The following is a 103903-nucleotide window of genomic DNA, read 5'->3' as shown; positions in this document are numbered from 1 at the left end:
ATATATATATAAAATAACTTGATGAAAGACAAAGCAAAGATAACGAAAGCTGCTTTATTCTAGAAAATGAAGTAGAATAAAACATACGTGCTTTGAGCTCACCTGTTAACGATGCTGATCAGCTCCTTGAGTTTGCCCTCTCCGGTCTCTCTGTCTTTATCACTAGCAGCTGCATCTCGACCCTTGAGGATGGGAAGCTCAAACCGCTTTTTAAACTCCTGGGCTGTACCTGCCATCCAGGGAAGAAAAAACAAATAAAAAAAACAAATGGAGGGGGATCAGGAAAAACGGCAGATATAATCCAAATATGGTTTAGCCATTTTGTGCGTGGAGCTACTTACCAAGGATCCCAGCATTAACAAAGTGGACCAGGCTGAAGTACTCCAGGAGGTCGTTCTGGATGGGAGTGCCTGATATCAGCACTCTCCTCTGGGCACTCATGGCATTTAGGGCCTGGTATGTCTGGTTGTCAGAGTTCTTCAGCCGATGACCCTAGAGCATGCACAACTATTACATCACCTTGTCAACGGTCCTCGACAATTCTGGGGTACAAAGGATGAGATGAAGTACCTCATCGCAGATGACCAGTCCGACCTTGCCCTTGTGCAGAACCCCGGCGTGCAGCCGAAACGTCTCGTATGAGATGATCAGGATCGGGGTTGGTATCCTCAAACCATGCTGAGACATGAAGTTCACTAAAAACCAAAGATATACAAACAAATAATAAGCAGACAATTAATAAACTCCAATATTTTCCAAAGGATGTATTTTACGTTGAAGGAACGTTTACCTGGAAACCAATCAACACTATTAAAACCAGAGATTGTCAAAGTACCCTCCATTTCCAGCCATAAGTTGAGGTTTGGTGGTATATTTTTGTAATTCTAGAGGACACTTGGCCAAAATGTAAATGACACGCTGCAATAGTACCATTAGTTACAATTACTTGAGATAGCGGAAAAATCTTAAGAAAGTAATATGGAGATGTAATTTTCGATTGATGCGAACAATCATACATTCATTCTATGACTTTGGAATCTATCCAGCTTTAAAGCTGCATTAATTCAGTTTTTGGCCACTTGGGGCCAGCAGGACGAGCTGAGAACACAACATCTGAAATACTGTGTAAACTCTGCATTAGGTTGTTCTGTGTAAGCAGACACAGAGCAACATCATCATACATTTGGAGTTGTGTTTGGACATGTGATGCTTATTAGAAAGACACAGCAGAGAAGTGACAGTAAAATAGTGGAGAGAGAGAGAGCCAGGGGTGGAGACATGCAACAGAGGTTGAGGTTCATGGTTGGTGCTCTAACCCCCGAAGCCTCCAGGGTGCCTAAATGTTAAATGTAAAAAGAAAGAAAAATGTTATGCTTGCATTGTGCAGCATTGCTAAATCCCTCTGATTTGTTCTTTTGGCTGGTTTTGCTTTGCATTGATTCAGCCACAAGATGGCGCTACAATGTGTAAAGCAAAGAAGGGAGACAATACAGGTGACATGGATGATGGCCTCAATAGGGGATGATGCAATTATCCTAAAGAATGGCAGTGTGATGTTTGAATTATTCCGGTTTGGCTCGTAAAAACTTGAAAAAAGCAGGAGTCTGTGGTCCACAAACTCTGCTGTGGATACTCGTAATGACACGGAGGGGAGAGGCAAACTGCACCTAGCTGTCTATCGATCTCATCCTTTGAACCTCCGTCGATGGCCACAGGTGAGACGCGTCCTCCCAGCCACTTTCCTACTTCATTGTACCAGTTGCGAACCAGACTGGAAGGGGAAACCACGATGGCCTTGTCTATCTCCGGCTTAGCATCTGGGCTTTGGCGCAGCAGGGTCCACATGAGGGCGATGCACTGCAAGGTCTTCCCTAGGCCCATCTCATCGGCCATGATGCAGCCGTACGAATCAGAGATGCGTCTTCCGGTCACACACTCCCACAGGAACTTCACCCCCTCAAGAGATAAAAAGACATCCATTTTGTATCTAATATATAAATATATTTATTTTTTAATTTGTGGTTAAAAAATAACTTTTTAACTTGCTTTTTCTGGAGCTTTCAACTGCATCTTGTGGTCCACCTCACAGATGAAGATAATGACAACTGATTGAAGGCTCCAGAAAAAGCTTTACTTTAGTTTGTTTCGTCAATATACTGCTTCCAAGATCAAGAACTATATTACTTCTCATTCCATTTTTAAGTTTATGAAGAGAAGCAATATGAGGCCGCTTCAATAATGTAGGATTCCACGTTTCTACTATTTAACACTATTATGATGAATGCAATATATCTTTTAATATCATTTTATTTTTCAGTTGGGTCAGTAAAAGTTTAGAAAGAAAGAATCTTTACCTCTCTCTGATGGGGTCTGAGCACTTTTCCTAAAACTGGATCCACAACAACATGGACTGGTAATTTCTCTCTGGACAGGACAAAGAAAGGTGACACGTTTCATTTTATTACAAGAACTGATATACAGCAATGCCAGTGAAGGCTATAAAGTGTAAAAGTTTATGTCTACAAATCCATATATCTGATCAGAATTGATCATTTAAGAGGACTTACTTCTCAGCTTTGATCAGATCGTGAGCGCTCAGAGTCGGGGGCTCATAAAGGACCAAAGCGTCTTCTGCGAAGGGATCGTGAAGTGCTTTCCTCACACCGGCACGCTTTAGACCGAGTGCCCTGATTCCCAGTGCGCCTGTGGGCAATTAATCAAGAGTACACTTTCAGTAATTCTTTACCCATTGTACTAAACATGAAAGAGAAGCATGTAACAAGAAAATTGTTACCTGTGTAATTAGAAATAGGAATTTTGAATGGCTTGGCGAGAATACTGCGAATAAACGCCTCCTGTAGAAAGGATTTTAAAACAAGTGAGCCACGTCGTGGCATCAAATTTGTAACTATTCACACACACAAGATGTAGTTTGATAGTGCTCAACAACGCTTACATGTTTGTCACCATCCACACACGGGGGCAGCTTGTTCAGCTGTGTTAGAGGCTTTCTGAAGGGAGAAATATGGCTTTCTCTGCTCTCATTACCACCTTTTCTTTTTTTCTCCTGTAAAGAAAGCATTACACACTTTTTAATTCCAACAGCACCGATGTAGCCCATCATTATTTATGGTTTTTCACTCATTGAATCGTGACCATTTTCCCTCATAGCTTGATATTGTGAAGAAAGAAAAACATCTACCATTCTCAGCAAAGCATCTATGCGTTTGTGCCTCGCTTATCCATAAATGACACACATGATAGGCCGTTATGTTAAAGCTTTCATTGAAGAAACTAATGGCAAATATGTTGATATATGAATATGTCTGTGCATATGCCAATATGTAAGAAAGCATTTAACGCTAAACGTCCAAATGTATTAACAGACTTTGGCTACTGGTCTCATCATATAAGGACGCAACAATGAGAGAGATTTGCAGTCAACTCTGAATGTAACAGCTTTGAATGAAGCTAATGTACAACGTTAACTTATTGGTCATGCTAATTTACTCACAGTTCTACATGTCCAGTCATCATCTTCACAGGAATCTCCTGGTTGCTTCCGTTTGGCAACCTGACTGGGTGCAAGACTCCTCCTCTGGGATTGTGATTTTAAACGATAAGCATTAAAATAAATAGTTTCAAGTTGGTAGTAAACACCCGAATGCAGTCTGAAGCATAATGGAAAAACATAACACTAATTCGGCTTCCTTACCATGTTCCTTGTTTCCTAGGCGTAGCTGTTATGTCGATACTCCTCACCTGCCCGTGTTGCTAGCATTTAAAGCTAACTTACCCCTAGTTACCCAGAAACAGCTAACGCTAGATGCTCTGCCTGCTTTCAAAGCAAAGTCGCTCATGTCAGTGTCAGTCTCCTTTTTTTGCTCTTACTTTATAAAAGCACTAACTGACCTAACAGATAAGTATTACCAGCGATATGACATAGGCAACTAGGGGGATGTTAGTCCCCTAGAAGATGTATAATAGCATTAGTTTGGCATGCAACCAACTGCAGTTTTCCCCTCGGTTTAGCTTTATTCCGGTTGGTATTAAACTTCGCGCTAAATGTTGTTGCACAACATTACGGCAAGCCTGAAAGGCCAAAAACACTACTACGTCATTACTGTAGGGTGCCGGTGTGCGAGAGTTCTGGTTTTGACCGAAATCGAATAACTATATAATGAATAAGATCAGCCGCTGCAATATGAATCTGTTCATTTTCACATTCATAACTGTACACAGCCACAATAGGCATGTAGGACAAGTTGGCAACATGACATGACATGACTCAAACATAGTCAAAGCTGATGGACTTTCCCTGATGTTGAATTTTTAATGTTAAGATTGTTTTGTTGCTCCTGTTTGCATTCCTTCTGATGCATTACAGGAATGCACTACTGTTTTAATTATTAATCGCGATTAATCGCATTGTTATGCGCAAAATTCAATAATGAATTCAAAAGTAGTGTATTGCGCATTTTTATTTTAAAAGTACTGCTATATGAACAAAAGTGCAATAACATTTGGTTTGCAAACACTTTAAACAAATAAGGTTCTTTTTAACAGCAGTATTCCCTTTACACAGCAGTTATAATACAGTTATAATGATTCTGATATTCAGCCGGTGTTTTTTTTTTTTGTTTGTTAAATTCTCAGTAGCGATAACTAAATTATATGCTTATTATACATATTCCAAACAAAAACACTTCAGGTTTTATGTCAGACACATATGCAACGCTGAGTACCGTAATATGTGTGGTATTTGTTATAAATGTACGTTGGTACATAGAGGGTGATAAGAAGATGTACTTTGAGGGACTTAGGACCCAGGGGAATGTAGGTGAAGGAAACAGGAAGAGACGGAAGAGACGCCACACAACAGATGTCCGCTTAATAATAAAAATATAAACTGCGTTAACCCGCGATAAAATAATTGTCTGCGTTAATTAATGAATGCGTTAACGAGATAATAACACGTTAACTTGCCCAGCACTAATTATATCATATTTTCACATCTAAACATATTTAATCTATCGCTGTTTGGGGCCCTTTTAGTTAGGGGCCACAGGCAGTTGCCTACAAGCCCAACAGTAATGGACCAAAATGTATTTTATTGGTGTTTCTGACTGTGATTAGCTGCGACTTGGGTGTGAGACTCAACTATGTCACGGCAGGTCTAACGCTGAGGACCCAAGGAAGTGCAGTGTTGAGTGTGAAGTTGTTTCTACGAACCGTTCTCCAGAAAGCTGCAAGCCGCAACACCACAGGCCGAGCATTCGGCCCATTCTGAATGTCTTCAATGGGCACTGAACTAATGAGTCTAATGAACTACTGTATGATGAATTCATTTTTCATTTCAACTTTTCCTGTTACAGTTAAGACATTTACTCTGGTAATGGGGGCTATTCCTAATGGTTCTGTGGCTTTTTTCATGTCAAATCGATGTTTCTTTGGTTAATACTGCCCTTATGGAAAATTCTTTCTCACCATCATGTAAGAATTATAACAGAGCTATTCGCTTGTTTTATGTGTGTTGTCACAAAGCCTTATGTCATTATATATTGCAGCAACTATGCTAAGAATATCCCTTGGAAAAAAAAGTTTGGTCATTGCCACACATTTATTATACTAGGAATAGATTAGAGAGGTCACCCTTGAAATGTTTTACCCTGCAAAGCATTTTCTCAAGAAATTTAACTTTTTCCACAGCTCAAACTGAAACTCTTGTAACTTCTCTGGCATTGTAAGCAATTATTATTGTAAGAAGTTTTAAAATATATTATTGACGTCTAGTCGACGTAGATGTGGTGAGGCCGTAAAATAATAACTTCTTTACTACCTTTTCAAATACTGAGTGCTGGACGTGAAATGGTACATTTGCATTATCTGCTGGCTGGAAACTGCACTACTTTATATAATTTAACAAGGCAAAGACTACTACAAATGGCATCACATCAAATTATACTGGAAAAAGGGGATTTTTTTTAGTTCACATTCATTCTGCCACATAGCTTCAACTCACATGTATGGTAGTTAAATATTTCTTAAATCTTTTTAATTAGCAAGGTGCGCCCATCTTTCCCAAGTGTCCACAAATGCAGTCCAGGATGAGTTCAGGCACCATGCACCAAGCTCACCAAAACAGGTAAGCTTGTGACTTAGCTTTTTCTCAGAAAACTTGGTGAATATGATTTATGATAGGGGGTGTAACGTTATCCGATTTCAGGAACGCAGCCCTCACGATTATTTCGCAAGGAGTCTGCAAACATAACTTGAATGAACCAAACAGAAGTCAAATAATATAAATATTAACTGTTTAATCAATATATTGATCTGTCCAAGAAACTGAAAGCCTGTAATACGGGGTGCATGATTGGGAATACTCTGGTTAACCATATTGTGTATGCAGATGATCTAGCGATTTTTAGTCCATGTAGTGCTGGTCTTCAGCAGCTCCTTACTATATGTACTGTGGAACAGTACATATGTGGAACATGACAAATATGCCAGTAAGAGTGCTATCTTGATCTGTCGAACCAAAGAGGACAAATGTCTAAACTTCCCTGATGTCTGATAACAATCTTGGTGTCTGATGAAGTAAAATATCTTGGTCATTTTATAACGGAACACATGACCGATGATAATGACATTTCTAGGCAATGTCTTATGCACAAGCAAACACTCTCGCTCAAGTTTGGTATGTGTACAGATGGAGTGAAGATGTTTCTGTTTGGATCATATTGCACACCACTCTACACTGCACACTTGTGGTCAAACTACTACAAAAAAAAAAAAAAAGCTTACAGAGACTTTAAGTAGCTTATAATGATGCCATGAGAATATTGCTAAAGAGACCGAGATAGAGTAGTGCCAGTGAATTTTGCCTGACAAAAAAAAAATGTGATTTTATTTTGAAGGGCATTTTTTATGCAGCGGAATTATTCCAGCATTTACGGCACTTGTTCAGCGGTGCAGGAAAAACACTGACCAATGCGTTGTGAATCACATCACGTGATATATATATATATATATATATATATATATATATATATATATATATATATATATATATATATATATATATATATATATATATATATATATATATATATATATATATATATATGTATATATATATATATATATATATATGTATATATATATATATATATATATATGTATATATATATATATATATATATATGTATATATATATATATATATATATATATATGTATATATATATATATATATATATATGTATATATATATATATATATGTATATGTATATATATATATATATATGTATATATATATATATATATATATATATATATGTATATATATATATATATATATATATGTATATATATATATATATATATATATATATATATGTATATATATATATATATATATATATGTATATATATATATATATATATATATGTATATATATATATATATATATATATGTATATATATATATATATATATATATATATATGTATATATATATATATATATATATATATATGTATATATATATATATATATATATATATATATATATGTATATATATATATATATATATATATATGTATATGTATATATATATATATACATATACATATATGTATATGTATATATATATATATATGTATATGTATATGTATATATATATATATATATATATATATATATATATATATATATATATATATATATATATATATATATATATATATATATATATATATATATATATATATATATATATATATATATATATATATATATATATATATATATATATATATATATATATATATATATATACACATATATATATATACACATATATACATATATATTGGCCTGCCAATTCCCCTGACCTGAACCCATAGAGAATTTGTGGGGTATTGTGAAGAGGAAGCTGAAAGACACCAGACCCAACAATGCAAATGAGCTAAAGGCCGCTATTGAAGCATCCTGGGCATCCATAACACCTCAGCAATGCCACAGGCTGATTGCCTCCATGCCACGCCGCATTGATGCTGTAATCCGTGCAAAAGGATTCCCAACCAAGTACTGAGTGCATTAATGGACATTTTCTAATGTTTGATTTTGTTTTGCTGTTATCAATCTTTTTTTTAACTTGGTCTGAGGAAATATTCTAATATTTAGAGATAGGATATTTGAGTTTTCTTAAGCTGTAAGCCATAATCAGCAATATTAATAGAATAAAAGGCTTGCAATATTTCAGTTGATTTGTAATGAATCCAGAATGCATGACATTTTTGTTTTTTTAATTGCATTACAGAAAATAAAGAACTTTATCACAATATTCTAATTTTCTGAGACAGTCCTGTATACAGTGGGTACGGAAAGTATTCAGACCCCTTTAAATTTTTCACTCTTTGTTTCATTGCAGCCATTTGCTAAAATCAAAAAAGTTCATTTTATTTCTCATTAATTTACACTCAGCACCCCATCTTGACAGAAAAAACAGAAATGTAGAAATCTTTGCAAATTTATTAAAAAAGAAAAACTGAAATATCACATGGTCATAAGTATTCAGACCCTTTGCTCAGTATTGAGTAGAAGCACCATTTTGAGCTAGTACAGCCATGAGTCTTCTTGGGAATGATGCAACAAGTTTTTCACACCTGGATTTGGGGATCCTCTGCCATTCTTCCTTGCAGATCCTCTCCAGTTCCGTCAGGTTGGATGGTGAACGTTGGTGGACAGCCATTTTCAGGTCTCTCCAGAGATGCTCAATTGGGTTTAGGTCAGGGCTCTGGCTGGGCCAGCCAAGAATGCTCACAGAGTTGTTCCGAAGCCACTCCTTTGTTATTTTAGCTGTGTGCTTAGGGTCATTGTCTTGTTGGAAGGTGAACCTTCGGCCCAGTCTGAGGCCCAGAGCACTCTGGAAGAGGTTTTCTTCCAGGATATCTCTGTACTTGGCCGCATTCATCTTTCCTTCAATTGCAACCAGTCGTCCTGTCCCTGCAGCTGAAAAACACCCCCATAGCATGATGCTGCCACCACCATGTTTCACTGTTGGGATTGTATTGGGCAGGTGATGAGCAGTGCCTGGTTTTCTCCACACATACCGCTTAGAATTAACGCCAAAAAGTTCAATCTTGGTCTCATCAGACCAGAGAATCTTATTTCTCATAGTCTGGGAGTCCTTCATGTGTTTTTTGGCAAACTCTATGCGGGCTTTCATATGTCTTGCACTGAGGAGAGCCTTCCGTCGGGCCACTCTGCCATAAAGCCCCGACTGGTGGAGGGCTGCAGTGATAGTTGACTTTGTGGAACTTTCTCCTATCTCCCTACTGCATCTCTGGAGCTCAGCCACAGTGATCTTTGGGTTCTTCTTTACCTCTCTCACCAAGGCTCTTCTTCCACGATTGCTCAGTTTGGCTGGACGGCCAGGTCTAGGAAGAGTTCTGGTCGTCCCAAACTTCTTCCATTTAAGGATTATGGAGGCCACTGTGCTCTTAGGAACCTTGAGTGCTGCAGAAATTCTTTTGTAACCTTGGCCAGATCTGTGCCTTGCCACAATTCTGTCTCTGAGCTCCTTGGGCAGTTCCTTCAACCTCATGATTCTCATTTGCTCTGACATGCACTGTGAGCTGTAAGGTCTTATATAGACAGGTGTGTGCCTTTCCTAATCAAGTCCAATCAGTTTAATTAAACACAGCTGGACTCCAATGAAGGAGTAGAACCATCTCAAGGAGGATCAGAAGAAATGGACAGCATGTGAGTTAAATATGAGTGTCACAGCAAAGGGTCTGAATACTTATGACCATGTGATATTTCAGTTTTTCTTTTTTAATAAATTTGCTAAAATTTCTACATTTCTGTTTTTTTCTGTCAAGATGGGGTGCTGAGTGTACATTAATGAGAAATAAAATTAACTTTTTTATTTTAGCAAATGGCTGCAATGAAACAGAGTGAAAAATGTAAAGGGATCTGAATACTTTCCATACCCACTGTATATATATAATCCTGTTGAGCAGGGATTTTAGGCGACGGGAGCAGCAAGAGGCGGGCGGGGCGGGAACAGCTGTTGACGCAAACAGGAAGTCCTCTGTAGCATAGGCCGTTTCATTTCGTAGACCGCACGGTCTAGCCTACGCGGTCCTCAAAGGACGCAGCCCATGTAGACCGCGAAGGCTGGGTCCTCCGAAGGATGCAGACCCTGAATTGAGACACAGCTACCGTGACACACGGGGGAGAGACGAGGATATAGACAGCAGAGAGCAGGACTGTTGAAGTGAGAGTTGTGAAAGTCAAATCATAGGACGATTTCCAAAAGAGAAAAAGGGCCAGAGAGACCAGAGTCATTAGACTCTGACTGGACAGACTCATATAGGTGAATTCTTCCAACACTAATTTCTCTTTTTGGAAGATGAGAAAAATATAATATCGTGGCTTTTTCACTTCACCCTGAATGAACTGAATTTAAAGCTGCAGGGCAATTCAGTGAAAATAATTTTTCTCAAATTAATTTTGTTACGTAATTTATTTTTTAATCCAGCCGTTATTTTACTTGAAATGAGAAGAACATTTATTTATGTATTTCTATGTATGATTTATAATCCATCCAGTTAAATTTGAAAAATGAGAATAATATTTGTTAAAATATAATTGATGTACTTTCTTTATTTGATTTGGCAGTTGTTTACTACACAGAGACGTTACTACTACTAGACTTCTTGAATATAGATATATATAGATATATATCGTGGGTCATTAAGGGGTGATAGTGGGTCCTGCAGCCAGACCAGTTGAGAATCACTGCTTTAGAGTGTAAGCTGTTAGATAGAAGTAATCGGCTATGTTTCTCCTTCACTGCTGTTACCCAAGTGTTTTGTGTACGCCTACATATTTTTCTAAATCAATAAGTAATATTACTCTTCACTGCTTTGGAGTGTTGAGTGTGCCAAGAGAATCATCAGTTTGATGATAATTTACTTAATAAATAATTAAATAATCTAATAATGAAATAATGATATTTATTCAAATAGCTATTATAAATTGGTTACGTGAATTGTCACTGTTAAGTAAATATATATATATATATATATATATCTCCAAATTTGATTGATTTTCAAGTCAGTGTTGTTTTTCTTAGCTCCTTAAAACTTTTGAGAATATGCTCAACACAGCGGCACTTGAAAGATGCATAAATAAAGTCAACTAATAATGATGTGATTAATAATTCCTTTTCCTTATTCTCTTTTTTAAATGGCAATATAAAAGCAAAGTAGCTTCCTAAAAGGTTTTGACATTCTACTTATTCGCTGTCCATCATACTTTGTCTCGCAGCTCTTTAACATTGACTGTTTGCGATTGCTTTAATTGAAATTTGGCTCTTTTTAATTTAAATATGTATAAACGTTGTGGCAACCCATACTAAACAACTCAGAGAGCAGCAACAAAATCTCCCATTAGCCAGTTGTATTGTGTTGGCCTGTAAAATCCTTGCATTTATCAAATAATAAATAATTTACCACTGTACAAGTCTAATTTTTATTTTAATTATTCTAGGGACACACTCCAGTATTCAAATGCTTCAGAATATAGAACATGCTTTGGGACCTGAAGATGAAATATTCCTGACTCAATATGGATTGTTCTATAAAAAAAAAAAAAAACGACAAATGAAAAAACATAAATATACATGGGTACTTTATTGATAATAAACATAGCCAGAACAACTTTAATGCAAATAAAGAATAAATACAATAATTTAAAGAATAAATACTCTTATGTACAGTAAGGCAACATGATGCATAGCATCTAACAGATAATTTAGGTACAGACATGTTTTGAAATTTGACAGTCAGAAGGCCTCAGAAATGATACACTGCATTCAGCTACTGTATGTACACAAGCTGAAAGTACAGTTAAGAATAACTGAGTATACTTTTCACTTGTCATTCATTTGAATCTGTGGCAACTCTAGGTCTGGTTAATAAAGGTAGCATAAACAGCATATATCATCATATCTTTTCTTTTCATTCTTTTCCCCATTTTAACTGGTACCATGAGGGAGGAGTCTGTTGTCTCTCGGCAGTAAAAACATTTGACGTTTGGTAAAGTGTATTTTAGTGTGAGACATGTTAAGATAATTTCCCTAAACACAAAATCCACTAAATGATTTCTTCAATTTACTCTAAATTCTCATCATACCATAACCTGGATATTTACATAATGAATTGACAAATATAATATCAATGAATGCGGACACAAATAAATAAATTTGAGCAGTGACTTTACAGACTGCCGGACCTGTTTAGCAATATAAATACAGAATACTGGCTTTTAATGAATGTACAGATGCTTGTCAAACTGTTTATGTAAGGTATACAGTAGTAGAAGCACAGTAGTAACTGTGCCTCATTATTATTTGGAAATTACATCACATTGTCTGTGGAAATAAAAACTCCAAGGCTTTCAGAGCTGTGAACACCTGCAGACTGAACCAGCTGTGCCGATGGTGGGTGGGAAGCCAGTCGTTTTGTTGTTTTTTTTGTATTCAAAATTAACTCCATCATTTTCTTGCCTTACTATTACAATATACAGTACTGTATGTTAAGGTGATACATAAAACAATGGTGATTAATTTTTTCTTAACCATTAACCATACTGTAAGTGTAGTTTAGTTTGTCATAACCAGGGACGTAAATAAAGACAGGGCAGGGGGTCCATGGAAATCGAGGAAATAAGCCAGTGTTTTTTGTTGTTGGGTTTTTTGTTGTGTGTGTGGGGAGGAGGGGAGGGGAGGGGGGGGGGGGGGCTGTAGTCAGCAGCAATAACAAAATATTTTGCTTATTCTACGGGAACTATAAAAACTAAATGAGGAATTAAAAGAACTATTCAATGAAAGTATAAATAACTTCTCATTTTCTGCAATGCTGTATGGACATACATACATATGACATCATCAGAAACTGTTGTGCTCCAGATAAATGTTCAAAAGACAGAGCGTCCCATTTCACTAAAACACCTTTTCTCGAATCCTCTCTCCTGGCATCTTTTCCTGGCATCACTTCCTCGTGTCTTAAGTGGAAGGGAAGATGTCTTGAATGTTGTATCAATTTGTGGAGTATTACCAAAAACCTGCAAGTAAAATTCAGATATGAATGTACTCTTTTTTTAAATTTTTTTTTTATTTGAGAGATTGACCACGCTTCATAGGTTTGGACCTTTGTTTGTGATAATTGTGTCTGAAAATGCTCTGGAGAACATTTTTGCTTCTTAACAGTACAACCTCTATTTGCTGCCATAAAAGCACAAGCTGGTGTAATTGGAAGCAAATGTGAGATTGTGTGCAAGGCTGTAAGCGTTCTGCAGATGATCCCCAATAACAAAAGAGCAACAAAATAATTGGAAGTCTGGAGATGCTTTGTTATTCCAGTGTTATCTGTGGAAACACTGTTCACAGAGATACTTACTGCTGAGACACAAAGTACAATCCAGGCCACTGCTTCACTTGAATAGTTTTAGACTGGTTTTAATGCAGCTGACCACCAAATAGCTTGTATGAATACTGTTTTAGAGAACTTGCATGTGCAAAATAAATATTCTACCTTATGACACGTGAAGCTTCATTTTAAACTTTTCCAATGTTTATAGGGTCCAATCTTATTTGTTGGTCAGATGTGGAAGGACTTTGTGTTGAGCTACATGTGGTCCACTCGGGTTTCTCAAAGTCTCATAAACATGTGCGGTGCAGACGGGGTGGAACAAGTTGACATGAAGCTTGCAACAAGTGTACGGACATATAGTGCTGCAAGTATCACTTTTACATGTATAACCGGTGTTCCTATAAAACTACAGCCAGCTATTTACATTCAGAGCCAACCATTTGTGTCAATGCAAGTAGTAGCATTGAAACTGATATGTCATACCTGCACAAAATGTAATTACTGTAGATACTGAAATAAAAAAAAGTCATAATCAGCATATAATGAAATAATAAAAATGCTAAGCGTGTAATACAATAACTTTTGTGTATAATGGATAAGTTTATATATATATTTGTGTATGTATATTTTATTGACTGTTATTACATTCGAATTTCAGTTTCTTTCGGTATATGAAAAACATAGCAACATATATTCTAATAACAAACCAAAGTTAAGTGCAATAAATTTGTTTCATGGATATATTTTTGACAAATATTTCAACTGTGTGTGCAACAGCAAGGACAAACACTAGCACAGACATGGATTTGCGCACCTCAAAGTGTGTAATATCTGTTTGGCCCACCACTGCAGACATCTAGTAAGCGTCACAGCTGACACTGTTGGTGGGTGGGAAGCCAGTGAGGGATGATGTCCTTTTTCGCTTGCACTCGAAATGCACTGAATTATTTATTTTGCCTTACTATAACAATATACTGTACAGTACTGTATGTTAAGTTGTTATATAAAAAAATGCTGATACATTTTTATTAACCATTAACCGTACCTTAAGTGTAGTTTACTTGTCATAACCAGGGATATAAATAAAGACTCCTTGTCAGTAAGCCTGTGTTCATAAAGAAACTCATAATAAATTTACAAGGGTGCCATTTGCTATATATCCTCTCAAAAAGGCTATAAACTATAAAAACTAAATAAACGATTAAAAAAACAATTCAATTAAAGGAGTAATTTCTCATTCTCTTGGGTATTGTTGTCATGTACAGATATGAAATTATGATTGCTGGGCAATATGTATGTTGATACTGTCCAATGTCAAATCTCCATTTGATCCTGTGACTTGACTGGGGCACATCGTAACTATGTTACGCCACTGGTCGTAAGCCTTAGCGACACCATGGTTACTACGCTGAAGGTATTCTATTGACAAATGTTTTTTAAATGGTGGCATTGGACATTACATTATGTTGTCATTTAAGGTAATCTGGTGTCTCGCTGAATCTAATTTCTAGCAATAAGTGGTATAGCAGACTTTAAAAAAAATTCCTATTTCAATATGAATGAATAGCACATTATCAATTTGTGTTTCATTTCACATTGTGTGAAGTTATGCGATGAATGTCACAGTCTAAATGGCTCCTTTGCAAACCTGCTTCTACGTCTAATCTGCAGTAGCTGGATCAGATGTGACCACATTACATGTAATCTGCTCTATAACAGGTGGCTGTGAGAGGTATCGTGTCACACCTGATCTGAAAATAGACCAGGCGGTGAAAAGTTGTCGCTCTGAGCGATGGCTGGCTCACGACTATGTTTGCGATGGCATCTTACAATAGACCGGTAACAGAGATGTAAACAAGCCGTGCTTCAACAAGCACTCCAGAGCTACTGTGGCATTTACAATTAGCATTCCGATAGGTTGGCTTGCTAGAGGACAGTATGTTATGATCCGAGCTGCTCTGCTGAATTTAGAAAGCCACTGGGGTCACATCAAGCGTTATGAATACCTCCACTAAAATAAACAATGTAAAATACTTTTGTATTACTAAAGTTAAAATGTAAGTGTGTGGGAGAGACAGGTTTAGGACATCGAAAGACTACAGTTGCTTTCATTGTGACTTTTCCTGGACCAGATAGTGTTATTGAGCTGCCCTGGAAGGACAGATAGAGTTGTATCACACGGTGAAAGCTAACGTTAGTCTTATGAAGACCATTGTATTTGCAAAAACAAAACAGGAAAAACTTCTAGAAACTTCCAAGTTCAACATGTTCTAACATGTCTTCACATCACAATATTTGGTCTTTAAAATGATACGTTTTCTGGTTGATTTGAGCTGTTAATGTCTTGACTTTGTTTTAATAGAGGCTTTGCAGTTGATATACAAATATCCAGAAATCACATTTGGATAACTGGCTTTTGGCAAATAATGGATAAGTAGTATAGGCTATAAAACAACCAACATAAGAAAAAGAGAAATGTTTCAATAATTCTGCGGTGTGGATATATAGGTCAGTAATGTTCAAAATAAAAGTGAATGGTCTGATAAGGTTGACTTGTTTTTTTAGGCACAGGTACTGTGACCTGAACAAATAGTGGAGTTTTTGGCAGAACATAATGCCAACATTAAGATGTCCTACCATGCTTACGTGCAAAAGCTGATGAATCACATTCCATATGTAAAACCATCAACTGTCTTCAATTTAAAATGGATTTTAATAAAAATGTAATCTAATTCAATATAATGGAAATCTTTTAAAGTTACCATTATATTTCAGGATGGGCTGTATTTGGATTGTTGCATTGCCACAATGTTACACAAAAAAAGAAAAACAAGTTAAATAAAAGGGACTTGCCCAAATATGCTGCGTGCCAAGAATGATTTTAATTCAAATGTTGATGATAGAACTCTGCACATATAAAGGCTAATGTTCTGAAAGCTAAAAGCTGTTTGGTCATAATCAATGTGAATGGGCAGTTTGGCTTTAATCTTGCCAGTTTGTGGTTTGGGATTTAATGCTTAAGATTTTGTTAACTTTGACATCATTTAAAGTTTGCAGGATAATGGTTAAAACGTTTCTAATCGATTAATTAATTGGCACAATTGTTGATTAACAAAAATCATTTGTGAATGCAAATTAAGAAAAAAGTTACCCTTCATACCTGCTGGAGTATGTTTCAGCCACAAATGTCTGCATGCAGTTAGCCTCTTACTAGCTTATTCTAGAGGACCAGCTAACAAATTAGCTAGATAGCTGATACGGTGCCATGACTTTCTGACAAACAGAAAAACAGATTTATGGTGAATTCGACAGCTGCCAGTCAAAAAGAAAACAGGAGTTATCAATTAACCAAAGGCCCATTGAACTCCAGTAAGACAGTCAAGCTGCTCGCTTAGAAATGTGATCAGCTACTCAGAGTCTCTTTTGCCAAAGAACTGAAGACCTCCAACATGGCTGCTGTAAGCCCTCAATAGGCTGAATGAAGGACCCAAAATAAAGTCCATTATGGACTGGAACAGTACTGATAGTCTCCTCCTCCTTGCTTATTGCTGGTAGCATTGAAACAAACCTTCCACTGCCCCAGGCTGCTAGCAAACATAGCCAGCGTGGTTCTGTCTGAAGGTATCGCAACTCCAACATCCAAGCTGTTAGTGGAGTGAAAGCCATGGCCACTGTGCTGAGGATCCTGGTCCAATCCTCTCGCCTCAGACCACATGAACTAGGGTTTAGTCACCCAGGCCTTGCGGCATCCTGCTCTTTTCACACAAGAAATTTTCTGTGTGCAGACGGACACTCTTCTTTGCACTCAGCCCACACAGCTGCAGTTGGCCGCCGAGAGCCACTTAATTGTCTGCCAGGTAGTCTGGGTGTCCATGAAGGACACAGTCTCGTAACGGGTGGGCCGACAGCAGGGGTGACCGCTGACCTTCTTGCCGGAGATGCTCCCGTTGTCCATAAGAGCCTTCAGGGCCAGGTCGTAGTTCTTGCGGGAGTCGTGGCATATCCCAACGCAGTACTTAAAGAGGACTATTTCGTCCGAGTCGTAGCCGAGACCGAGATCCCGCACCCGCATCTGCTTCCTCTCCTGGTGGCAGTCGCGACTGCTCTTGGTCTTCTTGCGATTCCTCCGTGACGTTCTGGGCAAGTTTGGGTCGCGATGGGAGCGCCGCCATCTGCTCTGCTGGATTTCCTCTTCCTGCATCAGTGACCACTCCTCTACAAGCAAAAGAAAACACAGACGGACACCTGGGTAGTCAATTATTTGGTTCCCAAAACTCCTATGGTAGCAAAAAAAAGAAAGAAATTGTGGCAAACATTGATACAATTTTGGCTCCAAAAATGAAGTTTTTATGTGAATTTAAGAGCAGTATCATTTCTTTATTCTGATACAATTCCTGTTGAAACAGATTGAGGGATCAATATTAAAGCCAGGGCTGGTAATCTTGACGAACGAGCAAGAGTACTCTACATTTCTATAATTAACCAACCGAAAAACTCAGCGCAGTGTTGTCAATTATTTTCCAATAAAAGTAGCTAGCAGGTAGTGATGGCGAGATGAAGCTTCATGAAGCATTGAAGCTTTCCATCCAATTGGTTCACTCATGGGTCGAAGCTTCATGGTGCTTCATTTGCTCTACTGTGCCATCAAGTGGACAATAAATGTAAAACAGGCAGAGTGATTATAATGACACCATGGCTTTGGTGTGTGAAGCATTGAATTGAATAAATGAATGAATGATGTTTGTGATGCGTGATGCATAACTTATGAACTTATTAATATGGTGTCTGTCTTTATGATACAATGGCGGGGTCAAAAGGGAAAGTGGAAACAAATTGGGGAGAGGGTTGCGATGTGAGAAGTTTGAAAAAAAGTTAGGATTTTATTGTCATATACGAAATTTGACTTCTGCATTTAACCCATCCTTAGTTTATTGGGAGCAGTGGGCTGCTGAGAAGAGCCCGAGGAGCAGTTAGGGGGGTTCTGTGGGTACTTCTCAAGTCTCTTAATTGTCGTTTCCTTGCTCCTCGATCCTCGCTTGAACCGGAAGTTGTTTCTGCGCCGCCATATTGACGGCCGTCCCAAAGCTCTAATGTAGCTCTGAGGAGCGAGGATCGAGGATGGAGAAGGGACCTCGGAGGAGCCATGAGCGAGGAACCCCGAGAACAGACTTCCAGGAAGTGTTTTAAAGGCCGACACGCCCCCTCATTGTTCATCAGTTATGTGATTGGACGCTGCAGCCGATCGGACTGACTGACTGGAGTTTCATACCAGAGTGAAGACAGATCACAGAATAAACTCAAGCTTTATATTTGATTAGGTTTCTGATTCGCCATCTGGTTTAAATATATGTTCATTGTAGTCTGAACAACAAAACGACCACAAACAACTTTCTTCATTTATTAGAAAGATTTGTGTTTTCATGATCTGATGTTTCCCTCAATAACTTTTATTATGGAAACAATTAGGGAGCTGGAGAGACGAAACACTTTTTATCATTTAAGAGAAACAATAATCATATTCTGGGTTATTTAATAATGACGCCACAGTCACAATTTCAAAACGTACAGACGCAAATAATTCATAAATAAGACGATCGCATTCCGCCGGTAGACATCGATCCTGTGCTTATAAACCGAACACAGGACACAGTTTGTTAACAGACTACAGAGAGAAACACCTCTACAGTGGTGATTACTGTGTGTCTTTATTAGTTATTAGGATTATTAGTTACTATTATTAAGTACAGTGATCATGTGAACAGACACAAACTTATCAAAAGTCTCTCCAGCTGTTAAAGCCGACTGACAGCTGATCCAGCTGTGATCAGCTGATCCTCCGTCATCAGAAACAGACGTCGCTTCACGTGACGCAACTGAGGAAAGGACGTCTCATGTAACATAACACATATTTCCTAGTTCCTCTCTCCTTGCATGGTTTCCTCCATGCATCCCTGGTGGGAGGGACTAAGACGCAAGGAAAGGACGCAAGTGAGGGAAACGGGGATGCAATTAAGAGACTTGAGAAGTACCCAGTGTCTTGCTCAGGTACACTTCGGCATAAGACATGTAGCAGTCAAGCCTTGAACTGCCTTCATTGCAGTTACCGGACAACCCTCTCTACCCATTGAGCCACGGACGAATGTGCTTGTATTCCTTGGTTTGTGACTCTCCTTATCTTACTAGGGACAACATGTAACACGTTTTGTTTTACATTATTTCGCCTGCTTTAGAAAACACCCTTTCACAGGGCACAGATAAAGCTGGGGTACAGAGAATAGTTTGCAAACAAACGCGCAATAAAGTCCAAAGTACACAAAATGTGACAGGGGATCCATTGCGTTTCGCTGCCCCTTATATTTCGAATCGCATGCCAGACCCGTGAACCATTTCCTGAATCAGTCACGTGGTACGGCCGGCTCGCGAGGCTTCGAACGTCACCACATACGTCATCAACACAAGCCTCGATACGCGCCTCATAAAAATCTTCCTGGATTACTCGACACAAGCTTCGAAGCCTCGACATGAAAGGTCACATCACTACTAGCAGGTGGGCGTCCTAGTAGCTCACCGGGTAAAGCGCATATCATTATGACTTTACTGCGGCCGGTTTGACTCCGGCCCAGGACCCTTTGCTGCATGTCATGCCCTCTTTCTCCCTGCCTCCTCTGTCTGTCTCTCTTTCTATCAAAGAGAGCAAAAATGCACCCCCCCCCCCACCAAAAAAAAGCTACCTCCAAAAGTCACTAAATCTAGCGGGAAAGTCGCCAAGTCGGACACTAAAAGCCCTTCAGTCCTCCCTCCAAAGCCACTCCCCCAAAATTATCATTATGAACCTCAACAACAATTGTGTTTTTTGTTAATACCCACTGCTGCTAAGCTAGCAGCTTTTGGAAAACTTTGGTGACACGCAATGAGTGTACTGGCAGAGTGTGATCAATTCGACAAGTCGGTAGCCGAATGAAATGATTGGACGGGCTTACTACGATCCTGCACCAGCCACAGAAACCGGATTTCATTTATTTGTTGCTGTCAGGATAAAGACAATTTCAACAAATGTAACAAAATCTTTTTTTGAAGAAGATTACCAACCCTAGCTTTAAGTGTAGGTGTTCAGTAGCTTTAACTGATAGGTGATCAGTTATGGAGTTTTAATTTGAGTATCCAAAAAATTGTGATAACTATTGGTTGCTTCTTTGGTTACACCTCCACAGTGCAACCATGCGGTCAGTGTTTTTGGGGGCAAGGCAAGGCAAGGCAAGTTTATTTGTATAGCACATTTCAACAACAAGGTAATTCAAAGTGCTTCACATAAAACCATTAAAAGCATCAAAACATAAGGCAAAAGAAAAGGAGATTTAAAAACAATTAAGAACATTCATTGAAACAATAAAAACAGTCATTAAAACATTAAAAAGCAGTGTAAGAAATAAAATACAGTAGTAAAATACAGAAATGCAGGAAATTGATTAATATATTAATTGAATCTGGTTCAATTAAAGGCAGCAGCAAACAGAAAAGTCTTTAATCTTGATTTAAAGGAGCTGAGGGTCTCAGCAGACCTGTAGCTTTCTGGGACTTTGTTCCAGATATGTGGAGCAGAAAAACTGAACGCTGCTTCTCCATGTTTAGTTCTGACTCTGGGAACAGAAAGTAGACCGGTCCCAGACAACCTAAGGGGTCGGGATGGTTCATAAGGTAGCAGCAGATCAGAGATGTATTTTGGCCCTAAACCATGCAGTGCTTTCTAAACCAACAGCAGGATTTTAAAGTCAATTCTTTGTTTGACAGGAAGCCAGTGCAAAGACCTCAGAACTGGAGTGATGTGATCCACCCTCCTGGTCTTAGTGAGGACTCGAGCTGCAGCGTTCTGAATCAGCTGCAGCTTTCTGACAGACTTTTTACAGAGACCTGTAAACACACCGTTACAGTAGTCCAGTCTACTGAAGATAAATGCATGGACAAGTTTTTCCAAATCCTGTTGAGACATAAGTCCTCTAATCCTTGATATATTCTTCAGGCGATAGTAGGCTGATTTTGTAATTGTCTTGATGAGGCTGTTCAGGTTGAGGTCTGAATCCATAACTACACCTAGATTTCTTGCTTGGTTTGTGGGTTTTAACATCAGTGATTGAAGCTGAGCAGTGATTTTCAATCGTTCGTCCTTGGTACCAAAAACAATTACTTCTGTTTCATCTTTGTTTAATTGAAGAAAATTCTGGCACATCCAGTTGTTGATTTGTTCAATGCAGTTACCCAGCCCTTTTATGGGATTATAGTCCCCTGGTGACATAGTTATGTAGATTTGTGTGTCGTCTGCATAATTATGATAACAAACTTTGTTGTTTTCCATAATCTGAGCTAGTGGAAGCATGTAGATGTTGAACAGAAGAGGCCCCAGTATTGAACCTTGGGGAACACCACATGTCATTTTAGTCAGGTCTGATGTGTAATTAGCTACAGACACAAAGTATTCTCTGTCCTTCAAGTAGGATTCAAGGTATCTCTCTGATTACTGTGCATGTGCCAGAATATTTGCACACGGTACAACACCTCCCCATATATAGTGTATAGGAAGCCTTACCTATACTGATAATTACCTAATCTTATTTTTTCCCTTAACAGAAAATTGAGAGAAAATATGAGAGACATTGAAGAGTTTGTTGCTGCATTTCCTTATATAGGGCTGGATGATAATGACAAAGTCACTCTGTTAAAAAAATGAATGAACTTTGGTGAAAATATATTATAAGCTACACAACCTTTCATTTAACTGTGCTAGTATATCACAATATTATGATAATAATCTAAATCCCAGCAAAACCTCTAGTCTCACCAAATTAAAGTTGGAACAACACTATATAACATGCAGCTGTAATTGAAAATAACCTATTATTGTGCAGAAATAATCTGCTAACTGATTTATTTGTGGGAACATGCATTCAAGCACAGGATATCATAGGTTCACAAAGACATCTTGTATCACTTTTATTCACTTAGCCATATGTTAAAGAGCTCGGATTCAACCTCTACTCAGCTCACAAATTCCTGCTGTATGTAAACATATTTGGCATGTCAACTGTACTCTGCTGGGTTAATCTCCCTCATCCGACCACATGAAGGAAAGCAGCATCAGAGTAAGACAGAGAGGAAGAAGCTGAGTAGTTATTCATCACATACACTGACTGGAGTGTTTGGAATCAGTGAATGTATTTAACAAAAGCAGTTCCTAACTGGCTGAGTTAGGAGAAATTCAAAATGAGGTTTTGGAAAGGTCATCATTCTCAAAGCAGTTAAGTGCTTTAGTCTGAAAACGTTAGAGGTCCAGAGGACTTCTGCGTGAAGACCTGCACAAACTCGGTCTATGACTTCTACTTCTACTTCTACTACTGCTGTGATTACTATGACTACTCTGACTACTGTAATACTGTGACTACAGCGTTGATGAACTTGAAATACCTCAGATGTCTTTGAAAACTATGCCTCAAAGCTAAAATACTCTCTTCAGATATATTGTTTTTTGTACATTGTTTTTGTCTAATCTATTTTTTAGGTTATAATTTAATATATATTAATTAAATTCCTTTTAGTTGTTTATTTTCCCTATATATATTGATAATATTGTATTTCACATTCACTGGCACAGACCTGTCCCAAGTCAACCAATCACACCAAGACAGTGTGTAAACTAATTCACAAAAACAATGTCATCTGTAGTAACAAGGTAACCCCCAGCCTTTCTCTTAGCTCAGGAGTTCTCATTAGCTCTGCACAAGTTGCTTTATGCAGCTTTGTGTCTAGCTCTTCAGGGGAGATCTTTGCTAGGAGCTTTTAGCACCATTCAGGAGTTCCTGGTGTTAAGATACGGCACTTAGTGAGTGTCTGCTCTGGCCTTTAGAGACGGAAAGGTGAACAACTTCTCACACTTTAGTTTATGCATCGGATTAGAATGGAGTTTTATGAGCAGAGGAGAGCGTGCATGATCAAACTAAAAGTAGACACGGACTGCTGAAACTGGGAGGGAAATTCCTCCGGTTGTCGGCCGAGTGGTGCAAAATGTACTGTCACTCTGCGGGGTCATTACCAGTAGGGGAGTGGAGCTGCTGGCATAGCTCCAACCGAAGTTGCTTTCTCTGTTGCCAGGAACGTTTCAAACAACGTCAGCTGCTCAGCTGGGCAGACCTGGTCCAGGTGTTTGACAGACTTCTATACTTCCTGAACCGGGGATGGCTTTGCCCCTGCACTTTTCCATTCAATGCTTCCATGCAGTATTGTCCTTAGGGGAGAGTTACTGTAGAAGGCTCATTTACAGCAGCATAGGTGCTTGTCAGCTCATGCCTCGATGTTTACGAAAAAAACAACTTGTAATCACGAGAAAAAAAAAAGGAAAAATGCATGTTCCCCAGGCGAAGAGCACAGCCCTTCTCATTCAACCCCCCTCCCCCAGATACATATTCAGCCATGTCAAAACACGCCACATGGGTTTGCATTATTTCATGTAATTATACAGCTATTCCAATGTTACATTCAAATTGAGCAATGTTCAGGGCGATCACGTCCACGTACTGTGCTAAACATTATTGTTTTGTTTTTTTAGAGAGAGCACAAGTCACCAGACAATCTTAGTGTGATGCTCTGGTGTGTCAGGGTTATATTTTTAACACTACAAGAATAAAGTCAGTGTCAGCGGTTATTGTCACATGCAGTAACTGCTTCAAACACAACAATAACACTACAGTAACCCTTTTTGTGCCTCTATGCTTTCAGTTCATAGAGGCTTTGGGGGAGAAGACATGTCCCATTAGATGCTGGAGTAAAAGAAAAGCTATCCTCCTCAATAACTTAATAACAATTGCTGTCACTAACAATGGGTAGATGCTTCCTTCTGCGGTTGGCAGGCGTAATTTGCCAGAGAGAAAAAATAGTTCCTACGTGAAAACTGCACCCAACAAGGTCTGTGGACTATCCTGAGTAACCGGGTCATGATTTCTGGAAAGAGACATTACTGTTGAGTGGTTTTTTGAGTCCCATTATAGTGGGAAAAAAAGGGAGACATCTCTACGGCACTAGGCAAGTCACACCAAAACTATCTTAATTGATAAATAGCACTGCGGGTAAGAGGAAACTTTGATTTTGGTGCGAATTGTCCCTTTAAACAGATTCAATAATTGTAAATGGTCTGTATTTGTATAACGGTTTTCTAGTCTTCCAACAACTCAAAGCGCTTTCACTCTACATGGCATCATTCAACCATTCACCCCCATTCATATACTGATTGCAGTGGCAAGCTATGGGAGAAATTTGGGGTTAAGTGTCTTGCCCAAGGCATCGACATGGACTAGCGGAGCCGGGGATCGAACCGCCGATCCTCTGATTGAAGGAAGACCCTGCTCTACCACTAAACCACAGTCGCCCCTTGAATAATAATTCAGTCAACGGTAGAGTGTCGGGGGGCCTTACTGTGAACCTTGTTTTTCCTTCAGTTTTATAAATTTATTATATGTATTATTAGATAGGTATTATCATAAAAGAGACTGAGTTGTGGTTTAGATACTTACTAAACTGATTGGTAGAATAAACAGACATTCAGTCATTCATCCTATTTTTCTGCTAGCTGTGAAGAACAGGACCATGATGCATGACAGAAACCTGCACACGGGATTGATTATTTTCACCTGGTTACAAGGCCATACTCAGTGATGAAAACTACCAGGCAAGTTTCCAGAGGCCGGTCATGAGGAGTGACACGCTGTTATTTTATGGCCCCCGTCTCAGATTTATGAAGCTTTGTTTTCACGATCTTAACCGCACATAAAAACGGGTAATGTTCAAATGAACGATGGAAATGAAAAGTGCCCTGCCAAAGGTTATAAATAAGAGTGTATGCCTGCAGGCAACCAATGTGACATGGCCCCTATGCAGAGGTACAAGACAAAATTTGATGTGTTCCCACTGGGCATGTCTTCTATAATCCCAACATACTCAATATTACTTTTTTTTTCTTATTATTGTTCGGGGTGGTTTATATGACTTAAATTCTATATTAATAGTAGAAATATTGTAGAGCCATTGTTGTTTAGAACAGTCTCAGGACGCCGATTGGTAAGTGCTCTGGTTTACCATGCACAAACGCATTACTTGAAGCCTGTCAAGATGGATTTCGTGCAACATGCAAAAGTACGGCCAAACTATGTCGACATTTATTTTGGAGAACAAGTTAATGGACAAAGCGGTCGGTCCTTGACTGTCTGATTAATTTATGAAATGTTGAATTTTCTGTAGTGTGCCAAAGCGGAGCTTACTGATTGGTGGATGAAGATGTCGTGTGATGACACTGCAGTGACTCTTAATGAATTCCCAAGAGACTCACCTTGGCCAAAAAAACAAGTCACCAGTCCTCAGTTTTAGGGTTTACCTTGTGCAGCATTTTGTCTTCAATATGAGAGGTAATTTTTAAGATAACTATGCTAATAATAACCTCAATATTAGCCTAAATTAAATTAAACATTGTTGTTTATACTTTTATTTGAGATATTTCTATATTCAGTGTACTGACTCCAACTAGGCATACAACCTCAAATATTTGAACAGGAAATCTAAAATCTAGGTGAGTGACCGCAGGGCAAGGATGGTTCATTTCACAATAAAAGCCCAGCTAGAGTTTGGTTCATTCCATTTTTAATAATATACAATGATGGGACATTTCACTTCCATCACCTGTCTTTTGCCGTGTGACAGGTCAACTGATCAGTCCTGACTGAAATTCCAGAATAATGTGTTGTTGATGACAGTAGATTCAAGTTTAATCATTCATTTAAGTAAAACAGCAAGAACAAATAGATTTATAGTGCTGAGACCTTGCTGATGAAATTTAAAAAAAATGAAATACTTGCCGAGGGCTTTAGGCCAGGGTGTGTGGACCCTGTTGTCCTGTTCCAGATCCTCCGCAGGAGACAAGGAGGGCTGCCTGAGGACACGCCGGAGGTCTGCCTGAGCCTCTTTATTGTCCTCCTCAGAAAACACGTCTTCTACTAGTGTCAGCAATGACGCCACCACCCACAGCATCACCTGATGATGTTATTGAGGAGCACATAGTTACTTTTGGTCAGCAGGCATCGTCACAGACACCAAAAGTGGGATCGCCACCGCATGGTGCATTTTAAGTGTTTACCGAGCCCTCTTTGACTTTCCTTTGTGGTGGAACAAAAGATAGCAATAGCACAGAGTAAAAGTCTTTCATTCAAAGGTACAAAAGTAATATTATCCAAATAAACAAAAGTAAAAGTACTCACTATGGAGGACGGCCAATTTCAGAAAAATATATATTTTATTATTGGATTGAACTCATTGATGCACTTTAAAGCAGGTAAAGGTTGTGATAATTTGAACCACTTTATATCGTAGAGGTGGACTTCACAAATCACTTTGCCGAGTCAAATCTCTTTGTTCAGTTCAGTCGAAAGATTCCTTGTCACTGTAGTTCATTTTTTTCTCAAGCTAAGCGGTGTTAACATTCTAATGCACTTAAGTACATACGCTTCACTATTCAAATAGCACTCCATCAAACAGTTCCAGTTCAGTCCATTCAGCCAAGTAAACTAGCCCGTACAAGCACTGTACACGGTTATCTACAGCTGAGTTATCAGATTAGGATTGTTTCTGTGGCTTTCGTGGTCTTTTATTTATTTATTTTATTTTTCTTGCATTTTAAGAAGTCATAGTTACAGAGCATACGGAATAAGGACAAGATAAACATTTGATAAAATAAAGTGATAATGGTTAAGACATCTGTTATAAACTGCTGGCTAGTTTATTCAGTATCATTTCTTAATAATATATTTCTAGTAAATAATCTGAATCTGCATATGAATTTAAGCTTTAATAAATGAAGTAGAGTAAAAAGTACAATATTTCCCTCTCAAGTGTAGTTGGGTAGAAACAAAAAAAGAACAGGTTGAGAGCCACGTGGAGGTAGTAGATATGCTCTGAATTTTTTATCGAGCACCTTTGTGTACACTACATGAGCAAATGTACTCAGTTGCTTTCCACCACTGCAAAAAGCATAATGAGGATTTTGACAATCCACCGTAGACATACAGACTCAAGCGCAGGAAAAGTGAAAAGACGGCATTCATTATGAAATGAGCCTTGAGTGCATGAGACGCTAACAAAACAAGTAAAAAAACTTTGCTGCACAGTACTAACAGTCAAAAACTCTGCTGGATGAAATTTTGTGCCAGTGCATTTAGTAGATCAGGAGATATTTCACTAGACAGCAGGACTCTTTAACTAGCTAGAGGAAAATTCACAAAAGTCTTTTGTATTCATCCCCTAATGTCTAAACCAAATTCAATGGCAATTGATTCACTGCTAGGATTTTGCTTTACTATTTGCATTTAATCAAGTAATATGTAGTGTTCCATACATTGTGGGGACTGAAAGCTGATCCGTCCTGTTCCATCAGCTCTTTGACATGGAAATTGTGTCTGTGTCTTTTAGCCTACAGGGGCCCCGTCTCCACGGCCCTGTGGGATATCTGCAGCCCAACACCTGCACCTCTTTACTTACTTAATTGATATGTGACACCTTCCCATTTTGCAGGTAAGGTTAATATTTTAACATCACTTATGAAATGAGTCTCTGCAGCGTCTGGCAGGAACTCCATGCCCAGATCAAATGGGCATCGTAGTGGAAACTGGCCCGACGGTGAAACGTATATGTCAACAGTCTGCCGGCCTCCTTTTCTTTCTAATTCTCATACATTCTCTCATTCAGGATGTTTGTCGGCATCAGTCTCTTTACTGACCACTACATCTCTGGCCAGCTGACAGCGAAACACACCCTGAACATATTGGGAGCAGTGCTCACCTTCCAGTTCTTCAGGTGATGCTGGGGAGTCGACGCCTCATGCCTCCACCAGGTTTTTCCATCTGAAATAGAAAAAAATATTATAAAGACAATAAAGGAAAGCAGTCTTTCATTCAGTAGCTTAATAACTGTTCTTTTTACATGCCTCATTGAAAGATTCCACAAGGAGGAATACCGGCTTTTCTTCACTGTAAAAACAAGGTACATTGTTTTTTTGTTAAATCTTCATTAATTGAAAGAGTTCCACTGATGATTCATGCTCATGCCATGGGCAATTCAGTTTTCACCCAGACGGGATGACACACTTCACTTCCACAGCATTGTGTGTGAATGGTGTTTATAAAGACATAAATCTTAATTTAAAGTGAATGTTTTGTCATAACCCATGTGATTAAGGCCAGGAAGGCAATGCTATCATGAAAACTTAATGTTCTCTTCGCACCTTATCTATGAAAAACTCCCACAATCATTGTCTAAAATTTCACATTCAGATCAGTAAATTCACATACAGAGCCAAGGCTAGTCTCGAGTCAGAGATTATTTTCTCAAACTTGTCTAGGTCTCGTGAGTGTTTTGACTTAGAATACATAGGCCTGTTGATGAATCTGAAGATTAACCATTTTTTATCGCGACAAGTTGTGTCTTCAGTTCTGCATTAAAGTTGCCGAATACTACCACGCTCTGCCATTGGTCGCTTATCAGTTCCGCTGGAGAAACTGGGGGGTTACGGGGCTTGAATGTGCGAACTAGAGTTATTCAAATAAGGTCCAAAGTCGGCGCTTTCGGCCCTCTTCAGATCTGGTATTAACATGCGTCTTGGGTGATCCAATCACAAGTGGACAGCTCTAAGTACAGGTGTGAATGTGACCAAGATGCAGTGAGGACGCACTGAGAGCGGATCGCTCAGACCTCATCTACTTTTGATCAGCAGACAGCAATCTTACAGATCCTAGATCTGAATTTACAGTAGCAGATCACCCGTCATCCAATCACAGGCCCCTTATGCTCAGCAGATGTGTATATCGTAAATGCGCCAATTCCTGCCAAAAAAAGAAAATGTTTTGGTAATGCCTAGTGTTGTTGGTCATTTTGGCATGTCCAAATACGTGCAGCCACAATAAACGATGGGAAGCAAAAACGTGGGTTAAACCCGTCGGCGGTGACTTGAAGAAAGAAGAACAAATGCGCTTAATGCATGACAATGATCTTACTCAGCACACCTCCACAGAAATGCACAAGAACGCAACGGCAGCTAAAAGGTGCATGCACTATCGAGGCAGTCTTCGTGACATCTGCTGCGGAAAATGACAAAATTGCAGCAAGTACTACAACAGCACCAACTACCTTGTTTTGTAGAGAAGATGCACTTGGGAAGAACGAAAGCTGAGATGATTGCAGAAAGTTTTAGGACCAAAGACTGTGCAGGATATTTTGGATGCTCTGTCCCTGACTCAAATGAGGGTTAATAGAAAAATGTTTCCAGTGTGCGGGAGATAAATCTGTCTGATGGAGTGCTGACTTTGATGAAGATATATCGAGCTCTGTTGAACTATCTGCTAAAGCATGAACTGGAAACTAGGCACACTACAGCATATTCAGCAGATAATGCCAGCGTCACCTTTGGAAAACAGCACTCTGTTTACCAGTTACTGAGAAGTGGCAACAATCACAATCAGAAAGCTAATTGCCCAGCTCAGAGAGCTCATAACACCTGCAAGCTAGCCTTCGGTAGATGAGTCACTGGTTTTAAAGATCTACATCTTGTCATGTAAGGACTTTGGAAAAAGACGAAGGACTGCTTGAATCAGTCTACAGCAGCAAGACATATCCATTAAAAAAGGTCATCATTTATTTTGATGGTTATTCACATAAGCTTACATAAATATTGTCGCAGGAAAGTTAAAGACTGAATTTTCCCTCAGGATGACATTTAGTCTTTCTAAATGAGTATGAACATACACTTTAAATCCACAGACCACACCACAACGCCCTGGCATGCCACCTTTGGTATATATTTGGAAGTGAGAAAGTTGGCAACCCTAGCAGTTAAGTTAATCAAAGTGTTTGCTATGTTTGGTACACTTGGCGGTCAGAAGGTCTGAATACTCTGCCACACAGGAAGTGATACGTTTTTTGTTTCAGTTTATCTCCTATAAACAGAAGAGGAGCCCAGCATGAGGACATCGAGACGAAGACAAAGACCTTGCAGTTGTCTGTTTTGATAAAAAATGCCCTCTCAGTTGAGAAAACAGGATGAAGTGCCCTTTAGGATCCAGTGTAAAAAACATGCCCTCTAGGGTACTTTCTGTTCATTGTCGTTCAGGGGCGTTTCTAGGATTCAAAGAAAGGGGGGCTTAGCCCCATGGGGAGTGGCATGTTTGCGCGTCTAGTGCGCGGCAATTGTTTTTGGGGCCCATTTGGGGCCGTGGATATCCATTGTTTCAGACAGTTCATAGATTGGTTCAATCAGAAAGAGTGTGATTTTGCTCTGTAGTTTTGCTTGCATTCAGTATATGATAACACAAGAGACCGAATTTCAGGGTCATAGTGAAATTTGACAACACAAATATGAACTTTTCTCAAATAAAGAGAGAAATAATTTTCCTGCTTGTAAAGGAAAGACGGATAAACTAGCTTTCATATCCACGTCACTCCCAAATCCTAATTCTTAAAGGGACCGCACACAATGGATGGAGAATGGACCTGACAGTGTCAACTTTATATCGTTCAGTATGATGATAGGCTGTTGGATTGTAATTTGAAGGGGGAGAAAACATACAAACCAGAACGCACGCACATATGTAGCATGTTAGAGTTATAAATAACTTGTCCATGTGAGAAACAATAGTTTAATTTAATGACATGGCTGCCAAATATCTAATTTATATTAATATCCTAAATCATTGATATTTTCCACCAGGGACTGCTACTTGATCATGTTCTCCGAAAAAAATGTATCTATGTACAGGTCGAAAACATAACTTACATATAGGATTAAACTTCTCTTTTACAGAACATGTAATTAGAGACCTCAATCCATCCTGGCATCACACAGGACTGTTTGTACATGATTGCATCTCTTAGTAACACCACTCTGACAGCAGCAGCCACACAAACATACACACACACACACACACAGACACACACACAGTCGGACCAGTCAACTCTGGAACTAAACTAAAAACAAATGAATGAAGAAGTCACGCCAGACCTCATCTATTACACACACTTCATTTTTCCCTTACAAATGTGTCCACTGTATACATCTCAGTGAGAAAGAAAATGTGAAGCATTCAGACAAAAATGCTGGAGTTTGATGCTTGAGGCCATGCTAGTCCTGTTCCTGCACTCTGATGAGGGATCATGAACCAAACCACACAACTGTCATCCTGAGGGAAAATTCAGTCTGTAACTCTCCTGCAACAACCTGAGGTAATTTCTGTTATTGACTTTACAGCAAAATAATTTCACATATTCATTAAATCCACAGAAACACTCTTTCGAACATATCTAATGAAAAGTAAAAAGATGAGGCAGTACTGAATAATAAAGTGCTAGATAAAACAAATATAAAGCTTGGAACTTGGAAGCACGATTGTTGCATTATGATGACATTTTAAGAAAGGTCAGTGTAATGAGAGGAATATTTATAGATCATCTGCAGAGCCTCATCATTATATTTCAATGCAATCTGCACATCAAATTTAGGTATTTCTCAAGAGATGATCGTGCCGGGTTGAGAGAACTGATTTTTTCCATAATTTCCGTGGACTATGAATATCCACAGTAAATTAAAAAGAATGTGTTTTATTAATACCTCATCATGGATCAAAGTGTTGATCAATGTGAAATGCTGATCTGAATGTGGCAATTGAGGAAACACTTGAAACTTCAAGGGCGACTTCACAAAAGGAATGCCTCTGCAGCTTCTCGGTCAGAACCTGTAGCTCTTGGTCTGAACATTTCTTTTTTTTTTTTCTCTCTCTGTCGTTCCGCCTACTGTGTTCTTGGCACAAAGGCTACATTTATACTACACAGTGGCGGGCCGTGCGTTTTATACCTGGGCCTTCTGTGCTGTCCTATTACAGTTGAACAGCTGCAGATACATGAATCCGTGCATGACGGGACGCTGCGTCATGCACGGACAATGCATAGTCAAATCAACGTAATTAACACAATGACAACCACAAAGTCATAAGAACCAGTCACATATATTCATATGACAACAAAGCATAACATATCAATCCAGCAAACCTGCAGCTGACACAAGAGCACGAGCCATTCAAATATTATTCATAAAATCGACACGATAGACAAATGAACAGTAGTAACGTTACTGCAGATGTAAAAAAACAAACACAGTTTGTCACTTACCGAATGCTGTTCACTTAAAGACAAACTCCATCCTCCTTTCTTTGTTGACAAAGAGTTTAATCCCAGTACATCGTTTCAGTTCCAGTAAGAAGTCCTTCTCGATTCATGGACGCCAGTGACAGTCGAGCCTCCCCAGTTGTATTTCGGCGGTCTGCGGTGGCCGGTTCGCAGCGGGGCCGGGATCCCACCTCCGCCGGGGCGCCCGCGGACCGCGGTTGTGGAGCTCCGTTTCCCTGCGAACGTGTTCGTTGATCTGTAGATCCACTCGGGTTTCTCCAAAAGTTTTCAAAAGCACCGTAGTGTCCTACCGTGCTATGGCGTCCTCAGGTTATCATAGCGTAGCTCCAAACACCAAGACGCTCAGTTAAAATTAAACACATTCCCAGCCATAAAATGTGCGCCAGGAACACCGTTCATAAAAATAAATAAACTACACCAAGCAAAACCCTAAAAATGTTATAATTTCTTCCATATCTTTTAATTTGAACTCTTACTACTCCAACTAACTTCTGCCAGCTTCCTTAAATTTCACATTAGTCACGCGCTCGCCCACTGACCAATTACGGCGCACGTTAATGCAGACGTACTTAGCAGGCTACCTGGGTAGCAGTGGTAGTATTCTGACCGCGTAATAGGGAGAAGGAGAGGCGGTGGTGGAGAGGGAAAAAAAGGTTAAAGTGTTAAAATGTTGATGAGAAACGTATTTGTAATACGTCAAACACAAACGTAATCAGGGAGAAAATACGTTTTTAGTCAAACGTAATTGAGAATGCATTTTAGTTTTGGGGGAACGTAATTTTTAGGAGACAGGGTTGCAGTCAAACACAAACGTAATCAGGGAGAAAATACGTTTTTAGTCAAACGTAATTGAGAATGCATTTTAGTTTTGGGGGAACGTAATTTTTAGGAGACAGGGTTGCAGTGGCACGTCAAAGAATACGGCCAACATGTCAAACTCAAGATCTGATTGGTTGAAGACTATGACAATCAACAATAACGTCCCCATTTACTTAAACTGCAAAGGCTCTCTAGCAGGCATCGGGCCTCTCTCCTTACATAGCGACATGGGGGCTGAATCTGATTGGATAAGAGCTCTCCTTAAAACAAGCTGTGCTGGAAGCAGCGCTGCAGGCTGGAAGCAGAGCAACAGAGGAAGACAGGAGCTGTGCAATGAGAAAATAAGCTAATGGGAAAAATAATTATAATACATGTAGTGTATTTGTGAAAAATTATTAAATTATAAAATAGCTATTACTTTGTGATTCTGTTTAGGCCAGCAGAGAAGGCTTAGACGGCCCACCACTGATACTACAACACATACTTTAAATCCATACAAGAATTACATGGACTGGAGGACCCGGGAATCGAGATGCCGAATCTTCTGATTGAAAAACAACCGGTTCAACCTCTGAGACTGACATCATTCTGACGTAAAAACATTTTACTTTTGGAATCACATGTAACTGACGTGAATTGAAGTGTGAAACTCCCATCTCCTAACGGCCTTTCAAGTATTTAATAATGACAACTAAAGCAAGTCAGGAAGTCTATTGTGGCCAAAGTGTAATCGCCATCCACAAAGGCCCCTGAAGTCAGTTAAATTTACCGAAAACTGGGCGTTAATACTGCCGTCCAATCAAACGTGCTTTGAAACAAAATGCATAGCATCCATGTTTATGCGTCTACAGAGACCGCGGAGACAGCATACCCTGTCTGAATCTCTTGATTCATTTTGAAGATATTTTTATACAAATTGAGCTTTTATAAATGAAGTGGGAGCTGTTCAGACTTTCCAGCATGTGAGCGTGACCGGGGCCAAGCAGATGTTGTTCAGCACCAGGCGGACACAGGCAGGATGGTTGTAAATGTGAGTAAAAAGCACATTTAAATATACTAGTGCCATTCCCCTTAAGTTTCAAAAACCAAATTTACTTCATATTTCCAAGAATATCCTTTACTTCCATATTAAGCCTTCCACATTATTTAGCAAAACACGAATAGCACAGAATCACAGACATCACTACCTGCTTTCACATTCTACTAAAGCTGAAATTACTCTACTCAAGGTAATCTTCCCATCCAACTCTGAAGTTTCCTACATTTGTTTTAGGTTTGTTTAATCTCTATTAAATCTCTATTAAAATTCTAATTTAGAATTATTCAAAATAACATTTTACAGCAAGGGAAACGGAAGGAAACAGAAAATGGCACACACTCTTCCCACCGAATGACAGCATAGTCACATATTAGATATTTCATTGACGTCTCTCTGGGTTACGAAATATGAATATGAATATTACCTTCCTGCAAGGAAGCAAAAACCACGTCTTGAGTACAGAGGACGATCGCAATCTTTCAGACTACTGGAGATCGGACACATGAACGACCGAACCACAATGAGACCAGAGAGGTGACGGCAGGCTTGTCTCCTAAATTCTTGTTGCTATTGTTGGCTATAGTAGTTGCAAGTCAAGAGCCTCGAACACATTTTTAAGGAGATAATGTGACCTGAAGCCACCATAGCTATGCATTTTGTTATGATGCAAATTTACATTTGTCGTTAACTATCTTACAACCATAGCTTGTAAGAAGTGGACGTAGTGTATACTGAATACTGAACAAACTTGGTAAACCACTAAAACCCACAATGACTAGCGGACATAATTTATTCTCTCAGAAAAAAAAGCCTCTAAGTATTTTACTATCATTGCTTCCTTTAAATGATAAAGGCCAAAGGATTCACTTCTGTCGGCTCTAGGTCTCACTTTAAAAGCAGCCAGATGCATAAATTATCACTGTCTGATAGGTGTAAGTTGCTGTGTTAACGGGTCAACAGCAGCTCTGATGGGTGGAAGCGTTTCTATGCCTGCCAATCTTTGCAGATCATTATCACATTTTTCCAATGAAGCAGGCCACTGCTATTCTTCCAGTAGCTGCTTGCAGCCCATACCTCTTGCTGATACCACCTCGCCATCACTGCCCAGATGTTCTCTTATACTACATGATCCAAAGACGCTGTTCTGGAGAACTTCACCAGGTGAACCTAAATTGTTGTCACTTCCACGTAGTGTCTCTCCCATGAAAACACCCAATGGCCCAGTTCTAAATGTTATACTTTGACCAATGGCCTGAAATGTTTCAATAGTATTTAAATGAGTTGAAAATCATAATTACTATGGTAGACAATTCAGACCCTGCTCAAGATGATCAGCAGCGGTCTCACAGCAGTGAGAGACTCTTGTTAGTTTTGGTGTTCTCCAATCAATACCACATTTTCCATTAATCCTTTTGATCTTACTCCTACCTGTACCTAACATCTCGAAAGTGATTTCCCCATCTGCTTTTGACTCTGTAAACCATCTACCACATGTTTTAGCTCTGCCTGCTTTGGACTGACAGCAAACTTTTCTTAACCCAGCCGCAAGAAAAAATGTTGGCATTGTATGTTACTGCATATCTCTAAAGACAGATTCTGCATTCATTCGCAGAATCAATAAACGGGACATTTTGGCATCAGAAACGCCCTGGTTTCTGTTTGTAGTCCGCGTAGTATTGACCAATTACGTTGGAGCAGGCTTTGGTTAAATGCAGGTGATCAGTCTGCGTGGAGAGAAAAAGTGGGGGAACGTATTGACTGAAATGCATTCTGGGATCCCACCGAAATATAACACACTTGCAGAAACGCACAATGCCACATGGTTAATGTAGTGAAACGATTGGTTAGATTTAGGCAACCAAACTACTTAGTTAAGGTTGGAAAAGATTCATGGTTTGAGTTCAAATGATAACTTAACAACGTAGCAACTGTAACAACATCACTAGCGTAAATAAATAAAAAAACGCCCTCAGCGGATGTAATGCGTAAAGTCAAAGTTGCCTTTTGGCTGAAGCCCCCCTAAAATGTTCTTCAGCCCCCCCAAATAATTTGGCATTATTGGATTTAAAAAAAAAAAAAAAAAAAAGTTGACACTGTCAGGTCCATTCTCCATCCATTGTGTGCGGTCCCTTTAAGAATTAGGATTTGGGAGTGACGCGGATATGAAAGCTAGTTTATCTGTCTTTCCTTTACAAGCAGGAAAATTATTTCTCTCTTTATTTGAGAAAAGTTCATATCTGTGTTGTCAAATTTCACTATGACCCTGAAATTCTGTCTCTTGTGTTATCATATACTGAATGCAAGTAAAACTACTGAGCAAAATCACACTCTTTCTGATTGAACCAATCTATGAACTGTCTGAAACAATGGATATCCACGGCCCCAAATGGGCCCCAAAAATAATTGCCACTCCCCTTGGGGCTAAGCCCCCCCTTTCTTTGAATCCTAGAAACGCCCCTGCTGCAGATTATTCCACTATGCTCACTCGGTAGTCTCTAAACTGCTGTTTGGTGTTGGACAGATGATGCAGAGTGGAATTATCACTGTTTGTCTGCTGAAAGCGGCAGCCAACAGGGGCTTGAGTTCTAATGCTGATGACTAAACCGTGACATATATTTGCTGTATATAAAACCAAAACAATGAAAGAGAGAAGAGACAAACAGAGTTGGGTGCTCATATAAAGTCTGCATAATAAAATAGATCTTATTCCATACAAGCCTTCTCACATTGCACAGTCTTAGAATCAGGGTTTTAAAAAATAAAAAATTGCAATTGTAGTCCACATAGTATTGACCAATTACGTTGGAGCAGGCTTGTCAATCATGCATTGATATTAAAGTAACATGTAGCACTTTTAACACGGGCAGGACCAGTCCACTTGTCCCTTTTGTAACCTTTTGTCCAAATAAAAGCTTATCAAGTGAAAGCATCTCAAGTCAAATTCCTCCCCCGTGTAATAGTCTTGGCTAAGAGACTGATTCTGCGAACAACACAGAGAGCTGTTAAATATTGCCTCGACAGATCACAGCCATGTACCTAAAATAGACACTTGGACAAGGAAGCAAGTCGCCTCTGAGCTCGGTCCAACAAATCATTGTATGTAATGTCCCAAACTCACTCTCCACTTCCATCTCATCAGAATCCGCTCTCTCAACACGAGGCAGACCTATTATCTACATTCTCTCGCAACATGGAAGGACATATGTAACGAGAAACGGACGAAGCTGCTCAGTTGCTGCCACTTGCCGAGGAACTAAAACTAGACTTTAATATACCACAGATTATGACCTTTCAAAATAATATGATCTTCCCTGAACTAACAAAAATCTTAATTGAATCAAATGAGATGATGTTTTGAATCTAGTTACGAGACTCTGTCCTTTTTATTTTTCTTCAAATTTTTAGCAAACCCAAATGAGGAGAAGTGAACTGAGGATTTCCCAGTTGTAAAAATATCTCACCATTCATTGTATGTATTGCGTTTTTATTGTTTTGTTTTATTTATACTTTTCAGTTATAAGCAGTATCTTGGAAATATATCAGTTTAAATATTCTCCTATCAAATGTATGTGACTATTCTCTCTATATGCATTGAATCGAATAAACTTCATTTATTACATTTACAAAAATTTAAATTAAATAATAGATAATGGTGAACATATACAAACAACCAGTAAGCAACATAATTCAATATTTCATCTCTGAATAGGAAAAGAAAAAAGCAACCGTGATAGTCCCACCAATGCATCAATACTCAATCAATCACATAAACCAACTCTACCCAATCAGGAATGTTAGAGAGAGAGAAAAAATAACAAAATACAATTTGCATGGTTTACCTTCCCCTTTCTGTACCTTCCAAAAAATGTTTTTTTGCACATATCTTTTTAAACTGTGATTTTATTTTTACTTTGATTGGTTTCTTCCTCCAGTCCATTCCACCAAATCACCCCACACATTGATACCTCATGCACGTGCTTTAAAGATTAGGTTTCAAATGAAATGTATCACCCTGATAGAAGTAAAGGCGTGTGGAAAGCAGGCTGCAGCAAATGAACATGTTTACAATCTCCTCCATTATTATGTGTAGTATACATGGCCGTTATAATAACAATGGAAGCTGTTAAAGTTAAGGCCATTTAAATCATAAAGCCCAATATCATAAGTCACACATTTGCCTTTCAAAGGGTCATGTCTTACATCGGCGTCGATGGGCTTCAGAAACTTTTGAGACTGAACTCAGGTCAGTGTCAGACAGCCATCAACGGTTTTACCTTTGCCGATTGTGCTCGTCCTCCCAATCATGGACGTGAGCGTGAAAAGCCAGCCGCCGTAATAATCCACGCGCACTTGGATGTCGTCCGCGGAGCTCTGCGTCGGTTCCTCGGTTACATCCCGGGGTATGGTGGCGCAGTCCCGACCACGGTGCTCCTCACGGCTGGATTCATGTCATGAGAGTGACAGCAGAGTCTGAATCCCGCGGGACGGAGCTGACTACCGCTGTCTGTCAGAGAGAGGAGCTGCCGTGCCGTGCCGTACGGTGCTGCGCGTCCTGCTGCGGGACAGGTGTGGGCCGACTGAAGCTTCACGTCCAGATGTGTGTGGGTGTGCGTGTGTGCGTGTGCGTGTGCGTGTGCGTGTGTGTGTGTGTGTGTGTGTGTGTGTGTGTGTGTGTGTGTGTGTGTGTGTTGGAACCCGCGGGGTGTCATGTTGCCTCCTCCTCCATCACACGTTCGCTTTACTGTGGCATTAAAATCAACTCAACGCCACAACATAACACAGCAGTGAAGGGATATGTGATGAGAAAGAATGAACTTATGAGCCACTCCCATGACTTTTTAGACACCAGCATTATAGCAGTGCATCATAACAGAATGTGAGCATTCTTAGACTATTTGATTTCCTATTCTACTGTGCAGTTCAACCAGCACTCCTGTGTTGCAGTGCTAATCTCATTATATGTTGATTTTATATGACTGTCAGCTTATTTATTTGATTTAATTGTCAAATTTAAATAGTTTTAAGAAAAAAAAATATACGTGTGAAATATTCAATATTTTACACACAAGAGAGATGTGTAAGTAATAAATTGTGTTTTACATAATTTTGATGGAGAGAAATTAAGCAGATTGTCGAAGGTGCCTTCCACTCAAAAAATAATAAATCTTAAGTTTATGTCCCCAAAAATATCTGACTTTGACTATGCTGACTTGTATCTGGTTAGTGTGCAAATATATATATAATATATATATATATATATATATATATAATATATATATATATACACAGACTAAACTATCTCTGACAAACAGTTTGCCCAGACAGCACACTAAAAGAGCGTAGTGGTTTCAGGAACACATTTCCGAGCACTGGTGTGCAACCCTCAATCCTTTGTGACTTATCAAGATTGGCTGGCACTCAAGTAAAACTCCCGTCCAGCCTTTTAAACCCCCCTCTACTGATCGTGGCTCTGCAGTCAGGAGCACCCCTCCACCCCTCCATCTCTCTCTCTTCCACAATAGCATCTCCAGCAGCCCCCCAAGCCAAGAACACAAGATTAAAAAACCCCTCTGAAGGCCGCAGCTCCTTCTATGGGCTGCTCGATCGCTGCTGGAGCCCACGAACCCGCCACCCTCCGCTGGCCAGGTTGTCCTCTCAGCTTGAAAGGCTGTGTAATGGGTGGGTGGGGGGGGGTTGGGTGAAGGGGGATGGTGGTGGAAAGGCCTGGCAGGGGCAGCGGGGCGGGAGACAGCAGCTCAGAGGGGCACCGGGGAGTGACCTGGAACGCACCTCTCCGAGCACACATTTATTCATGACTAACCTGCTCAGTGACGTGCGTCTGCTCCGCAGGAAGGACTAGCTGCCACTGCTGGGTGAGCCAAAGATACTTGTAAAAACTTGGGAACAAAGGAGGGGGGAAAATAAATAAATACCCAAAACATACCGGAGACCTCCTTTTGAACTTCTGCCATGGTGAAATTACCTTCACAACACATCCAGAGCAACAGGGGTCACCATCCTCTTCGTCTTTTCAACAAGTTGAAACTTCTTTTTCAAGCACGTCACTTGTACATGACCTTTTTTGTCTTTATAATGTTGGCCATGTGGAGGGTGGAGGAGGATGTGAAGGGACTGCTTTTTGTTTCTTATGCTGGTTGGGATCATATTCTGAATATGAGATGTTGGCATGAAACATAGAGAGACCTGGTTATTTCACAACATTATTCAGGTCTTTAACTCCTCAACACTAAGACACGAGCATGGAAACACACTCAGTCGTAATCGTGATGACAATCAGAGTTATGGTGTTAAGAGTTAAGTAGAATTACTTTTATTGGCCAAGATGTTGGCAGGTATGTGTAAATAATGCAATATATGTTACACATGCTTGCAGGGTAAGAAGTGTATTAGAAAGCAAATGTAATGTAGATCAAAGAAATCTTACTCTCCTATTAAACCATTAACTGGCCATGACAGTGTTAGGCCATGTTTAGTAGTAGTATTTAACTAAATCCCTTGCTGACTGACCCTTCTTTGCTGCGGTAATTTAGATTTTTTTGGATGTTTCCCCTCAGTGGGACAATCAACTTGCTGAGGCTTGAAACTAACTTGAAATAGGTCACCCATCACAGGAAACATCATGCCACACTGTATGTTTGTGATGGATAACGCAATTCATTTCTGCTCTTTGTATCCAACTGATATGACATTACGGTCCTTCACTTTTATTTGGAATCCCATAGATTTTCAGCTGTACAATAGTCATAGTGAAGCCATTGGTTTCCATTCATTCAACAATGGAGACTTGAAACTGTCACAGGTGGAAAGGCAGATTTAAAACTTTGGCAAATCAGAGAAAATATTATTTGTGTCACTTGAGTCAGTTTCTATAATTGAATTGTTATACTGGAGTGAAATAAATGGAAACCAATGATCGCTTGAAAGGAAACACTGTGGTATACTTTGAACTGAACTCGGACCAAGTAGCAGACAGAAGCAGTCAGCCACAGTCCCGGCTGATCAAGGCCAGGCTGCTGACGCCCTACACATGGCTGGAGTCTACCTGACCTCTGCTCTCCAAGAAAATATATGTCTGGGCTGCACCAGCAGAGGCCGTGGCACCCAGCAAGGAGACCCATTCTCAGCCTGACCAAAGCCACACAGAGTCCATACAGCCCAGCCACAAAAGAAAACACCGGCCACCTGCTCAGACGCAGAGCAGTGCTGCTGTCACACTTTAAATGCTGTTTGACATAAAAACAGTCCACTCAATTCTGAACAAGAGTCCAAGGTCTGCTAGGTTACTTTGCAGCCCTAAATGACAGTCTGCAAGCCTCAAATGGATGCAAGAGGAGATAGGTCTGAAGGCCCACAATATTTTGACATTCAAATGGAAAGAATATTGATACTAAGCTCAACGTTTATAGATCACACCTATAAGTGCGGCAAATTGGACAAGAGGCGTCAAGTGGTGGCCAATGGCCCCTTCCCCACTCCCTACCCCCTACTTCTGCCGCACTTCTACTACTAATACTTGTCTTTTATTTTGTTACCTCAGTAAACACTTTATGTTCTCAATCTCTAGTTTCAAGTCTTCTTCAATACAGCATGATGTTCATTTAGTAAATGATGGTCCATTTAGAGTGAAAAAGACCATCAAGCAGGGTATGCTTTAGGGCGGGGCTACACAGTGATTGACAGGTTGCTACCACGACGTTGTCCAGTCTTAGAGTTGTGTTTTTTAACCCTTTCACAGTTTGTTTTTGGTTCATGAAAGTTAATTGTAACATTTTGGTTGCCTAAAAATGTTTTATTCAGCATTCGGTTGTACTAAGCTCCACCCTCTTGTGTCACTTCTGGTTGCAAAAAGCCAAGAGGCGGACAGTAAAAGACAAAGATGGTAACGGCCAAAAACCCACTGCCAACCTCGAGGCTTTACAACATCAGTCCACAAACTAATGGGCACGTCACAGTGACTACGTCCACTTGTTATTTACAGTCTATGCTTGCTCCATCCAACTTCTGGAAGAGCGAACATTTCCACGACAAGTGAGAACTCTCAATCCGTGTGAAGATAGCGTGATATGCTTGAAAGCTCGGCGACTAAGTGCATCTTGAGTTGAGATTGAGTTGTTTTGTGAACTTTCGAACTCAATCTGAATTGTTCAGTTTCGATTGATTCAGTTCATGCATACATTGATTTGATTCACTGTAGGTGAGGGCTTACTAACCGTGACCGTGCCGACAGAAGAATTCAACAGAGCAAACTGCGTCTCAAATGGGGGATCGGCTGCTCTTCATCATTCACGCTGACATAATGAGCAGATAATTACATCAAAACCTCGCCTCGGGCAGCTTTGAATTCTTGAGAGCACAGTTACTTTCAAGCAACAGATTTTTTTCCTACGTGAGTGAGTTATACCTCTGAGTCTTTACCCGACTTAACTCTGCTTCCCTGCCAGGCCCTCGCTTCTCATCCTACTATGTGACTCTGACCGGCTGTACCTGATTATTTTCCCATAACTCTTTACCCAACACAGAGCAGTACATCATCAATCCTTTTCTCCACACTTCCCAAAGGATATAATTAACTTTTCCTCGCAAGCAGAATGATGGGTTAACCCTTCAAAAAGGAATTGATGGCTGAAATAATGTTTATTTCAATACCCGTTTAAACTCAGTTTAGCCCCGGCCGGTATGATGTATTTTCAGGCGTATGGTTATCAGCTGCACAAACAGTGTGTTAGCACAGGATGAATAATGTGGAGGAAATGGGATCTGGGAAGAGGTCGCACAAACCTGCGTGACCTCACCGTCTATCAAAGTCAGAACTATTTCGACGCAGTTTTTGCTTGTAAGCCTCTACATGCAACTTCAGAACCAAAAGCGACGCCTGTGTTTTATAAAGCAAAGTGGATGGGTGACGTAGAGATGCAAGCCGGCTGCCAAACACGACATGCTTCTTCAGTCATGGCCAATTACAACTGGCAGCTGATGTTAGGGAGCGGACAGGCACGGGTAGAAGCATCCTGACAAGACAACCCCTGATCATCACCATGAATGTTACCCTGCAATCAGCACACACCCTGAGGTCAGGACCCGCCACCGCTCGTGCTCTACCTCCCAGGATCTCAATGGGACTCTCTCTGTCTGAGAGAGACAAACCGCTGCTCCTCCTATCAAGGAGTCTCACAATAGCTCTGAAGGACCTGATACCTTAATGTCACTTTGTTCGAGCCAACCCTTTTGTCACCAATTCCAATCGGCCTCCATGGGGTCTAGCCAGAGTGCAGGGGGTGACACGAGGTCACAGTTATCCTGGGTGGTCACACATGGTCCTAACAGTGTCCTGCTGGTGGCAGCATGCAGGTCAGGACATCTGCCCAGGCTTGCATTCCTGGGTCTCAGTTGGAGGATGTTGGACTCAAACACACATACGTTTAAACGATTGGACTGTGGTACTTGAGTCCAGTCTTCACACAACTTTTATGATATCTTGAAGTCCTTTTTCCACAGCAGGGAATTTATAAAACACAATGAAACATGTTGCCATTGTCCCAGGTTCTGCTTTTGTTTTCCATTATTCTCCACCGTGGGGAAATGTGGGCGCTGCTCAGGCGACAGTAATAGATGATAGTAAATCCAGGTACGTTCAGGGATTATGAGTAGTGCTGAGGGTTTGGTCAAGTAATGTGGCGTCACATTACAGTAACCACCATTTTATTACTGCATCTCTATCCACCAGGACAATCAGGTGTAAGGCTGCATGGACCACTGCTGAAATATACAATATAATGAATACAAACCACAATTGACCCTTGGCGTAGCCAAGCCCCCGCTGCTACTCCGTCAAGCTGTCAGAGCTAACATGGTGCCCACACTGTCACTAACTGTACTCCCTGAAGAAATATGATCTATTTTTGGAAAAATAAGAAAAACTATTTCAGATAGAAGCAGACAGGAGGGTCTACATTACGCTTTTGAAAGAAAACAGGTCAAAAAGAAAAAGATAGAAGCTAAAGCCTACATATCACAGAGTCAAAATGAAGCACCACATCACCTGGTGATGGAGACAATGAAGTTAAGGAGCAACACTGTTCCTGTAAAACCAGGTAGGTCTTTATTCCCTGTTACAATCATGAAAAAAGCAAAAAAATGTGTTTACAGTCAGTATACCCTCAGTAGCTAGTGTAGCATGGATGTGCAGAAACTCATTGTTGCTATGCAACATTAGCTGTTAGATGTATCAGCCTCGTTGGATGTTGGCCAAAGACACAACAGGACTCCGCTGCCCAAATACCTAGCGGTCCACAGTCAATAAAATATGTTTTTGAAAAAGTATGAAACCCAGCAACCATGAAAGGACCTTGAACATACAGTCATAAACGGGCACCAATAATATTAGGGAGGGTTCTAGTATTTAAGATTAGCCATGACCAGACAGACAGACAGAGGCACATGTACATAATGACTTAGTTATGTGACATTGTATGGTCTTAATCCAAAATGTCCCAGTTTGTGAAAGCAGTGGAGACATAAGGAGGAACCTGTACCAAAGCATCACAACATCCTAAAAGGTAACCCAAAGGCCCAGGCCTAGTTAGGCTCACAATAAATTCAACTTATGTTTGGTGGATGTTGATTTGTACTGTTTGATGCATACAGAAATTAGTAAGCATGTTTTTTTACTCAGACTTTGTACTGCAACCCAGTTGAATATTAACTGTGTTTGCAGTATGCGGTGTGTTCTTCACTGCAAACATAACAAAATCAAGCAAACTTAAGTAAACTATTATCACCTCATTTTTTGAGTGTGGTGTGGACACACTTTTGTGAATTGAACTGTGGAAAAATTAACAGCCCTCTACAACTGGGAAAAATATGTGGATGATGCGAGAGGATTTTATACACACAATCAGGAACAAAAAACTAAAACTGACCAAAAGAATTTCAAATCCTGCACACTGAATCCACTGCAGATTTTTGCAGTAAGAAAATATAATGCAGCCACTAGTCTCATTCCGTATTGACATTGAGCCCAGTGCTGCAAACTGGAGCTGATTGACTGGAGCCCATGTCAGTCTTGACTTAGTAGTCTTGACGGTCAAAAAAATGCAGTAATACTGCATCTGCCACGGACAGAACACATTAAGTTACATTCAGTGGTGTGCTACTTTCCAGGTTTTGACGAAAAGTTGGTGTTTCTTTGAAATGAGGCCGTGGTGTTTTATAGATACAGAGAAATTTCTATTAGCACTTGGGAGTTTGAACATATAGACAACACCTGCCTTCACATCTGCAAACTACCCCCTCTAAACTACATGTGTGAGTGTGAGGGAGAGATCAAGACAGAGGGTCACTTATCAGTAAGTTTCTCTTGGTGCGTCTCTTGTCTATCAAAGTTATAGAAATGTAGAAAACAGATACAGTGCTAGAGGCTGTTTCTGAAACGTCAGACAAAAAAACATGTTGGTTGAAAAAGTCAGGACCCTGGGTGCTAGAAGCTAGAGCGAGTTTGAGTCGTCGCGAAGACCGTAGAGGAGCAGAGCTTTTTGAAGGAATGGATCAGATCGACAGCTTATCAAATTGACTGCTGTATAGTGGCTTCATGGTCATTAAGGTAGATCCAGGTGGATGATGGGTTCTTTCAACAGGACAACCATCCCCCCCCCCCTGTGAGATTAGTTTGATGAAAATAACAAGGTAAAATTACAACACTTGGGCTGACATTACGTTAAAAATTAAATTAAGGTTGAGGCAACAAAACGACAGGTTTTGGAACAACGTCATGGTTGGGCTTAAAATCACAGCTAGGTTAATGCAACAAAACCACATAATCAGGTTTAGGAAAACTCACAAATGTTAAATTTAGGCAACAAAAGCATTTTCATATTCTTATTCTAACTTTTTTTCCACTAGTCTTGTTTGTACAAGTGTTCCAAGCTGGACTCGGAAGCAAACCTGCTTTTTAACTGCACAAACGTGTTTGGGCCTGATGAAACACGCAGACTCCACAGCCCAGTTAGTTGGAACCCAGGAACTGATGTCGAGTGAAAACTGCAGCGTTGCTTAAACACATTCCAGTTAATAGCGAGAAAAACACACCCCTCAGAGATGATTTTTATGACAGGTAAAGACAGATGCATGGATTCTATCTGCAGGAGCTCCCACATGTCAGTGGGAGTAAAGGGGAATGCAACCTGAGCCTGTGCAGCCACACTCTGCTGCAGAAAGGAGCTCAGCCTGCCTCCAGCTCCAGGATTAATTAAAACTAACGTCTGGGATGATCGGACCCGGGTCAGGTTCCACAGATGAAAAAGAGCACTGAGTGGGATGAACTGGAGCCGCCCTGGTCATCGCAGCTTGGTATGTGAACGCTGTCCCTCTGTTGTCCTCACCGTTGTCATATTCGGGCCACCTACATAGTAGTGAGGAGCTTCTGTTTGTGTGTACTCACCCAGTGCCCCCCACACACACACAGCCTGAGAAGACGTCCAGGTCAAGGATCCTCTTATAATAGTGGCCACCTGCTCATTCTGTCCATAGCAGAGCTGTTTGTGATCTCACTAAATCTAAATGTGTTTTCTATCACTGCAGCGCTACAGTATACAGCCGGGATGAAGGCCGCAACAACACACTCTGTTAGTATGCTGTCACATTTTTAGCATGTTTCAACTCTAACTGGGTTTGTTGTCTGATAGAAATCCTATAAAACGTGTCATCGCTCGCATCGTGACGTATGTTGCTCATGCTACGTTGCACGTGTTGTTTAGCATATCCAGGAAAACAATCAGCAAAACCTGCAGAAACTTAACCCCTTTAACACCCTGCCCCCTCGAGACACCATTTATTAAATGATATCTAAAGTAATGTGGTGTGAAAACCGCAACGACTTCAAGACTCACAAGATAGAAAGTTGTGTACAGTGCAAACTGCAAACCTTTAAAAAGCCATGTAGTGTGAATTTGCCTTTAGGTAGCTCATCAAGACCGAAAACCCCACTCAGAGATAGCAGGTATGTTTCCAGGGTCCTCATCGAATACGATTGGTAAGAGCTATCTTCAATAAAACAAAAAAAAAGAAAGGAGATGAACGTTTAAAATGCAGTTTGAATGCTTAAATGTCCATTTAGTCACTTCTTGTCTAAAGTCAAGAAACAAACATTAAAGGAAAAAGCATTGCGAACAATCTTTGAAGGTCACCTTCGTGTGTCATTTTAAGAGAATATTGTGCTGGGATCATAGAACACTGGAGACATAGAACCCTGGGAAGATAAAAACCCTGGGAACATTGAACCTTGGGAACATAATACCCTGAGAACATACAGTAAAACCCTGGGGACATAGAACCCCGGGAAACCCCAGGATTTCCTGGGAACATAGAACCCTGGAAACATAAAAACCTCCTTTTTTCAATTCCACCTACCCACCAAATTTGCACTGATCAGTCCTCACTCACACAGTACGGTTTCCTCCCCTGTCACCGTGTAACACTGCAGCCAGAGAAATACTGCAGAGCTACTGTATGAAGGCTCATATTGCCTGTGGCAAGAGCAGCTCAATCATTTAGGCTGCATGTTGGATCAAGTTCACATGCTGGTTGTCACAGGGTTGTCCTAAAATACTATGCAAAACACATATATGATGAAAATAAATAAGGAGTTGTGTAAATTTGTAGATGTAAGTCAGCTTTTCTCCAATTTAAATCACAAACAATGTACAGAGGGACCTCCCTTAGTCTCACTACCCATGTTCCCTCTCTGCTAACATTCCTCTGCTATTAGTCACCGATTACCCTCAAAGCTGGAAATCACTGTAGTGTATTTTTAAGATTATTTTAATAATCAGCCTCCTCCCACTAGGCAGAGTTAGTTTAAGGTCATGCTGGATTATATTTTGTATGTGCAGAGCCAACACATGGGTCGAAGTAATAATGTTGATACAACACACATGCAGTTTATTATTATTATTAACAACATGAACCACGTGCGACCATGGAACCTCAGTTTGACGTGCTGGGCTATCCAGTGCATTAGAAAGTGACACCGAGGGTCCTGGCCAAGTTGGGATGAACATGTGTTGGATGAATATATTTGTAAATGAACCAAAACAATCAACCTGCTGGTGGTGCTGCATGAAATGTCAGAGGATCGTCAAATTCAGCAGGTGTCATCTACTGAGGACCATGCATCATTATGGCAATGGTTGTTAAGATATTTCAGTCTGGACCGAATGCTCTACTTGCGTGGCTAAAATGTGTCCCCATCCTAATGCTTAGTATTGCATCATGATTGAACTGTAAAATTCAATAATGATGTATTAATATGAATTAATACATCAGTTTGGTCTCTGCCAACTCCTGAGTAAAAAATCTGTCTCTTTAGCTGCTAAATGCTCCACTATGTTCACCAGCTAGTCTCTAACTTTTCTGACTCTGTCTGAAGATCCTATAGGTGGTGACAGGTGGAAGATCATATTTATTTTCTTATAATTTTTAAGAACATATATTCAATCTTAATATATTTAAATAATGTTGTCTGTATATCACAGTGTCATCTGCATAAAAGAGTGTGGAACATCCAAACTGTGACTATTAAAACAAACGGTTAGGACAAGGAGACTCCAGGGTGTCCTGTTGCGGTCCTGAAAGGGATGTTTTTCATTCCCTTTACCTGTTGCAGTTGCAATTTGTGAACCGAACCCTGGGCTAAGGGATTCAGAGATCTAAATTAAATGTATTCTTTTGGTGAGAATTTATTTTTCATTCCAATCACTGATCTTTTCATTGAACTGATAATATTAGGCTATCAAAAAAGATTTCCCTACATATACTGTCACGGGGTGTGGTGGAGGACTCAAAAGCAGACAGTCAGATGCAGTGAGAAACGGGTTTTAATGAGATATAAACAAAACAGGAATCTTGACCAGAACAGGGAATCCAAGGATGAGACAAGAGACGAGGGGAAAAATCCAGCAGGACAAGACAGGACAGGCAGACTGGGAAACCGGGAACAGGACGAGCCAAACAGGCTGGTAGATATGGCAATGATCTGGCAAAGAGTGACTGAGAGGCAGGAGTTTATATAGTGGCTTGAACAGGTGAGGGGAGTTGTGCTGATGCTGAAGGAGGCTGACAGGTGCACTGAATGGGCTGATAGGTGAGTGAGGTGAGTGAGAAATAAAGAGACAGGAGAGAAGGGGCAGAGCTGTGACACATACTGTATAGCTCATTTATATTTTAGTCTTGGTAAACAATTTCCTAAACTAAAGAATTTTAGAATTTTGCACCTTGATGGAAATTTGTGATGGGCTTAGTAAATATCCCCGGTTTTGCCCGTTAAAAATTTCACAAATTTGTCTGGCATCATACTGATCAATGATAAGACCTGCAGCATGGTGGAAAATACTGGCCTATTAATGGTATTCATTATTATAACCACCATTAACAGGAGGACTGGGTAAAAAGACTAGAATAAAAAGCCAGAGGAAACAAAGCACTCATTGAAACAGTTGAACGTTATCTCTTTTCCAGAAAGGATGTGTGACTAATTCTTTGTTTTACATAGTTTTGTATATAAGATTATGACATGTTTCTTTGAGAACATTAGAGACTTTTGCAGTACATAGTATTCCTCTATCACATCAATGGGGGCTCTGTGATGAGAAAGACTAATATGATGACAAGCTTGTTTGTCTTCACTAAGTGGTCATTAAAAGAGTAACACAGATGACTCTGCCTTTACTTGACTCAACACAGTGACTCACCGAAGCCTTCATGTTTACCTCCATTCACTCATAAACATCTGACTACTGCTTATAAAACAGCACCTGGATACTGTGACTGGAGCTCAGATGGTCAGTGACAGTTTGAACAACGGGACAACGCAGGCTAACTGCAGGGCCTGTACTTTACTCCAACTGTAGGTGTCGACACTGCACAAACATCCTCATTTTACAAGCCATTTGGTCTATTGTTGAGTCCGGAAATCCAACCCAGTCACCTGAAAAAGAAATGGTGGCGTTGTATGTATCAGCAAACTATGGGATACGTTGAATGTCACTTTCAGCCTCGTATCACGCTTGCAGAAACACACAACGCCACATGGTCAATGCTGTGAAACCATTGTTTTGGTTAAGGTTGTTATATACGTCATGGTTTGTGTTGAAATAATTACGCAACAATGTAACGTAACAACGTAATAATGTAACAACGTAGCAATGTAACAACGTAACAATGTAACAACGTAATGCATCAATGTAACAATGTAACAACGTAACAATGTAACAACGTAACGCATCAACGTAACAATGTAACGACGTAACGCATCAACGTAACAACATAACAAAATGCATCAACGTAACAATGTAACGACGTTACAATGTAACGTGACAGCTTTAACAACGTAACTAGCATAAATAAAAACTGTTTGCCTTTGGTTTCACACGGCACTCGAACAGCGGTTTCCTGGGTAAAAGTCCCTCCGCCAGCCGTTAGAGGGCTTCTCTCGCTTGTCAGGCCTGTTATCGAGGGCTGCAGGAATGAGTCCTAAAACCCGTAAGTGAGCCAGCATTTTAGCACCTCCGGTTCCGTTGTCTCAAAGTCAATGGGTCTTTTGAATGTTTATTTTGGTAAGATGTCTGAAATAAGGTCTGTGGTTAACACACATATGAGTTTTCTACAATATAAAATACTTGCTTATTAATGATTGTAACAGTTAATTAAGACCTACCCAGCTTTACAGGAACAGTGTTGTTCCTTAATTTCATTGTCTTCTGTCTCCATCTCCAGGTGATGTGATGGTTTACTTTTACAATGTGATTCTATCTTTATCTTTTTAACCTGTTTGCACCGCTGAATCAGTTTGAAATCCTGAATATATCCATCACACACATATTGTCCCTTCTGTCTGCTTCTCTCTGAAATCGATGCTAGTTAAGTTCAGTGCGTGCAGAAGCCACGCCCAGACAGACACACAGGGAGAGCACAAGAGACAAGAGGGCAGGAAACAGGAACACAAGGAAAAGATAAGAGAGGCAAAGACCAGGAATGCATTTTTGTATATTTTTCTCCAAAATTTGATAATACTTCTTCAGTTACTGCGCTTAGTGACAGTGTGGGCTCCACGCTAGCTCTGACAGCTATACAGAGTAGCAGCCAGGGGAGGGGCTTAGCAAATGGTGCATTTTGTTTGATAGAATGCATAGTGCATGACGCTATAAACACCAGAACAGTCCACCAAAACACTTTACATTAAAATTAGTATTTTATGTTGTGTGGATACATTGACATCCTTATTTGCTTTGATTATGCTTTTGATTGGATGCAGATGTGTCTCAGGAGTCATTTACATATAACCAAGACAACCAGCTAACACGTGGCCCCACATTTGATTGGAGCAGCACCATTTGAATTAGTGGCTCATCGCTTGTTCCTAGGTGTTAGATTAGAAAAAAATCCAAATATAGTCTAAAACTGGGCTATATTTAGTCAATACCCTGGTCATATCAAAGCTATATCAGAGCTAAATCATAGAGGAAGTCTGGAAATGATGTTTATGCTCAGTGGGAGGAAAACCGAAGCAGAACCAGTGACGATGGATACCTTCATTCGTTAAGGTCATGCAGGATTAAAGGAAACACAGAAATAGCCATAAAAACAAGTCAGGCAGGTCAACAGTGCTTACTATATGGAAGAGAATAAGAAGGCAAATTGTAAAAACTCTGACCCAAACTGTAGGTTGTAAACATCCCTCACAGTTTATTCATCCACTTCCTGCCTAAACTCTGACCTACAGTACTTTCTGTAGTTTTGTAGTGGACAATGCGGGATTATTAGCAACATTTCAGGTGTGCTCATTTTCAGTTTGACCTCCAGTAAAAAAAGAGTTTCATATAATCTGCAAGAACTCTTGGCTTGTCTTCAACCTGTTTGATGGTCTGTCTGCTCTTGTTCCTTGTCCGGTAAAAAAGCTCAACAACTAAGATAAATGATAGAAAAGATAACGTCATGGTCCGAGACTATCACAACTGACCGACGGAAATGACGAACACTGCCAACAGACTTAGGTTGTGAAAAAAAATACTGAAATTATGAATTTAAACAAGTGGAGAGACTCATATTTGCCACATAAAGAATTCAAATCAGAAAACAACTTCAGCTGGGCTGTGGCCCTTGTATCACATGACTGCCTGTTGATATTTGAACACTATCTGCTGTGCTGTTCCTGTCAGCATACACTTCTATGTTGATGAACACATTATAAAGTATATTTAAAAAGATTTTTTCTAATGTCTCTGGTTCTCCTTTTTCTCAAAAACATGATTTTACACTTTGAACGATTCTCATGCCACTTGTTAAAATAAAAAACGACATACATGTTAAAAATACAGGATCACTTATATCTTTATTCTTTAACACATTCTTTTGCACAGCCTACAATAAATATATGAATACTTTGGCTTGAGCATCTGACCAGCGTCAAGTCCACAAACACCTACAGCGAGGTGAGCACTTGTATAATTGAGTGTATAAAGCAACACAAACTGATTTTGCAATACAATTGATCTTAGTAATTAAAGTGATAGATTCATAAAGCTCAATTCATGTCTTTGATAGCAACACTGATTATGACTGATGGCTGGGGGCCTGAGATAGCAGCCCTGGGCAGGGCCGAGTGAAGTGATTGTGGGGAACATTTTGATGCTCTGCTATTATTCTGGTTAGAAGAGAGTAAGATCACAGTGAGTTTGAAGCCAGCATCAGCACAACCCTGCCCGACACTCTCACATCAACACAAAATCGTCATTCCGTGCAACTAAAGCCATTTTTGGATGGTAGGATCCCCGTCTCCTGCAGCCTACATGTCATACATGCTGCCTTGTGTAGTAATAATAATAATACGTCAGGTTTATATAGCGCTTTACAAAGTCCTCAAAGACACTTAACTTAAAGATTAGAATAAATGGTATCAACTACGAAATAAAAAACATGGGGGCGGGGGGTTTGAGCACCTCTTAGATTGTCGACAATGTGGGGCCATTTTTGATGTGATTTGGTAATGACTTTCCACAGAGAGGAGGCTAACAACTAAGAAACACCCCGTCACCCCAGGTTTGACGCCTTGCAGGAGGTTGAAATTGACGGACCTGAGGCATTGGGAGGGAGCGTGCTGATGGAAGAGGTCAGAGAGGTAGGGGGGAGCCACGTTGTTGAGGGCCTTGTTGGTGGTGAGTAGGTTCTTGAAGTTTATCCTGTGTTAACCTGGTGCCAGTGGAGGTCATGGAGGACTGGGCTGATGTGAGTGATATGTTGGGAATGTTACGGGGGTGGAAGAAGGCTGTTTTGGTGAAGTGGTTGACATGGGGCAGTGTTATGGTCTACAGGGAGAGGTGAAGTTGAGTGTCATCAGCATAACAGTGAAACTGGAGGCCATGGCGGCGAAAGATCTCTCCATATGGTAGAATGTAGAGGATGAAAAGAAGGGGAACGAGCACTAAAGCCTGGGGACACCATGGGTGACAGGAACTTTGGTTGATTTGCAGTTGTTAATTGAGATTAATTGATGTCTGTCGGAGAGGTAGGACTGGAACCAGTGCAAAGCACAGTGTAAAGGGCTTTGAGGGGTCACAAAGACTAGAAAAGCGCTATATAATGCAGTCCCAACAGATCCTAAGGATTTCATATAAAATCTGAATTGTACAGATATGTTTCTATTGATGACCACAATGATAAGTAATTTGTATCTCAACCTGACTTCATGTTTGGGGTTCACCTTGAACTTGTCGCACCTTGAGCTTCCCTTGAGCTGAAGGACTCGTTGCTGTGGCAACAACTGAAGATGAATGCCAGGGTTGAAGAATTGGAAAATCCAGACGTGTCAAATCAGCAACAATCAAATCAAGCTAACTAGATCCCTGTGTGATAAACAGGTTTTTGATATGATTCACATATCAGTCATGCAAGCAAATCATATTGAGTGGCCGAGAAAGATAAAAACAGTTGCGATTCACTCGACATTGTCACTATTATAACAACATCCTCTTTGGATGGAACGGGGTTAACACAAGCTGATGAGATAGGAGGAAAAAGATATGCCTGTAAAATACTGTGACACAGAGCATGTACTCTAAAATTCTGGTCTACACAACAGTGACACTCAACAGTATGACCCAAAATGCAGGTTCTTCATTAAAAAATTTACTTTTAAGACCCGTCTAACGGGTTCTTCAACAAACACATTTCAATATTGTTTGTGTTTTACAGAAGATAAAAGTAAATGTTGCAACTCATTTATGATTGGTGACAGAAACAAACAAGAAAAACTAGTTTTACTGTTTGCACACAAAAGTTTGGAATCTCCTTCCACAGAAGCTTGATGAGGTACAGTCAGATGGCTGAGAGGACTGAACAAGACCCCCCAAAAAACAGACAAAGTCAATATTAAGAGCCCATATCACCTTTGTGTTTCAATAATGATCAATGGTTCTGGAAAAATAATTAAAAATCAAGGTTCCAAAAGCATTCCCCTCTGTCTTGCAAAACAGTGGGGACGTGGACTAAATGGAACTTGAAATCCTTTCATTCTTCACCTTTTGGGGCTAAAACTACTTCAAATGTAAACGATACATTTAGTGTCTGAATTATACTGTACTTCTCTGTTATACTATTTATTATTGAACAGCTGATTCCACACTTTTGAGCGGCAGTGTATGTTAAGACAAAGCCAGTAGCGAATAACATGCATCATATCATAAACATTAGTTGAGTGAATTGCCAATAAATATGTTCCCAAGGGAATATTGCGCTTCTGAGACGCAGGCTGCTGCGGGCCACATTGGAAGCTAAATGCAACTCAGCCACATCTAGTGCACATCGGGGGGGTTAGATGGTAGTATCATGCTGCTTCGTGAAGAACAAAGATGGTGTGAGTCTTCTGCATCTGTCTAGTAGTCAGTGGACTGTGCACTTGAGTGTCATTATTTAGGAGGAGGCTATATTATAGGTTACTTATGTTATGTTTGTGTATTTTAAATTGCGCAAATAAACATTAACCATGTTCATGCTGAGGCAGCTCTTGATTAGCTTGCTTCTCCAGCCTTCTAGCTTCATACGGACTCTGACCGACTCAACTAAACAAGCTCTGATGATTGCCATGTTGCTCTGATATAGTGGGTATACCCACGAACGTCTGGTCCAGGACGGCTGAGTCACGCAGAAACTGGAAGACATAAAAAAAGAGACTATACGTTTGATGCAGAGTACATTCAGATATGTGAGCAGAAGGACACTTGTAGAGGTATTCTTGGCACAGGCTCAATACTTAAAGCCAACATCTTCATCCTCTCCTCCCCTCCATAGCCTGCTGTAGTTCTAGTAGGAGGGCAGCCTAGTCCATTTCCTGGTTTGATCCCCATCACTGAGGACATACCCCTTTGAGCCAGGGCACCAAAATCCATGTAAATATACACTGACCTGGCCAATACAGAGGCCAATTGCTTGCAATATGTCAATATCCAACACTGGGTAGTGTGTTGTGGTCAATGAGCCTCATACAGACACACAGTCTCTCTGCACTGACCGCAGCAGTGTGTGACAGCTGCTGGTCTCTGCTGGGAGCACGGCCGACAGAGCCTTGAGTTTCCCTCCTCAGGTGCTGGAGCAGGTGGAAGGTGAGCACAGTGCATCCATCCATCATGATGTTGAGCAAGGACCATCAGCATCCTGCACCGCAGATCCCGTTGGTCAAGTCCTGGATGACTCCAGCCTTCACCAGCTTCAGCAGGAACTCCTTCTCTCTAGATATGTTGTGAGTCCAGGACTGCAGCGGGGACAGAGACACACAAGGACGGGACGGGAGGTGGTTGGGAATTATTGCAGACAGCACACTACACTCAAATTACGTTTCTATATTTCTCACTTTCAACATTTCAAGGTGACCTGACCTCGGACTCTGTCCATCCCATTTTTAAATATTTTGTATACTAAATAATGAATCAATTAATGGAGAAAATGATAAGCAGATAAATCGATAATTGAAATAATTGTTAGTTGCAGCCCAAGATAACATAACCATTAATAGAAATTGAAATTGTGACGTGAGTCAGAGATGCCAAAGTGCATATACCAACATTTGGTAAGTAGAGCTTGAAACAATAAAATGTGTCCAAAAGTGTAAATGGCCACACTGTCAACTACTCAACAACCACTGAGCTACCTGTGTTATCAGTGTTTACTTCTTTTCTGGAGACCCACTTTTAAAAAAAATGACAAACCATTGCAACCCAATTCACAAAAGGTGTCTTATCGTGACAAGAGCGTATTTGTGCGTAAATGAACATTCCTGACCATTTTTACCACAATTTCCTCATCACCTGATATTATCTTGAAAAGGTAATCCAGTCATTTTGAAGAGATATACGTTTAAATCACAACTTTGTTTTTTATGAACAATACGAACATTCGGGCTCCCTCATGTGGCTTAGAAGTGAACTGCAGATATAAATGTTAAATAAAAGACTATGGAAGATATTGTGCTAACATATTTAGAGCGACCCTAACAAAATCTGCTGCGATCCACCTGTGGGTCCCGACCCAGTCTTTGGGACTATGCCCATTAACTAAAAGCTAGTCCCACAACGTTTTTGAATTTTTAACAAAATAACATTCTTCTTTGGCAATGTGTTATAATTCAAATTGTGGTTCTTGCAAATTGTCTCACTTTTTCTAATGTTGATTTTAATACAAAAACAATGAATCACTTATTGAATTTACCAGCCCCCAGATTAAAAAAAGCTCATAAACATCGTGGCGTTGGTGTCTTGGTTGGATCGGTCCATGTGGGCTAATGGAGGGCAGCAGAAACGAGCAAACTTCTATCCTGTCTCAATTATACATGCCAGGGGTCGGGGGCCAAGCGGCTCTGTGCCTCTTCGAGCTGAAACACAAATCCGTAGCAGTCGGAGAAAAATAGGATGAAGGGGATTGCATGTCTATCTCAGTAACCTGGGCTAAGAGTGATTTATGAGCAGGCTGGAGACTGTGAGACGGTGAAGTGGAGCGAGCGGTAGCTTACACGCTGTATGTAGTGCGCCATGACTCTGCCACTCTCAAAAACCAGCACACAGCAACGTTGCTGCACTTGAGATTTCATACACAATCCCAGGCCACTATGCTGCATGCTGGGTAAATCCCTCCTGAGAGGCATTTTAGATGAGAGAAAAGGTCACAGTAAACTGTTCCAGTGCAGCGTAAACCTTTCCAAAACTAACAAATAAGATGTTGGTCGACAGGTCGGTCAGAATGCTAACAAATTTGGGAGTTGTGATATTGTGTGGGAGTATTAAGTCCATTAAGAGTAAAAATGTGGAGGAAATAGTGGGTCACACACCTGTGGATGGAGGGGATGAATCATCCAGCTAAACTGTGAATTCACCAGAGTTTGAAAAGTCAGACTGAGTCCTTCACAAATTTAGGCTACTAATGCGTCAAAAACATATATAAACTTATATTACGCGCACTAGGAAATTTTAAGCGTGACGATACTGCATATTTTATTTGTTTGACAAAAGCAACAAAACGGCCAAGTGTGGCCAATGTTGCTCTAGCGCTCGTTGACGTATTTATATTATTAAATATTAGCAGTGGGAACAGGCGAACAGCCTTTTTCTCGCACGAAACGGAACAGGGTGAAAAAAAAACATTTGATTGGGTGATGCTTTGTGAAAAAAGACAGACAGAGACCAGCACGTCACACCGCAACAGGTGGCGGGCCTCAGTTTGTAGCTGATGTAACCTCAGTAAAGCCGACGCTGAAGTGTCTTAAACTTGCATTCTCTCTACTGACCAGCAGGGGGCGACTCCTCTGATTGTATAGAAGTCTATGAGAAAATTACTCTACTTCTCTCTTGATTTATTACTTTAAACATTGTAAACATGAGTTTATGGTCTCAATCTCTAGTTTCAAGTCTTCTTCAATACAGCACGATGTTCATTTAGTAAATTATGGTCCATTTAGAGTCAAATAGACCATAAAGCTGGGTATGTTTTAGGGCGGGGCTACCTTGTGATTGGCAGGTCTCTACCAGAGCCGTGTAAAGTGTCTCTACCGCGGCGTCTTCCCTCCCCGAGTCCCAACATGGTCACTTCGGTTTACTGGTTGCAAAGCCAAGAGGACGACGGCAACTCTGGGCTTCAAAACAGCGGTCCACAAACTACTAGCATCAGTGTCAAGTCAGTGTATAGTGCTGTATTCCCTAAACCACGGCAACGTTTGAGTAATCCAATCAACTCAAAGGATTTGAAAATGGGTTTTGAATTACCAAAGACATTTATGGTGTCACATCTTGGCAATCTGATGAGGCAAAATGCTCAACGCGAAAAACGTTATCTGGTTCAAAACCGAGAATGCGATCACTGGGAAATGGTGCAAAGAGAATCCTCGCACTTTAACACACTGGCTGGACAGTGTTGAGGAGAAGATGAAAGACTCACACATGTCCTGATAATTAGACAATTAGAATTGATTGAGAAATGGGACAAATGGACGGCTTAAAAGAACCTTCACAGAGACACCACCAATTACTTCTTTGATGGCCGCCATCCGGATCTTCTCATAGTAGTGCAGAGGGGCATGGGGGGTGCTCATGTTGTAGCCGAATCCAGCCACTGCTACTTCATCACAGTTATGGAGAGCCATCGTTATGGCGACAGTCCCCAGGGTCGGGATATTCTGAAAAACACGTGTTTGAAAGCGGTCAAGATATTCAGAAAAAAATGTGTTTGAAAGCGAGCCATGACTTATATCTCAGAACATGTAGAGTATGTAGTGAACGGTGTTATTTAAACTGTATGGTTATCGTGTGGAGATCTTACAGATGTGAAGAATGGTTCTATTTATAACAGCATAATGGTAACACATTGTTGTCAGACTGAGTTCTGGGCCGGGTGCTCGGCTCCCTGAGGCGTCTGCTGTGTGTTCACAGAGGCCTCTGTAATGCAAACAGACAGACAGTGGAGTCGGCTACCAGAGGCTCCAGTCCTGACCATTAGCTCGCCGCCGTGTGTGAAACTGCTCACGCTGTTCCTGCTACTTCTCAACCCAGGAGCTGAACAGAAAGTGACTGCTAGGAGAACGGCAGGTCTCTCACCCCTCTGCCCATCTGTCCATTGTTGTGAGGCAAGCCAATGAGCTTGAAGGAGGCCTCCTGGATGAAGTAGGGGTTCAGGATGCGCATGTCGCCGGGGTCCCTTGGAACGTGCCTGGCCACCGACTTCCAGAACCCATCAGTGCTGTGCTGAGACACAGAGAGTGAGGAAATTAGTGCGGCCCTCATACTGTACAAAATGTGCACAGTCGGAACATAACTATACAAAGGCCATCATATCGACAAATACAGTTAAACCACTGTTCACACTGAAAATTATACAAAATTTAAAAGAAATGTGCAAGTAATTTCCATTAGATTTGTAGAGCATATTGAAACAGCACATGACTTTAGAAAAGTTAGAAATAGATAGACAAACTACTACAGACAGTCCCAGCTGGTCAATACAGTAGAGTATTTAGCAGTTTTTTCTCTGGAGTCGGTGGAGACCAAAAACAGAGCTAAGAGAGTGAATATTGGGCTTGTTGCTCTGTGTAATGTGTAAATAGGGAACTGTCTGCTAACATGTTTTATTAAGTATTATTGAGTTCTTCTGGCCAAAACCCATTTAATGAAGCTTTGAGTGCCACATGGGGCACAGAGCTGGGACCATTCCGATCCATTCTGATCTACATGTTTTATTTTGTATATTATAGGAGTTAATAGGTTGTAAACAATTCTTAGATAGTGACGGCTCTCCCATTTTGATCCTATTTTAAGGTTCAAAGCAACAAAGCAGTATTAAATAACAGTTTGGCAAAAAAGCAATGTTTGAGATTTGATTACAGCCCAACCGATACATGATGAGTGGGACATTTTACAGTTGACACTGTTTCTCAATGACTGTTTCTCAATAATTGTTAATTATAAGGCGACTTTTGCGCCTTATAATTACCAGCCAACATATTGGCCCAGCCAATTCATCCATCACGCATGATGGATGAACTACTACTACTGATGGATGAACTACTACAAATTTATTGCAGGAGCTAATTAAATGTGAATTTAAAGTAAACTACTGTAGGGGACGACCGAATTCACGGGGCCCCTTTAAGGAAAGGGGCGTAACCCTGGTTACAGGGGGGGTTAAAGGGTGGCAGGAAGTGAATGTGAAGACATGTTTGTATGGATGGAAATAAACGGCCACAAGGTGCAGCCAAAGGGAATACTCGCCTCCTTGTTTCTTTCCACGCTCCTACATTGGTGACCCTGACACTCCTGGACGTTTCCAGAAGAAAGGATGTCGACGCACGCAGTTTCGCTGAAACTGCCGGAGTTTTGGGAGACGCAAGCAGCGGTGTGGTTCGCTCAAACTGAGGCGCAGTTCGCCCTCAGAGACATTACAGTGGACGCGACAAGATATTATTATGTCGTGGCGGCTCTCGGCAGTTCGACAGCAGGCAGAGTGGTGAGCATTCTTGAAAATCCTCCAGAGAGGGACATGTACGATACCTTGAAAGACCGGCTGTTGAACATTTTCGGGCTTTCGGACTCTGAGCAGGCTCGCCGGTTGCTTGCTCTGAATGGCCTCGGCGACAGCAAGCCGTCGGAGCTGATGGACAAAATGTTAGCTCTGCTAGGTAAACACGAGCCGGAGTTTCTGTTTACTGAACTTTTTCTGCAGCAGCTCCCGCTGCAGGTGCGGGCCGCTTTGGCCAACACCAGGATTACCGATTGTCGGGAGTTGGCCGAGGAGGCCGATAAGTTCTTTCTGGCTGGCCAACAAAGCTACATGGCCGCGTTGAGGCCGGCCCAAGCCACGGCGTGGCCGGGGGAGACAACGATAGTTGCCGCAGCAGCCGCAGCAGCAGCAGCAGCAGCGAGCCAACGGCAGGGATCTACCGGTCTGTGCTATTACCACGCAAGGTTTGGGCCGCGGGCTACAAGGTGCCGTCCACCATGCAGTTTCGGCAGGGCGGGAAATGCCAGGGCCGGTGCTCAGTGACTGCCGTGAGCGTCGGGTGGGAAGGCAGGCTGCTGTTCATCCGGGACGACGTTTCCGGGCGGCGCTTTCTCTGCGAGACAGGGGCGCAGAGGAGCGTTGTGCCTGCATCGTGGGTGGACATGCTGACAAACGGGCAGGGCCCCCCTCTGGAAGCCGCGAACGGTACCCCCATACGCACTTTTGGGACACGGTGCCTGGAGCTGTGTTTTATGGGGCAGCGTTTCAGCTGGGACTTTGTTACTGCCAAAATTGCCATTCCCCTGCTTGGCGCGGATTTCCTATGCGCTTATGGACTATTGGTGGACGTCAAGGGCCGCCACCTGATAAATGCTGTGACTTTTTGTTCTTACCCATGTACATTAAGTGGAGCGGGCTCTACCAGGTTGACTAGCATGCTTGCAGCGGCTGATGAGTTTCTGCGTCTGCTGGCCGAGTTCCCAGACCTCTCGCAGCCCACATTCTCCTCCTCCACGGTCAAGCATGGGGTGGAGCATCACATCTCTACCACCGGCCCACCGGTACATGCCCGGGCCCGGCGCCTAGATCCAGCAAAGCTCACCATCGCCAAGACAGAGTTTGAAAACATGGAGCGCCTGGGCATCATTCGCCACTCCGACAGTCCGTGGGCTTCACCCCTGCACATGGCCCCGAAGCCTGGGGGCGGGTGGCGCCCGTGTGGAGATTATCGCCGGCTCAACGAGGCAACAATCCCGGACCGCTATCCGGTTCCACATATTCAAGACTTTTCTACCCACTTGTCGGATAGCGTGGTGTTTTCGAAAGTGGACCTGGTACGAGGTTACCATCAAGTGCCCGTTCACCCGCTGGACATTCCCAAGACTGCGCTGATCGGCCTGTTTGAGTTCTTGAGGATGCCGTTTGGCCTAAAAAATGCAGCGCAGACGTTCCAGCATCTAATGGACACGGTGCTGAGGGACCTGCCTTTCCTGTTCTACCTGGATGACATCCTGGTGGCCAGTTTGTCAAGAGCGGAGCATAGGTCTCACCTCCGGACTCTATTTGAGCGACTCAGCCAGCACGGGTTGATCATCAACCCGGCTAAGTGCCAGTTTGGGTTGACCACCATTGACTTTCTGGGTCACCGCATCACAAAGGACGGGGCGGTTCCCCTTCCGGCAAAAGTGGAGGCAGTGACTAACTTTATGCGAGCGGTTCCACCGGTCAATGAAAGCTGCTCTCCGGGCCAGCCTCAAAGACAACAGTTGGGTGGGTCATGTTGGGGCTCAGGACAGCCCCCAAAGACGATCTGCAAGCTTCATCAGCTGAGCTGGATTATGGACAGCCACTGCGGGTCCCGGGGGAGTTTATCCCCAAAGTCACAGACCCTTGGTCTGCAACCCAGCAGCGGGAAACGCTCCTGGAAAAAGCCAGGCTGTTCAAACCAGTGCCCACGTCGCAGCACGGCCTTCCGCAGTCATACGTCCCGTCCAGCCTAAGGTCAGCGGAGTATGTGTTCATTCACCAGGACGGCCACCGTGGACCCTTTCAACCCCCCTACGTTGGGCCGTTTCGGGTGCTGGAGACCGGAGACAAAACCTGCAAGGTCGACATGGGCGGCAAGCTGGAGTACGTAGCGGTTGACCGCCTTAAACCAGCACATCTAGACCTGGACCAACCGGTACAGTTGGCGGAACCCCCACGGCGGGGGCGGCCTCGTGCCCTCCCACCTCAGCACGACAGGACCCGGAGGGGGCCTTCAACGGTGGTCCTGCTTCCGGCCCCAGAGACACAGAGTCGGGCTGGTCGGTTGATCCGGGCCCCGAGACATTAATGGTTGGGACTAATCTCAGGACTTGGTGAATTCTGGGGGGAGGCATGTAGGGGACGACCGAATTCACGGGGCCCCTTTAAGGAAAGGGGCGTAACCCTGGTGACAGGGGGGGTTAAAGGGTGGCAGGAAGTGAATGTGAAGACATGTTTGTATGGATGGAAATAAACGGCCACAAGGTGCAGCCAAAGGGAATCCTCGCCTCCTTGTTTCTTTCCACGCTCCTACACTACCATTAATATTCACTGTAAATATTTATCAGTTCTTGTACCATCACCTGGCAGGATGGTGTGCAAAGTGGACAGGGGTGGAAAATATGATGGTGCTTAAGCAGCCCAGTGAAAGCAATAGCCTGAGCTGAGGCCTGGGGGGAGAGGTCAACGTCATTAAAACGTTGATGAAAAACAAGCGGAGCAAACAAAGCCAGTCAGAGAAGGAAGCCCCTGTATCATTAACCTAATTACCAGCAGCCTGCCCGGCAGTCCTGATGTCTATTTATGAACAGTTACTGGGATACCTGCCTCTCAGTTCGCTCAGGTATGCTGGAGTGAAGAGGAGGGAGAAACCCAACAGCAGTGATATGAGCTATTAGCTTACTAGCATAGTGATGTTGCCCTGTTAAGACTGTGAGCTCCGACTGACAGATCAGGTGGTGATCCTGTCTGGCTGAGACCATTTTGCTCTTCTATCCGAGCGGGAAACCCAACACCGCTGCTCTGCTGGCAGCACTGGTAGGACACCAGTGTGTGGAAAACCCATCTGCACACAGCAGACTGTGACAAGGGATGTGACAAGCAATTCTCACATTCCTTTAATGATAGTTTAAGACACCTAACATCAGTACATATATGTATACAAGAAGTGGAAGCGGTCACCGTGACGTCAACCATTGGTTTGTAGACTACGGTTTTGAAGCCTGGAGTTTGACATTTTTTTCATCTTGGTTATCTTGCTTTTTGGTGTTCGCCATCTTGACACAAGAGGGAGAAGCAAAGTCCAATCGGTCGCTGAATAAGACATTTTTAGGCAACCAAAATGTTACAACTAACTTTCATGAAGTGAAAACACACTATGAAAGGGTTGACGTTATAAGACGAAAACACGGACAACTTCCAGAGCGGACAACGACGTGGTAGCAACCTGTCAATCACAAGGTAGCCCCGCCCAGTTTTTTGGCGGTGTCCCTTTTGCGAAGGCCATGTTGATACATCCACCAAAAGCATCATGTCCTGATCTCTACCTTAGTGGCACAAGCTTTACAAAGTTCATCAGTATCTGCTGTCGGTACTTCTTCCCAAAAGCAGCTACTAGTGTCAGGGCTGCAGGACTTTTGATGAAATGAGAAACACAATTTATTTTTCAGAGAAAGAGTTTGTTTTCTTCCGTAACCAAAACAAATTATAACTATTTTCACATTTCTTGTCTGTAAAAGTGTCCCTATAAAGAAATTAAGTGAGTATATGGAAGGTTTAGGCTAAACGTTGCCACGCGATATTTGAAAGGTCACGTGCGTCTGCATGACCAAAACCAAAATCAGATAATACGTGATGGAAAGTAGCCTTCAACTGCTTGAGTTTCCACACATGGCTGTAGAATTGAGAAGGCAGATTGTTTCGTACTAAACATTACAAAACATAATACTTACTATCAAGTTAGGATATTTTTGAATCATTTGCAATTGTTTGGAATAACAAATAGGACCTTGCTAAGGACATTTGACACCAAATGTAATGGAACTGTACATTTGATTCAGGTCTGCCACTTTTGCAAAAAAAAAGTGAATTCATTGACTGCACTATAAGCAATTTGATATTGTGTTTTTACAGCCTACACTAAGGGCAACTCACATTGACATACTTGTCTTGCATGCCGTTACCGTCAGCATACCTAGCAGAGTAATATGTTCGCCAAAACTTCAGCTCCATTCATTTTGTTAATGTAACACCGGGTGTAGCCGAGGCTATTTGGTTTACCTAGGTTGTCCACGCAAACAGAGACTCACCCACAAACTCTTTGGATTGCCTTCTCCGTTTTCAAACCGCGCCCTAAAGCATACCCTGCTTTATGGTCTGTTTGACTCTAAATGGACCATCATTTACTAAATGAACATCATGCTGTATTGAAGAAGACTTGAAACTAGAGATTGAGACCATAAATTCTTGTTTACAATGTTTACTGAGGGAATACATCAAGTGAGAAGTAGAGTCATTTTCTCATAGACTTCTATACAATCAGACTTCTTTTTGCAACCAGAGGAGTCGCCTCTTGTTGGCCATTAGAAAGAATGCAGGTTTAAGGCACTTCCCTATTGCAGCTCTATTCATGTACAACCCTTTCCACAGGAACTTAAACAAAGAGTAACTTAAACAAAGAGGAACTTAAACAAAGAGTAACAAAGTTTAGTATATATGTAATTTGTCTGCAGCCACACTAGTTGTTCTGCCAAGCAAAGTCCATACAGAATTGAGCTGCTATATATTACCTGCTAAACATCAGCATGTTAGCCTTGTCATTGTGAGCATGTTAGCATGCTGATGTTAGCATTCAGTACAGTTTCACAGAGCTGCTAGCACGGCTGCAGGCACTTTGTTTTATCATTGAAAAGTAATTCTACAAAAAATAAAACTTACAAAGATTCTAAGATAAGATATGCAGAGTTATTCTCCTCTAATATAATGTAAAAATGTGTTGATGCTTTCTGTGGATAATACGCCGTCCAAGGAAGTCGGTCATTATGGAAGTCATTTGTGTCCTAACAGTACAGCACAATGCCAGCTCTCGTGTCTGATTTGCATCTTTCCTTATCTTATAGCAGTGGTTCTCAACTGGTCTGGCTGCGGGACCCACCATCACCCCTTAATGACAAGCCGCGACCCAAATTATATATATATATATATATATATATATATATATATATATATAATTTGGGTATATTTATATTAAAGAAGTCTAGTAGTAGTAACGTCTCTGTGTAGTAAACGAAAAAGTAAAAGAAAGTACACATCAATTATATTTTAACAATTATTATTCTCAGTTTTCAAATTTAACTGGATGGATTATAAATAATACATAGAAATACATAAATAAATGTTCTTCTCATTTCAAGTAAAATAACAGCTGGATTAAAAAATAAATTATGTAACGAAATTCATTTTAGCAAAATTATTTTCACTGAATTGCCCTGCAGCTTTAAATTCAGTTCATTCAGGGTGAAGTGATAAAGCCACAATATTATATTTTTCTCATCTTCTAAAAAGAGAAATTAGTGTTGGAAGAATTCACCTATATGAGTCTGTCCAGTCAGAGTCTAATGACTCTGGTCTCTCTGGCCATTTTTCTCTTTTGGAGATCATCCTATGATTTGACTTTCACAACTCACACCTCAATAGTCCTGCTCTGCTGTCTATATCCTCGTCTCAGCCCCGTGTGTCACGTGTGTGTACATCTCACTCAAGCCAGGAAACTTGTCAGAATACCCATATTTGATTGGCTGAGCTGCATCACATGATGTGATTCACAACGCATTGGTCTGCGTGATTCCTGCACCTCTGAACAAGTGCCGTAAATGCTGGAATAATTCCGCTGAATAAAAAATGCCCTTCAAAATAAAATCCCTTTTTTTTTTTTGTCAGGCAAAGGCCCGCGACCCACTGAAAACGGGTCCGCGACCCACTTTTGGGTCGCGACCCACCAGTTGAGAATCACTGTCTTATAGCATCAATAGTATCTTATTGTTTTCCTCCAGCCAACACTTGCCCATTCATACCCTATCAGTGTGTGTGTGTCCATTAACTGGTGTGCTGTCTGCACTCCCCTGCTCTAAGGGAGGGAACCTAATCCCCCCCGCCCTGAAGTGTTGTTGTAAATGAAGCTGGTCTCATCAGCTTCAAAGTCCTTTAACACCATTACTGTTTTATTCAACTATTTAATTTTCCATATACATACAGGTCCATACACGAAATTTGATCTCAGCATGTAACCCATCTTAAGCATTGACAGTGAGCTGCTGTAAAGCACCCGGAGAGCAGCTTGGGGTTCAGTGTCTTGCTTTAGTGTCTCGCTCAAGGACAGGAGGAGCCGGGGATCGAACCGCCAAACTTGTAGTTAAAAGGACTAACCGTTTTACCAACTAAGCCGCAGTCAGTACGCTTGTACTACCTTTACACAATGCTAACAGAGAACCATTCTGCCAATGCTAGTGACCACGTACATGGGCGATTACAGAGGAGAGGAGATTTAAGACTTCAGTATACTCTGTATGTTGTTTGAAAATCTGTCCTAGATGTCCACGCTGGACTTCGTGGTGAAAAGCCTGCTGTCCAAACCTCCTCCAGGCAGCCTCACATTACCTCTCTGGCCCATCGCCAACCACTCTGTCTGTGTGTGTCTCTGTAGCTTTGGCTCAATGAATCGTACAAACTCAGTTGCACACACAAAAAGTGACGGAAGAAGACGTGTGAGAAAAACAAAGACAAAAAAGAGAGCTTTGGATCGTCTTTTCTTTGACAATTCTGCTGTCAGGAAAGTGTAAAGGGGTGTGTGTGGGGGGGGGGGGGGGTCAGACATTGTTGGACCATAATAATGCAGTATTGAGGCCCTTATGGATGCACCGACACAAGATCTACTGTTCACAATTAATACTAAATCATGTATTCACGTGTGTTTTCTGATTCCTGACTGTGGGAAAGATTCCAGATGAAACCACAAATAACTAACCGTTCAACTACATTCATTTATATGCACGAAGAAAGCAGTTTTTAAGGAGCGATGTTCTTTTCTGTTTTCTGGCTGCTCGGCAATGAAAATGTTTGAAGTATGTGGGTTCTACAAGCATGTTTAAATGCATGTGTAAAAATAAAAAGATAGACTTGAGGTGTAAAAAACAGGCCTCAGGTCCCAGAGATAAATGGGATGGAGCATGGGATGGAGCATGGTGTGGATGGCAGCAATAGCTAAAAAAAATGTTAGTCACTTCCACTGTGACACAGACACGGGCCTGTTGATGACAACAAAGGGTGAGGGATGCAGCAATACAGCTGCAACAGCGTACAGACTTCCACCTGTCAGTGGAGGCGAAACATGATCCAGGACTAGGACCACCCCGGAGTCAGCCACACGGAGCCCTGGCTTGCTTCTCTGGCCTCCGGTGCAGCAGCGGAGTGACAGCTGCTTTCTGATGTGCATCGGAGCTGAGGTCTCTTACTCCCCACTCTCTGGTTGGAGTCAGATAGGCATGCATTAGACGTCGGGGGGGATTCTCAGTACTGAGAGTCTGATATTCGGCAAAGTTGCTACCACTTCTCCAAAAGGTGCATCAATCAAAATTAAGCAATGGAATAAGATATATAAGGTATACCTGAAGTACGTTTCCAAATCTGTTTTTTTAAGAATGTATTTTTGCTGGTAAACCGATGGATAAACAAAAAGATGAGTGTATTCAATTCCTGTCCCCTCCCTCCAGAGCTCACTATGTGTAAAGCTTACTGATACAGACCACTCTGTCCAAACAGGTGGACTGTGCGTTTGTTGCTCAACAAGACCAGAAGTGTGAGTCTGCTCCAGATAAACGACCAGCTGATCACAGCCATTACTTCCTTTTGGATCTATTTAGACCTCTATGAGCATTTGACCCCCGTTTGTTTCCCCCGTCAGGGCGGAGCGGAGAGGGAGTACAAAGTAGGTATGTTGTGACTCGGGCTGCAGGAATGTGTTACATTCCCACTCATGCATGTAGGACCATAAAGCTTGTAGCCACAGCAGTGGAGGAGGCAACCTTGGTATGCTGGGTTGATGTTGAGGCTTACAATAACTACTAAAAGCTTAAACAGTGGGACACTATTCATAAACAGGTATGTAATTATTATGTTCACACACGCAAAGGTAACCCTCACTCTCTACTACAATCTAAGGTTTCTGAAAGTGAGTACCTGCAATGAGGAGCATCACTCTGATCTTTTTGTAAATCGCCTCGCTACTTACTAACTATGCTATTACCTAAAGAAATCTAATTTAACTGAAAAATGTTCTTCTGTTGGTCTATTATTCCTTTGGCATTGTTGGGGATTCTTGAGTTGCAATCAAAGCCGCCCAGATTATTCTGGCCTTGATTAAAACGTAGCAGAGTTGTCGGGTCAACATTCATTCTGTGAACTCTCCTCCTCCACGGTAAAACAAAAATATAGGTTTCAAGATTAGTAATGCTGTTTACGCCAAGTTCCTACCCTTTACTTTGTGTGTAATGTAACTTCAAATGTTTTGCCTCTTTTAGGTGGCAGGAATGAAAATGAGTCATCCTCAACATCTGTTGTGTTGTAGCCATAGACTGTATACAAGAAGTGGACGCAGTCATCGTGACGTCACCGAAGTGGAGTTGCTGCTCAGTGTCACTCTACAGTATAAAGCGATGAAAGTCCAAGGAACCGGAGTTTTTAATAATCAGGCAAACATATCCGTTCTAAAACTATTTGCGTGTGGACAAGAGGGCAAAACGTATTTGTTCAGGGCCCAAATCTGCTAAGGGCTTAAAAACATATTTCTGATCAGATGCTACAGGGTTACCCAGGAGCATCTTAAGGGTCTGGCATTTGGGCTATAGCCACAGAGCATTTTTTTCTACTGCCCAAATATGTAATTAAAATATGAATTGTGTAGCTATCCACGCCCCCTCACTCACATGCAGGCCCCGACACATTACAGTGTTGCCAAGTTGGTAGGTTAGTATTCATATGCAAACATCATAAATATAATTCTACTTCAACATATTTTCACATTTGATTGGTGCAGAAAAGTTTCTGACTTGTCGTGATATTTGTGAATTCTTGGTGTTTCCACTCAGGTTTTAAATCATACAAATCAGAAATGTGCATTAAAAACCTTCTCACTGTACACCCCCCCATCACTGCCTGGCTACAGCTGCATTCGCTGTTGCCTTACCAGCCTCTGGTTGAAGACCATGTGTCTGAGCCACTTGAAGTCCAGAGCTTTAAAGGCCGAGAGGACAAATAGGGACTGAGCCTCGTAGCGCTCTGTCTTTTGGATGGCCCCCTCTGGATAGGTGATCCTCATGGTGGTCTTGGAGCCGACGTCTCTCTCGAAGCCCCTCACCGGGGCCTCGTTCAACCTGCAACACACAGCTGCTAAATCAATCATGAAATGTCCTGCCCAAAATAATCAAATCATATATATATATATATATATGTATATATATATATATATATATGTATATATGTATATATATGTATATATGTATATATGTATACATATATATATATATATGTATATATATATATATATATACTGTATATATATGGTCCATCATCAATGCTTTAGAATTTGTACACACATTTTACCCTCGGTCTTTGGATACCGGACAGATGTGTCATGATTATGTTAATAAAATACACAAACAAGTAAATAAATGAATGAAAAGTAAGAAATGTATTTAATAAATGAATATCAAATAAAAAACATAGATACCTCTCCTTAAAGCTTTAAGTGGGCAATAAAATAAATCAATAAGCTATTATTTATCCAAACTAGAATGGTGCTCATGCACACGTGCAACATCACATGATCCTCCTGGAGAAGATAATAATAATACATTTCAATATCCACTGAGATAAATAAATAAAACTCCACTCCAACTCTATTCATATATTCCGAGGATCTATTTGAAGGCCGTTGTAGTTAAAGTCCTAAACATTTGTGGGACCCGATGATCTTCAGGTGGTTCCGGTGCAGGATAACTAGGAGGCCCCGCCTCTAGTACCAGAAACAGGGCTAACTGTGGGTCGAGGACTAAAGTCAGAAGTAAGCTAGGTCCTTAATGTTCAGCCAAGCTTTTTAAGTTTGATTGTTCACACAAGTCTTAGCAAACCTAATGTGGTCTGTTGTTTTATTTACGTCACATCATTTCAGAGTGTAGCTAACATGAGCCAGAACCCCAAAATGTGTCCATCGTAACCAATTCTGGAGGCACCAGGTCTCATAGTGATGTATACATGATGCATGCATCAGTGGTAGCTTTCCATGAGCTATCACTCCTCTCCTCAATGCCTGCATCATTACACACTCTTTTATCCTTCTTTATTTATTGTTTATCATTTTACAAAGAGCCAGTATAAAAGAGGGTAACAACACAGAATATCATCAATTCATATGTCCCTTTAAAGCTTTGACTCTAATCTATCTACCAGTCACATTTAAATGACACTGAGGACTACAGAATGTGACCTTTGACCTCTAACAATGCAATAGGGCAAATTGTAAAAATGCTCTTCTAACTGACTTCATATTGCTCCGATGTGCCTATAATTAGCTCCACCATAAAGAGCGCAAAAAGAGCTCCACAATGATATATTACATGAATAACAACGACAGCATTTCTTATTAAAATAAAACCCAACTTTGTGCAGTTTGTTTCTGACACAATGTTCAGACCTTTGCTTTGGATTGTGGTATTGGGGCAGTTGTTCACCAGGTTTCCCCATTATTATATATTTTCCCACTCTTACCCTATTGTCAAAGTAATATGTTACAACTGATGAGACAGTAACTTATCATATAACTAGGCGTTACAATTAGGCCACAGTGTACTCTATTAATTGATTTGTTTATTTAATTCTCTTTTAGACTAACATAATTATGACCCATCTAGTCTTTGACACAAAGACCCTTGACTCCAGAAAAAAAAAGAGTCTCTATAAAGTGCGTCCGGTCTGTATCGTACGTCTGTGTCCCCACGTACCTGACCACCACATCGAACTCATCGATCTTCTGTCCCAGAGACCTGTTGGCCAGGATTCCTCCGTTCCCCACGACAATGCACGTCTTGCATTTCATGCTGTAACACAGAGAGGTGCTACTTTACTCCAGTCATTTACCCCATACGTTTGGTTTTTTTTCAAGACACTAACAGGTGTGTGTTGAAACAAATATGTTTGCGTCACTGACTAAACATGAATAAAATGAATGAATCCTTAACTGGTGGCCTTCTTAAACTCAGTTACTGAAGATGATCCTGTTCTTTTACACCATTAATAAACTGTCCTGACTGATATTTAGCAAAGTATTGTTGGATAATTATTCCGATTGGTGCATTTCAGTATAAACCTGAAAACATATTATTTTGTGTCGGCGATGTCGTTTTTGCCAGGAAATTTAAAAAATAAAAAATAAAACAAACCACCTGCTGGAACGAAATTCAACCAACTCTTTACATTCATTCATTCTTCATTGCAGCCACTGATATTTTAATATAGAGAACTAAGATTTCTGAGGATTATTAATGCCACAGCTCTTTAGTCAGTATTTATACTCAAGTAAATTACTCTCTTAGGCATTAACAGTTAACAATGTGTCACTCTTTTATGATATTATGATCATAATATCATGTTGTAGTCTCAGTACAACATGTGTGCAGTGTTTAGTCTACGCTGCTTAATTCTGGGTGGAAAAATAAACACATTCCTAATTGTCTTAGCTGGCTGATGAAACAGGGTCGGTGCGCAGTGTCCGCCAGACTGATGAGCTCCATATAAAGACAAAAAACAAAGTGGGGTCAAACAACGCTGTTACTTAAGCAACTGATCTGGGATCCGGTCATGAATGTTGGACATTCAGGGCACATGGACGGAGAGTTAGTTTGGAATCTATAACACATGGTTTAGTCAAATATATGGAGAGGAAGCAGCAGATTTAGAGGAGCTACCGCTGAAGAAGAGAGGATTTTTGATTTCCACCTCAGGCATTTTAAGTCCAAGAGGGTCAAATGAAGAACTACATTTGAAACCATTTCGGTAAAATGCAGTGGAGTTCATGCTTTCTCAAAAAAGGGCAGTTTTTTGAAAACAATATGAGCTTCAGTAAGCTGATGGTTGGCTAAGGAGTTAGTTCAGGTTATACATAAACACACAGTAGGAGACAGTGTAGGAGACAGACACAGTGTCTGTGTCTTTTAAATTTGGTTGAAAAATTACAGAATTTGTTGTATTGTTTAATGGAGATTCAACCTTTTTACCCATTAATGAAATGAATATAGTTATGAATAAAGTTATTTTTAAGCTGTCTGTTTTGCTGTATGTTTTGTATTTATTGGCATTTGTATTTTTCTTGTACACTCGTGTCTTAAAAGATGATGACTGTGTAGTTTTCTATACTTTATAATTTAAGGGTGAATTTAAGTCGAGATGAAATAAAAACTTTTTTTTTTTAACTCCTTTGGATCACACCCATGGTCATATTGTGCACCTATTTAACAAGAAATGCAAAGAAAATGTTTTATTTTGAAATACAAATCCAATCATCTCTTTTCCTTTATAACAACATATGTTGCATGCTTATGTAAGCTAGTACCGACCAATTTTAACCAATAACATCATGACACACATCCATCAATAATTCTGCTGCTTTTAGCGGCAAAAGCTGTGTTTGTACTCGCACTTGGCGCTGTAGTGTGAGCCTCCGCAGACGCCGTGCCAGCTTCGAGCATGAACGGAGGCGTTTATGTTCAGCGTGCTGGTCGTTGCATTATTCTCCAAAACTCCAGAGGGCAGAAAAAAACAAAATGAACTGTGAAGAATCAAAAAGACTACGAGTGTAACTCATAGATATGCCCATAGACTTTAAGTGCAAAACGGCATAAACCAACGTCCACTATGACGAAGAGGGATTGTAATTATCTGTAAACTCATATCTCATATTCATGGACTACTTTGTTACCTTTATACAAGAACTGTAAAGAAAGATGTCAAGTATTGCATGCATTATAAAGAAACAAAGTTTGAATATCCTGTAAACTATTTGATTTGGCTGCAAAATATTTACTGAAATGTCGATTTTTAAGACCTCCTGTTTCTGAAGCATCTAAAAAGAAATTGGCCTTCTTTGTATAATCCCCAGTCATGTAAACAGTGCTTTTATCAGTGAACTATTAGTGATAGTCACATCTGAAAAGGTCTGATTGCACGAGGCAGTCCTCCGGCTACATTCTAAGCCCGCCCACTTTTTAGCACGGCAATCAAATGCAAAGGATTTGATTTAAATCCCTCTTGTAAACTGTACACCATTCAAATATTCGGTTTGATTTTGGAATACAACACAGTACAGAAGTGTCATTGATGAACTAAAATAGTGGAAACACCCTCAGACACGGCCCTGATGAAAACAAATACATTTGGTGAATAAAGCGATTTTTAATGGACTGGTCTTAAAGCTCCTGAATGTGTGTGCACTCTCAAATGTTATACACTGACTTTCCGAAGGGAAAATTGTGATGACTGCACTAAGTGGATCAGAGCATGACGGGACAACGGGCGCCGACTCACCTGTCGAGTTCTTCCCCAAGGCCATAGCTCTTAGTAGCAAACAGGAGAATATCTATGATCTTCTCTGCAGGTTAAAGAGAGAGAGAGAGAGAGAGACAGAAGCAGACAGAGAAAACAAGTGAGATGACGAAGAAAGATAAATAATTCTCCCCCTCCACACTCCATCCAGCGACGATGCCCTCATCTCCTGCACACACGCTGGATGTGATAAATGAGTTAGGGCTGGGAGCCAGCGGCTGGGTGGGCTGACACTTCTTCATGTCACAATGTTATACAAGCGTTACAGATGGGTGGCCGAGCAAGGTGGGAGCCCATAGACAGTCCGCTAGGTCCTTGGAGGGAGCGATGCATATAGTGTGAGACACTGGGCAGAATGGGAGGGCTTTGAAGAGAAAGGGAGAAGCCTTTTTATACAACACATTCCTCTGCCTGATGAGAGGCAACCTGCAGAGAGCCATGACAGCATGAAGCACGGTGCTCCAAAATAAAATCTGATCATCTGCTCTACAGCAGGGAAGTGAGTCCTGAATGGCAATTTGTTATTAGGCACGCTCCAATAGCTCCTCTATACACTGACTTGTGTTGTTGCTCGAGACACAAAGCCAGCCGACAAGCTCAAGAAGTTCAGTAAAAAGAAATAATGCCACTTTTATGGAAATGCACCTTTTTTTTTTGCTTCTTTCTGAGAGATACAGTGGGGAAAAAAAGTATTTAGTCAGCCACCAATTGTGCAAGTTCTCCCACTTAAAAAGATGAGAGATGCCTGTAATTTTCATCATAGGTACACTTCAACTATGAGAGACAGAATGGGGGGAAAGAATCCAGGAAATCACATTGTAGGATTTTTAATGAATTAATTGGTAAATTCCTCGGTAAAATAAGTATTTGGTCACCTACAAACAAGCAAGATTTCTGGCTCTCACAGACCTGTAACTTCTTCTTTAAGAGGCTCCTCTGTCCTCCACTCGTTACCTGTATTAATGGCACGTATTTGAACTCGTTATCAGTATAAAAGACACCTGTCCACAACCTCAAACAGTCACACTCCAAACTCCACTATGGCCAAGACCAAAGAGCTGTCAAAGGACACCAGAAACAAAATTGTAGACCTGCACCAGGCTGGGAAGACTGAATCTGCAATAGGTAAGCAGCTTGGTGTGAAGAAATCAACTGTGGGAGCAATTATTAGAAAATGGAAGACATACAAGACCACTGATAGTCTCCCTTGATCTGGGGCTCCACGCAAGATCTCACCCCGTGGGGTCAAAATGATCACAAGAACGGTGAACAAAAATCCCTGAACCACACAGGGGGACCTAGTGAATTACCTGCAGAGAGCTGGGACCAAAGTAACAAAGGCTACCATCAGTAACACACTACGCCGCCAGGGACTCAAATCCTGCAGTGCCAGACGTGTCCCCCTGCTTAAGCCAGTACATGTCCAGGCCCGTCTGAAGTTTGCTAGAGAGCATTTGGATGATCCAGAAGAGGATTGGGAGAATGTCATATGGTCAGATGAAACCAAAATAGAACTTTTTGGTAAAAACTCAACTCGTCGTGTTTGGAGGAGAAAGAATGCCGAGTTGCATCCAAAGAACACCATACCTACTGTGAAGCATGGGGGTGGAAACATCATGCTTTGGGGCTGTTTTTCTGCAAGGGGACCAGGACAACTGATCCGTGTAAAGGAAAGAATGAATGGGGCCATGTATCGTGAGATTTTGAGTGGAAACCTCCTTCCATCAGCAAGGGCATTGAAGATGAAACGTGGCTGGGTCTTTCAGCATGACAATGATCCCAAACACACCGCCCGGGCAACGAAGGAGTGGCTTCGTAAGAAGCATTTCAAGGTCCTGGAGTGGCCTAGCCAGTCTCCAGATCTCAACCCCATAGAAAATCTGTGGAGGGAGTTGAAAGTCCGTGTTGCCCAGCGACAGCCCCAAAACATCACTGCTCTAGAGGAGATCTGCATGGAGGAATGGGCCAAAATACCAGCAACAGTGTGTGAAAAGCTTGTGAAGACTTACAGAAAACGTTTGACCTCTGTCATTGCCAACAAAGGGTATATAACAAAGTATTGAGATGAACTTTTGTTATTGACCAAATACTTATTTTCCACCATAATTTACAAATAAATTCTTTAAAAATCAGACAATGTGATTTTCTGGATTTTTTTTTCTCATTTTGTCTCTCATAGTTGAGGTATACCTATGATGAAAATTACAGGCCTCTCTCATCTTTTTAAGTGGGAGAACTTGCACAATTGGTGGCTGACTAAATACTTTTTTCCCCCACTGTAGATGAGAAGATGGATATCAATCGCAGATCTTTGTGTAAAGCAAGGATCAGCACAAAGTGAGCCTTCCTTAGCATAGAGACTGGAAGCAGGGGGAAACAGCTAGCCTGGCTCCGTCCAAAGTTCGACAACACTAAAAGGTCTAAACCTAGTATGTAGTGGTGGCATGAAGACCTTAAGGGGTGGCAGAAATCCAAAAAATGCAGATTTAATTCAAAACAAACACATTTAGCAATATTTCTTTTGAAAACTCCACAAATTAAGATATTCTAACCAAAAACATACCATTATTTTGGTAAAGCATTAAAATAAAACCAAAAGGTGCCATTAGAAATCAATGAAAGTGTTTATTCCCAACAAGGCCTATCCAAACATTTTCAAACAATGTCTTTTTTCATTCAACACAAAGCCAAAATTGTGGCCAGAACACATCATTAAATTCTATGTGTTGATTTAGGTTTTTTCGAAAAACAATTTAATTAATGAATGGGTAAAATTTGACATGCTCAGGTGCACGAGGTGCTTTGAATTGAACTGTCAATGCTGTTTTGTGTGGGGTTCTTTTTTTGTCCGGGGCTAGGAGTGCTTTTAGTGCCTTTTAAACATGCTGCTTCTGTATGTTGCACTGATGACTGATCTAAAATCAGTACGTTTGTCTGCAGATTGAACAGTTTCAAAGGTGTTGGTAGCTGCAGGCACCCAGGATACACTCTTTGGCTCTTGTAAATTTTTACAAGAGTTGTGTGAATTACCTACAACTGTAAAGACAAGAAAGTGTAATCATACCTTGTGATTTTACACCAAACGGGGGGGAATAATCGCCGATCTTGGAGAATCGTTTGTAGTTTGGGTCAAGGAACATGGGGGCCAGTTTGGTGAATCTGTTGATATAAAAGAAAACATGTTACAACAAGTATGAATGAAGAAGTGGTATTTGTCGATGCAGTATCTGTCCAAGACCCGTAAGGCCTTGACGTGTGCGGGTGCATCGATTCGTGGCAGAATGCTTAAGAGGATTTAGAGTATCATGTTTCCAGCTAATCCACAGAATTCCCCTTCACCAAATCAGACTCACTGCTCACTGACTGGGAAGGAGGCGAGTATGGCCCATTCACCTCCCCATCGAGACTTAAAGTGAGGTGAATAGGCAATGCTTGCCTACTTCCGACCACCAGGATAGTCTGGGGACTGATCCAGTACCCAGCACCAGAGGTAACACTGTGATTGCTATGAGACTAAAAAATCTTCCACCCTGATGTTGATGGATGATGGTTGTAGACCATTTACAACCATAGACGATATATAAGAGTCGCTGTGATGTCACCCATTGGTTTGTGGAGTGCTGTTTTGAAGCTTGGCATTTTGGCTGTAGCCAACTTGTTATTTGTTAACCAGTGAACAGAAGTGACCATATTTGCACTGCAGCGAGACGTACAGATGGCGTATACACTCTGGTAACAACCTTATCAATCACAAGGTAGCCTCGCCCTCAAGCATAACAATCCAATTTGACTCTAAATGGGCCATAGTTTACTAAATGAGCATCATGCTGTATTGAAGAAGACTCAAAACTAGAGATTGAGACCTTAAACTCATGTTTACATTGTTTACTGAGGTAATAAATCAAGAGAGTCATTTTCTCATAGACTTCTATACAACCAGATTTATTTATATTACCAGAGTCGCCCCCTGATGGCCATTAGAGAAAATGCAAGTTTAAAGCAATTTTGCATTGTCTTTGTTTGATAACAAAGACAATGCAACGTCTCTCTGTATGAATCAGAGCAGCAACAAGGATTCTGCTGGAGCACTAATCCCCCCTTAACAAACATGTTAGAGTTGAACATTAAATCTTACGTTGATCAATATTACTAAAAGGAAGAGGTTGGGGTGGTGGAAGAAAATTCAGCGGCAAACCCTGATGTGCACATAGCCTCTTGTACAGCCAGATACAGACTTTTGAGGCTGATACTGATATTCATATTTGTGAGTATAAAACAAATCTGAGAATGCCGATTGTCTTTTTTTATCATTACATTTTTTTTTAACATATTCAAAACAATCTTGTACTGTACTGCAATTTTTACTCGAATTTGTACAGCGATGTCTTGTTAATCATCAGCCAACACATGCACTGATACGAAATATCAGCCTATATACCAAAGATAAATGTGGCTAGCTGTAACCAAAAGTGTATAAAATCCCCCCTTGGTTTTAACGTTTAGTGGCTTATCGTAAGTATAAATGAGGTCACACAGACCAAAACAAATGGTGGGATCTGGTGGTCCCTGGCAGAATGGTCAGTCAAGTGTTTGTGGGCCAACAATAGTTGTAAAAGCAAGCAATTTTTGTCTGAAGTTGTTAAGTATTCAGTATTATTGTTGTGTGATATATCTATAAAATCTGCAACAGGGATACACCACAAACTATTATTCTTTTTTAAGGATGTGTACAGAAACAGTAATAATAAGGCTATGTGACAAGATAATAAGATTTAATAAGATGATAATTGACTCTACATGAACATAGCCCAACTGGCTGGTTACCACCTTTCTGTCCATCTCTAATGAAGGTGTGTTCAACATTGCATGTAAAAGAAAAATTACACAGTTAAGTGTATTCTATTAGTTTGTTGCTCCACAGCATTAACCATGCTATGCTCTATTTAATCTTTACATCTGTCTCCACTTTGGGGAATTAGGCTTTAACAGTCGAGCTTCGTGTTGAAGCACAACTGGACATGTATGTATTGTACGTACGGTGTGTACGTTTGAGTGCATTTTGTCAAGATCCTGGCTGAGAGGTAACAAAAGAAACATGAATTTATAACACAAAAAAAAATGTACCACGATGCCATTGAGTGTCCTCAGGCTTCCACATGCCTTGTGACAAAATTCTTTAATTTACAATCTAAGTGATATAAAATATAGCAGAAAAATAGTGGAAAAGGTCAGTAACTAATAAAAAGAAATAAAGTAACTACAAACTTACATTTTAGGGTGAAAGGGTCTCCTTAATACTTAAAAATGACAAAAACTCCAGTTAACCATGTTGCTTTGAAAGGTTGTACAACAAATACATTTGGCTTTAATTGCTAAAATAATTAGTGTCCAATTTTGAAAAATGAAGCATCCAAAGGGCAACGTGTGCATAAACCTTTGCTGTGGAAGAAGTGAAACAGACGGAAAAGTGTTTCTTTAACCGAGTCAACCCCTGCAGCTTTGGAAGCTCCTTTCCTTCATGTGTAATATCACATAATGAACTGCAAATGAGCTCTGATTTTGGAAACACAAAACAGCTGCTAATCAGTCAATGTTGGAAGAAACCTGAAAACACTTCAACACGGTAAATAAATGCTAATGATGCATCTTGCCTTTCTGTCTCCATACTACGCTAGGATAGGATAAGCTAAGATAAGCTAACATAGGATAAGATAAGATGAGATAAGATACTGGTGGGTGCAGCAGCACAATGACAAAAATAGTACAATTAAATAAAGAAAGAAATAATAAGTGGTATGAAAAACAAAAATAAGATTAAAACACTGTTGACGTGTCTGATGGTGTATGTAATGTATCTTTCCAGCTTGAACGTCTTGCTATAAAGGCCGTGGATTCAGTCCCCATGAATCAGGAAGGACTGACTTTATTTCTCCAAATAAATGAAATTTAAGATGTACACCAACACCAAAAATCTGGCCTTGTGATCTGAAATTGGTCAAGGTGCAAAGCGTGAGTCACAAAAGAATGGAAACACTAAACCTTCTTAAAAATCTGCAAAATACATAACTATGATTATCAGGGTTTATTAAAAATGTGTATTTAGAAAATTCAAGTTGCATTCACGCTTTGCTCAAATTCAAGTTTTGTGTGAAATCATTTTCATCATTTTCCACAGGTTGAGAGGTCTACTGTCACTGCCAGTGCAGTCTACAAGCATTCCACTTAATACTGGCGCTAACTGATGTGCTTTAGTATTCCACTGAATCATTTGGTAACACATATCATTAATCAAATTGTTTATCTTATTTTTGGTGACGGGTTCTACATTAGTTCAAATAAAAATTGTTTCAGAGTCGGTTTCTCTATCACCGACAGGCAACACAGAGCAGCACCGTGCATCAGCAGCACCGTGAGACAGCTGAGCAGGTATTTGCATAAACCCGGTAAAGCCAGCCACATATTGGATTTGGATGCGCGTCTATATGTGCTGTTACAGTGCCGGTACTTTGAGCGGTCAAAAACGACAAAGGAAGACTTAATTAAAGCAATCATTTGTAACATTTTAAATATCAAATGAAACCGTCAGCGAAGAAGTCCCAGTTTGATAAAACAGATGTGCGATGGATTTCTGCTCAAAATGTTCCTGACTATGACCACCAATTTACGCATTAACGATGCCCTTATTTTTAAACACACATAGATAAATAAATACATGCTTTTCTTCAGAGGTTTGCAAACATTTTCCCTGGAGTCATGTTCACAATGACCCCGTAAAATTTCAAGACATTTACTGTTGTTTTTGAGAAAATTAAAGGGACAGTTGAGTCAAATGACATTATAACATTCATAATAAAATGAGTCCTCTTCAGAATGACCCTTACTATGACAATGTCAAATTTAAATATATTTTAATGTCAAGTTTTTTTTTTCATAGAAACATTAAAGGGATAATCACCTTAAATTACATTGTAACACATCGAAAATGTCCTCATGTTTAACAGTGATATATTCGAATTTCAGAGCATTAATATAGCAGCAAACAGCTATTATCTATGTAAAGATATAGTGGAGGTGAGAATGAAGTCACTGTGTGTGTTGTAATCTGAGCTTCTCTGTGCTTTGCTTACGTAACCGGTCCACTGCTAGCACCGTTAGCTGCTGGCCGCCGGCTCAGCCATCTCCATGTTGAGAGCTGTGTTGAGGCAATCCAATCCCTCAATCATAGATATGCTTCATGTAAAATCAGACATAATGTTACTTTTTCACTCCAGGGTGAGGTTTGGTTTGATTAGTCACGTCAGCAAATTCTACCAACTTGTTGTCACCTACTACGGGTTCTGAAAGTAACTATTAATGTCATAGCCAGTTAACATGTTTCACAATTAATTAACTGTGTATGTCATCAGATTATTGGAAATGGCAGGCTATTAATGAGCAAGAGGCTAACCGCTAGCTGTGCATTCCAATACCCATACGACTATACTATTTAAGATTTAGAGTGTCCCGATACATAGTATGTCAAATGGAGGATGTTCTACAACACCCAGTCGCATTTTGCTGTATGCAAGCCGGCATGCTTTTCTGGCTATTCTGACCCACAATCCTTTGCGCAGTAGAGATAAGAGCAATTGGGTCAAAGTTTAAGGTGCCATGTTATGAGGAAAAAGTATGCTTTGTTCAATTTCAGCCGTGTGCATCCCTTTTTAAAGTCCCCTGGAAACAGTTTCCATTGTCGTGTGAGCTACTTGCGGCACATTTCTGTATTTGCAGCAGTTTCCCGTCAGAAAGATCCACGGAGGAACCAGCTGAGCAAAGACAGCAGATTAAATGGGTCAAGGATGCCCTGGGCGCTTCATCCTCCTGTGTTATTTTAACATGTTTCAATCTGGACTCTGGGAGCACACTTCATTAACGCCGCTGTCTGAAGGCCCTGGTGGGTTTGAGGGTTGCGTGTCTCCAGTGCTCACAGAGTAAGTGGGTATGTGAACCGGCCCGAAGGTTTTCTCACGCACTGGGACAACGATACATGTGCACCACACATTGGCCCAGTCAGACCACTGCGTCTTCAGATTCATTTTACACATAGTGCTGAAAACATGTGCAGGTGAAGGGTTTTAACGGGGTGGGGACTTCTTCGGTCTTTAATAATGCAGAGGCAGACATGGGATCTTTACTCTACCAAACCACTCTGAGCTCAGAGAGCTTTCTGTAAAATAGGACTGTTTGATGGAGAGTACTGATGCAGGCCAGTTTCTAGGCATGCAGTAGGTGAATTACAATAGTATGTTTTTTTGTTAGAAAGTTAAACAGCTTATAATTCCCTCTTTAATATCTATTTATATTGCTCTGAAAACATCTCCGACAAACAACTGGATTTATTCCAAAACTTAATATACATGATGACATTTGAACACATCATAATAACGTTAAAATTTACTTTCAGCCAGTACTATTTTTTTGCTGAATAGCAAAAATATTTGCTTGTTTTAATATTTGCTGAATAGCCTGAAAGCGTCACAATGATTACCAGCTGCTAACAGCTAACGTTAACTAGCACTCCTTTAACATTTTTATGATTTTAAACTTATTAAGCGTCTGGGAAAACGAGGAGTGGCAAAGGCCACCTAGTTCATGTTTTACTGTCAACGCATTTTTAAAAAGAATATTACAGCATTTATAACTTTTTAGCCCTCAAAACTATAAATAGAGCCACAGCATGGTGGGCAAAAGCAAACTGCAGTAGAATGCAACAACAGGCAGTCTCATTTTGTGACCTTGTCTTACACTGTGTACATCATGCATTTGAGGGGACATTTGTAAAGACTAGATAAGTTAACAAACTAAGTAGTGATCATGTTCTAGGAGAACCCAAGCACCAACATTACCACAAGCATGTGATGGACCAGTGATTGCACAAGCGATAACACCAGGGTCACACTGATCATGTCGTATCTAACAACCTATGTTTGATGGCTTGTGCATATTCTTACTTTGGATAAACGGCCGTCATCTTGGCAGCTGCAAAACCAGGCTTACAGGCTCCCTCGCTTAGATTGCCGTACTTGTACATCAGCTCCAGCGGCCTGTGGACATGGGGGGGATCGAGTCAAGTGATGGTCGAATATTCACACACAAATTATACACACGGCACATGTTACACAGAAATGTAAATAACAGTAGGGACAATTCAACAGTGCTGGCCCATGCACTTCGTGCCACCATTGATACGGTGCCTGAAAACAAGCAGTTTATATATAAATATAAGGTTTAAATATAGTATATAAATGGTAAAATGTATACTTACAGACTAACACCATCCAGCTTCACAAGGAACCCCTGTTGGTCATACACTAGACAAAGAGAAGTGAAGAAAATATGATTTAGGATATTATAGTTATTTGTATGACCTTGAAGTCATTCAACACATCTGTTAACTCAGTCCAGTCTGTGGTCATCTGTAGTGGGAGAATGACAGACTTCCTATTCTATTGGGTTCTATTGTCCACTTGCACTCAACTACACTGCACTCATTGGTTTAGTTAACATGGCGAACTCTCCAAACAAATGTGCAATGGAGGCCAAGTCAGTAGGGCGAAAGGTGTGGGGAAACTGATTGAGATGAGCTTCTCTGTCAATAGAAGAAAAGGAGGACCAAAACCCCACTTTGCACTACACTTGAATGGGGAGACCTGTTTCATGAGCATATGCAATCAGAAAGGGGAGGGTTGAGGGTAAGCAGTGGTCAGACCAGGTGGTAACCTCCGGTTCTGAAGAGTGAAGCCAATATGGGTATATATGGTGGTATATATTATATATGGGTACATAATATATGAGTCTTAAACTTGCATTCTCTCTAATGTCCATCAGGGGGCGACTCCTCTGATTGTATAAAAGTCTATGAGAAAATGACTCTACTTCTCTCTTGATTTATTACCTCAGTAAACATTGTAAACATGAGTTTATGGTCTCAATCTCTAGTTTCAAGTCTTCTTCAATACAGCATGATGTTCATTTAGTAAATGATGGTCCATTTAGAGTCAAACAGACCATAAAGCAGAGTATGCTTTAGGGCGGGGTTTGAAATCGGAGAAGGCAGTCATTTAGCATCCAAAGAGTTTGTGGGTGAGTCTCTGTTTGCGTGGACAACCTAGGTAAACCAAATAGCCTCGGCTACACCCGGTGTTACATTAACAAAATGAATGGAGCTGAAGTTTTGGCGAACATATTACTCTGCTAGGTATGCTGACGGTAACGGCATGCAAGACAAGTATGTCAATGTGAGTTGCCCTTAGTGTAGGCTGTAAAAACACAATATCAAATTGCTTATAGTGCAGTCAATGAATTCACTTTTTTTTTGCAAAAGTGGCAGACCTGAATCAAATGTACAGTTCCATTACATTTGGTGTCAAATGTCCTTAGCAAGGTCCTATTTGTTATTCCAAACAATTGCAAATGATTCAAAAATACCCTAACTTGATAGTAAGTGTAAGAGCCAAATTCAATGTGCTGCTAAATATTCACTTGTATTTACATGTTTAACTTTAATCACATCTGTTTCGACTTTGAATGTTACAAGGATGTCGTTATAATTTGTTATAGTAAGAAATACATGTAAGTGACAGACAACTGTCTCTTGGCGGTGTCCCTTTTGCGAAGTCACTTTAAGGACACTTTGTGACAGTTACTGACAGTTGTGAGTAATATCTGAAGCAGTATGGAGCCGCACAGTTTTCCGACCGTGTTATGAACCGTGTTATGAAAAGTGTTATATGGAACGATGTACGTGGATTAAGTTGTGGATAACCTGTGGATACTTATAGTATGTCCAAGTAATCAGCGTACTTTTAGGAAGAAAGGAAGTTGATTGACTGACTTGTACGAAGGAAATTGGATCAATAAAACACGTATTGCTTTCATCTACGAGTGGCGTCGGTGTGAGCTATGTGCTAAGGACAAGAAACACACGTCAACTTAAGGTTTACATTCTGCTAAAGATTTGGACGCTACAGTAAGTATTATGTTTTGTAATGTTCAGTACGAAACAATCTGTCTTCTCAATTCTACAGCCATGTGTGGAAACTCAAGCAGTTGAAGGCTACTTTCCATCACGTCTCATCTGATTTTGGTTTTGGTCATGCAGACGCACGTGACCTTTCAAATATCGCGTAGCAACGTTTAGCCTAAATCTTCCATATACTCGCTTAATTTCTTTATAGGGACACTTTTACAGACAAGAAATGTGAAAATAGTTATAATTTGTTTTGGTTACGGAAGAAAACAAACTCTTTCTCTGAAAAATAAATTGTGTTTCTCATTTCATCAAAAGTCCTGCAGCCCTGACACTAATAGCTGCTTTTGGGAAGAAGTACCGACAGCAGATACTGATGAACTTTGTAAAGCTTGTGCCACTAAGGTAGAGATCAGGATGTGATGCTTTTGGTGGATGTGATACATGGCCTTCGCAAAAGGGACACCGCCAAAAAACTCTAATCTGAACACTGAATGTGTGCATAGGTGAAAGCTAAATATGGACAATTCAAAATTCAATGAGCCCATTGACAGCTGTGTCCCTGGTTAGAGAAGCTATTGATCAGCTAGCCTACCTAGCTACATTCATGATAAACAGCGACTGAAAAATGCAACACACACAGGTACACCTTTGAATTTGAATTTGCTCTGCTTTGAATGATTCTGTTTGTTATTACAATGCTACTACCAATAGAGGTTACGTCTTTTCATGTAAAAGATATTTATAAATCTTATTGTACTTTCTCTGCCTTAAATAAACCCAGAGTGAAATAAAGAACTTGTTGTTTTCTATGGGGTTGTTGAAGTTCTTAGGTGTACGTGACGAATGATGCACGTCTCATTCCTCTTTTCATTCGCTTTCTTGTCGGGTGGTGAAGCTGCTCTGTAGTGTTTTCAGTTCTGGTCGTTAGGGCTCAACCTAATCAAACCGTACAGTTCACTGTGACATTCCTCTGTTTCCATTGCAATGTGCACCATGTTTGTGTATTGCCATAGCAACCGATTGCTTTTTTTGTCTGCAATATTTCTGTAGTGTCCTCGATTTCATTTGCATCTAATAAAAACGTCCGCACCATCCTGGCATGTGGTTTTGAGTGAGAAAAGTCAGAATAAACTGATTTTTGGAATCATTTCCACAATATAATTTCATAAACTGGATATGATCATATTGTCATGATGCCATGGAGGTACGGACCTTGCTCTGATTAAATGCTACACGAACGACTGGAGCTCAGCAAAAACAGGATTTTCAGTGGCTGTTAAATTCTTTAAGAACTTTGAGAAATGCAGTCTCTTCTGCAATGGCCAACAACTCCCCCTTCATTTGAATAAGGAAAGGGTCTCATTTACGTTTGTCGAGCACAGTATTCAGTTTCTCTGACCCTGAACTTTCTGCCTAATTTGACTCTTTTCCAGTCATATTCATTGATAAATACGTTTGCTAATATCAGCTTTAACTTACTCGCCGTATTTTATATGTTACACTATATTTTGTTAACAATTTATACATGTGCACATTTATAACAGTGGCCCATGTCTGCATGGTATTAAGGAACTCCTCAGAAATTCATGAAACTCAGATTGATGATGGATGTTCCATCTTTGAAAGAGGTATGGCACCTTTCAAATCAGATCGAGGACTAGCCACTGCTTCACTGTTGGATATTATATACAAGCCATAACATCTACGGCTGGTTGGAAAAGATGCATCTACAGCTGAATTGTCGGCTCATGCTTTTTTCTGGCTAACAAAAGTTTACAGACTGGGGAAAAGCTTAAGTTCACTGAATAACTAATAGTTTGGCTCTACTTTTCTAATGGAGCCCTTCTGTGAACTTTGAGTGAAGGCCTTCACCACTAGCCAGCAGTGCACAGACATCCAATTTAATGAAAATAAAAATGTAAATTCTTAATTAAGTGTATTTTCAGAGAACTTGAGTTGCAAGTAACGGACTGAAAAGAAAAAGATGTTTACTTATGGAAGAAAAGCAACAATAAAATTGAAATAAGTTGGTTCATTTCCCAGATTTTATTAAAGGATGGATGTCTGTTGCTTTTCTTCTTTGAAACAGTGTAACAGTGCAAACTGAAGCCTCTGATGAAACATCCTGTCTCTAAGTAAACCGACTGGCTCCCCCATCTGGTAGAAAAAGACATCATGTTGATGACACACTGACCAACACTACCAGGGCTACAACCAACAATTTTCATTCAGTTATTGATTTATTTGTATGATACATTTTGTGGCAAAAGTGTTTTAGAAGAATTGCGACAGATTGGGTGGATTTGGGAGCGCAAAGAGGAAACATCTGCCATCCACAACACCAAAATGATGAATACGTCAGCAAATGTTTGGTCAGGGTCTCGATTAATGCTAATGTTGCAATAAAGGATGTAAAGCCTTGTTCTCAAGACAAAAAAAAGGACTGAGGGCCGGGCAATGTACATTATGACTCTCACCGACCTAATTCTAGTCACATGGATATGTTTGATGAATTCATTTCTCACTTCCCCTTTAGAACAACACAGAATCTAACTCTACAGTCATAAATACACAGTCAGAGTCTGCTGAGTTCTTAAGGAGGCATTGTTTCACCAGCAGAAGTTAAGGTGCTGTCACACAGTCCGTACCCCCCCCCCCCCCATTGTTCATTGTTGTCAATGTAAACGGAAGATGACGTAGACGGAATGCAGGAGATGATTTTACTGTATGTACGTTCACTTAACTAAGCACCTCTTGAACAACAGCCAACAGACAGATCTATGGAGAGAAACCGTACTGGAGACAGGGACCATACCTTACAGCGCAATAAAAAAACACTCACAATAACTTGATGGTGGTGGATTTCCATTATCTGTATAATCTTGAATATTCTCACATGAGTGACTGGAAAAAGTCTTCTTCAATACAGCATGATGTTCATTTAGTAAATTATGGTCCATTTAGAGTCAAATAGACCATAAAGCAGAGTATGATTTAGGGCAGGCTACCTTGTGATTGTCAGTTTGCTACCGCTAACAGAGCTTTCCACTTCACTCCTCCGCAGTCCAACTATGGTAACTTCTTTTCACTGGTCAGAAAAATCCAAGATGGCGACGGACAAAATGCCACACTTGAGGCCTCAAAACGTCCACTTCATATATACAGTCTGTGGCCATAATCCATGATTTATTGTTCGGAATCTTGTTCAAAAGTTTATCTAATAAGATAATGTTTATTAACCGTTACTGATATAAAATGTGATGACAATGGTGATATTGCTTTGAAGTGATATTGCCCAGCCCTACTGTGGTTATTAGATTTGTTCTATACTCCTTTTTCACTTGATGTTTCTTTGTCGTTTGATGCCCGTGTGACTTGTGTCACACTTCAGGTGCAGCTGCCACTTATTAATGAAATAAACAAATAAAGGTTATACTTTATATGACATTATCTTATCAGAGAAATACTCACATGAATCATGGCCCCAGCCTCGTAAACTGATCCTCCCTGAGTAGTAGAGGAATCCCAGGGCCAGCATGGAGCACATGCCCAGGAAGAATTGGCGACTGGGTTTCATTCTCATCTCCAGCTAGCATGCATGGCCCGTCCCTCACCGGTGCCTGTTTGTGGAGGAAATAATCGTGTTAGTCCTGTGCTCATACACGGCTTTTTGTTACTTAATACAATCCCCCACGGACGCTGACTGCCTGAGACTCTGCCCCAGTCAGCAGAAGTGTCAAATTCATCCCATGTCTTCCTGTGGAGGATACTTCATTTGTAGCGATCCAGCCAGGGAGATTGGGCGGAGGCTTCGTCACGACGGGTCCACTCGGGTCCTAGTAACTGTATGCACCACTGAAGCGTGATGTGAACTGAAATGAAAGATGCCTTAAGGCCCAATGGGCTTGATACGGTTGACATCGCATCCGATACCGTGCCTCCTGATCATTTTAATGCTGAACAATGGCTCTTCTCTTATTTGATCTGAAAAGGGATGGACACTCCCACATACTCTGTCTATTAATCAATGGAGATCATCCATCCATAATGTATTGGTCCTGGAAGTGTCCACTGCATCTGTAAACAGTGCTAAAAGAGACACACTAGGAATCCTCTATGTAAAATATGATTGTTGATGTATATTTAGATAGTAGCTTAGTGTACAATTATGATATGCCACCTTAATTTGTATGTGAGTCAGTGAATTTGTATATCTGTATGTGTAAGCCATTTTGTGAGGATGGCATGGAAAGTTGATTCAAATGTTGGTAACAAGATGCCTTGAGGCAACTCCTGCATGGTCACCTTATCTTTTGGCTCTGTTTCGTACAGGAGACCCGAGTCATAAATAAGTCTAAATATCACTAAATAAAAGTGTGTTGCACAAGATGCACAGAAGATGGGAGAAATGCAAGGCCAATAGGGGCCCACAGTGCATATTTTCCCCATGCATGTTAAGGGAGGACTTTTTTGCAGCATGTTTTGCAAATATAAAACTACTGGTATCATCCTTCAACTCCAGAGCTCCTCTACTTTGTGCCAGTTCAGTTATAGCGGAGGTAGAACTGTGACTAAATTGTAATAATGAGTAATATTTTGTTATTTACCACTTCCCTGACTCAATTCCCCTTTTCTTATTATTCATACACACTCCATCTGCACTAAAAAGCAATAAAGAAATAAAAATATATCATCATATACAGTATAGAGGGATTTACTAGCAATCGTATTATCATTTATATTCATTAGTTGATTTCAATTTTTACCAAATTGCTTCATATTTTACTATCCAGTAATGTTATACAAAGTTTATTATTTTATTCTACTGGAGATGCAACATGTGACACTGTGAGTCTAATTACAGAAACAGTGTGTGTAGTATTTAGAGTAGGCTTACTCTCTGTCTCACACACACACACACACACACACACCACACACGTCACCACACCGTTTTGCTTTCTTTAACATTTCTTAACGTAAAGATGTAACGTTTCTTTATGTTTTTTCACAGTTTGTTTCTCATTGAATTTGACTTTAGAAAAACGGCAACTCAATATGCTTGGAGGCCAATTTGGTTCCACGCGAGGAGATTTATCTGCGTCCGATTTTCACGATATTTGTCGTGTAACTGTTGTGATATTTAATATTGGCAAATATAGACACAGTGAGGAAAACTTAGTAGGAATAAGGACAGCAGTGGTGAGTCAGTAGGGGGAACCAGCTTAACCACTAACGTTAGGTCACTTCATCACATTTACACTGGACGTTAAATGGAGTATTGTGAAGTGACGGGGTTTCCATATTGGAAAACAACTGACAGTGAACGCAACATTAGAGAAACGGTGTCAATAATGACGCTAACACCAAAAAAATGAAGCACGGTGATGTTATTGCAGCAAACAGCTAAGTTAGCGTTAACGCAGCTCAGAGACTATGTTCGGCTGTCGCCACAGTAATGGTCGCATTTTAGCTACGGTAATATAACGTTAGCTACGGTAATAAAGCTACGGTAATAACCACCGCTACTCCTCGGTGGGAGATGAAGAAAAACGCGCTGCCTTTTAATACACGACATGAATATGACAACATGGACTGTCAGCGGAAATTAAATAAATGTAATAACGTTGTATCAAGTAGCCAGCAGGCACGACTAGCTGGCCTCGCTAGCGAGCAAGCCATCCGCAGACTCTTACCGGACGGAGACCGTTAGTTTTCAAGTTGACCTCGAAGCCGTCAGTGCCTCCTGCCGCCGCGTTGGCCACCGACTTACCGACGTGCATCGGTCAACACTGACATTAGCGTTACGTGAAAGCATCCCGGTAGTCTTAATTAGCTCCGCATTGTATCGACTCACTTAACGGGGCACACTCCGCTCCGTTCAGGCTGCGGGCTGCAGGCTGTTCAGTGGGGGACACCGGATATGTCCAGCCCAGCGGCACGGGGTCCGGCTGTGTACGGAGAGAGCGTGACGCCAAACTTCAATTAAAAAACCCGCTATTTAACGACGCCTAGTCCATCGGGAAATGTAACGTTACACACTTGGTAGAATGGGTTATAATATTTGACGTATTTTTAATCGCAACAGGAAGGGAAACAAAACGTACTAGTAAGTGTGAAATTACATTTAGCAACTGTTTCACTCATTCCGCAGCCATTAAAGGGTGTATTTTAAGGGTTCAAACTTCAAGGATCATTAATTATCACTATACAACATAGGGGCGTTGCATAAATATTTAATATTCAATACCGTAGAGGGCGGCGGCACAGGGGACCGGTGTCAACTGTCGTTAAAAAAAAGCGATTTATTCATGTCATACTCCACTTCGTGACCTCTTTAGGTCCCAGGTTAGAAACACTTCATCTGTAATTTCGGAACCTAATGTTTTTCCTGCCTTACCAGTCACTTTATTATCAAAAAAGCTTTTATTTAACAGATAAGGCACATTTTTTGAAGTGGATGGTTGTAAGAAAATATTTCACTTCAAAGTTATTTTTTTGGTTGATGTTTGTATCCCCCACGTCTGCCTCATCACATGTATCTCTGGAAATATTGATCAGAATGTCATTAAATTTGGACGCAATGTTCACACACAGCATCCAAAAAAGCAAAGGTTTGTTCTTTTAAATTCATACAGTTAAACAAACATTAATAATAAGCAAGGGAATTAAAAATCCAAAAGCTATGTGTTTATATGTCTGTCATTATTAGCCTACAGTAAAAAATGTAATTTATATGTACAAAAGGCTGTTATCAGAAAAAGTACGTTATCTGACGATTCAACCAAAGAACAAGACATAATAATAACAAATATTGTAATATACAGTTGTGTGAAAAAGTGTTTGCCCCCTTTCTGATTTCTTATTTTTTTGCATGTTTGTCACACTTAAATATTTCAGATCATCAAACAAATTTAAATATTAGACAAAGATAACACAAGTAAACACAAAATGCAGTTTTTAAATGAAGGTTTTTATTATTAAGGGGGGAAAAAAATCCAAACCTACATGGCCCTGTGTGAAAAAGTGATTGCCCCCCCCCCCCCCCCCCCCCCCTGTTAAAACATAAATTAACTGTGGTTTATCACATCTTTGGAAAGCTGAGTTCAATTTCTCTAGCCACACCCAGGCCTGATTACTGCCACACCTGTTTTCAATCAAGAAATCACTTAAATAGGACCTGCCTGACAAAGTGAGGTAGACCAAAAGATCCTCAAAAGCTAGACATCATGCTGCGATCCAAAGAAATTCAGGAACAAATGAGAAACAAAGTAATTGAGATCTATCAGTCTGGAAAAGGTTACAAAGCCATTTCTAAAGCTTTGGGACTCCAGCGAACCACAGTGAGAGCCATTATCCACAAATGGCGAAAACATGGAACAGTGGTGAACCTTCCCAGGAGTGGCCGGCCGACCAAAATTACCCCAAGAGCGCAGCGACGATTCATCCAAGAGGTCACAAAAGACCCCAGAACAACATCCAAAGAACTGCAGGCCTCACTTGCCTCAATTAAGGTCAGTGTTCATGACTCCACCATAAGAAAGAGACTGGGCAAAAATGGCCTGCATGGCAGAGTTCCAAGACGAAAACCACTGCTGAGCAAAAAGAACATAAAGGCTCGTCTCAGTTTTGCCAGAAAACATCTTGATGATCCCCAAGACTTTTGGGAAAATACTCTGTGGACTGACGAGACAAAAGTTGAACTTTTTGGAAGGTGTATGTCCCATTACATCTGGCGTAAAAGTAACACGGCATTTCAGAAAAGGAACATCATACCAACAGTAAAATATGGTGGTGGTAGTGTGATGGTCTGGGGCTGTTTTGCTGCTTCAGGACCTGGAAGACTTGCTGTGGTAAATGGAACCATGAATTCTGCTGTCTACCAAAAAATCCTGAAGGAGAATGTCCGGCCATCTGTTCGTGACCTCAAGCTGAAGCACACTTGGGTTCTGCAGCAGGACAATGATCCAAAACACACCAGCAAGTCCACCTCTGAATGGCTTAAGAAAAACAAAATGAAGACTTTGGAGTGGCCTAGTCAAAGTCCCGACCTGAATCCGATTGAGATGCTGTGGCATGACCTTAAAAAGGCGGTTCATGCTCGAAAACCTTTTTCAAAAAAAAGGTTTAGGGGGAAATCACTTTTTCACACAGGGCCATGTAGGTTTGGATTTTTTTTTTTTCCTTAATAATTAAAACCTTCATTTAAAAACTGCATTTTGTGTTTACTTGTGTTATCTTTGTCTAATATTTAAATTTGTTTGATGATCTGAAACATTTAAGCGTGACAAACATGCAAAAAAATAAGAAATCAGGAAGGGGGCAAACACTTTTTCACACAACTGTATAATAATAAATATTTCTTTATCATTGTAAATACATTCTTTCTCTACATTTAATATTATCTTTGAATAACACGTATGAGCCAACAGGCTGCATGACACAATCATTTCACATGATTTAATAGAAAACTTTGAGGGAATGAAATGGAGAAATCAAAGACAAATCATTAGTTGAATCACAAATTAGAGATTTAAAGATGACATTTATCATTCCTACTTTTAAGATGTACCCCATCTCTCGATAAGACATATTAGATAAAGGGATATTCTTCAGAGCAGCTCAGCTACCTAGCTGGTTCCCCGCTGAATGGTAGCAACAGTAAACTATAGTAGTTGTAGACTGTGGGAAACCAATGATCAACTTAATATGTTGTTGGGTGGTTAACTCTTTTAAAATGCATATATAGTGTTTAATAAGCTGCGTAAAAGGTCATTTTTTCGCAGGTAATTAACTGTTAAATAAGAGTAGTGAAGTACAGCATTTTACTTTGATCAATATTATTATTATTATTAGTAGTAGTAGTAGTAGTAGTAGAAGTAGTAGTAGTAATAGTAGTATTAAAGACTCTGTTATCACTGTCAGCTGATGGAGATATTTACTGTCGAGCACATACAAATGCTGCTCCTTCTCATCTTGACTCAAACCAAGAATATAATTTGCATCTGGTGCTTTAATCCTTGATTTTACTTCTTATTAAAGTTTCTTTTCAGTGTTTGTCACAGGATCCCAGTAACCTTCAGATGAGAGTTATTCTTCTGAAACAAAGTGAGAACAAACTGGAGGGAGACAGCAGCAACATGTCTGCCAACGACGTGGTTGGAAACACCCAACATTCTTCAACACCCCCTCCACCTGCGTCTCCTCCTGTTGTCCTCAGAGACTGAACGTTGGACTGGGTTGCTCCCATCATCCAACAAGGTCCCTGTGCAGTCAGACAGGTGCTCATGGCCGGACTCAGGTAAGATACTAAGGAGAGGTGAGTGATATGATGATAGTTTTATCAATACCTGCAGCAAAAAAGATACTGAGCAGAAGGGATTCCCCGATTCAATAATTAGTCGATCTGCAACTATTTTGATAATCAATTAATTGCATTTTTTGTCAGCAACAATGACCATAATTTACTGGTTCCAGCTGAGCAAATACAAATATTAGGTCTGTTGGTTAGACCAAACAGGGAATTTGAAGATGTCAAATTTGGCTTTGGAAAATTGTGATGGGCGGTTGTTTGTACTATTAATTTTTTTATTTTACAGAAAAAATACTCAACAAATGAATCGATAATGTAAATAGTCATTAGTTGCAGCACTAGTGTCAATGGTGGATGCATCAGGACAACAGAGGGACAGAAAATTACTTATTTTAATATAAGTACACTCTGTTATATGTTGTTGAATGAAATGGGTTGTGCAACAATAAGCTTAATAATTGCCTATTAGTCGTAACTCAGAAGCATTAATCCAAGAGTGATCAGTGCAGTGAAGCTGTCAAGTGAATTGTGAATTGATTGTCAAATTGTTTTACCAAGTTGTAGTGGATGTTTTTCTTTTTGGTTTGCATTGAAGCATCATCTTCATCTACATCTGGAGAGGTCACCCAGCAAGCCAAGCAGCTGTGTCTGACCACGTGCGAGGTGGAGGCCGTCCACTTCAAAGACAGGTGTGATGGAGACCGTCCACTTCAAAGACAGGTGTGATGGAGACTGTCCACCTCAAAGACAGGTGTAATGGAGACCGTCCACTTCAAAGACAGGTGTGATGGAGACCGTCCACCTCAAAGACAGGTGTGATGGAGACCGTCCACCTCAAAGACAGGTGTGATGGAGACCATCCAGATACAGCATCCTCACACAGAGACTTCAGTCACTGTGGATGTCAGCGACTTCATCTGGGAGAGGAGTAGGAGTCCTTCTGGCCGGACTGCGGGGGCGACCACGGTGATGGACTCCCTCTCGGCACCGGCTGAGTCTTAAACAACAACTTGACTTGGGTCAACTGGATTCACTGATGGCGAAGCTGCTTGAACTTCTTCTCCTGCTCTATATCCAACAAGATCCATCCATTTGCACTTGATCTATAATTTAAATTTTACATTTTTTACTGTCATTTTGATCTGTTACACGTCTGTCCATCCTAGGGATCCCTCCTCCATTTTTTCCCCCATGAAAGGGATGGGGGGAGTTTTCCTCATTAGAATCGAGGGTCTAAAGACAGAGTGTTGTATGCTGTATAAATAAAATGTTATTGACTTGACTATAAAACCTACAGAGGTTCGCTGTGTAACACACCTCACATCCAAATTTACATGGAATAAAGTTTTGACTAAACATGGTAAATAAAGTATATCATAAGTCATTCCAGCAGATGGTTCTCAGCTGCTCCTCCACCGTACAGCTTCAAGTCAAAGTAAATGAGTAAGTACATTTTGGTCATAGTGTACTTTCTTTTTTATGACTGGCTCATGATCTGTGGCAGTAGTCTCCAACTCATAACCAAACCACATCCATCATATATTCATATTCCATGCAGCTGTTGTTCCATTGCAGGGGTCTGTTATTTGTCTACCAAGATGCCTGCATGAATATTATTTATATCAGTCTTTTTAATGGTGTTTAATGTACAACATGGCACAGACAATGATGCATGTCTTGTATTATTTTGATTACTTATTATTCTGTTTCTTTCGAAAATAATTCTGATTTTTTTTGTACTCCCAGAGAATAGCAGGATGATCAACCATTTGTCAAGAAGCCGCCAAAATCCTTCATGTTGTTCACGGAGGAGCAGAGACCCAACTTCGTGTCTGAATTGAAGAACCACGGGAGCGCAGTGGTAAACACCATCCTGGGGCACAACGTGAGTGTGTTTGCTCTGTGAGACGCTCAATGTTACGAATCCTTTGAGGCGGTTTGGTAAAAGATTCTGCAGACGTGCTTGTTCTTTATTGGTCAGTGTCCAGAGAAAACTCTTTACATGGATCTGCTCATGTGTTTCTATGCTCCTGGAGTTGTGTGTCGGTGTGTGTGCTGACGGTGTGTTGCCATCTCTCCACAGTGGGAGTCACCTCTTAAAAGAGGAGCATGCCAAATATGATGAAGAGACAAACACAGAGGGACGTCTACATTATTTTGCTTTGTAATTAGTTATGTGACACATTGATTGGTTCTAGGTATGTTATTTTTTTAAATTAAATGTCACATTGAGTTTGTTCACTTGTATCAGACTGCACAATGGCTCAGTTGTAAAATAAAAGAACATTGCGTTAGTTTGACATTTGAATCATTTATTAAACCAACGTCTGTTACACTTCCAGAGTCTTCCCTCGGACAGAGTGTGAGTGACTGGACATTAAGATACAAATGAAAAAACCTGGAGGGTTGACGTCGAGGTGAAGAGCAGTTTCACAGCAGCTCTCTCACACCTCTTCTTCATTGTCATTTTCTTTACATCAGACGAACAGCATCGACACCGACTACCAAATCATCATTAGTAGGAACCAAGTAGAAAAACAATCAGAAAAATGATTAAAAGAGCTTAATCTTTTTTCTTAGTGGATTTTTAAAGCTAAATACTGTAACACTTATTTTCTGTAAATTCAGTTTGTTTTCCTTGTATATTCTCATATTTTAGTAAATTCAAGTTGAAGAGAGTGAAGACCCTATGTCTGCATGCTAATCTGTTGATTTGCTGGGTCTATCTACAACCATCTCTCACATAAAACAAAGACACTCTCACAAACACACAGCACTTGCACACTCAGACACACTGTCGCAACATCTCCAAGGGCTTATCATTCACTGTGATGTTACAAAAAAATAATATCAAAATGTGTCCATATTCATACCTAATTAAGAAGTTGTCGAATGAGGGACAGGTTTGTTCTGTTGATTTTCTTTCTTATAGGAATTTTCTCAAAGAAACGATTGGCTGTCTGAACAGATGAGCTCACCTTCATGTAAAAAACAGATCATAATTAGTTTAATACTTTTTAAAATGTAAAACTGCCGTAGCAAACTAGCAAGTTGACAGCTGCAGATGCCACAGGATGGCCTGTTCAATGTCTCTGTTAGAGGATGGGAAGCTAAGTGGTAACCCAGTTCACTTACTTGTGTAGTTCACACATTGTATCTTGTTAGTCACCAAGTCATCTAAGGGTCACCTGCATTTTGTGTACAGTTAGGGCAGTGTTTAAACCTGGCAACCCCACTATGAGGACAGGACAGCTAGTTGGATTATAAGAAAATGGTGGTTAACCTTCGCAGGAAGGGGCCAGACCAAAAGCAATTCACCTATATGACCCTATATGAATCAACCACAAAGAGTTGCAGCACCTCGTACGGTCCCCCTTCTAGAGCCAGACCTGGGAGCGGAGCTCGCCGGCAAGCTTCTGATGGCCAGCATTGACACATGGGTTCGGCCGGGCACAGCCCGAAAAATCTATATGGAGCCGCCCCCCATGTGGGCCCACCGCTCACAGGGATAGGCATTGGCGTTGGGTGCATTGTGAGCCGGGAGGCAGGGTAAAAACATGGACCTAAGTGTGCTGACCCCTGGCATCTCAAAACTGGCACTATGGCTGTGGAATGTCAGCTCTCTGTCTGGGAAGGAACAAGAGCTGGTGGAGCAGTACCAACTAGATATAGTTGGACTCACCTCCACACATAGCACTGGGTCTGGAATCAAACTCCTGGAGAGGGTCGGAGTTGCTCAGGGTGAGAGGTGCCGGGCGGGTGTGGGAATACTCACGACCTCACGGCTGAACACGTGTGTGTAAGAGTTTTCCCCAGGGGGAACTGCGAGTACCCAGTCTTCTTAAAGTCTCTGGGTGATGTCCTGGAAAGGGTGTCAACTGGGACCTCTATAGTTTTGCTGGGGGACGCACATGTGAGCAACGATGGAGAAACCTGGACGGGGAGGATTGGAAGGAATGGCCTGCCTGATCTGAACCCAAGTGGTGCTCTGTTGTTGGAATGCCGTGCTAGTCATTGATTGTCCATAACAAACACCATGTTCGAGCATTGGGCGGTTCAATAAGTGTACTAGGTACCAGATCGTTCTTGGCCATAGATCCCAAGCGACTTTGTGGTTTCATCATCTGATCTCATGGACACTCGGGTGGGGAGAGGAGCAGAGCTGTCACTGATCGCCAACTGGTGTTGAGTTGTATTACATGGCGGAGGAGGCTGCCAGAAAGACCTGGTAAACCCAAACATGTAGTGAGGGTGTACTGGGAACGACTGGCTGTGGACCCTGTCTGCGAGGTCTTCAACTTCCACCTCCGAAATAACTTTTCGTAAATCCTAGGGGAGGATGGGGACATGGAATTCAAACGGGACATATTCAAAGCCTCCATTCTGGAAGCCGCGGTGAGGCCGGCAAGATGAAGAGGGAGGCCTTTCAGGCTTAGCTGGCCCAGAGGTCTCTGCAGACAGCAGACAGGTACAGGTTGGACAGAAGGGCTGCAGCAGTTGTCAAAGCAAAAACCCCAGTATGAGAGGAATTCAAGGAAACTATGGAGAAGGACTTTTGGTTCTTGTAATATGGAAGTTCTGATGAACTTTTGGACGACCCAGAAGGGAAAGCAGGGCATAGCTCAGGCTGTGTTCAACAGGACAGAACTGCAGACCCGTACTGGGGATATTGGCAAGCAGTTGAAAGAGCACTGTGAGGAACTCCTGAACCCGACCACATGTCCTCCACGGAGGAGGCAGAGTTTGAAATCTTGGGGGAAGACATCCATATTCCTGGCACAGGTTGCTGAGGTAGTCAAAAAAGCTCCTCGGCAGCAACCCGCCAGGGGTGGATGAAATTCGACCCCTTGAATTCCGTGACACGCACCTTTAGTGTCCCATGGAGGTCGGGGACAGTGCTTGTGGAGTGGCAGACCGGGGCAGGTGGTATTTATCAGGGTATCACACTGCTCAGCCTCCCCGGGAAAGTTTATTCCAGTGTTCTGGAAATGACACATCAAGGCATCTTCCTCTGCAAATTTCTGGTTTGCCCCGACCTTAAAAATTTCCTGCGGATTCCTCCAGACAAACCACTTCTTTTTGAAGTATGAATTGGACGTACAATTACAGATATCGGGGCTTAAAAACACTTTGTGGAACTTGCATGGATTATGAGTGGAAACCTGTGTAGTCCACAGACTGTTTGGAGATGGGTGTAAATTGCCACTTTTTAAACTTCTTTCAATGTGAGAAAAATTTACACTGACAAGACTTGGGGAAGGGAGAGAAAAATGAAAAAAAAAAACACCCTGTTACAATAACTTCCACGGCAATTTCCACTGTTACACATGGTGCTGTTTCTTCTCTTGCTTCCCTATATACTTATTTTTACAAAGTCTGTACAGTGTCAATGTACATGTTATCTATGTGGAGGCAGGTCAATGTCAGAGTGAGTGAGCTGCACATAGCACAAACACACACACACACACACACACACACACACACAGAGCGACACTCATCACAGTCTCTTTACAAAGAAAAAAAAAGGCTCATTTGGCCAAAGATTAACTGTGAGAGAGTGTCATCTGGACCTTTAAAGTGGAATTCAAACCAGCCCGGTTTCAGGATGGTCCCAATGTGTGTGTGTGTGTGTGTGTGTGTGTGTGTGTGTGTGTCTCCATGGAGCATTCGCAATCGTCCTTTCTGTTGTGTCACACAAAAACCCCCAAATGAATCAAACTGGTACAGCAGGATTCAAAGAGTCACACATCAAGACGTATGTGCCTACCATATCGAAAACTACAGTCGATTGCACATCCACGCAATCATACACGTACACACACTCGTGCTTTGACAAAAAACACATACGCACACTGGAGCCTACGATACAATATCTTGAGAAGGCATTAAGGAAATCTCCTCAAATAAATATAAATAAATTAAATCATATAAAAAGAATGGGTTAAAAAACATAGAAATTCTGTTAAATACCGCAAAAATCTCAAATGAGTACAATAAACAACAGTACTTGCTCGTAGACAAAGACCATATGGATGCAAAGAGACAGGTACGTTTTGTAAACAATGAGAGACAGACAGACAGACAAGCGGGTAGAAACATTCATAAATCATTAGTGAGCAGAAAGGCCTGTTGGGGCTCAGTGGTGGTGGTGGACTAGCTCTGTGGGGTCAGGTGGGGTGGGAGGATGGGCCCTGGGGGGTATTTTGTGGGGGAGCTGGCACTTCTTCAATCCCTCCCAGGAAGTACGAGCATGCTCTGCTGTGTCTAAGCGTTATGCACGGGGCCTTATTGGCAGTGCTGCTTTCACCCCTATACCGCTGTTGTTCATGGATTCAGGAGGGCTATGGTCAACTGGACAGCACCGAGTACTGTGGACGGAGTGGACAGACATGACCAGATTTCCTCAAGATTACCCAATGCTGAAGATCGATTACAAGATTGTAGATAACGATAACAGATGCTAGATAACAATAGCAGTTACTATTCTGCACAGTATTTAACACTCATGGTACTGTAATAGCACTACCACGATCCATACATAGACTGAATATAAGTAGACGAAATCACCAATTGGTTTGTGGACTGCCTTTATGAAGCCTCGTCTTGGATTACGGCTGTCGCCATGTTGTTTTTTAAGTTACCATATGTAGAATATATATATATATATATATACAGTATCTAGTATACGACTCTGGTAGCTACATCGACCTGTCAATCACAGTAAGCCCCGCCCTAAAGCATACACTGCTTTATGGTCTATTTGACTGTAAATGGACCACAATTTACTAAATGAACATCATGCTGTATTGAAGAAGACTTGAAACTAGAGATTGAGACCATAAACTCATGTTTACAATGTTTACTGAGGTAATAAATCAAGTGAGAAGTAGAGTCACTTTCTCATAGACTTCTATACAACCAGAGGTGTCGCCCCCTGCTGGTCAGTAGAGAGAATGCAAGTTTTAAGACACTTCCGCATTGACTTCACTCTGAGTTCCACAATTCTTGTACCAGTTTAATTAACAAGTATGCCAATACAAATAAGCAGCATATAGCTAGTTCAATTTTAGTTAGCTGTACTCATTGTATTGTGTTAGGATTTGATTTTATTTGGATGCAACAGCCAGCTTTGATGATACTTCTGAAGTCCTTTTGGCCTAGTGGGAGACATTGACTCAAAATTAGTAGGAGACTTTTTAGAATTTTTAGATTAGAAGCTTTTTTGAAATTATGGTCCATATGATAAGAAGTTTAAGTAGTGTGCCCACATGTATACCTGTGTCCAAATTCTTCATTCTGTCCTATGCACTAATATTATGGAGAGTACGACATGCAGTGCTAGTAGTATGTAAATGTCGTATGTGAAAAGTGTTAGTATGCAACGTTTACAGATCTATGAACAGGGTTTCTACAGGGTTCGTACTTTTGAAGACCTTTTTAATACCAAATAGAATGCAATGTAAGACCTGTTTCTCTGTCATATTAGATATGAAAGTATAATGGAAATAAACAAGGGGGGCAATGTGTGTAGAATTATTCATTATCATATTTTTGTCACTATTTCCAGGAAACACTTAATAACAAGGAACATAAAGAAAAGCGTCACAAGATGAATGGCTTGGATTAACTAATTATAAATTCATTCTTAAATTGACACTTTCCCGTCATGAGCTGATGAACTTCCTAGCTTTACTGTAGCGACGGTGTTTGTTACAGGTGTGATGGTGCTGACTGAAACTCCACAGGCAGCACAAGCCAATGGCCACTGTTTGAAACGATCCCACTTAGTCTCTGGGTGTAACTTCTCCAGACGTATCAATCGTTTATCAATGCTTTAGCAGCCTGGGGGAGACTTTTTGTAACTATTTTTAAATGAGAGTGAAGGGCTTTGTGTGCTGCTTTTGAGTTGCTGAGTGCCTCAGGTAGAAACCTGAGGCGCCCTGAACACCTTGAGTGTTCAAGTAATTCAAAACACAGAGCGGAAAAGTGCCCAACTTCATTAACGCTTGTTTCCTCGTTGTAGTGACTTTTGCTGGATACCCGGAGCTATATGGCTTTACTAACCATAGCTACTGTGATCTGAGGGTTAGGGTTAAATAATTAGTGCAGTACAGGCAAGTTGTGTACTATTAACTATTTTGTAGCGTACATTTCATAGTTTGTGTTTACTTTTTCGTTGGTTGCTGAGCAACGATAAAATAAAGAAGCAGCAGCAAACTGCAAAACGTGCTCTGTCTGATCAGGGCCCGACAATATATATTAGACTTTTATATTACACTATGATAGATTTTTCTAAATTAGATGTAAGATGAATTTAGGCCTTAAGGGGGAAACTAAATTCAATGCTTTTTAAGACATTATGTTGTGTTCACTTCATACTTTCTAGAAGGAAAATTCGAACTCAGTCTATGCTTACGCGTCTGCAAACACAACATGGAGGAAGTGTTGGAGCCTTAAAGTTAAAACAACTAGGGGTGATATGGTGTTGCCGTTCTGATGGCTAAGCGGCCAACAGAGCTATATCACCTTATCGCTGTCTTCCTTTACAGCTACACCTGTTTAAAGTCTGGCTGCTGGCAGGCTACATTCTGGCCCATTGAGACGGCGCTAAGTTCGCCATCTTGAGGCAGGATCCCATCTACTAAGTAGTGGCAGTGTAAAACATGGACGCACCTTTACACCTGGTGTCTGAGACGTACAGACCGCATGGTGCAGTTAGGCTTTACATCTTGTGGAAATCTGGTGCCGAACCCTCTTAATGCATTGCTTGGCCAGTGTACGTGCGAGAGACTGTGGCAGAAC

At 40.8% G+C, this 103903-nt stretch overlaps 3 protein-coding genes across 11 annotated transcripts in view; all 3 read right to left on the bottom strand.

The window, feature by feature from the left end:
* Nucleotides 1-3781, bottom strand: part of rad54l (RAD54 like) — a 12897-nt gene extending 9116 nt beyond the window's left edge. Inside the window, 10 exon segments of the mRNA XM_076079344.1 lie at nucleotides 103-229; nucleotides 342-492; nucleotides 571-695; nucleotides 1668-1956; nucleotides 2355-2424; nucleotides 2568-2703; nucleotides 2795-2855; nucleotides 2957-3067; nucleotides 3515-3598; nucleotides 3716-3781. Coding sequence (XP_075935459.1) covers nucleotides 103-229; nucleotides 342-492; nucleotides 571-695; nucleotides 1668-1956; nucleotides 2355-2424; nucleotides 2568-2703; nucleotides 2795-2855; nucleotides 2957-3067; nucleotides 3515-3598; nucleotides 3716-3781 — 1220 coding nt within the window.
* A 13471-nt stretch (nucleotides 3782-17252) lies between these two features.
* Nucleotides 17253-56253, bottom strand: artn (artemin). The gene is given in 7 exon segments (XM_076079151.1): nucleotides 17253-17662; nucleotides 26338-26512; nucleotides 27870-27980; nucleotides 28313-28374; nucleotides 38837-39000; nucleotides 53823-53938; nucleotides 56140-56253. Coding segments are annotated over 7 exon segments (1152 nt in total).
* st3gal3a (ST3 beta-galactoside alpha-2,3-sialyltransferase 3a) lies at nucleotides 52947-91749 on the bottom strand. Of its 9 annotated transcripts, XR_012947784.1 has the most exons (13): nucleotides 91485-91721; nucleotides 89263-89411; nucleotides 84085-84130; nucleotides 83771-83863; nucleotides 77845-77939; nucleotides 74763-74826; nucleotides 73879-74007; nucleotides 72185-72280; nucleotides 70372-70558; nucleotides 59708-59854; nucleotides 59143-59289; nucleotides 58621-58771; nucleotides 52947-56379 (listed from the first exon to the last, which is right to left on the bottom strand). XR_012947784.1 is itself a non-coding variant. In XM_076079328.1 (12 exons), the coding sequence occupies exons 2-12, from the start codon at nucleotides 89372-89374 to the stop codon at nucleotides 56275-56277; spliced, it is 1245 nt and encodes a 414-aa protein (XP_075935443.1). In that variant the 5' UTR covers nucleotides 89375-89411; nucleotides 91646-91749; the 3' UTR covers nucleotides 52947-56274. The 9 variants fall into 9 exon arrangements, 8 of the variants coding, with proteins under 8 accessions (XP_075935443.1, XP_075935442.1, XP_075935444.1 ...); XM_076079328.1 differs by lacking the exon at nucleotides 58621-58771 and having other exon boundaries at nucleotides 59119-59289; nucleotides 91646-91749; XM_076079327.1 differs by lacking the exon at nucleotides 58621-58771 and having other exon boundaries at nucleotides 59119-59289.
* Between the last annotated feature and the right edge of the window lie 12154 nt (nucleotides 91750-103903).

The sequence above is a fragment of the Anarhichas minor genome, unplaced genomic scaffold (genome assembly GCF_050575085.1).
Source record: "Anarhichas minor isolate MPS153535 unplaced genomic scaffold, ASM5057508v1 ptg000071l, whole genome shotgun sequence".
NCBI classification, from domain to species: domain Eukaryota; kingdom Metazoa; phylum Chordata; class Actinopteri; order Perciformes; family Anarhichadidae; genus Anarhichas; species Anarhichas minor.
Note: the sequence above shows the minus strand (reverse complement) of the source record. Positions and strands in the feature narration are given on the sequence as shown.

Bases quoted from the DNA above. Each gene is read 5' to 3' on its own strand.
- st3gal3a (XM_076079328.1), bottom strand. From the start codon at position 89,374: ATGAGAATGAAACCCAGTCGCCAATTCTTCCTGGGCATGTGCTCCATG. The intron at 77,940-83,770 runs GTAAGAATATGC...TTATATCAACAG, and splicing joins ATGACGGCCGTTTATCCAAA to ATTCACCAAACTGGCCCCCA. The intron at 59,290-59,707 runs GTGAGAGACCTG...CGTGTTTTTCAG, and splicing joins ATGGACAGATGGGCAGAGGG to AATATCCCGACCCTGGGGAC.